This window comes from Bos indicus, chromosome 20, assembly GCF_029378745.1.
Source record: "Bos indicus isolate NIAB-ARS_2022 breed Sahiwal x Tharparkar chromosome 20, NIAB-ARS_B.indTharparkar_mat_pri_1.0, whole genome shotgun sequence".
Classification (NCBI taxonomy): Eukaryota; Metazoa; Chordata; class Mammalia; order Artiodactyla; family Bovidae; genus Bos; species Bos indicus.
In genome coordinates this window covers 70945279-71049349 of record NC_091779.1, presented here as the reverse complement: position 1 = coordinate 71049349, position 104071 = coordinate 70945279, and the positions used below count along the sequence as shown (strand labels likewise).

Below are 104071 nucleotides of genomic sequence, written 5' to 3'. Positions count from 1 at the left end.
AGCCCCGCTCTGCGCTCCCTCCGCCTCCCCAGCCCCGGCCTTCCTCCGTGCGCAGACCCGGCCAGTCCTGCCGCTGCTTGCGCCGCCCTCGGGCACAAGCTTGCCGACCCTCCAGCATCATGGGGAGGCCTGCACTTGAGCCGGAGCCCAGAGCCTGGCTTTAATGACGAAACGTAAGTGAGAGGCCACTCTCAGACGGAGCCAAAGCAGAGCGTGTCTGCGGCTTGTGGCTCCCCGAGGATGGACGCCCACCGCCACCCCCCGACCCCAGCACGGGTCCAGGGTGGCAGAAGGGACAGAAGCCGCGGGACAGCCACCACACACGGGGTCCTGTGTCACATGGACGCGGTGACCAATGTCCACGTGTGGACAACGGCTGTCTCCCGGGTCCGGTGGCTTGCCCTCGGGCTAGGGGCTGGGCCCTGGGACCACCTGGGTCAGGGGAAGTGGACGCCCTCCTGGAAGAGGCTGTGATGGCCGGAGACAGAGGTGGGGAGCCGGGGAGCCGTGTGCGGCCTGCTTCAGAGGCAGCCCCTGCCCGCTGACCGGAGGCCCCGGTGCCAAGTCCACCCTCTTTCTGGGCACCAGGAAGGCCTCATGGTGACCAGTCAAGGGAGGACAGATCCCTTTTGTAACAGAAATAAACAAAACAACTAACTTATTTGTTTAGACCTGGCTACTGGGTGACCTCAGAGCCGGACCAACCTGTCTCACATTCTCGAAGCTCCTCTGGAGGGCGGCTGCCAGACGAACCTAGAGCTGAGTGGGCAAAGGTCTCCGAGACTGCAGTGTGGCCTCTGTGCCGCCCGACCCCCGGGCTGGCAGTCGGCTTGGCCGCCAAGCCCTGGTCCCGGGCAAGGAGCTCTGGTGCCCCCGTCCCCTCCAATCTCCCGCCGCCTCCTTTCTGGACGGCGAGGCTCGGGCGCGGTCTGAGGGTCCACTGCCGCTCCGTCAGCGGCTCCGGGCGGGCCTGCCAGGCCAGCGCCACCCACCTGGACCCCGCGGCCTGAGCTCGGGCCGTGCTTCTGTCTGCCCGGCTGGAAGGCGAAGCCAGAGCGCGGCCTGCTTCCCTGGTGCGGCCGTGCAGACCAGGGCCCGGCCGGCGCCCAGCCCCGGGTCTCCCGCCTCCGCTCCCTCTGAGCACAGACGAGACGAATCCTTCACAGCCGCACCCGTGGCCCCTGGTGCGGCCGGAAGACGGGCCTACCCAGGGCCCCCCAAGCCAGGACCCCACACAACCCCGGCCCACCCCACCCCAGGCCCCACACAACCCCCAGACCCACACGACCCCACATGACCCCCAGACCCCACACAATCCCAGCCCACCCCACCCAGGCCCCACAGGACCCCCAGACCCCACACGACCCCCAGACCCCACACAACCCCGGCCCACCCCACCCCAAGCCCCACACAACCCCCAGACCCCACACGACCCTGGCCCACCCCACCCCAGGCCCTACACAACCCCGAGACCCCAAATGACCCCACATGACCCCCAGACCCAACACAACCCTGGCCCACCCCACCCCAGGCCCCACACGACCCCCAGACCCCACATGACCCCACACGACCCCCAGACCCCACACGACCCTGGCCCACTCCACCCCAGGCCCCACACGACCTCCAGACCCCACACGACCCCACACGACCCCCAGACCCGACACGACCCTGGCCCACCCCACCCCAGGCCCTACACGACCCCGAGACCCCACATGACCCCACACGACCCCCAGACCCCACACGATCCCACACGACCCCCAGGCCCCACACGACCCTGGCCCACCCCACCCCAGGCCCCACACGACCCCCAGACCCCACACGACCCCACACGACCCCCAGACCCCACACGACCCTGGCCCACCCCACACGACCCCCAGACCCCACACGATCCCACACGACCCCCAGACCCCACACGATCCCACACGACCCCCAGACCCCACATGACCCTGGCCCACCCCACCCCAGGCCCCACACGACCCCGAGACCCCCACATGACCCACACGACCCCCAGACCCCACACGACCCTGGCCCACCCCACCCCAGGCCCCACACGACCCCCAGACCCCACACGATCCCACACGACCCCCAGACCCCACACGATCCCACACGACCCCCAGACCCCACACGACCCTGGCCCACCCCACTCCAGGCCCCACATGACCCCCAGACCCCACACGATCCCACACGACCCCCAGACCCCACACGACCCTGGCCCACCCCACCCCAGGCCCCACACGACCCCCAGACCCCACACGATCCCACACGACCCCCAGACCCCACATGACCCTGGCCCACCCCACCCCAGGCCCCACATGACCCCGAGACCCCACATGACCCACACAATCCCCAGATCCCACACAACCCCGGCCCACCCCACCCCAGGCCCCACACGACCCCCAGACCCCACACGACCCCACACGACCCCCAGGCCCCACATGACCCCAGCCCACCCCACCCCAGGCCCCACATGACCCCCAGACCCCACACGATCCCACACGACCCCCAGACCCCACACGACCCTGGCCCACCCCATCCCAGGCCCCACATGACCCCGAGACCCCACACGACCCCACATGACCCCCAGACCCCGCACGATCCTGGCCCACCCAACCCCAGGCCCCACATGACCCCCAGACCCCACACGACCCCGGCCCACCTCACCCCAGGCCCCACATGACCCCCAGAACCCACATAACCCCCAGACCTCACAGCCCCACAGGACCCCCACACAACGCCCACATGATCCCCAGAACCAACACAGCCCCACATGACCCTCAGACCCCACACGACCCCCAGATGACCCCCACCCCAGGCGCCACACGACCCCAACACGACCCCTACCCCAGGCCCCACACGACCCTGTCTCACCCCACCCCAGGCCCCACATGACCCCAGCCCACCCCACCCCAGGCCCCACATGGCCCCACATGACCCCAACACGACCCCTATCCCAGGCCCCACACGACCCCATACAACCCCACATAACCCTGTCCTACCCCACCCCAGACCCTGCATGACCCCCACATGACCCCACATGACCCCGGCCCACCCCATCCTGACTCCCTCACCACCCTCACCCCCCAGGCCTCTGCACCTGAGATGACCCCGAGCCGCAGCCCACGTGCCCCCACTCCGTGCCAGCCTTGCCTGCTGCCTGGCCCCCAGCTTGTCCTGGACCGGGCCCCTCACTAGAGCCAGTGTGGGGAGCGAGCGGGCGAGCCTGTGGAGAGCAGAGGACACGGCCCCCCGCAGCCTCCACACCCAGACAGTCGCCTGGTCTGGGCCTGAAGGGCGGGAAGGGCGGCCCCACCGCCGGCATCAGCCAAGCCCTCCCTCCGGCTCCAGAGCTTCCGCTCCCACCCAACACCCCGGGCACCTCGGGTAGGGTTGGTGGTGGGGCTGGGGGGTCAGTGCCCTGGGAGGAGCAAACACAGACAGGCCGGGGCCCCAGCTGCCTCTCCGCCCCCTGAAGAGCCTGATGCCGCACAGGTGGGCCACGTCCCCCACGGGACAGGCGACGGGAGGACCGTGGGAACACACGCACCACGGGAAGGGGTGGGAACACGGCGCCTCCCCAGAGACTCAGAAAACAGCCGGGCAGGGACACGGAGGGGATGGACGGGCTGCGAGGTTACAGGCAGTGCTGCATCCCTGGGGGTGAGGGTGGGGGGCTGTACCGACGAGAGCCTGAGAGCCCAGGGGGCGGGGACGAGAGGGGGTCTGGGGCAGTGTACTGATGAGAGCGTGAGAGCCTGGGGGGATGCAAGGGGGTCTGGGGAGGAGTGTACTGATGGGAGTGTGAGAGCCTGGGGAGGGGGGACGAGAGGGGGTCTGGGGAGGAGTGTACTGATGGGAGTGTGAGAGCCTGGGGAGGGGGGACGAGAGGGGGTCTGGGGAGGAGTGTACAGTCTGGCAGGGATGAGAGGGTCTGGCACGTGGGAGTCAGACATTGCTGGGGAAACCAGGGAGGCACAGACACCAGTGCAGAGGTGGGGAATTGGCCTGGAGGCCAAGGGGCCACGTCCTACTCGGAGCATTTTTTGTGACCTGAACAGACTGCGTGCCTGCCCGGCCTCTCGCTCCATTACCCCATGTCTGCCTGTCGCCCATGGCTGTCTCTGGCTTCCCCAGCTCTGTGGCCCGAGGGGCAGCTGACCATGGCGCCCACGTCTCTCGCCGTGGGATGCTCTGGGCTCCCCGCAGGCAGCTTAGCCCTGAGCCATCTCAGGACTGACCAGCGCCATTGAGAACATGTGCATCCTGCCTGCCCGTGCTCCCACGTGGGGACGGCTGAGTGGGGAGGGACACGCTCGGCCACGCCTTTGTGGAGTCCGTGTCCACCAGCTATCGTGCCCACCAGCAGAACTGCGGGGTCACCCGGCTTAACCCCGAGAAGCGGCAACAGCGGCCGCAGCGGTCTCTCTGCGTTTGGGCAGCACCCTCTGGTCTCCCTCCCTTGGGTCCCTGTCTTGGGCGGGAGGGCCGTTGCAGCCCCAGCCCACGTGTCCGAACACAGGGCCCCTCGTCACGGTTCTCTCCTGATTCTGCTGTGGGGGGATTACAGGTGGAGTCACCCCAGCACACAGCAGGACCTCATGGCCGGGCTGCCCACCCGGGTCTGGGACAGCTCAGCCCCCGTGCCCGCTGTGGTCGCTCTGGTCTCTGTCTTTACTTCAGCCAGTTCACGCAGTCGCTCTTCCAGCACCTGGGTGTGCCCTGCTGATCAGACCTGAGGTCAACTCCAAGAGAAGCAGCAGGCAGCTGAGTGTTTCACTTCTCGGCTGAAAGAGTCACACGACATCCTTCAACACATTCGGGTTCTATACAACTTTATTCTGCTAACAAAATGATACAAAGAACCTCAAAAAGGGAAACAAGAAATCAACTCTAAACGGCTTGCGGTTCCATAGTTGACAGTGGAAAGGCCGCTGGTGAAGACACAGACAGGCCCACGCCGGCCGGGGCCACAGGACTCAGGAGCGGGACCCGCGGGCCCTCCCCAGATGTAGGAGGTGGCCGGAAGCCACTGGGCTGGGTTTCACTGCCCAACTTAGCCCTGAACCAGACCCCCGCCCACCCGCGGCATTTGGCACTAGCTGTGGCCGCTGCACGCTGCCCAACAACCCCTCGGGCATGTCCGGAAGCTTAGCCCCCGCCTGACCTGATGTCCGCGGACCAGGCCGATTCCTTGGGAGCCCACAGAAGCCAGTGACAGCAAGGCTGGGCCATTTCGGGCCCCTTCCATTGAAGCGATCTCTGTACGGACAGCTTTTACCAGTGAACCCCCCGCCCCTCAGTGTTTAAATAAATAAATAAGCCGTAAGGAAAAGTGAGGCACACAAGGTACTCCAACAACACACAGTGGGTGTGACGGCGTGTGCAAAGTGCAGACGCAGGCCAGCCATCGGAGGGCGTCGCGCACGCGGCCCGGGGCCACCTGTCAGTGCTCCAAGTGCGGCTGGGTGCCTTGGCCGTGGCCCGACCCCCTCCAGCATGAGCAGTGGGAACCGGGGTCGCCGGAGCAAGCGTGCGTCAGACGCTCGCGTGTGCGGGGCTCCAGATCCCGAAGGCGTCCCCGCCGTCGCCTGCCGTTTCCTGGAGCCTAAACCCAGGCAGGGCTGCAGCTGGGGAGACCCCGCGCCCAGGGCCACCCAGGGTCTGTGCGGCTCCTCGTGGGCACCTGGGGCCAGGGCTCAGAGTAACCCTAAGTGCACATCAGCCCAAAGGCCCAGCTGGGGAGTCAGCTCTGAGTCTGTCCGGGGGCTTCCTGCCTCGGGGCGTCAGTTGTGAGTCCGTTTGGGGGCTTCCCACCTCGGGGAGTCAGTTCTGAGTGTCCGTCCGGGGGCTTCCCGCCTCGGGGAGTCAGCTCTGAGAGTCCGTTTGGGGGCTTCCCGCCTCGGGGAGTCAGCTCTGAGAGTCCGTCCGGGGGCTTCCCGCCTCGTTGGGCCACACGAGGTGGCCGCTGCGTTCAGTCTCTGCCAGCCTCCTGGGGGGAGGAGCCCGGGGGGTGGACGCAAGCGAAGCTTGAGCGCGTGCCGGCGCTCGGCCTGGACAGGCGTGCCTGGGGCATTCTAGCGACTTCCATGGGATGTCAGCGCCGGTCAGGGCTCTCTGCGGCTCCATCGGCGCACCTGCCCGGCCGGCCCGCGGGGTCAGGGCACTAGGAATAGATGGTGACCACCTCCCGGCCGCTGCCCCTGACCAACAGCACCCTGTTCAGCCCCTCGGTCAGGACCTCGAGGAACTCCATATCTGCAGTGGGGCCGAGTTAAGGACGCAGCCGGCCCCACACAAACGCGAAGGGCGCCCCCGACTCCCCACGAGCTGCATCGTCGGGACTTGGCCGGAGGTGGAGAAAGCTGGGACCCAGGTACTTCGGGGTGGGAGACTGGGGGAGGGGAAGGGGCCCTGTCTGTCCACCAGGACCCCACATCCTGGGCTGCCCAGGCCACCCCTCAGCCCACGGCAAGGGCTCCTCCGCTGAGCAGGGGGCAGCGCAGCGTGACCCACCCCACGGGGACAGTGCCAGCGAAGGATACAGTTCTCGTCCCCCTGCCGGTTCTTGGGGGGCCCCGGCATGTTCAGGAGGACCAGCTGGGCATCCTGTGACTTGTCAAGGACGACGCCGTTGAGCCTCACAGCTGTGTGCATCCTCCTCACGTTGGACTGGTTCCTGGGGAGGAAGGCACTCACTCGGCACCTCCAGCCGCATCCCGGGCCCCGGGCTCAGGCCTGCTTGGCTCCCATCAGAAAGGGCGGGTGGGCACAGGTCTGACCCGCCGCACAGAGCACCCCAGGGGAACTGAGTCCACGGGGGGCTGTGACGAAGCCCGGGGGGAGCTGGATTCTGTGCTCCGAGCACAGCTGCGGGATGGTATGGGGCAGCCCGCCAGCTCGCGGGGCGTCTCCCATGGAGACCCCTGCCCGGGGCTGGGTCAGCCTTAAAGGCTGCCCCTCGCTCTTTCTGACATGGGCTGGGGTCCAGAGGGCCAGGCAGAGGGCGAGTAAGGGGGGACCTGGCCCTCCACCTGCTCCCGAGGCCGGAGGTCTTGGAACAGGGCCCCCCGCCCGCGGAGACCGGACCCTGTGCCCATGTCCTCCTGGCCCGCCCCGTCTCCATTCCCCAGGAGCGGATGGAGCAGCCACGGGGGACCTGAGGGAGGGTCCCCAGGGGAGTGGGCCTGGGGATGCCCCCCGCCCTCCTGGGCACCCCCCAGCAAGCCGCCTTCCAGGATGCATGGGAGCGCACCCCAGCTGCCTCATGGCGCCAGCAGCTCCGTGTGCTGGGCGCTCGGGCACCTCTGCCAACTCCGGGGCCACGCATGGGAGACAAAGCTTGAAGGTCACCCACGGCCCGAACTGAGAGAAGTGGGCAGACAGAGGCCGCCCCACGAGGGGTCAGGGAAAGGCCCACGGAGGAATCGTGGACCACAGCCTTTGATCAACACAGCCCTTCGGCCAAATGAAGCCAATTACAGCCGCCAATTACCAGGAGGGAAGCAGGGAAATGGAGCTCTTGGCTTCCTCTCTCCAATTTTGTCTGATAAAATTACAGGCTGGGCCTGTCCACGGCAGTCGGGGGTCTTTTGTTACAAGAACCATGAATTAGTTGCCAGGATGGACCACAATTACTAGTGTGTTTGGGGGCAATGACTCCAGGAATGTGCACGTGATATCAAAGGGTCTCTCTGGGTTAAGGGTCTGAAAACATATAATCTAAAACTCAGGAGTCTGGGGCCAGACAGGCCCACGCCTCCCAGATGACAGGCCCCGTGGAGGGCGGAGTACAGGCAGCCCTTGAGTGTCCAGGACGCGAACAGAGACCAGCTGTGAGGCCACAGACGGGGATGGACAGCCGGGAGCTGAGCCTGGCAGGGAGGGCACTCAGGCCAGTGCTGTGGCTCAGGTGGGGGGCGGGCAGCTGGACGCACGGTGGAGGACTCATGGCCAGCCTGGGCACAGAGCTGGAGACCAGATCCTCGCTCCGGATGGTGGCCCGGAGGACACTGGTGACCACACACCCAGTTCACGGGGCCCAGGGAGCCCCCCTTGGGGCAGGCACGTGTCATCAACAGGCTTACCGCCCACCTTCCAGGAGTCCCTCCAGCCGACTCCAAGGAGGCGCCCGGGGGGAGGCCCTGTCCCTGAGCCCGCCTCCCAGGCATCCTGCTCACCCACCGGGCACACACAGGGTGCGGGCCCAGGGCTCACAGCGCCTTTTGCGGGGACGCCCGCCTCTGTGTCCGCAGACTTGTTTTTGTTTTTTCAGTCAGGAGGCTTTGCATGGAGGGCACTTTAAATTCACAAGAGAACAGCAGGCAAGTGTTCGGCCCTGTGCTCCCAGCTCGTCTGTGGGTCCTGTCCCCTCTGTGCAGTCCACTCGGATTTAGGGGCTGGAAGTGCAGCCCCGAAATCCATGGCTCTGCAGGGCAAGTGGCCAGGGCTCCCGAGGGAGGGAAGACAGCCCGGAAGTCACAGGGGGCCAGGGCAGACAGAGGCAGAGACAGCACCCCCAGCCTGGAGCCCCAGCTCCAGAGGTTCACCCACACCCCTGCCCCTGAGACTGAAGGTGCCGCTTCCTGGGGGCAAGGTGTGCCCGGCGCCAGGCAGACGGGAGGACATGCTATCCAGCTGAGCCGGAACGCAGAGCCCGAACCCCTGGCCCCGAGGGACATGGGTGAACAATCACTGCAGCTTTGGGCACAGCCAGCCTCCGCTCCTCCGCAGAGCCGCTCAGGCCACCCTGGCCCGATGCTCACGTGCTACCCGGAGAAGAAATTTTGGGTATGCGCCCCGAGCGGCTCTGGCCAGAGGGAGCAAACTAAACAGGAAATTACGGAAAGCCAGGGTGGGGGAGCGCCACATGTACACGGACACGCACACACAGATCAGGCGCATGCACACAGACACGCAGATATACACAGACATGCACACAGGCCAGGCACACGTACACGGACATACACACACACACACACAAGCATGCACACAGGCCAGGCACAAGTACATAATGGACACATACGTGCACACACACAGGCCAGGCACAAGTACATAATGGACACGCACACACACAGGCCAGGCACAAGTACACGGACACGCACACACAGATCAGGCGCATGTACACGGACACACAGATATACACAGATATGCACACAGGCCAGGCACACGTACACAGACATACACACACACACACACACACACACGAGCACGCACACAGGCCAGGCACAAGTACATAATGGACACGCACACACACAGGCCAGGCACATGTACACGGACACGCACACACAGATCAGGCGCATGTACATGGACACGCAGATATACACAGATATGTACACAGGCCAGGCACATGTACAAGGACATGCACACACACACACACAAGCACGCACACAGGCCAGGCACACGTACACGGACATGCATACACACACACAAGCACGCACACAGGCCAGACACAAGTACATAATGGACACATACACGCACACACACAGGCCAGGCACATGTACACGGACACGCACACACAGATCAGGCGCATGTACACGGACACGCAGATATACACAGATATGCACACAGGCCAGGCACAAGTACATAATGGACATGCACACACACAGGCCAGGCACAAGTACACGGACACGCACACACAGATCAGGAGCATGTACACGGACACGCAGATATACACAGATATGCACACAGGCCAGGCACACGTACACGGACATACACACACACACGAGCACGCACACAGGCCAGGCACAAGTACACGGACACGCACACACAGATTAGGCGCATGTACACAGAGGCGCAGATATACACAGATATGTACACAGGCCAGGCACACGTACACGGACATGCACACACACACACACACACACACACACACACACGAGCACGCACACAGGCCAGGCACAAGTACATAATGGACATGCACACACAGAGGCCAGGCACATGTACACGGACACGCAGGCACACATGGACATGCACGCACACAGACCAGATGTATATATACATCATGGACATACAAGTACACACACACACAGACATACACACGGGCCAGGCACATAGCCACAGACACATGTATGCACACACAGACACGCATACACACAGACACACACACAGGCCAGGCACATGTACACAGACATGCACACACACAGGACCGAGCATACCCACACATGGGGCTGCACATGTGCACACTGACCCACACGTGGGGCCAAGTAAATATACAGGGACACACGCATGCACAAGGCCAGGCACACACACATACTCACGGAAGCACCCACACACTGGGCCCTGCACACACACGGGGCTGTGTACACACTCGGACATGCACACGCGGTTCACGGGGGTTGTGCGTGCAGCGCATGCCAGGCAACCACGTCTACGAGGTCCAGGGTAAGGGGGCGACTTACAGGTTTCCCCATTCACTACACGGGAGAGAAAACAGAGAGTGTGTTACTTCAGGAGAACACACAGCACGTGTCGCACAACTACTAGCTCCGCCAGGCCACCCTTCTCAGCTGACAGGGTCCTTCTCGAAGGGACGGGCCCCTCGGACCCCCGGATCCTGTGACCAGTAGGGCTCCGTGGCTCAGCTCCATCGCCCAAGACTCTGCAGACGCTGTCCTGGCCTCCCACCCAGGACCCCCCCGTCTCCCAGGTCCAGCCACACCGCGCACTGTGATGGGGCCAGCCCCAGGGCTCTCAGCTCAACGCCGCAGCCGTGAGCCACACAGGGCGTGGGCCCCAGGCGGAAGGGCAGCTCGAAGGGTCCCCACTGGGGCTTGGCCCTGACCTCTGGATGCTGGGACCCCCACCAGGAACATCAACGGCAGCCTCACCGGCCTTCTCCCCAGTATCCCCGCTAACTGCGCCCTAGGCTGGCCCAGCCCCCTCCCACTCACGGGCTGTGTGGGCTGCGGCTAACAGACAGCGGGGGGCCCCTCAGCTGCGGTCGGGGCAGCGTGACACTCACGGCTTCAGGTTGAAGAGGTCCTTGATCCCGGACACAGTGGCGTCCTTGTTCCGATGCTTCTCAGCAACCAGCTTCTCCTTCGTCCAGGTCATCTGCACCCTGTCGGGTGTGGATGGGGCTTGGGCCCTGGCGGCCATGGCTGAGTGCGAGGCCGTGTTCCTGTCATGGATCAGCTGAGCCTAGCGGGGGCAGGGAAGCGCAGCCTCACTCACCAGCCCGCACAATCGCGGGCACACGCAGCTCCCGAGAGCAAGGTGCTGGCCCGGGGCTGCGACGCCCTCCAGGACGGGAGCCAACCCCTGTGGAGAGAGAAGCCAGCCGGCCCCAAGGACCCAAGACGGACACAGCGACATGGCCCCTGAGCCCAGGCCCATGAGGGCAGGACCTTGACCACGGCAGAGGCGGGAGGGGGATGGAAAGGGGAAGGGCCAGGCGTGGAGGCGAAACGCACCGGAGACCTCAGAGCCCGCTCACCTCCCGCTCCCGCTCCGTCTTGGACAGCTGCATCTGCTTCAGCATCTGCGACCGCTGCTCCATCATCAGTGTCCGCTCGTAAGTGAAGGCCGAGATGTCGCTCTCCACCTGCGGGCCCGGAGCATGAGGCTGACCCCCGCCCCCGACCACAGGCCGTGGCCCCTGTGGGCGCAGAGCCTGGCTCCGGCGGGCCCACCCCGGGACGTCACGACTGAACACCTCGCCCTTCCCGGGGCCACGGTCTCGGACGCGTGAGAGGCCCTTGAGGAGTGAGGACCACCCGGCTCTGGACACAGGCCACCCGCCCGCACAGGACCGACGGGAGCCTCTCGCTGGCCACGGCGCTCGGATCCTGACTAGCGGCCGGTCCCACGGTCACGTTCAGTGCAGCTGAGTCTTCCCGCGGCGAACTCACAGCCCAGCCACCCACAGGGAAGGCTTCAGCCAAAGCTACACTGAGGGCCTCGCTGCAAGCCACCCAGCCCTCCTTGAAGCCAAGCCCACAGGGACAGAGAGAGCCTGAGACGCAGCCGTCCGGGAGCTCAGGACGGACGCCGGGGACGACTCGACGGGGGCTGTGGGGATCGGAGGCCCTGCCCAGCGCCCACCGGCCCTCACCATCTCCACCACCTCCACCTCGGCGCTGATCCGCAGGTGGTACAGGAAGGTCTGCAGGTCCTTCTTCATCTGGATGCTGTTGTCGTCCACCTGGGCCACCGTGAAGATGCGCATCTGACACCTCCTCCACACCTGGGGGGCGGGGCCGTCACTGCTGCGTGCTGCCACCCGGATCCCAGCCTGGGCGACCCCACCCCCCAGTGACCCCACCCCCATGACGCCATCCCCATGACGCCACCCTCGGGCAACCCCACCCCCACAAGCCCAGCCTCCGGTGACCCCCACCCTCCATGAGCCCTGCCCCCACGTAAACCCTGCTCCTCCCGACCCTGCGGGCCTCCCTGTGTGGCCTCCCCCTGCGCCCCTCCGCCCGCATGCCACCCCCTGCCCCCTACCTTGTGCTGCCGCAGCAGGAAGGGCAGCAGCATGAGCAGGCCCCCGTCATGGACGATCCACCAGACGTCGATGTGCCCGCCGCTTAAGCGCTGCTGGTTGTGAGGGAACAGGTCCACGTTCTTGGCCACCAGCAGGGCCTGCTGTGCAGCCGTGGTGTCACGCACGGTGTCTGCAGGGAGGGGCGGTCATGGGTCACGGGGCCACAGGACCCAGCCGCCTGGGGCCACTGGGAGCAGCCGGGTGGGGGTGGGCTGGGGTCCAAGTGCAGCCCCTCGGGGGCAGGGCCCTCAAGCCCACCACCCTGCAGCTGGGGCGGCCGGCCTGGAACCGCCCCCGGCCCCCCACTCCCCGGGAACCATGAGCCCCTCTCCGAGCGGGGCGGGGGCCGCGAACCCACCAACGAAGTTCCTCCAGGAGCAGGGGTTGTCCTCCCGCTTCCAGGCCCCAGGCCAGCCCACCAGCACCGTGTTGTGCTTCATGGCCCCCAGGCCGGCCGACTGGATGAGGTGCGACGTGCCATCCCGCAGGCTGGACGACACCACCAGCTGGCAGAAGCCCTTGGTCTTCTCGGCGCTCATCAGGGCCCGGATATTCTGCGACACGGGCAGGCGAGCGGCGGTCAGCGGGGGGCTGGAGGCACCCCGTCACCCCCAGCCCGGGCGCCGGGCAGCTTCCACACAGACGTCACAGCCTCACACACAGAGGCTGGAGGCTGAGCGGATGGAGCCCAGGCCAGGGCTCGGTGTGCTCGGCGCTGCCTGTGTGCCGTGAGCACATGTGCGTGCACGTGCCCACGGGAGCGCGGGGGCAAAGGTCATCACTGGGACCGTGGGCCCACCCACCCCCGCGCGCGGACACCCTGCCCCCGCTCCTGCTTCCTGGGGGCCAGGCCAGGACGCGTGGGGCCCAATGGCTCCTCCTGGAAGCCTGCGAAGCCGGCGGTTCAGGAGGGACAGGCCGGCCTCCTGGACCGCACGCCAGCCCCCGACGGCAGCTCGATGCCCAAGGAGGCCATACACTCACGGACCACGGGAGGCCTTCTGTCCAAACTCAGGGGCCTGGCGTGGGCCCCGCCCGAGTAGGAGCACAGCCCCGCGAAGAAGGCCTGGACGCTGGGCCTCTGGCCTCAGAACCGAGACAGCCAACCTCACTTATCCTGAGCCCCTGCTGTGGGCACCTGTGACGGACACCCAGGGAACTCTCACCAACACGTCTCCCCTCGGCAGCACGGCCCCCTCGACAGCCCAGACGTAAGCGACCACCTGCAAGGGTCCCAGCAGCTGGGACGTGGCCCAGGGCCGCCTCAGTGCAGCTGCACCGCCGCTCAGAACCCCTGGACATACGCTCCCGGAGACCAGTCTGGGGGCTTGGCCTCCCTGCTCGAGGGGCTCAAAGGCCACACATTCCAGCTCTGAGACCAATGGCTTTCCCGATCACGGGCAGGAATGCGGACCTGTGCTGGGGCTTCGAGGAGCCCCCGTGGGGTTCCGAGCAGCAGCGCTCCAGGGCTTCAGACAGCAGCCCCACGCTGAGCCTGAGGGTCCACGGTGAGCTCTTCTGCCCCAGGAGACCAGCCTCACCCATGCTCCCCCACACCCGGACGGCCCTCCACTCACTGGATCATCTGATGTAGGTCGCTCCATCTCCCCAGAACCAGCAGGGCCCCCCACCCAGCAAGGCCGCTGCTTCCACGAACGGGCTGACACATAACGTGTCCAGGCAGGCCCACGAGCACTGCCCAGGCTTCCGCCTGCAAAGCCGCGTGGGTGCATCCAGCAGGCGCATCCAGCACAGCAAACCTGGAGCACTCGACCATGGCCTGCCCGCGGTCCTCACCCTCTGAGTCCCCCGTGAGCGCTTCCACCAGCCCCTCCCCTGGGGAATCCACACGGGTCTGAGCTCCACCCCTGCCAGACGCCTGGGATGACCCCCAGCAGCGCCAGGATCCAGCCACCGGCTTGGGATGGGACAGGGCCCTCCAGGTAGAGATGGCTGAGCACCCGAGTGGGGTGGCCCGCCTCTTCATAAACCATCACAGAGACGAGAACTGCAACTCTGCCCGGCCTCAGGGGCGTCGGGAACCACCCCCACGCCAAGGACAGCGGATTCCACAGAACAGAACTCAGAGCTCATCCAGAAAAGGAGCCCTGTGCGGCCTTTGTTAAAACACCACAAGCATCTGGCCAACTGGGAGAACAATGGTTAAAAGCAAAATGAGTACGCGGAGCAGTACTTCCCCCAAGTCGTTTGTTTAGAAACAGCAGCCAAGGAAGGGCCGGAGAAGCACGTGGGTGATGCCCCAGGTCTGGAAGGGGGGCCGTGAATCTAGCTGTGCTGGCGTCGTTTCAGGCGGCGCTGAGCTCTGACCCCCACCCCTTCAGTGCTGGGCCAGACGCCCACCTCCCCACCCGTCCCCAGAGACACTGGGGGGCCAAAGGGGCCACGGTCACAGAGAAGACGCTCTCCGGCACGCGGCCCCGCGCGAGTGCAGCTGGAGGCCACCCGGCACTCTGAGCACAAAGCCGGCCCCCACCCTGGCGTGGGGATCGGGTCTGGAGCGTCTTCACACCAGACGCAGGGGCTCCAGAAGACAGCGCCAACACTTGGAGCTGATCTGCCGGAGAGGATGACACACGGCATCCGCACCAGGATCGTGACCGTGACCTGGGGTCAAACCCACACCACGCTCCGGTGTCCGCACCCACGGTCACAGACGACCCCAGGGTGCACACCCATGGCCCACGGCCACGACCCCGGTGTCCACACCCACGGCCCACGGCCCCGACCCCGGTGTCCACGCCCATGGCCACGACCCAGGATCACAGCCACAAACCCAGTGTCCGCATCCACAGTTAGACGACCCCAGGGTGCACACCCAGGATCACGTCCACAAACCCAGTGTCCACACCCACAGTCACAGACAACCCCGGGGTGCACACTCACAGCCCACAGCCATGACCCAGGGTCACAGCCACAAACCCAGTGTCTAACCCAAAGTCACAGACGACAGGTGCAAACCCACGGCCCACGGCCACGACCCTGGTGTCTGCGCCCACGGCCCACGGCCATGACCCAGGCTCACGGCCATGACCTCGGTGTCATGCCCAAGGTCACGGCCATGACCGTGGCGTCTACATCCACAGCTCACATCAACAGCTGCCGTGTCAAACCCCTGGGTCACGATGACCCCAGAGAGGACAGCTGGAGCCCCTGCACACAAGGAAGAGGCCTCGACATGTCCCCAACAGCCTGCGTCAGAGGCACTGGCCCCTGGACGGGTCCCTGGGGCTGCTTGTCCCACTGCTGAGGAAGGGGGTGGACGCCTCAAGATACATGGGCTGCGACCCTCCAAGAGGCTGGGCCGCCCCCAGGCACTCTGGAGGACCTCCAAGAGCAGCCTGGTTTATAAACACAGGGACGGCAGGGCTAAGCCAGACCCACAGACAGCCCACATGTGGGGACAGCAGACGAGGGCACCCATGGCGGCCCACACCCTGCAGCCGGGCTGTGCCCATCTGAGTCAAAGTCGGAGGACGGAATGCTGGACGGCCCCAGTGGCCCTCTCTGAACAGGCCCTGAAGCGGAACAGAGGGAACTCGAGCCGGTCCTGCCCACTCAGAGTCCTGCCCTGGGGGCAGCGTTCAGCCCTGCCCTCGGCCCTGCCCAGCCCATCAGAGCCCTGGCCTGGCCCCGCCCAAGGCCTCAGGGTGTGTACTCTAAGTCTTCCCTCCCTGCCAGTTCAAACTCAGAAACCACACCTGCTTGGAAACAAGAACAGAACAACCCAAGGGATGGTGGCAGGCGCGCGTGGAAACACTGGTGGGGCCGCCCACTCCCCCCATGCCAGGCAGCCCACCTCCTCGGCCTGCTGAGCCTCCACATGCTTGTCCAGGAAGGTACCCTCCAGCACGGAGCCCACGATGGTCAGGCCCTTGCCAGCCTTGAGCTGTGAGGTGAAGGAGAGCAGGCGGGGGTGCTTCACGCGCTGCTCGGTGTCCAGGTTCAGCAGGACCAGCACCTGGGGCCTGGGGGGCGGGGGGGCGTTACCGCGGCATCGCAGCACCAACCAGGGAGAGCCCAGGTTCCAGGGGGCTGCCCCTCCCAGGAGTGGGGAGGCGGGCAGGCCCCCTCTATCCACAGTGGGGCCCCATCTAGCTCTGCTCACCCCCTGCACCCAACGCCCTGACCAGAGATCAGACCCGAGCTGGGCGGCCGGCTGAGTGGTCCTGGCTCCCGGTCTCACCGCCCCTAAAGGGAGGGGGTACCCCTTCCCTCCGTGAGACCAGACCTCAGGATGGGGAACATGGTCAGGTGAGTGGTCCTGGCGCTCAGGGACCACCGCCCCTAACGGGGGGGGGGCATCCCTTCCCTCCGTGAGGCCTGACCTCAGGATGGGGAACACGGTCAGGTGAGTGGTCCCAGCTCCCGGTCTCACCGCCCCTAACGGGGGACACCCCTTCCCTCCGTGAGGCCAGACCTCCGGATGGGGAACATGGTCAGGTGAGTGGTCCCGGCTCCCGGTCTCACCGCCCCTAATGGGGGGGCACCCTTCCCTCCGTGAGGCCTGACGTCAGGACGGGGCGGGGCCTGACGTCAGGACGGGGCGGGGCCTGACGTCAGGACGGGGCGGGGCCTGACGTCAGGACGGGGCGGGGCCTGACGTCAGGACGGGGCGGGGCCTGACGTCAGGACGGGGCGGGGCCTGACGTCAGGACGGGGCGGGGCCCGCTCACCTCCAGTTCTTGGTGTGCAGCGGGCCGTGCTCCACGTGCAGCAGGGCGTAGCGGGCGGCGTTCAGCGACAGCCCGCGGATGCCGTCACCCCACTCCTTCTCGGCCCTGCGGGGGAGGCGCACAGGGATGAGGCCCGGCCCCCAGCACACCCGGGTGGACCGCAGTCAGCCAGCCCGGGGCCGTGGGGGTCTCTCGGTGCTTCTGTGACAAACAGGGGGGCTTCCTGGGCTGGGCAGGAATGGGGCAGCAGGACGAGGGGGACGACCTGTGCAGAATGGGGTTGGGGGGGCGGCAGCACTGGTGCCAGCGTTGGACGGCACGGGGCTGCCAACAGGGCGGGCGGGGCAGGGGGCTACGGGAGCGGTTGAGGCCCCCAGACCCTCCCTCCAAGCTTGGAAGAGCTGGACGGGGCCTTCAGGCTGCACCCCCAGAGCCCTCTCATTGCCTCAAGCCCGAGACGCCCCCAGGTCCCACCTCCCCAAGGCCTCTGCTCCCGGACGGGGCCAGGGTGTCCAGGGAAAATGCCCCCGTGATGGACCTGGGGCTCTGAGATGCAAGTGACCCGCCCATCACTCAGGATCTCACGGGGAACCCTTTAGAAACATTATAATCCACCACACGTCAGGGTTGTTATTAGATGGATCTCACAGCTCACAGACACACTGCTAAAACAGCCTGGTTTCTACACTGGGACACAGACAAACCCAACGACAGATCCTAACAGACCCAGAGCTGACTTGAAGGACGCATGGCCCCGCTCACCCGCGGTACTCGATGTATTTGTAGATGCAGCCGGCGATGAGCATGGCGCACAGTGCGTAGTACCAGGAGCAAACGAACATCAGCGCGAAGCACAGGCTCATGCCCAGGAAGGACAGCGTCCTAGGGGCAGCAGTGGGGCTACACTCGCCACCCAGACCCCAGCCAGCGCCGGAGCAGCCGCCCTGCAGGCCTGCCCCACCCCAGCAGAAGGACCCGAGCCTTGGTGCCGGCCGAGGCACGTCCACCCGGGCCGTCCCGAGGGCTGAAGCGGCCTCGGGGCTGGGGAACGGCCGGTCCAGGAATGGTGGGGGGCCCCGGGGCTGGGAGACCCCCGGTCCAGGAAGGGCGGGGGGGCCCCGGGGCTGGGGAACGGCCGGTCCAGGAAGGGCGGGGGGCCCCAGGGCTGGGAGACCCCCGGTCCAGGAAGTGCGGGGGGGCCCCGGGGCTGGGGAACGGCTGGTCCAGGAAGGGCGGGGGTGCCCAGGGCTGGGAGACCCCCGGTCCAGGAAGGGCGGGGGGGCCCCGGGGCTGGGGAACGGCTGGTCCAGGAAGGGCGGGGGTGCCCAGGGCTGGGAGACCCCCGGTCCAGGAAGGGCGGGGGGGCCCCGGGGCTGGGGAACGGCTGGTCCAGGAAGGGCGGGGGTGCCCAGGGCTGGGAGACCCCCGGTCCAGGAAGGATGGCTGGGGCCCTGGCAGGGCTGCCCCCAACACGCCCCTGGGATGGCAGGAGCAGCTCCGCATGCTCACCAGTGGTAGTACTTGAAGCGTGGGCGCCAGCTGGGCGTGCGGAGCAGGGTCTGCAGAGCGCAGGCCAGGTTCACGAACATGTAGCACATGAGGAAAAACCTGGGGCACGAGCGGCAGCATGAGGGCCGAGTCCCGGGGGTCCTCCCAACTGTGGCCACCACCCCCGTGAGGGCCGGGCCGGATCCCGGGGGTCCTCCCAGCTGTGGCCACCACCCCCGTGAGGGCCGGGCCGGATCCCGGGGGTCCTCCCAGCTGTGGCCACCACCCCCGTGAGGGCCGGGCCGGATCCCGGGGGTCCTCCCAGCTGTGGCCACCACCCCTGTGAGGGCCGGGCCGGATCCCGGGGGTCCTCCCAGCTGTGGCCACCACCCCCGTGAGGGCCGGGCTGGATCCCGGGGGTCCTCCCAGTTGCAGCCACCACTCCCGTGAGGGCCGGGCTGGGTCCCGGGGGTCCTCCCAGTTGCAGCCACCACTCCCGTGAGGGCCGGGCTGGGTCCCGGGGGGTCCTCCCAGCCTCGTCTGCACCCCCTGCTCCGTGAACAGGAGCCCCCCGCAGCCACTCACATGGACAGGATGGGGGCAACGCTGTCCAGGGAGGCGATGAGAATGCCGGTCTCGCAGATGAGTGCCGTGAGCAGCAGGGCCCACGTGGGCTCCCCATTGGCCTTCCCGTGGCCGAACACCTGCCCGGAGAAGGGGATGGGCGCCGGAAGAACACTCACATGTGGGCAAGAGGTCGAGACGCTTGTGTTCAGCTCAAAGGAGGCCTCGGGACTGCAACACTAGAATGGACCCCACCCAGCCACAGCCAGGAGGAGAGGCCAGAGCGCGGAGCCCGGGGCTCCCGTCGAGTGCCGGCTGGGCACACAGCCTGGGAGGGCCCCGTGGGGACCGTGGCTCCCGGGAGGAAGCTTTGCCCCCTGCCTCCTTCCCGCACATGGTCTGGGACGGGAAACCCAAAGTCCGAGGCAGACGCAGAGCGAGACAAGAGCACAGGCTCAGGGCGGGGCGGCCAGGCTGGAGGCGGGGACCTGCACCCCCCCAGCCTTTGATCACAACGCTCACGCTCGGAGGCAGACCCCGGGCTCTCAGAGGCAGGCTTCCCGGGGGTCTCACACACGTGATGGGGGGGCACTCACCTGCAGGAAGGGGACGATGGAGTCCCGGGCGATGGCCTGCAGCAGCCGCGGGGCCCCGGTCAGGCTCTGCAGGCCGGCCCCGCAGGTGGAGAAGAAGGAGCCGATGACGATGACCCAGGGAGATGGCCAGGCCAGCATACCAATGACGAGGTTCCCCTGCAGGGCCTCCCCAAACCTGGGGGCGGGGGGCGCAAGCTTCCAGAGGGCGGCTGAGAACAGAGACTGACTCCCACCCACCGAGAGGGAGCGACAGCCCCCCCGGAGCCCCTGCACCCAGCTCTCCTGGGGCCCAGGGTCGTGGTGCGGGCTCCAGGCTCCAGTACAGGAGGGATGCACGGGCCCGACCCCAGCACACCGACCGCTGGGACACCCTGACACGCGAGGGTGGATACCCTGCCCTCCCCAGTCTCAATACTAGTCATCAAAGAAACCAGCGCTGGCCCAGGAGCTCCTGGAAGCCGTGAACGAAACGTACTTATCTCGCAAGATTACACCTTCGATGCAGGCCCCAAAAAGCACGATGCAGGACAGGTCTGCAGCCGGGGTCAAGGACGCAGCGGGCAGAACACATTGGCCACAGGGCGGCTCACACCAGCCCCCCGCCTGCCCACCCCTGCTCGGGTCGCGGCCCCCCTGGACGGGATACCTTGGGTCAGTCGGGACGGGCCTGGCCCTTGGCGTGACCACTGCTGGGACCAAGTGGGAACCGTCGCCGGCTGGGAAGGGGTGAACTCGGGGAGAAACGGCCCCACCAGCACGGCGACGCCAGGGACCCCCGCTGGACAAAAGCGTGGTGTGAGCACACACGTAGCTGCATGTGATCACGCGTCATGGAGCTAAGTGCTCACTACATGCGGTTGGTTCTCAGGCAAAGCCAGACTCTTCAACCAACCCAGGCTGGAGTCCAGGAGTCAGGGCGAGGCTAGCCCGGCCCCTCTGACAGCAGGTGTGTGGTCAGGGCCACCCGAGGCCACCTAGACGAGGGGGTGGGGGGCACCTGGAGGAGGCCCCAAGGGCCCAGCCACAAGCAGAGGACGGTACAGCCGCCCACCCTCCCACACTGGGCCCCCACACTGGGCTCAGAGGATACAAATGAAAGACGTGGTCACGATGGCCAGGATGGTCCCGGTGGGGATGGACTTCTGTGCATCCCTGAGGTCCCCGGACCGGTTTGAGCCCGCCATGATGCCTGTGGAAGCAGAGGGTGGTGATGGTCCCCGGGGAAACCTGGGAGACGGTGCCCGCCCAGCCCCTTCGGGCAGAGTCTGAGCACAGTGGGAGGCAGGGGGGCTCCCTCACAACACACAGGAGAGACCCCAGGCTGCACAGGGCCGCTGTCATCACGCTGGGCCTCACAGACCGGGCTGGACCTCACCACATGCCATGGGACTGCAGGGCACGTGGGTGGGCACCCTGAGGTCCCCCACAGTGTCCGCAGGATCAGCCGCCCAGCCATGAACCAAGTCACAGCAGAGAGCAGAGCATGGCTCAGCCCAGGCTCAGCCCCGGGCGCCAACGCCAGAGCCAGCCTCTGTGAGCATCCAGCTCAGACCTCGTCCCCTGAACGCCGTTAATCCCCGCAGCCAGGAGTGAGAAAGTCCTGGGAGGCCGCTGCCAAACGCTGACTCACCCCCGGGCCAGGCCTGGGTCAGCACGTGGCCCAGCCTCAGCCCCTCACCCCCCGCGGGGAGCAGCCTCCACCTCCACCCCCATCGCTCTGTCCAGCACATACACTCTGAGTAAGTCCATCTGAGCTCAGAGCACGTCCTCATGGAGATACATGTGATCTGAGTGCCTGTGATCTGTCCCAGGTGTGGCCTGAGCAGAGCCCGTGGGTGTGGTGCCACGGGGCGTGGAAACACCCACACCCACAGGGGAGGCTCCAATGCCCTCATCACCGACAGGCGGGGAGACAGGAATACAGGAGAAAGACCCCAAGGAGCTGGACCCCACCCCAACTACCGCCTAAGTGAGACATGACCCACTTCCACGGGGAGGCTAGAGACATGTCTGTCCTCCCCCGGCTCTGAGCCACGGGCAGGAGGGGAGCGGCCCCCGGCAGGCCGGCCTCCCCAGTGTGTGTGGACAGGCTCTAGGGAGCCTGGAGCAGCAGGGACCGAAATGCAACCACGGGCTGCTCGGTCGGCTGGGGGGCCAGGGGACCACGGCCAGGCTGAGGGCTTCCTAAGAGTAGGTGTGCATGCATGTATGCACACGTGAGCCTGTGGACGTGTGTGTGTGTGTGTGTGTGTGTGTACGCAGGCACATGGGCGTGGGGGCTAGCCTGCAACCCAGTCCCTCCAGAAAGGTCAGCAGACTCTCTCATATGCACAAGGACAGCAGCCTCCGACAGCCGTTGCGTCCACTGCTGACGCCACGGTCACAGGGCTTCTCTGAATAGCCTGGCCTCTCAGGAGAGCGTGGACGAACCTGCCTGACGCCACACAGCTTCCCAGGCCCCCCACTCAGTAGGGGGGTGTGTACTGGACCCCTGGGACCCGGGCCTTACCGGTCACGGACGGGAAGTAGATGCCGACCAGCATGGTGAAGTAGGTCATGATGTCGGTTAGCACGTAGGGCAGCCCGCGGGCTCGGGCCTCCTCTGGCACGGCCACTGAGGGCACCCCCTTCTTCTCCACGAACGCCCCCTTGTCTGCATACATGCTCCACAGGTTGTCTGCGGGGGCAAGGGCGGCTCACGAGACCCCAGTACCCGCCCAGGGCTCAGCTCCCCAGCGCTGACCCCGCCTGGACAGGGAATGTGGACTCGGAGCAACTGAGCCCAGGGAAAATTATGTCTCCTGACGGCCGAAGCAAAGGCTTCAGTGCTGGAGTCTGAAGACACCAGACATTGTGGACGACAGCTGTGCACCGACATTAACCCGACTGCTGACGCCGCCCTGACGGCCGCCCGGCACCTCCTCATCAACCCCAGACTGCTGCTCCGCAAGCCCAAAGCTGGGAGTGCGATGCCAGGCCTGACCTGCCCCCTCCACGGCGTACCAGGCATCTAAGCTTGGGGAACACTAACCCGGGGGGCCCAGAGGGTCAGCAACCGGGGACGTAGTCACAAGGCCACCAGCAGGACAGAAGGACAGGGTCCCAAGGAGCGGGAGTGGAGGCCCAGCCAGCAGAGACCTACTGGACACTCACCCAGGGAAGGGATGCTCACCCAGGGGACGGACACTCACCTGGGGGGGACTTTCACCCAGAAAGGGACACTCGCCAGGAGGGGATACTCACCAGGAGGGGACACTTGCCAGGGGGGGACACTCACCAGAGAGGGACACTCACCCACGGGAGGGGACACTCACCAGGAGGGGACACTCGCCAGGGGGGGACACTCACCCGGGTGGGGACACTCACCAGGGGGGCACACTCGCCAGCGGGGGACACTCACCCAGGTGGGGACACTCACCGGGGGGACACTCGCCAGCGGGGGACACTCACCCAGGTGGGGACACTCACCAGGGAGGGACACTCACCCACGGGAGGGGACACTCACCAGGAGGGGACATTCGCCAGGGGGGGACACCCACCCCGGTGGGGACACTCACCAGGGAGGGACACTTACCCACAGGAGGGAACACTCACCCACGGGAGGGGACACTCAGCAGGAGGGGACACTCACCAGTGGGGGACACTCACCAGCGGGTGACACTCACCCGAGTGGGGACACTTACCAGGGAGGGACACTCACCCATGGGGGGGGACACTCACCCAGGAGGACACCGCTGGCCACGCCCGGGATGCCTTGGATCTCGGTGACGTTGTTGTGGAGAAAGTACTGGTCACAGGAAGTGCTGTCCGCGGAGCCGTTGCAGAAGATGCTCCAGAGCGCGGTGGTCACTGAGCTGTTGTTGGCGGTGTGGACTTTGGCACAGACGTCGAAGCCACGTCGGGACAGCGTGCGGTTCCCCAGCAGACAGACCCTGGCAGGGGCGGGCAGTGAAAAGCCTCTGCCCACTGTCCCCCTCTGTAACCAAGTGTGGCTCAGGGGTCTCTGGGGAGGAGCTGCGTCCACGAGCGGGACACCACAGTCTGTCTCGTGACCCTCTGCTCTGGGGCGTCTGACGTGGCGCAAACAGCTCGCCCGTGGGTGCACAGCGGCGCACAGGAGCCGGGGGTGGGGACTCAGGGCCAGCGCCTCCCGGACCAGGCGCCCCCTGGACCAGCCCCGTGTGGGCGGCACAGGGGCTCACTCGCTCCATGACCAGGGCCGCTGCCTTCAATCCCGAAGGGGACAAGGAAGGAGCCTGCTCAGGGGCTTCGGTGAGGACAGGCCTCGGCCGGGAGCAGCGCGGTGCCGCCAGACGGGTCCCAGGCCTGCCAGCCCGTCCTCCACCCGGCCAGAGCGCCGACGGCTGTGGACACGGCCCGGTCCCCAGCCCGGCCGACACGCTCAGTGGGTACAGCCCCAGGACCTGGCGGAGGACTCACGGGATGTCGGGCGGGTCGAAGGCGGTCTTGATGACGCCGGCGTAGATGGCGAGGATGGAGAGCACCACGCAGGCCAGGAACACCAGGGCCAGCTTGTTCACGTACTTGACACCCACGAAGACCACCGTGGCCATGAGGGCCAGCGTGCAGGTCCCGTACACGCGCATGTTGTGCAGCAGGGCTGCCGCCTCACCCCCCGCACCCTCGGGGTGCACGATGGCTGCGCCGGGCGAGATGTAGGTCTGCAGGGCACAGGGCACAGGACCAGGTCAGGAAGGCCACCCGCCCTGCCAAGGGGACCTCCGGGAGCAGGGAGGGGCTGGGGCGCCAGTGCCTCCCAGAGGGCCTTCTCAGGGGCTCTGCACTGGGTGTCGCCCCCACCCCATGAGCCCCCACACCCGCAGATGCCGCTGGGACAGACCCTCGGGTCACCAAACGGGCATCAGATGGCCACCAATGTGCTGGACAAAGGAACCCGGCCCGAAACAAAGCACTTACCAAAAAAATCTCAATGGTCCCCAAAATGTACATGGCCCCTGCAAACGTGGTGCCCAGGTAGAAGCAGAGGCCCACGGCGCCCCCGAACTCCGGCCCCAGAGACCGTGATATCATGTAGTAAGAGCCGCCCGCTGCAAGACAGGCCGAACGGGACACGGCAGGTTACACACGCGCCACCGGCCGAGAATACCGGCCTCCCAGGGCAGGCGGGCTCATCCCGGAACGGGGCGCGCGGAGGCGGGCCAGGGACCCGCCTGGTATCCACCGGCACCTCCTCCCAGCGGGCGGCCGACTTCGGACGCTGCGCTGAGGAGGTGCAGCTCCAAGCAGGGGGTCAGGGCCCAGGGCCGAGACCACGACGGCCGACACCTGCGTTCTCTTAACTTCGCCCGAGAACGTTTAGGAAACTGAGTCATCGGCTCCACGTCTCACCTCAGGGCGTGGGGGCGCCCAGCTTACCGGCCCGTCCCTGGTCCTCCTGCTGGCGGGCTGAGACCCCACTCGGACACCGACCAGGGACCGTGCGTGGCAAGGGGCACCTGGAGGACACCTGAAGGCGCACCCCCTCCTGAAGAGCGGCAGGCCCCTCGGGGGGCTGCCCATAAGGCCTTCCTGGGACCCCCGGCCACCTCCCCCAGCCCCACGGCACTCTGGTGTAGTTTAGTCCTGGCAACGACTCGCCTTGGGAAGAGAACCACAATCTGTGGGAAGCCAGAATCCAGGGCCAAAGAGACGCCACAGCCTGTGAGGCACCAGCCCCACCCACGGGTGGCAGCGGGAACACGATGGGAAACGCCACAGAGGTGTCTCGGAGGAGAAACCCAGTCTCACAGGGACCCTGGGTGTGCGGGCTCCAGGGGATGAACCACAGGTACACACCCCACCTGGCCTCACAGAAGCCCCGACGCGCCCGGGGGTGGGGACGCGGTGGGTGGGGGGCTCCCTGTTCAACCGCAGGGTCTCTGCCCACAGGGCCCCTGGAGGGCGAGCTCCCTGCCGTCTACCCCTCAGGACACAGGCTCCCTCCCACCCCGGGACCACTCTCTGCTGCCCCAAGGCCACCCGGTGGTGAGGGTGCTTCAGGCACTCGGTCACGTCCGACGCTTTGCAACCCCATAGACGGCAGGCCACCAGGCTCCTCTGTCCACGGGATTCTCCAGGCAAGAAGACTGGAGCGGGCTGCCATTCCCTCCTCCAGGGATCTTCCCACCCAGGGATCCAACCCGGGTCTCCTGCACTGCAGACGGATTCTTCACCACTGAGCCACTGAAGCCCGAGGCCACCCGGGGTGTAGGCAAAGGTCACAGGAAGTGGCCATGCAGCCCTGTCCACCACGGAGCCACGCAGCCCCGCCCCGCCACGCCCAGCTGCCCGCAGCTCCCCTACCTGGGACCACGCCATTGGTCGCAATCGCACTCATGGAGATGGCGGTCAGCATCGTCTGAGGATAAACAGGAGGCCTCTCAGAAGACGGAGGGTTTCCAACAGCCACCTCAGCATGCAGACGGCGCCAGGCCCGGGCAGGGCCGCCTACAGGCCAGCTCCCAGCTTCTGACCACAGAGGGGCTGGGCGGCCACGTGGCTGGAGCACTCGGGACCTTGGCTACTTGACCTCCAACCTCAAGCTCCTGGGATCACCCAGGGGTGCCCAGGCTCAAGGCCCTCCTGCACTGAAGGGCTGGTTTCTAGTGGGTGCCCACTCCCCGTGGGAGGCAAGAGGCCCCATCGAGATGCTTATCTCCTGGGGGGACGCAGGGGAACCCCATGGAGGCACACTTCCTGTGACGTGCCCGGGACCCTGTCTGCGCACCCCCGACCGTGGGGCGGAGGACCACGGGAGCCTGTCCAGGGCGGGCCGCCTCCAGCCCCACCACCTGCACAGGGACGTGGCCATGCCTGCGGCCGGCAGGCAACACTTCACAACCTGAAAACCAGACAGAAGAGCCCAGGGAGGCGTGAGGCCTCGGCGACCCACTGGATGGGTCCTGCCGGGCGCAACTCCGGTTCACAAGGCCCTGCTCCGTCTCCTGCTTTCGTCGGTTTTGGGGGAGATTCTTCCAAAGATGCTCCCGGGGACACTAAGTGCAGAACACCACGGCGCGACCCCACTGCCGCGGGGCGGCCGGGGGCCCTGCTCGTCTGCCCGCTGGGTCCTCTTGGGCTGGTGGCGCTTGCGGTCAGGGCGGCTGAATGGCCCTCCTCACCACAGGAAGGAAGGGAGGGGCAGGGCAGGGGCCAGGGGCCACTTGAGAGGGCCTGGTGCACCCGGGTCTGAATACGTCACCAGCAGGCATCCCCTCCTTCCAATGGGAGCCCCGGGGAATGCCCAGAAGCTCCCAGCAGGCAGGGGAGATGCTGCAAGTGCAGGCCGGCCGGCAGTGGTGACCGTCCAGGGACACTCACTCACCCTGCTTCTATGGAGACCCCGCCAGCCCCCAGCCCTGCCCACCCGTCAGCAGCCAAGGGCCGACCTGCCCACAGGCGAGGCTGGGGTCTCGACGGGTGGACCCTGACGGCCAGCCCCCTGCCCCACGCACAGGTGAAAGTGGGGGCACGCTAACAGGGCCCCAACGCCCCCCCCACTCACACAGGTGCAGCACATGGACACAATCAGGAAGGACTCCAGCACGCCGGCCGCCCCCACGATCCACGTGAGGCGCAGGAAGAGGATCACGCCTAGGATGTTCTGCAAGCAGGGCAGGTAGACGCCGATGAAGGTGCCCATGCCAGGGCTCTGCAAGAGAGCGGGCGCCGTCAGGGCCGGGCGGGAGCCGCATGCACACCCCGGGCCCCGGGACTGCAGGGAGGCCAGAGGACGGGAAGACACGGAGAGGCTGCCAGGGCCGGCTTCCCTCAGCCCAGGAGCCGCGTGCATGCCCCAGGCCCTGGGAAGACACGGAGAGGCTGCCAGGGCCGGGCCGGCTCCCCTCAGCCCAGGAGCCGCGTGCACGTCCCGGGCCCCAGGACCGCAAGCCCCAGGGAGGTAGAGGACGCCTAGGGCTCAGACAGAACTCGGAGCAGGGGCGGGGGCAGGCTCCACCCTCCTCTCCTAGGGGCGCTATGAGAAGGTGGGGAGATAGCCCAGCATGCCTGCACCCCGGTCCTCAGGAGACCCCGACTTGGAGGAAGAGAGGTTGGGGGAAGGACCAGGCACTAGCCACCAGGGCCTAAACCACGACAGGCACCTGCCGGGTCCTGACCACGAGGTGGAGGTCCAGCGAGGGGGGGACCTGCGAGGGGGCGGGGGGCACGTGCTGCCTGCAGGCCACCCCTTCCCAAGAGTCCCGCCCGCACGGGGCCCAGACACGGCTTGGTAGAGGGGTCGCCCCGCCAAGGGGTAACCGCAGGAGGGCGCGTGATGCAAACGCCTGGGACCCCGCACGGACCACAGCCCAGGAAGCCACCCAGAAAACAGAGCCGGGAGCCAGCCCGTCCTGCCGACGGCCAGCGAGACCCCAGCGTCAGGGCCGGGGGCCAGCCCGTCCTGCTGACGGCCGGCGAGACCCCAGCGTCAGGGCCGGGGGCCAGCCCGTCCTGCCGACGGCCGGCGAGACCTCAGCGTCGGGTGGCCCACTCGGGATCTGGGGTCACCTGGCCGAGAAGACAAGAGAATGTTTAACAGGGGGAGCAGCTTAAACTCAGGTGAGCAAGGGGGAAAAATCTGGAGGACCGGCTTGCAAAAACACTTCCCATGAAAGGGGTCAGGCTGCTTGAAACGGGGCATCCCGTGGAGGCTGGGGAGACACAGTCCAGCCCCAAGACACCCCCTCAAAGGAAGCCGGGGGGTGCTTCTGGGGAAGACTGGGTGGGCAACACAGGAACGCCTGCAGAGCAGATGACCCAGGAGTTGACTCTGGGGGGCACCGATGGCCGGGGAGGTGGGTCAGATGCCTGGCGGGCTCAGCTGGGACGGCCCCACAGCCTAGACCCCGAGTGTCGGCGTGTGACAATCAAAGTGGTTATGGGGGGAATATGGGGGGACTGGGGGGCTCACGGCCTGGCAGCAAACGAGAGGGTGATGCAAGGCCAGCCCCCAGCCCAGACAGGGCCAGCAGCTGAGGAGAGCCCCGTCCTGAAAGGCCACTCAGGGCCCCCAGCACTGCAAAAGAGGCCGCTTTGAAGGGTCAACCCGAGTGGTCCCCAGGCCCGGGACATGAGAGGTGCCTGGACCCTGGAGAAGACGTCTTCGGGGGATGGATGCCCCAGCTCAGTGCCCCTCAGTTGGAGGGACCCACGCTCAGTCTTCGGTGGGGTGGCTGGGGCATCTGGCAAACCCACCCACCCGGCCACACATCATGCAGAAGATCCCGGGCAACCTGCGGCACCTGCTCCCAGCCCCCGGGGGACGGAGGCCGGGGCCACCTGCCCGGGACACAAGTCCACGATCTCCCCTGTGCACACAGGGCCTCCGCGGGGACCCGCAGGCAGCTCGGCTCATCTTGGGAGAGAGTCCCAGAGACAATGCTCAGAAATAAGGCCCCTGGGAAGGTGGGAGCAAGATAGGGCCCACGACGACCCGGGGAGTGGGGGGCCCGGGGTGGGGGGCACTTTGGCCTGGGGGCCTGAGGGCTGGGGGTGGTGGTTGCAAGGTGGGGGCACCTTGGCCTGGGGTCCTGGGGGGTGGTCACAGGTAGGGGGTCACCTTGGCCTCGGAGCCAGGTGGGGGACCCGGGGGGCGGGGGCCCGGGGTTTGGGAGCACCTTGGGCTAGGGGCCAGGGCAGGGGGCAGTCCAAGGCTGGGGGACCCGGGGGGTGAGGGCCCGGGGTGGGGCTCACCTCGGCCTGGGGGCCTGGAGCCGGGGGTGGGGCTCACCTTGGCCTGGGGCCTGGGGCCCAGGGTGGGGCTCACCTTGGCCTGGGGGCCTGGGGCCCGGGGTGGGGCTCACCTTGGCCTGGCGCCGCCGGCTGTCCTCTGCTTCCTCATGCTCCACCACGCCCTGGCTGAGGTTGGTGTAGTTGGCCAGCTTGTTGAGCAGTGAGGACACCATGGGGTTACTGTCCATCTCCTCCTGTTTGGGGGCCAAGACATGGAGTCAGTTACCCATCCCCACCCCAGAGATATCGCCCAACTGACCAGATCAACCACCCGGGGGAGTGTCCCCGCTCCGTCTGCCCTGAGGCCAACATATCCAAAGTGGGCAGGGGGCTGTGGACACAGCCCAGGGGTCAGGGATTCGAGGTCAGAGCTCCGAAGTGGCCCGGGTCCAGCCCCTCCGAGGGGCTCCCTGAGGCCTCAGCCGGGACCCTCCGTTCACCGCGAGGCCGGGGGTGGGCCTCTCGTACGGCTCCTCCTGCCACCTGCTTAGAGGAGGAAGTGAGGTTCACCTCAAACAGCGCCATGTTCTTCCCTTCGTAGACGCTCTCTGTGTCCGCCTCCCCATGGCTGATGAATGGGCTGCTCTCCCTGGGGTGTCCGTCTCCTGCGGGGCGGGGCGCGGTCAGACGGGGCGAGGCTCAGGGACATGGGGCGGGGCTCGGGCAGACAGGGAGTGGCCGGGCCAGACGGGGCGGGGCTCGGTCAGACAGTGAGGGGCTGGGTTAGACGGGGTGGGGCTCAGTGAGATGTGGCAGGGGCGTGGCCAGATGGGGCGGGGCTTGGTCAGACGGGGAAGGGCTCAGTGAGACATGGCGGGGGCGTGGTCAGATGGGGCGGGGCTTGGTCAGACAGGGAGGGGCTCAGTGAGACAAGGCGGGGGCGTGGTCAGATGGGGCGGGGCTTGGTCAGACGGGGAGGGGCTCAGTGAGACATGGTGGGGGCGTGGTCAGATGGGGCGGGGCTCGGCCAGACGGGGAGGGGCTCAGCGAGACGGGGCGGGGCTCGGTCAGACAGGGAGGGGCTGGGTTAGACGGGGTGGGGCTCAGTGAGACGGGGCGGGGCTACGTCAGACGAGGAGGGGCTCGGTCAGACATGGCGAGGGTGAGGTCAGACGGGGCGGGGCACAGTCAGATGGGGCGGGGCCCGGTCAAACGAGGCGGGAGTCCCAGGGAGGGGTGGGGGTGGGGGCGGTGACTAGCGAACCGGCCCCTCTCGACCTGGCCCTCACGCCCTCGGTGATCCGTCCAGGCGAAGGCGCCAGGCAGAGACGAGGCTGAGGGCAGCGCTGGGTCCAAGAGCTTGGGGTCCGGCTCCAGCATCACAGGTCCCTCAGGACAAATAGCTCATGACCAGCGGCTCCCGCCAGCCTGGCCTTGAGCGTCAGCGGGGACCGGCCTTTGTAAGGAGGCTCTGCCCTGACAGCGCCTCCGACCCCCGGGCCTGGGGACCCTGCCCGCTGGGAGCCCCGCCCCGTGAGGGGCCCGGAGCCCACACGGAGCACCCGCAGGCAGGTGGGCCACCGCGGCCCTGCCGCCTCCGTAGTTCCTGTCGGGAAGGCCTGGGCCACCAACCCCAGCGCGAGTGTATGGAGACCTCTGGCACCAGCCGTCCACAGAGCAATAATGGGTCAGCCCAGACCCTCAGACACGGGCGTGACCCTGTGCTCCACTGCAACGTGAGCAGGAAAACCAGGTGGGCACCGCTCTAAGCACAGCCCTGGCTCAAGGTCAGCGCCGCTCTGGGAGCCGCCCAGGACACAGGTGAGCTAGGGGAGCGGCTGGGGCCTCCTGCACGTCAGCGCCACCCATGGGCCTTCTGCGACAGACCTGGCCCTACTGAAAGAACTGAGCGAGGACATGGGGAAAAGGCGCCCAAAGCAGGCTTCTCTCAGGCCCCAGGCCAGCCCCAAGCATGGCCATGGCAGAGAATCACCCACTCACCAGGCCCTGTTGGGGGTTGGGGGGTGACTCATGGGTGACCCCCAAGTCCCGAGAAAAAGCCCAGCCCAGACGCACAGGGCGAGCGTGTTCCATCCATCCATGTGCCCACGCCTCGCCACAAGACAAACAGTAGCTGCTGGGGCCCAGGGGTTGCCCCCTGCCGAGCCCCCCAAAATCCAGAGGCCCCACTCAGCTCCATGCCCCCCCTCCCAGGCCTCTCAGCCCCTTCCCAGAAGCTTCCCAGGGCTCAGCCCGTGAAAGCACTCAGCGGGCAGAGCCCTGGCCCCTGCTGGATGGACCCACACTGCCCGCTGCCCAGCCCCGGGGACCACCGTGGGGGCACAGGCCTACGGGGCCCAGAGATGGGGGTCAGTGCTTGCGGGGGGGAATTGCCAGCAGACGCTAGGAGCACAAGTGAGAGCTGGAGGCAGGGACAGGGCTGTCCACGGCTCCTCCAGCTGCCCACATGGCAGGGGTGGTGTCCAGACGAGCCGACCACCCAGCAAACCAAGGTCAGGTGAATGTGTGGGTCACAGGCTGACGACACCCAGGAGAGGGCGCGCCTGCTGGGGCTCCTGAGCCCCAACATGAGCTGAAAGCCAAGTGGGGACCACCCTCCTCAGGAGAGAAGCCACAGGGGACACAGGCCAGCTCCAGAAGGCTCCGGAAGGTTCCGGAAGGGGGGAGAAAGAAGACGGAGACGGGGCGTCAGGGTGCAGAGTACAGCCGGCACTTTCCACGAAAGATGTTGTTGGGCTGATGGCGAAGCCCAAGACCTGCACTCACTGCAGGTCCCGAGGCTGGTGACTGGACTGCAGGGCTCGCGAGAGGAAACGCAGATGGCACAACACCGGCCGCCTGCTCTCGGCAGACGGGACAGAGCATGAGGAGGGGCACTGGGGAGCACGAGGCAGGAGGGCCAGTGCCAGGGAACACGCTATCCTGCGCTCAAGTGTGTTCTCTGAAGCTGAGGTTCTGGCGTCAGGTCAAAACAAAGCCCACAACACACCTCTGTGGACCCCATTTCCTCCCCCAGGGTGTCTTCCCGACTTAAGGGTCGGACCTGCGTCTCTTACGTCTCCCGCACTGGCAGGCTCTCTGCCACTCGCGCCACCTGGGAAGCCCTTTAAGAAACACAGCTGCCTTCAACTGCCCTCACCTGGGCGAGAATCCGCGCCAGAGCGCCCCTCCCTGCTCGGCGGGCGTCTGGGCAGCACCAGCCCCTCCCTGTCTCCTTCCCGCTGGTCACTCAGCGTCCTTTCCCGTCCCCACGACCGTGCTTTTCTGGTAATAACAATCCTTTTTCTGGTAACGAGAGGCCAGCATTTCCGACTGGGGCTCTGGCGTAAACGGAAGCTGCAGAGAGTTGTCTGCGGACGGGACGCTGGAGGACACGCAGGCTGGCCCAGCCCCGGGCGCCGGCTCCAGCCGCGCCGGCCGCCCCCAGAGGGGTGTCGGGTTCCCCGTCTGCCCGACGTCACGGACCCTGCCTGGGACTTGTATTTCTCATCCGGGAGAAGTGGCTGGCGCGGGCAGGGCCTCCGCTCTGCTCAGCACAAAAGCCCTGGGGCGCCCACCCCAGCCCCCACCTTGGAAGCACAGCCTGTGGTCGGGGGGCCTCTGGCGGGTCGGCCTGAACGCCCTTGGGCACAGGGTGGCTGGGCACCTGCAGTGGGGTTAGCCCCAGGCACGGCTGGGAAAGCAAGCAGCGACCTCGATCGGGAGCTGGGACAGCCCGCCCGTCCCCCAGACGGAGGGGGCTCTGCGACCAGAGGCCGGAAGGGAACAGAAGGGGCCGGGGTGTGGGACAGGCCACCGCTAGGTGTACGGACCCGGGTCAGGCGGTGCGGTAGCTACACAGGACGACGTGGAGACTGGGAGACAGCGCCGCGGACACCCCCCAGGCCAGGATGGGCTGCACGCTGCAGGCAGGGCGAGCGCACCGGAAGCCCGGCACCCGGGGGCCTCTGCCTTCCCACCTGCGGCTTCTGGGCACGCTGTAGACGTCACGTGCAACGAGCACAGAGGACATGGGACACACACAAAACACACCACAGACACAGCAGCACACCCCTCAAGCGTCTCCATAAACCCCGGGCCTGGAGGCCGCCCCCAGCACACCGCAAGCCTCGGTTCCCACGGGGGACCACCGTCTTCACAGCTCATCCTTCAACCAAGACTTGCCTGCCTCCCCTCCTGGAGACATGGGCGGGGAGTCAGCCCTCGAGGCTTCCCCAGGGCTCAGGCCCAGCACCATGGAGACGCACACGTGGGGACGAGCGCCTTCCCAAGCAAGGGGCGGCCACAGGTGGGAGGCCTGGACCGGGCCGAGGGCAGCCTTCTCCTCCTCAACCCGCTCCAGCCGAGACCCCTGACTAAAGATCAAAGAGTGCTTCCTGGCTCCCCTGGTGGCCCAGGGGTGAGGAGCCACCTGCCAAGCAGGAGACACGGGGTCCAGCCCTGGGCTGGGGGGCCCCACGTGCCAAGCAGGAAACACGGGGTCCAGCCCTGGGCTGGGGGACCCCACGTGCCCTGGAGCAGCCAAGCGCGTGGCCCTGGAGCCTGAGGTCCGCAGCAAGAGGAGCCACCACAATGAGAAACCACTGTTCGCTGCGACAGAGAAGACCCAGGCAGCAACAAAGACCCAGCACGGCCCAAATAAAACACGGAACACCCCCGCACAGAGATCAGGGTCGTAATTAAAGGAAAAATCCAATGTTTCCACCTGAGGGGTCACCTGTGTTAATCACTCTCACTTCTGGACAGCGTCCACTTTCATCTCTCAAGGGAGCAGCAGGTTACAACTCCTGTGTGCACAAAGCAGTCCCTGCACGAAGACCTCTAGAGCCTGAGCCCTCCGTTCACATGGGGACTCTGAAGGGCGGGGGTCCTCCTGGGGCCTGGACCCCGCTCCAGGCTTGCAGCCCCATGCTCACTCTGCTTGTTCATGATGACGGGGACCCAGGACCAGCCCAAGCAGAGGGAATCCCAGGGGCCCTGAAGCATCCATCCTCCTGGGGCGGGTCCCCCGGTGCCCCCGAGGGTCCAGCGGCCTTCAGGCCATGTGACAAGGGCGCCCCCGATGCAGATCAGGTGTCTGGGGCCAGGCCGGCTGGGAGGGCAGCCCCCACCCTGCCATCCCCAGGCCGGGGCGCTCAGGACAGGCAGCCCCACGGGTTAACCTGCTCTAACGGGCAGGCCAGGCTCGCATCAGACGTCTAATCACAGAATGGCCTGGAGACTGTGGGGCGGACCCCCCACCGCCCCCAGCAGAGCTGGCCCCTCCGTCTGTCCGTTCCCCCTCGCCTGAACAGCCCGCCTCAGTTCACAGGCGGGGCCCCCTCAGAAGCCCCCCGCGTGCCACTGCTGGGGCTCACCCTGCATGCTGACCCACCCCACGGCCTCCACCCTTTCCACTTGCCCTGCATCTGGTTTCCCCTCACCAGTTTTGATGCCCCACTGATGGCTCCACGAGATGCAAACTGAACCGCGAATCAGTAAACGTGAGTGGGGACTAGGGACATGTGGAACGCAGGGCTCCAGACTCGGGGCGGGAAGTCTGCACGGCACTCTGGCTCCTGCTCCCGGAGGAGACTGGGCGTCCCTGTCATGAACACAGCAGGGCCTTCCACAGGGCGTGGGGGGTGGCTGGGACCAGGTGGGGGCAGAGCCTCTGTCAGAGCCCTGCCCGCCGAGGCCCCGAGGGCAGCAGCTCCTCCACCTCCATGTTTGGGGTTCAGCATGAGTCTCGGGAAAGGCCCCAAGGCTCAGGGCCAGAGGCACTCCTGAGGGTCAGCTGGCCCACGACAGCCCCCTCCTGCCACCAAGCATGGGCGGCCTGCACAGGGGGCACTCAGCCCTCCCGGGGGCGCAGGGCACCTCCAGGACTGTGGCCCCACCTGCCGACCTCGTGTGGAGCCCGACCGGCCACTCCCTGGGCTCCCCGTACGGCCACGGCCCCCACGGCGGGCTCTCCTCCACGTCACCCGGGGCTGGAACCAGGGGTTTTAGGTCTCCCGACACCGAGTTAATGAGCGCCCCCTGCCCTCCATGCTCTGTGGCCAGGATTGACGCTGGATCTGAAATCCAGGGCCTGGCCACCAGTGCATGCCCGAGGGGCACGGGCTGAGAAGGAGCACCCTGCCATCAGGCCGGAGAAACAGAACCGCTCGAGCCCAGGGGCTCCGCTGCTCTCACAGCAAGTCTGGGGCTGAAACAGTAACTCGTTCTGCAGCAAAGACAGAGGAAACGCCGAGAGGAAAGCAGAGGCTAAGAGCCACCCACAGCCCTCCCGCCGACACCGCCTCCGGCACGGGAATCTCCCCCAGCGTCTGCTCCTGGAGGGCCGGCCAGCCTTCCCACCTGGGGCTCCAGTGGGAGATGGACACTCCAGCCCACAGCTGGGAGCCGTGAGGGGGGCAGCAGGTGGATGGGCTCCAAGCCCCCCAGAGCCTCTGCGGGGGGGACAAGCCCCGAGCCCCCAGAGCCTCCGCGGGGTGGATGGGCCCTGAGCACCAGAGCCTCCGCGGGTCTCCCTGACCCTCACTCTTGGCCTGCGAGGCCCCCGTGCCATCTCAGGGAGGACCAGATGCTGAGACGCCATTTGCCAGGGGCCTGGCCGGGTGACCCCAGGTTGGCAGATTCAGTCTCTGTCCTGTGCACCCAGCCCTTCTGCCCCACCCCGAGCTGACCCCACCACCGACACAGCCCCCCTGCCAGAGCTACAGGCAGCGTCGTCCCACCCCGGACCACGGTACAGGGCGGGAAGCGGGCCTGGCACCCTGCCCCCACCTGGGAGTGCCCTCCACAGGCGTGCGCCTGGCATCTGGCTGGCCGCCTGGAGCCAGCGCCTGGCGGGCGGGGGAGCTCGGCGTGGAGAGGTGGGCAGGGCCAGCTCATGGCACCTCCAAAGAGCCCTCGTGAAAGGACACTCATTCCCGGGGGCATCCTGCCACCAGCACCCTGGCATGACCAGGAATGAGCCAAAACCCACAGCAGGCAGCAGGGCCACGGGGCAAGGCACACTGGCCCAGCTGTGTCCTGCTCACCGCCCTCTAACCCGCCACCGCCAGCTCCCACGCTGTCCCACAGAGCCCAGGGACAAAGGTGCTCCTCAAAACACGAAGGGCGGGATGGACTCAGAGAAAGACTCAGGAAGGCTCCGGGGCGGGAGGACCGAGGCCACGGCCACCCCGACAGTCGGGCTGCAGACACCCCCTGCTGAGACGGGGCGGCTCTGGGCGTCTCGGCTACAGAGAGGCGCCAACACAGAGGAGCAGCCAGATACCCGGGGTGTGCACAGACGCATGGTCAGCACACGCGTGTGGGACGGGGCACAGCTGGGCCCTCCAGAACAGAGTGTGTTCCAGGGACTTTCCTCTCATCTGGACACGACCCCGCGCCGGGCGGTGAGGGCCACCGGTGGCCTCAGGGAGCATGGCTCCCCGCCACCCCTCCATCACGTGGGTGCCACGCCCTCTCCGGCCACTCCTTTCTCGGGGACCCGCGGCTGTGATCCCAGCCTAGGTGGGGCACAGGGCCAGCGCAGCCAGAGCCGAAGGCGGGAGTTGGGCACCCCAGCGGCCTCCCGAGGCGGCTCCCGTTACCGGCTCAGGCTCCATCTGGCTGCGGTCAAGACCCCACTCAGAGAGAGGAGGAAACCCAAGAACCACCTGGGGCTCCTGTCCTCTGATGCTGGCTCCACACAATCCCTCCCCAGAGACCGTCCCATCCCGCGAGCCTCCTGAGAACGGGGCCTAACCCAAGGGCCACCTCTGGGACAGGCCGGCTCCAGAGCAGGAGAGTAGGCAGGGTGAGAAGCCTCAGCAAGATGCGGGGTCTCTGAGGGGCCTCCTGACCCCCCAGGGGACAGCCCACTCCGGGGAACACCTGAGAGACGGTACCCTGGGGGACAGCCGTACGCTAACCGCGTGCAGATCCCAGACAGGCTTGGCTGCAGAGCAGCCTCAGGCAGGGCAGAAGGGGGCGGCCTGGCTGCGAGGGGCAACCACAGGCCCGCAGGCCCGTCCGGCTCCCCGCCCAGCACACGGCCCGAGGACAACCCAAGCCCAGGAAACTCGCGCAGGGTCACGGGTCCCACCCCGGCCACGTGAAGCTCAGAAACGGAGCTTACACCTCCCCCAACTCTGTCCTCAGTAGAAAGCACCCCAAAAAGAGGAAACGGACACGCAGCGGGGCCCCGCCTCTGGGCCCAAGCAGGGACGTGGGCAGCTGGCCCGCACAGACGCCTGAGGCCCCAGGCAAGACCCAGCACCGACGGCTCCCAACCACCCTCCAGGGGCACGGCTGCAGACCCCCACCCCCCGCCAGCCACAAGGGCACCTGGACAGGGCACTCACCGGGGCTCCTTGCAGCGGGCTCCGGGCCCAGCACAGCGCGGGCCGCCGTGGATGGGGGAGCGGCCATGGATGGGGGAGCCAGGGCGTCTCATTCCTGGGCTGGTCCCACTGCAGCACAGCTTATCTGCACAGACCAGGCCTGGCTCTCGGGGGGGTGCCCGCTTTCTCATGAAAGAGACGTGTTAACCCTTCATTCTCTGCTCTCTCTGCAGACAGCGCTGCCCCAGGCCCCCGAGCAGGCAGCCCACGGCGGCCGCCCGCCGCAGCCCGCAAGGCCCCAGGCCCAGCTGCCATGCCCGGGCGCCGTCTACTCCTGCCAGGCCCCAGACCTGGCCTGGCCTCCGTCTCATGGGCCCCGGGGTGGGGGGTCTTCCCCCTCGAGCAGAAGGCAGTGGCTGCAGAGACCACAGCCCATGCTCACCGCTGGACAGCAGCCTGTGCCCTGAAGCCTCCCGCATGTGCGGCTGGGGATGGAGACCCTGGGGGCGGCCGGTGGCACACGTCCACCCCCAGCCTGTGCCTCCGATTCCCACCCTGAGCCCGACCATGGGCCCGGGAAAGATAGCCCCGCATGAGGCCGCAATCCCCCTGCGCAGCAGTGCAGGCCGACCCAGGGGTCACCCGCCCAGGCACCAGGACCTGCCAGGGTCGGCTCGCGACTATGGCCGCTGGGCAGAGCCCCATCCCCATGAACAGGTTCTCCGGGAGGCAAGATGTGGAGGGCAGCTCCCTCGCCCACCGTGTCCGGCCTGGCAGACACCTCTGGCCACCCCAGGTGCTGCTGCATAGCCTGTGACACCCTGAGCTGCAGCAGATCAAGACCCTGGGGTGCCACGACCCTGATGGGTCCACAAGCTCATCACTGTCCCCGCCCGGCCTCCAGCGCTGCAGTGAGTCTCCCCCATTCCCTCTCCTCCAGGCAGAGCTTACCAGCCCACCACCTGCCTCCACGCAGGGGATGTGGTGTGCTCAGTCGCTCAGTCGTGCCCGACTCTTTGCGACCCTGTGGACCGTAGCCTGCCAGGCTCCTCTGTCCATGGGATTCTCCAGCCAGGAATACTGGCGTGGGTTGCCATTTCCTCCTTCAGGGGATCTTCCCGACTCAGGAATCGAACCTGAGCCTCTTGTGTCTCCTGCGTCGCAGGCTGGTCCTTTACCACTGAACTTCCCTGGTGGCTCAGACGGTAAAGAATCCGCCTCCAATGCAGGAGACCTGGGTTCAGTCCCTGCGTCAGGAAGATCCCCTGGAGGAGGGCATGGCACCCAACTCCAGGATTCTTGCCTGGAGAATTCTGTGGACAAAGGAGCTGGGCGGGTTGCAGTCCCTGGGATCACAGAGTCGGACACAACATAGCACTTCACTTTCTTTCCTGTCTTTCCCTTCCCGCTAGCTCTGCCTGGGAAGCCCAAAACAGCAGACGTTTAGAGTCAATTACTTGAGTCCCCTCCAGTCCCAGGGTGAGAAGGGGACCCCGCTCTCCAACAGGCCTTGGGGCGCCACCAAGCAGCAGGCCCCCGGGGTTGGAGCAGCAGTGGGTCCCTTCAGCCCAGCCCACTGCCCCACCCAGGTGATGGGCAGAGGGGCGGCGAGCCTGGCCACAGAGGCCCCTCCATGCACACACCCCGCTGGCCTCCGGGGCCCCTTCTTCCCTGATGGAGCCCATGGAGCACACAGGCACCCCTCTGCCCAGGGCTGCCAGGGACCTACACACAGGGCAGTGCTCCAACCAGCACCCCAGACACGCACAGACACGCACAGACACACACAGACACACACAGACAGACACACACAGACATACACAGACAGAGACACGCACAAGACACACACACAGACACGCACAGACACAAACAGGCACGCAGAGACACGCACAGACACACACAGACACACACAGACACACACACACACAGACACGCACAAGACCCACACAGACACGCACAGACACAGGCACGCACACACGCAGGTCTGCAGGGCTCGGCAGAGAAACTCAGAACGCTTCTCCCGGTTTCCAAGAAAAGGACCCGTGGCCTGGAGGTGGCCCCAGAGCCTCAACAGGCACGGGGAGGCCAGGATGCAGGCCGCCCGCCCCATGAGCATCCAGGCCTGGGCTGTCCTGCGCCTTTAAAGATGGAATTTGGCCCTCCCACCCCCTCCATCCAGCATCACAGACTCCCTGAGTGAGGTCCAGAGCCCAGACCGCCCACAGAGATTCCCACGGCGGGGGTGCCGGACACGGGCCAGGGTCAGCCCTTCCTGCTCAGAGTCCGCAGCCCTTCCTTCCTGGAGCCCGGCGACGGGGCAAGGCTGCACGCCTGACCCGAGGGACAGAACCCACAGGCTCATCTCAGGCCCCTGCGGCTGAGCTCACGTCCTTCGCCTAGCCAGCCCGTGGGAGCAGCCCCTGGAGGGCTACGGCCACACGGGGAAACGGGCAGCACAGAGCCTGCTCCCCAGACCCCTCAGTCCCAGCAGGACCCCAGATGACGCCCCCAGGGCTTCCAGGGTCGGCAGCTCGGGCTGCCTTCGCAGAGGTCAAGGAAGCCCCCAGGTGACCCTCAGGGCTTGAGCCACAGAGCAAGAAATTACAGGAAAGGCATCCAAAGAGGAAGAGCCAGGAAGGAAAGGGAAGTGAGAGCGGAGCTGGGGGAGGGGAGAGTCCGGGGGGAGACGGGCGGGACCCCCTCTGTGGGGGCTGGCGGGGTCCGGCGAATATCCGGGAGCGCACACAACACCTCCCAAACATTGGACGCCCCCCCCACCACTGCCCGCAGGCCTCCCCCCCAGCTCTAAACCCCAGGCCTGCCAACCCGACTCAGCCAAGGTCACAACAGCAGCAGCAGCGCAAGGTCAAGACTTGGGTGTCGGCCACCGCGCCCCAGTGGAGGCCCGGGCCTCGGACGGCCAGAAGCGGGCCATGGCTTCACACACTGACCACAGGGCCCCACGCAGGCCTGGCCAGGAGCGCAGGGGAGCGCAGGAAGCAAAGGCAGCCTGGGCCGGCCTCCACGTGTCACGGGCTCACGCACCAGGCCCGTGGGCTCGGGTGGGCAGACTTGGGCTGGTCCCACGGCCGCGTCAGCCAAGTAGGCGCAGAAGTGAGCCCGGCCCCTCCAGGGGCAGCCCTCCCCCAGCCCTCAATTTCCAGCATGCTCCAGCTCGGGAAGGCCTCCCTGAGCTTGTCTCACCAGCACCATCAGGAGGCCCAGCCGGAAAGCCAGGCGCCTCCTCAGGGGTTCAAGGGCCAGTCACAGAGTCGGGAAGGATCTTCAGTGACCCTGTGATGAGTAGGCGAGGCCCTAGGCTGGGCCAAGGGGGCAAGGACCCCACACATGGGCCTGCGAGGGGCTCCACCAGCAGTTCCCTGCTGCAGGGTGGGCCCCTCAACAGCAGAACGTGAGCTGTTTCCCAGCCGCCCCATCACACTGGCCATGCCTTGGCCACCATCACAAGGCCTCTCTGGGCACCACTGTGGGCTGACGGCTTCGAGCGGACTCTGAAAGGCAACAGCACGCCTGCCTGCAGAGCCACAGGGGCTCTGCCCAGAGAACCAAGGCCCCTGCTGCCGTTCCTCCAAGGTAACGCGAGTGAAGACAGAGAAGCCCCGGGCTCAGTCCTGTGCCAGCTCGTTCAAGGCTAGGGTCAGCTCAGACCCCGGAGGGCTTGTCGACAGGCACGCGAGATGCCCACACGTGGTGTTTGCCAGGGCCCCTGCCTCTGAACACGCAAGCAAACGCGATGCTGGACAAGCCCAAGGCAGGGGCTGAAGTGGGCTTGGCAGAGAAAGCAGGAGCCTCAGACCCAGGGTGGGCAGGGGGCTCGCGGGCCCCTGCAGCCATGCCCAGGTCTGCAGACAGCCACTGAGGCCTGCCTGAGAAGGGGCCAGCGGGTGGGGGGGTGCCCTCCTGGGGGGCGGCAAGGGTCCCCTGAGGACCCGATGGCTCCTGGGGGCCAGGGAGGTGCGGCTCACCTGGGAAGGCCGCTGGCCCCCTAGCCGGAGCCGCGGCTGGGGAGGCTGGGCTCAGGGACTCTACCTGCAAGTCCCGCCTGCTTTCCACCGGACAGGCCGCTGGAGCCCTGCCCAGTCCCATACCTCTGTGCAGAGGAAAGCAGGCAGACCCTGAGGGAGGGGGCAGGACCCTGCGGAGCCGCCCTCACCGGCTGGGATGGCGCACAGCCCCAGGAGGTACCCGGCCTCTTGTCCTGGAGGCGGCTCGAAGGACCTTTCGCCTGCCCTGGCGTCACCGTCTTTCCTGCCTGGTCACCTGCTCCCTGATGCTGCAGTAACCCCAACTTCGACAGGGGCTGAGCCCAGAGATGAGGCGGCGCCCTCGGGTGATCCACCCACCAGCTGTAGGGAAGTCGGGGCCTGGAGCCCCCGTGATGGAGAAGCAGGCTGGGGATCCCCACCCCACAGAGAAAGTGAAAGTGCCAGAGACCTCCGGGCTCCAGAAACACAGGGGCAGGAGGACCCGGGTCTGAGCAGCTCTGTGGGGGGCGATGGCGGCCTTTCTCCGCCCGGCAGGGACCTGCTGTCCTTCCAGCGCAGGACCCCACAGGGCAGTGGGCCGGTCCTCCTGGCAGCTTATCTGCCTGGCGGCCCTTTGCCCCAGAGCGAGCGGAGCGCAGTGGAGCAGAGGCGGCCGGGAAGGAAGCAGGCAGGCACTCCGCCCCCCTCGGCCTCTCCGGGGGTGGAGGTCACACCAGGTCACCTGGGGGGCCTGGGGACGCTCTGGAAGAGACCCTCCTCCGTCTCCACAGCTACCTAGGGCGTCTCGCACCTCCTCACGACCCCTCCCCAAGTGGGGAAAAAAGGTGCTTTCTGCGTCCCGGGCCGGGGCTGCGTAGGGGAGGGACATGGGGGCGCGGCATATGCGAGCCCACGGTCCCTGAAGCCTTCGCCCTGCGCCCCCACCACGAAGCTCGGGCAGCGGGCCGCGGCAGGCAGGAGACGGGGCGGCGAGAGGGGAACTGCAGGGGCAGGCAAAGTGGTGGAACTAGCGAGGAGTGAGAGGAACCGGCGGGGCCCGGGAACGGGGCGGAGAGCAGCCCCACGGCCCTTCTAGGCGCGCCGTCCGCCTCCCCGCCCCGCGGCCGCCCCTCCTCCCGAGACGCCCTCTCCTCCGGCCCCGGCCTCCCCCGCGCGCCCGCCGACCCGCGCAGCCGGGCCTCCGCCTTTGTCCCGCGGGCAGGTGCGGCCGCGCTCACCCAGGCTCGGGCAGTCGGGCTCGCCGCCCTCGGGCGGGCCTGGCGCCTCGTTCGGCTCCGCCGCCTCCTCCTGGGCGCCGTCCGCCCGCGCCTCCACGGGCACCACGGTGAAGTTGGTGGGCATGGCGAGCCCGGAGCTCCGGCCACTCTACGCTCCCCGCTCGGCTCCGCGCGCCCGGGCGCGGCTCCGCCCGCTCCCGCCGACGCGGCCGGACCAGGGCGCAGGGGCGGGGTCCGCGCGGCCCGCCCCCGGCCCGCCCGCCCCACGTGACCGCACCTGCCGGCCCGCCGGCCCCGGCGAAGTTGTGTGCCCGGAGCCACGCCGGGCGCCCTCCACCGAGAACCCTCCCCCGGCCCGCGCGCGGGGGCCGCCGCCGCCTCCGGACCCCCGGCCCGCCCCGCCCCAGCGGCTGACTTTCGGTTCCGGAGCTGCCCGCTTTGCCAATGTCCGGCGCAGGCCTCTGCCCGCTCAGCGCCCTCGCTGCCAGCCCGCTGCCCGAAGCTGGACCCCTTCCGGCCTCACGGCCCCCTCACCCGAGAGGGCGTCTCCCCTCCCCGCTGCCTGACTCACCCAGAGCTCGGGTTAGGGAAGCACTTCCCGCGAGCAGAGGGCTCAGTCCACAAGGGACACGGGCAGGACACAGGTCGCCAGGCGCTCCGCCGCGGGCACCCGCCCACCGGGGCCCCAGGCCCATCCCTGCCGGCTCAGGGAGCCCGCCCTGCCCGACCCTGGCGGTGTGGTCTGGGGAGGCCCCTGGGAAAGGGAAGCTAGGGCATGAAGGGCACAGGTGGGCTGCCAGACCCAGGGTGCCACCTGCCAGGTGGCCTCCAAGCACCCTGTAGTCTCTTAAAGACACAGAAAATCTGGCAACGGCTGAAAGTCCATCGAAGAGAAAGGAGTTCAGAGTTGCAGCGGCGGGGTGCAGCGGGTCACCCCAGAAACGTTTTTACAAAAATGAGGTGAAATGTAGGTGGTGTGGGCAGCGAGGTCGGGGCACTGTAGTGGGTCAAGCAGGCCCAGATCCTGTTTGAAAAGGCCTGGGGTTGCTCCTGGCCTCCAGCAGGAAAGTGAAAGTGTTACTTGATCAGTCTTGTCTGACTCTTTGCTAGGGACCTTATGGGATTTTCCAGGCAGGAATACCAGAGTGGGTTGCCATGCCCTCGTCCAGGGGACCTTCTGACCCAGGGGTTGAACCCAGGTCTCCTGCACAGCAGGCGGGTTGTTTACTGAGGCCTGGGGTTGCTACGGGCCTTAGCCAGGAGGCTTTATCTTGATCTCTGTTCAGGCATCTGGCTGTGCATTCCCCTGCCTTGGGTTCTTGTCAACATCCAAACCGCAGAGAGCCAGGCCCAGAAAAGCTGATCCCCATGGAAGACGAGAGAAGCAGTGAGGCGGTCTAGAGTCCCACCCCGGCCCCGGATCGCTGGGCCCACTGGGAAGGCTCCCCTGTCTCCCACCCCTACCCGGCACCAGCCCTCTGAGGAGGGGGTACAGCTGACCCAGCCACCCCCGCAGCCCAGCCTGTGCAGAGGGGCTCTGCAGGCCTGTGGAAGGGGCCGGCGTGTCAGATGGCAGAGGCCGGCCTTTTTCAGTGTCAGCGGGCTTCCAAATGCACTTCCTCGTTCCTCTCTGCTCCCTAGGAGCAGAGTCCCTACTGGGACAATACTGTCAGCCGGTGTGCCCCTGAAACTGGGCAAACGCTCAGTTACAATGAGGCTCCCAAACACAAAGGCAGTAACTCCTCGAGGTGACCTTCGAAGTATTTAGTGATTGAGGAGAAGGAGAGGACTCAACACGAAAAAGCCAAGCCGAGGCTCAAGCTCCGGGCTGCGGATGGTGCTAGGCGGCTGTCCACCCCCCTGCAGGTCAGGGAGGGTCCCCAGACATTCTCTGGGAAGGGCCAGCTCCCTGGGGAAGATGACACCACGGATGCGGGGCTGAGGGGTGGGGGCAACAGACCCTCTCCTGCCACCCACGAGGACCCTGCACAACCGTGGCTCAGAGAGGAGTCGCCCCTGCCCGATGCCTGGGACACCCCCCCAACAACACACACACCAAACCAGCCCGGGGCCTCCTCCAGACAGCAAGTTCCCCGCCTGGAGAGAGCGGCAAACCCAAGGGCCGACCCCAGCCCCTGCCAGCAACCTCTGGCCTCAGTTTCCTCATCTGCAAAACCGAGGGGTGGACCTCCTGGCAAGCTCCCGAGGCCACCATGAGCTGAGACCCGCCCAGGCTGTGAGGAGGCTGGCAGGCCTCCTGCCCTCGGGGCCCTGCCAATAAAACTTACCCCCCAACCCGTGCCCACAGGCAGCAGTAACTTGGGGTGGCAGTCGGTGCTGAGTCTGCAGAAGCCTTTGTCGGTGACCCTGCATCCAACCCCCCCACACACTGTGACCCCAAGTCCAGGCCCCCCACCTGGGGGCTCCCCTTCGGGGACCCAAGTCCGGCCCACTCAGGAGCCCTGCATTTCGAAGCCTGGGCCAGCGCCCTGGCCCCAGCTGGCTCTGGGTCCCATGGAACAATGCCTGGCTCCTGAATCACGTTGTTGCCACCTGAGAAGCAAACAAAACCCAGCCCTCTTTCCAGGTGAAAGGGCTGAAGCGGGGTGGTGGTGGGGGTGGGGGGGGCGTGTGGCGGGCAAGGACCGCACAGGGGCACATGTGGGTCCTTGCACGTTCCTGTCGGTTTGGGATTTTTTCAAACTAAGATAGCTTTAGAGCTCTCGGTAAATAGATTTCCTTTTTTCAGTATATGTAAAAGAGACAAACATCAAGGACCTACTTACATAGCACAGGGAACTCTGCTCAGCGTCTTGTAATACACCATAAGGGAAAAAATCTGAGAAAGAATGTGTGTGTGTAATTGAACCACTCTGCTGGGCACCTGAAACCACACAACTTTGTGAATCAGCTAGATGTCCAGTGAGACAACGGAACAGACAACAGACGCGCCTGTTTCCAAGGGGCCTCGCAGGATCCTGGACGCTGTCTCCACGCCCTCCGTGTCCCCGGGGAGGCCCGCCCCCCCTGTCCCCGCTGAGGACGTCAGCTGCCTCCTGGCTGAGTGGCCAGCTCATCCTGGTGCCTGGATGTCCCAGGCCCGCCCACCCTGCCCTCGGCCTCCGGGAACAGGGCGCACGCAGCAGTGGGCGGCACCTCCCTGCAAAGTCCCTGGTGGGTGGTGCTGAAGACCAGCAGACCCCTGAGACCTGGCGGAGCGGAGGAAAGGAAGCCCAGAGCCTGAGCGCTGGAGGCTGGGAGCCAGTCGCAGGGCAGACCATCCGGGAGACCCCCACGGGGCCGGCGGGGCATCTCACCTCCCACACCCAAGGCTGGGGGGCCCTCACACCAGCGGGCAGTACCCTCCTCACCCTTATTGCGACCTCACCCCCAGGACTCCTGAGTTAGAACAACCGAGGGCTTCCCACTTCTTTTAAAGCCCAAGACGCATCCTGTCCTCTAACTCCACAAGTAGCCTCTTTTCAATGAATCTCGAACAAACGTTCGCCGTCAGCTCTGGGAACAGTCCTCACGGGCTCCGGCCAGGGTGGGACGCAGGTGGGGTCGGGGGAGCACAGCCTCGGGTTCCCGGTTCCTGCCCACGTTCCACCAAGGGGACCCAGAGCCCCTGATGAGAGAGCGGCATCCCCACCCTGAGAAACTCGGCCCTGTAATCTGAGGACTTTGCAAAGAGCTTTCCAAACCCTGCAGAGAAGGGATGGGGGCGGCAAAGAGAAACACTGGGCCTGGCCGGGCCCCACGGGATTCTTGGCCCTCCGCCCGCAGGACATTCGGACGACTGGACAAGCTCAGCTGCCAGCCAGGGCCTCGGAAGGCCACTCTGGGCGTGATGGACCCTGAGATGGGGATCCCCCCACCGGGAGAGGGTGGGCCTGGGCGGAGATGGGACTGGGTGGGACACGGCCCAGAACAGGCCGGGATGGGGCTGAACTGAGCTGAAACCCCCGAAGATGCCGGCCATTTCTGGGGGTCGTTCCAGCAGGTTTATTGGGAAGAGGGTCAGGGCTGAGATCTGCCAGGGGGCAGAGAGGGAGGGTCTCAGCTGCCCGGAGCCCCAGGGACCACAGCCCCCATGGCTGTAATTCTCCAAAAAGGAGAGGGGCCACAGCGCTCTCAAAGGGGGTGCCCACTGCCCACCTCAGGAGGGTCCCGGGAGGGTGGGGCCGCACATGACACCCGGTTCAGCAGGCCGGCCCCGCCACTCTTTCGTGAAACCATATCTGGCCTGTGAGACCCTCCCTGGGAAAGCACAGACGCTCGTCTGGACCTCAGACTGCAGACAGGAGCTAAGAGGTCCCAGGCAAGCTCGAAGAAGTCCTGCCCGATCCACAGGATGCTCCAAGTCTCACCACGACGCTGAGGGTCGCACCTCTGACAACACGGCGCTTTTCAAGCAGTGGGACCCGGGGCTGCAAAGGCCAGTCCTGTGGTCACTGCAGGCCCCGCCCAACCCTGTCCTGGGGCCCCAGAGGGGCCTGGAAGCCCGGAGCCCTCATCACCCCGGACCCCGACCCCCTGAGGGCCGTCAGCCCCGCAGGGACCCTGGGAGCAGCCCCCGCCCTCGGCCATGCCCATGTGTGATGCCACCTCCCACCCAACCCGGTCTGCAGCTCCCGTCTCGTCTCACCCTCGGGCCAGCCACCAGGAGCAGAGGCGACGCTCAGGGCCTCGGGGCTCTCAGCCCAGTCTCTCAGCCCCCTGCCCCCCTCTGCCATCTCCGGGCAGATCCCAGCCCCCTGCACGTCCACGCACCCCCAGCCCAGGCCCGGGAGGGCTCGGGGCGAGGTCAGGGCACAGCCGCCCTCGCCGGACTCTCAGGGGAGTTCCCGGGTGGGCCGGCACCAGCCTCCTGTGCCAGGATGGGGTGTGAGGCTGGGGAGCTTGACAGGAGTGTCAGCTTCAAACTCTGGAGCCCCTGACCTCCCTTCAGGCCCAGCGGCTCCCCTTTGCTGCTCGGTCCTCCATCCCAGCCCCGCCTGCAGGTGGTTCCCAACAGCAGTCCTCCTAAAGGGCGTCGGGTTCCACACGCGGCACTGGGTCCCCTCAGGACCTTCCTGTTGATGCGGTGACCAGGCTCCCGTCTCACCCCTCAGAGCGCCGTGGGTTCCCTTAGGGCTGCGGGCAGCCTGGCCACCCAGCAGGCTCCCAGGACACCCCGTGGGGTGGCTCCGGGGCTCACCATCAGAGAGGCCCCAGGCCTGCAGCCTGAGCTCAAGGCTGGAAAACACAGACATGCTTAGTCGTATTGGACTCTGTGACCCCATGGGCTGTCCACGGGATTCCCCAGGCCAGAATACTGGAGTGGGCTGCCATGCCCTCCTCCAGGGTCTTCCCGACTCGGGGTTCAAACCCACATCTCCTGTGTCTCCTGCACTGACCTGAGGGTCCTTTACCACTGAGCCTCCTAGGAAGCTCACACAGGAGTGGAGGCTGGGGACTCTGTCATGACCTGGGACACTTTTCACGAGAGGACCCTAAGTGGTCACTGGGGACAGTGACCACCTCTGTGCTCCACAGACACGGCTGGGGTGGGAAAGTGGGTGCGGAGCCCATGGCAGCCGCGGGCTGGGCAGCCAACCCAGGCCTGGGCGGACCCTGGAAGGACCTCCCGGCAGAAGGACAGGCACCATGCAGGCGAGGGCGGGGCACGGGGCTACCTGACGGGCAGGTGTGCAAACCACGCTCTGTCACCGCCCAGAGACTCCACAGTACTGTGTGGGCCCACAGACACCCCAGGTGTTCCCAGCAGCAGGCCGGTCGGTCCACTGCAAGCAATGCACGAGTCCTGCCAACAGCGACCAGCGAGCAGGGAGCGGGCCCATGTGGTGGGCTGTGTGAGGCGGGGAGGCAGAGGGGGCCGCACCATCCTGCCCGCGTGACAGCGGGAAGGAGGACCAGCAGCCGGCACGGACCGCTGCCGGGACAGTGAGCTAGACAGGGCTGGGTGGGGCTCCAGCGTGGACTGGGGTGAGCAGCCCTCACCGGAGGAGAAAGACCATCAGACCCTTTACCATCTGAGCCCCCAGGGAAGCCCCCTGCTGGGCAGGGCCCCACAAATACTCTGCGGTGTTCATTCACATAAACGCGTGGTTAAGTAACCACTACCACCGTCTCCATATCTGGGACTTTCTCATACTGCAAAACTGAACTTGTCTCCCTTAAACGTCAGCTCCCACCCCCTCCCCGCCCCAGGGACCTGCCACCCTATGCTCTGCCTCTGGGGGGTCTGACTATCCAGGCCCTTAGGCGGGGACTTGCTCAGTGCCTGTCCTTTGACAGCAGAGCCTAGAGGGCCTTCCACGCTGGGGCCTGTATCAGAAGGTCTTTTTTGTTTTTTGTTTTTTTTAAATTATATTTATCTATTTATTTCGCTGCTCTGGGTCTCAGTCGCAGCATGTGGGATCGGGGTTCCCTGACCAGGATCAAACCCAGGCCCGCTGCTTTGGGAGTTCGGAGTCTCAGTCACTAGATCACCAGGGAAGTCTCAGACGTCTTTCCTTGGGAGGCGGAATCCCATTCCAGCGTCTAAATGGGCCTCACTGCTTTATCGGTCAGCCGTTGACGGACACCTGGGTTCCTCCCACCTCCTGATCACTCCCTTTACTCCGTGCTCCCTGTACAGGGTCGTGGGGAACACTTTCCAGGGTCTGTGTCGAGTAAACACGAGCATTTAAACTATGCTCCCTGCGGGTACGGGGTCACACAGAGGTGCACACACGTGCACACAGCCCCCCAGAAGGAGACAGGAGGCCTCTCAGTGGCCAACTCTCACCCACAGACGGGGGTACCGACTCTCGTGGGACACTCCTCTGGACCTGCTGCGTCTGGTGACATGCAGTGGAGACAAAAATACCTCACAATCTTTTAAATGAAACAGCTGCTGCAGCCCGCAGATAAGCGGGCCACCCTCGAGTGCCCAGGGTGGTGATTTCTACCCTATTATTACCCACAGCCCAGATACCGAGACTGGGACCTGCCCCAAGGTCATGCCACCCGTCCTGGGCCCAGGGAGAGGACTGCAGCCAGGCTGGGGGCCACACGTGGCTCCAGCCGAGACTCCCGGACGTGAACCTCTGAGGGACGCTTGTGTGTGTCGGGGGTGGGGGGCGCGGGGACACACACAGGCCCGGCTGTGGCCAATTCTGCTAACCATTCCCCACACGGGCTGAGCCGTCACCCTGAGTTTCAAACTTCAGATCTGCTCTGGCAAACTGAACCAAACCCACCTCTCTTCTTGGCTTTCTTTGATTCCGTGAGGAGAGAGAGAAGGGAAGTGCGTTTGATGGACAGTCTCTGGGTTGGACAGCTATCTCTCAGCTTAATGACCTCATTCAAACCTTAAACGCTGGGCTCGAGTCACGTGAGCGCGGAGAGGGCTGTGCTAGCTCGTACATCCCGCCTCTGTCTACAGAGAACAGCTTTTTGTATAAAAGCTGCAAGCCATTAATTTCTATTTTCTCACAGCAATGAGTTAAAAATACATTTTAAAAATAAGCTCTGATTGCCGCCGAAGTTTGCCAAGGTCACACAGGCCTCAGACTCAGAATCCACCAGCTCAGGCTGTGCCCCAACACAAGATCCAGGTCCTTTGAGAGACAAGCTTGGCGGGTCAGACCCTGTGATATGAGGGAACGCCCGGAGGAAAACAAAACCCAGGGCCAGACCATCTAATTGCTGAGGAGAAAAGGGATGCAGGACAGGAAGGGGAACCAGAAAAGCCCCGTGACTGCAGCTTGGGAGGGGTCACAGGAGGGGCCAGGCCAGAGGGGACGGGGTCACAGGAGGGGCCAGGGTCACAGGAGGGGCCAGGCCGGAGGGGAGGGGGTCACGGGAGGGGCCAGCCCGGAGGGGAGGGGAAGAGAGTTTCAGGCTCCCTGGGACAGCAGCTCCTCCGGGTTCCCACGCCAGCAAGGACGGGCATCGAAAGGAAAGACACCCCACCCCCAGTGTTCACTGCAGCGCTGCTCACAGCAGCCAGACACGGAAACAGCCCAAGCGTCTGTGGACAGAGGAACGGATAGAGACGTGGCCCGTAAGACAACGGAATGCCACTCAGCCGTTAAAGCAGACGGAACAATGCTGTTCGCAGCAACGTGGACGGACCTAGAGACGGTCGCACTCAGCGCAGCGAGTCAGAGAAAACGCACGGCTTACATGTGAGTCTAAAAAAAGCCACAAATGAACTTACTTACAAAACAGACACCGCCCCCCCATCCCAGACAAAGAAAACTGAGGGTTCCCAAAGAGGAAAGACGGGGGCACACTGGGGGCTGAGGATGAACCGACACCCGCTGCGGAATAAACACCACGGCGCCCGCAGCCGCTGTCTCAGGGAGGGTCACAGCCTGACGGGTGGGGTGGAACTGACGTGATGAAGCCGCAAGAAAAGAAAGGACCTCGGCTGGCGTCACAGAAGCCAGGGACGCCTGCTTCCAAGGCCTGCGTTATTCCCCTGCCCCGGAACCAAGTGATTCAGAGGCAGAGACGCCAGCTGTCGTCAGAGGTCGGGGACCTGGGCTGTGCCCTGTCATCCGACCCCTGGGCCGTGGGCCTGCGGGTGGGGCTCAGCCCACTGGGGGCAGGGCGGGGAGGGGAGGGACGTGCTCGCTGGGGCAGCCCAGGGCACGGGACTCTGCTCTCCCCTGAAAACCCAAGAAGCCTCTGGTGTTACCTGATGACTTCCTTTCTGGATGTGATTGAGAAAAAAGGGTGAAAGTCACTCAAAAGTGCACCAGTTCGGTTTACAGGAGTCTCGTCTCATGACTCTCTGCTGCCCCACCAAGGTGGCTGATTCGGCAGCTCCGGAACCCTGCAGAGGCCCCAGCGCTGGCTTCAGCCAGGTCCGGCAGGGCCCCGGGTGAGGCTGACTGCGGGGAGGTGCCCCCTCGCCGAGCACCAAGGTGGGCGCCGGGGGAGCTTCACGGGGTAGGAGAGCAGGCAGGGGGCAAGGGAGGTCGGGAGGGCTCAGCTCAGGGCTCCCACGCCCAGGAGCGGACACTCCAGGCCCAAACCTGCCCAGTTTTCTGCCTGGTGCCCCCAAGTCAGGTGAGAGGACGGGGAGAACTTCCACTCGCCCCGAAGCTGCAGCCTCGGACACACGTGGACCTCAGCCAGGAGAGGCTCCCAGGGAGGAGGCCAGGGAGGCGGAGGACAAGGGCCACCAGGGTGACGAGGGGGACAGGAGGGGGCATACGGCCCAGCCTCGGGGGGGCGGAGCTCAGAAGGACCCTGAACAAAGGGGGACCCCCAGGCAGCCGAGGGGGCCTGAGGATGGGCACCACGGAGCTGGCAGGAATCTGTCCAGGGAGGGTGGTCTGGGCAGGGACTAAGGTGGACGTGGGGAGACAGCCCGAGCTGAGTGGGGGCAGCCGGATGGGAGAGGGTCTGGGCGTGAGGGTGTGTGGCGGGCTTGGAACCTGCTGGAACGCCTCTGCCTCCTGGCCTCCTGGCAGGATCTGAGAGGAGCCAGGATGAGCGGCAGAGGCCCAGGAGGCCCACAGACAAGGCAGCTCCCCCATGGGACATGGGCCGGAGGCAGAGCTGGGGCAGCAGGCCCAGGTACAGCCCGGGGCCCCCTCGGTGTCCTCTGCGCCCCTGCTGGCCTTCTGTTACTCGCCCGACAGTCACCGGGAGGCCCAGGGGCCTGCACCCTGCCCTCCAGCGCCGTGGCCCCACTGAAGGACTGAAGAGGAGGCCAGTGTTGGCTCCACTCGGGGAAGGTTCTGGAATCTCCGCTCCCCTCCCCTCTCACCAGGCTCCAGCACGGGTGAGCTCTGAGGACCCGGTGCTCAGCGAGGTGCACGCGTCCCGGGAGGACAGACCCTGCAGGGCTCGCTCACACCGGGGCCCAGAGGAGTCGGGCTCCTGGGGGGCGGGGGGTGGCGGGCGGGGGTGGGGAGTCAGTGTTCACGGGGACGGCTCTGCAGCCGCACAGGACGAGGGGTCACAGGGAGGTGGTGTGACGGGGCTGTGCGCTGAGAAGTTTCGGGTGGTAAACGCCGGGTCGCGTGCGTCTCAGCACAAACAGGAAGCAAGGCTCGTACACAGCGGCAGGAAGGGCTCGGGTCTGCTGGGTGAGGAGCCCACGTGTGGCCACAGAGGCCACGGGAACCCGGCGCACAGACAAAGGTGTGTGCACACGTGTGTTACCAGCAGGCCCTGTGAGCGCAAACCTCAATCTCCCTGAGGGGGGTCGCCAGAGTCCAGGTTCCAGCTTGAGTGGCCAGAAACTGCCCCCCCCACACACACACCCCTGGACCTGCCCCAGGGCGGGGCGGCAGGCCAAGCAGGGCCCGTTAACTCAGCCGAGGGGCTGCGAGAATCTTAGCTCACAACGTGGGGAGGTCCCTGCTGCCCGGAGGACAGGACAGGGTGCACAGGTGGTCAAGAGAAGGGGCCGGTGGGGCCCCAGGGACCCTGGTCAAGCCAGGCAGGGTGCGAGCCACGTCTGGAACGGCCACGGGAGCCACTGCAAGGGGCATCAGGTGTGCCTGGCAGGCAGGCAGGCAGAGAAGAGAGGCCACAGCTCCCGCTGCCAGTGGGGGGGGCCTCTGCAGCCCCCAACTTGGAGCCAGGCCACAGGTGAGCCTCCAGGCCCAGATGGCTTAGCGCAGGGCCAGCTGGCCATCCCAGCCCTCAGTCTGCTCCTGGCGGCCTCCCCAGAGGGTCCCTGACCCCAGGCTGGCTGCACAGTGGTGGGAGGAGCTGTACCCAGGCTCCTGACCCCCAGCTGGCCGCCCCCAGGGTGCCCGGTCTCCCCCAGACGGTCGTCTCACTGCTGACGCGGCCCGTCCTGTGGGAGGCTGGCCTCCTCCGCTCAGGACATTCCCGTTCAACCCTTCCTGAGGCCCTGCCTGTCAGACCAGGACCAGCGCAGCCCCTACAGATATATGGACACACACACACATGAACACAGACACACAGAGACACACACACACACACAGACATGCACATAAATACAGACACATGGACACACACGGACACTGACATGCAGAGACAGATACGCAGATGCACACACAGACATGCAAATACAGACACAAGGACACATGCATGAACACAGACATGCAGACACATGGACAAAGACACACACAGACAGACACACACGGACAGAGAGACAGACGTGCAGACACACACACACGGACACACAGACATGCAGATACAGACAGACACACGGACACACTCATGAACGCACACATAGACATGCAGACCCAGACAGACATACACATGGACACACAGACATGCAGACACACAGAGACACACAGAGACACACACTGGTCTCCCATATGGACCCACAGGTGCACGCACAGTGACCCGGGCCTCGCTCTTGTATCCCTGCGGGGGTGCCCGGCGCCAGCCTGGTCTGCACTCACCGCAGACGTCCTCCCCAGGCCTCTGCTGCCCAGGGCAGGGAGACGGTGGGGCAGGGCGGGCTGGGCAGGCCAAGCATCAGGGGACGCCAGGGCAGGGCTGTGCCCTTGGGGCAGGTGGGGGCCTGGGGCAGCCGGGAAGGAGCCTGGGGGGAGCAGGATGATGGGAGGCCCAGCAGCAGAGCCCCCACCCCACCCTGGCATAGGGGCCGGCGGGAGGGCGAAAGCAAAGGGCACTTGCATCTGAGGGGTGTTTCCTCCACTTTGTGAACCTACAGGCAAAAGAAGAATCCCTCCCCAGGCCCACAGGCCTCCCCTGGGACCGTAGGGTCGTGGCCGGAGCCGTGGCCGTGACTGTGACCCCGATTGGCTGGTGAAGGCAGCCTCTCATGCCCCTCTGGGGCCTGTTTGGTGGCTGAGCTGATGGCGGCGGTGGCTTCTGACTCTGCATCTGCAGGGGTTTCCCAGGAACAGAACCGCAGCCCCAGTCACGAGGAGGCCCGGGACCTGGGCGACATCAGCTCAGAGTGAAAGAGAGACAGGCTGGCGTGGGCCATCCAGCAAGCCCACGGGCAGGCGGGTCCTCCAGGCTGGCGGTCACCCTGGCTCCCCTGCTGTCTGTTAGGCGGGTCTCCCACAGGGGCTGACGCCCCAGGCCCAGGCAACACCCCGCAGGTTGTGTGCTGGTGCCTGCAGCGGCAGGGACTTTGCTCTGGACTAAGTGCCACTCAGCAGGGCCAGCACTGTCCCTACATTTCCACCCTCCTGGGCCCCCTGGAGCTCACTCTGCTTCTACCGCAGGGCTGTCTACCCCACAGCCGTGGGGGCTACGTGCTCCCCTCCGGAAACCTAAAAACAAGCCAACGACAGAAGCATTTCAGTCCCGCTCCGCGTGGAGCCCCATCACTGGTGCAGAGACTCCAAGGGCAGGGCGGCCAGCTCACAGGTGACCACGGTGCTTGGCCTACGGCCTCTGCCACCGCCAGCCCAGAAGCCAAACCACAGCCTCAGCAGCGACGGGCCCTGGTAGTCACTGACGCGCCTTCCAGCTCAGGACCAACCACAGGGGGCCCAGGGCTCCTCTCACCAACCTGGGGGGACGCCCCCTCCCAGCCCCATCGGTTTCCCCGGCTGTAGCCGGGTCAGGACACCTGAGCCCCCCTCAGCTGGGATGCCCTCTCCCCTTCCCTCCCTCCCAAACGAGTGCCACGGCGGGGCCAACTCCCTCGCCCCGGGAGCTCCTCACTCCTGTGCACAGCAAGGCCTCTGTGCTGCTGTGCTTGGTGGACAGCGGCGGCCGAGGCCCTCTTCCTGCCAGCGGCCCTTGCAGCCAAGCCCCGCCTCCTGCCCCCTTCCATTCGAGAGCATCCTTAGGACCCCAGGTCAGGGGCAGGGAGAGGAGGCCGGGCCCTGAGATCTGAGTTGTGGCTCCCGTGCCTGAACCAGGACCCCGCACACAGCAGGCAGCCCACCCCCAGCGGCATTTCTGAGACCAGCAGCATTTCCCACCCCACACATCACCCACCCTGCCTTTAGGTTGGGATGATCCCCAGGTTGAGGTTTGTGAAGTCCAGGTAGACACTGCTCTGGGGAGAAGCCGGGGCACCATTCTCCACGTGGTGGCCCCGTGGCGCTGGGCACCTCTGCTACCTCGGGCAGTCCGAGGCCCTCCTGCCACCCTCGCCCACCTTGCTCATGTCCCCATGGCCCTGCCTGACCCTTTTGGACCTTCGGTGACCACTCCCAGCCTCTGGGGCCAGTGAAGTTGCCCCCAGGGTCAACCAGTTCAGTTCAGTTCTGTCCATGAGTCATGTCCGCCTTTTTGTGACCCCACGGGCTGCAGCGTGCCAGGCCTCCCTGTCCATCACCAGCTCCTGAACGTGTGGGGGCCCCTCAAGGACTGCAAGCTGCAGTGGGGCCACTCCCTTGTGGGGGGCTTCTCTTGATTCGAGGGCCTTCAAGGGGGACTCTCCTGCCAGCAGCCCCGGCCACACGGGAGCAGGGGTGGGGGGGAGCCCAGCCGCTGGCGGGCCGCACGCTGCGGTCAAGTCTGCTCCGGGCAGCGGGCCCCAACTCAGGTCCCCGTTTCTGCGGGCTCCTCAGTCACCCCTCAGTCCACTACAGGACACGGCCATCCCCTCCGCGGGGTCCAGGGCCACTTCCTCCTCCTCCTGGGGTAAGCAGACAGGCTGAGGGGAGGGTCCCTGGAGAGAGAACCAGGCTCTGGGGACAGAAGACGAGCCATGTGGGGCCTGAGCTGCTTTGTCCTGAAAGATGATGCTGTGAAAGTGCTGCACTCAATATGCCAGCAAATTTGGAAAACTCAGCAGTGGCCACAGCACTGGAAAAGATCAGTTTTCATTTCAATCCCAAAGAAAGGCAATGCCAAAGAATGCTCAAACTTCCGCACAATTGCAGTCATCTCGCATGCTAGTAAAGTAATGCTCAAAATTCTCCAAGCCAGGCTTCAGCAATACGTGAACCGTGAACTTCCTGATGTTCAAGCTGGTTTTAGAAAAGGCAGAGGAACCAGAGATCAAATTGCCAACATCCGCTGGATCATGGAAAAAGCAAGAGAGTTCCAGAAAAACATGCATTTCTGCTTTATTGACTATGCCAAAGCTTTTGACTGTGTGGATCACAATAAACTGTGGAAAATTCTGAAAGAGATGGGAATACCAGAACACCTGACCTGCCTCTTGAGAAATTTGTATGCAGGTCAGGAAGCAACAGTTAGAACTGGACGTGGAACAACAACAGACTGGTTCCAAATAGGAAAAGGTGTACGTCAAGGCTGTATATTTTCACCCTGTTTATTTAACTTCTATGCAGAGTACATCATGAGAAACGCTGGACTGGAAGAAACACAAGCTGGAATCAAGATTGCCAGGAGAAATATCAATCACCTCAGATATGCAGATGACACCACCCTTATGGCAGAAAGTGAAGAGGAACTCAAGAGCCTCTTGATGAAAGTGAAAGAGGAGAGTGAAAAAGTTGGCTTAAAGCTCAACATTCAGAAAATGAAGGTTGTGGCATCTGGTCCCATCACTTCATGGGAAATAGATGGGGAAACAGTGGAAACAGTGTCAGACTTTATTTTTTCGGGCTCCAAAATCACTGCAGATGGTGACTGTAGCCATGAAATTAAAAGACGCTTACTCCTTGGAAGGAAAGTTATGACCAACCCAGATAGCATATTCAAAAGCAGAGACATTACTTTGCCAACAAAGGTCCGTCTAGTCAAGGCTATGGTTTTTCCTGTGGTCATGTATGGATGTGAGTTGGACTGTGAAGAAAGCTGAGTGCTGAAGAATTGACGCTTTTGAACTGTGATGTTTGAGAAGACTCTTGAGAGTCCCTTGGACTGCAAGGAGATCCAACCAGTCCATCCTAAAGGAGATCAGCCCTGGGATTTCTTTGGAAGGAATGATGCTAAAGCTGAAACTCCAGTACTTTGGCCACCTCACGCGAAGAGTTGACTCATTGGAAAAGACTCTGATGCTGGGAGGGATTGGGGGCAGGAGGAGAAGGGGACGACAGAGGAGGAGATGGCTGGATGGCATCACTGACTCGATGGACATGAGTCTGGGTGAACTCCGGGAGTTGGTGATGGACAGGGAGGCCTGGCATGCTGCGATTCATGGGGTCGCAAAGAGTCTGACACTGAACTGCTTTGTCATTGAAGCCTGAAGGCAGGCTTGCCCTGGGGCGGGTCTCAGTGATCAGTGATCTTCAGGGAAGGGAGAGAACAGGAACAAAGGGAAGAAACAATGGTTCAGCATAAAGCAGTCTGAGCCCCTCCCGAGGGCCCAGCCTGGGGCAGGGAAGGATGGTGTTGACAGGGGTGACTTCCATCAGCTCAGGCCTGGTGTCTGTGGACTCTGCCCCAGTTCTAGGCTGAGTTCTTTGCTCAGGCCCCTTCATGAATGTGCCTGTGCCCTTAGTTTAAAGCACCCCCAGTCTCGTTGTTTGGGGGAGACCCCTGGGGTCCTCCTCACTTGCTGTAACACTATAACCTTCCTCTCCCACCCTGTGACTTTTTGCTCACACCCACCAAGAGGTTCCAGGTGTTCAAGCTGGATTTAGAAAAGGCAGAGAAACCGGAGACCAAATTGCCAACATCCACTGGATCACAGAAAAAGCAAGAGAGTTCCAGAAAAAACATCTACTTCTGTTTTATTGACTGTGCCAAAGCCTTTGACTGTGTGGATCACACCAAACTGTGGAAACTTCTTCAAGAGATGGGAATACCAGACCACCTTACCTGTCTCCTGAGAAATCTGTATGCAGGTCAAGAAGCAACAGTTAGAACTGGACATGGAACAACAGACTGGTTCTAAATAGGGAAAGGAGTACATCAGGCTGTATATTGTAACCCTGCTTGCTTAGCTTATATGCAGAGTACATCATGCGAAATGCCGGGCTGTATCAGTAACCTCAGATATGCAGATGACACCACCCTTATGGCAGAAAGTGAAGAGGAACTAAAAAGCCTCTTGATTAAAGTGAAAGAGGAGAGTGAAAAAGTTGGCTTAAAGCTCAACATTCAGAAAACTAAGATCATGGCATCCGGTAGCATCACTTCATGGCAAATAGATGGGGAAACAATGGAAACAGTGACAGACTTTATTTTGGGGGGCTCCAAAATTTGGAAAACTCAGCAGTGGCCACAGCACTGGAAAAGGTCAGTTTTCATTTCAATCCCAAAGAAAGGCAATGCCAAAGAATGCTCAAACTACCGCACAATTGCACTCATCTCACACACTAGCAAAGTAATGCTCAAAATTCTCCAAGCCAGGCTTCAGCAATACGTGAACCATGAACTTCCTGATGTTCAAGCTGGTTTTAGGAAAGGCAGAGGAACCAGAGATCAAATTGCCAACATCTGCTGGATCATGGAAAAAGCAAGAGAGTTCCAGAAAAGCATCTATTTCTGCTTTATTGACTATGCCAAAGCCTTTGACTGTGTGGATCACAATAAACTATGGAAAATTCTGAAAGAGATGGGAATACCAGACCACCTGACCTGCCTCTTGAGAAACCTATATGCAGGTCAGGAAGCAACAGTTAGAACTGGACATGGAACAACAGACTGGTTCCAAATAGGAAAAGGAGTACGTCAAGGCTGCATATTGTTACCCTGCTTATTTAACTTATATGCAGAGTACATCATGAGAAACACTGGGCTGGAAGAAGCATAAGCTGGAATCAAGATTGCCAGGAGAAATATCAATCACCTCAGATATGCAGATGACACCACCCTTATGGCAGAAAGTGAAGAGGAACTCAAAAGCCTCTTGATGAAGGTGAAAGTGGAGAGTGAAAAAGTTGGCTTAAAGCTCAACATTCAGAAAATGAAGGTTGTGGCATCTGGTCCCATCACTTCATGGGAAATAGATGGGGAAACAGTGGAAACAGTGTCAGACTTTATTTTTTCGGGCTCTAAAATCACTGCAGATGGTGACTGTAGCCATGAAATTAAAAGACGCTTACTCCTTGGAAGGAAAGTTATGACCAACCCAGATAGCATATTCAAAAGCAGAGACATTACTTTGCCAACAAAGGTCCGTCTAGTCAAGGCTATGGTTTTTCCTGTGGTCATGTATGGATGTGAGTTGGACTGTGAAGAAAGCTGAGTGCTGAAGAATTGATGTTTTGAACTGTGGTGTTGGAGAAGACTCTTGAGAGTCCCTTGGACTGCAAGGAGATCCAACCAGTCCATCCTAAAGGAGATCAGCCCTGGGATTTCTTTGGAAGGAATGATGCTAAAGCTGAAACTCCAGTACTTTGGCCACCTCATGCGAAGAGTTGACTCATTGGAAAAGACTCTGATGCTGGGAGGGATTGGGGGCAGGAGGAGAAGGGGACGACAGAGGATGAGATGGCTGGATGGCATCACCAACTCGATGGACGTGAGTTTGAGTAAGCCCTGGGAGTTGGTGATGGGAGGCCTGGTGTGCTGCAGTCCATGGGGTCGCAAAGAGTTGGACACGACTGAGTGACTGAACTGAAAATCACAGCAGATGGTGATTGCAGCCATGAAATTAAAAGATGCTTGCTCCTTGGTAGAAAAGCTATGACCAGCCTAGACAGTATAATGAAAAGCAGAGACATTACTTTGCCAACAAAGGTCCGTCTAGTCAAGGCTATGGTTTTTCCAGTGGTCATGCATGGATGTGAGAGTAGGACTATTAAGAAAGCTGAGCACTGAAGAATTGATGCTTTTGAACTGTGGTGTTGGAGAAGCCTCTTGAGAGTCCCTTGGACTGCAAGGAGATCCACCCAGTCCCTCCTAAAGGAGATCAGGTCTGGATGTTCATTGGAAGGACTGATGCTGAAGCTGAAACTCCAATAGTTGGGCCACCTCATGCAAAGAGTTGACTCATTGGAAAAGACTCTGATGCTGGGAAAGATTGAGGGCAGGAGGAGAAGGGGACGACAGAGGATGAGATGGCTGGATGGCATCACTGACTTGATGGACGTGAGTCTGAGTGAACTCCAGGAGTTGGTGATGGACAGGGAGGCCTGGCATGCTGCGGTTCATGGGGTCGCAGAGTCGGACACTAGGGAGCGACTGAACTGAACTGGCTGAACCCCAAGGCACCCCCGGCTTTGGGGTGACAGCGGGACCGCCCGTGAGGCCCTCAGGACGGTGGGTCTGGGGGGCCGCGCGGGCTCCTGGGCGGCAGGGCGGGTGCTCGGGAGGGAGGCAGTCTGGGCTGGGCCTGCTGCCCCTGGGCTCCTCCAGCCCTGTGCTTGCGGTCGTGCCCCCGCGCCCAGCCACGCGTCCCGAGCAGCGGAGCACGTGAGGCCTCCTGGAGGGCAGCCATGCCGATGCCGCCCAGGGGGAGGCCCCGGCAGGTCCAGCGAGGCGGCGTCGGGCACGCCCAGGCTCCTCTGCACCCTCCCCGCCAGGGCCAGGGTGCACCTCAGACAAACCCGCCCAGCCCCACGGGCGCCCCTCGAGAGCGGGGTCTTGTGGGTGCTGAGACCTGTAACCACAGCGGGTGGCCTGACTCAGAAACGTCCGCTCGGCTCTGGGGCTGGAGGCTCGCGTGGGGCCTGGGCTGGGAGCAGTATGCGTCCTGCCTTGACCAGCGTCTGAGGCTGCAGGTGGTCAGCCTCTGTCCCCGTCTTCTGCATGCCCATCTCCTCCCCTCCATGTCTCTTCAGGACACTCGTCTTGGAGCCAGGGCCCTCAGCGAAGCCAGGATGACCTCGTCATCTCCAGACCCTGAATCACGTCTGCAGAGAGCCTTTTTCCAGGAAGATACCAGGGGTCAGGGCAAGGATGTGTCTTTAGGGATCACCATTCAGCCCATGAGTGGCATCAAACCTGGGCCCCCCACCCCACCACGTGCCCATAACAGGGGCTGTGGGCCACACATGTGGGGCGGGCAGTACAGGACGCGGCGCCCAGAGCCCCCAGCCCCCACCAAGGGCGCACAGCCCGTGGAGATTGCACACCGAGGCCTGGCCCGTCCAACAGATGAGGCTGCTCTGTGAGGTGGTCTGCCTTCCAGGTGGGCCGCGTGGCCGTGCCAGACAGATGTGGGCAGCCAGGCTCCACATCTGCGACCCAACTCCAGGCCTGCGTGTCTTACGAACGTCTGTGAGCCCCCCACCCCGCCGTCCTAGCCCCCCACGTTCTGACACCTTCGCAGCCTGCCCTAAAACAGCATTTCCAGGGGTACCTGGATATGCACTCCAGGCCTCCAGACACTGCACCGTGGCTGGGAATGTCCTCGCCTCAGCACATCGAGGTCGGTGGGCACAGACCCCCCTCCCGAGCCAGGCTGGTTCAGGCTGAGAGCCTCACGGCTCCCCTGCAGTGCTCAGCAACCCCCCAAGACCCAAGGGGCCCCCACGCCCGTCAGACTGGGAAACCCTGCAGGGCCACGAGCCCCAGCCTGTGTTCACAGGTCAGGACTCCAAGGAGGGCGTGCGGTAGAGCAGCATCCGGGGCCTGGGGACCCCTCCCTGCGGGCCAACGGAACGCCCTAGTCCACAGGAGGGCGGGGTCTCTCGTGCAGGCTACAGGGCAGGACCCAGGCCCCTAGGACCCTGCAGCCCCCGACCTGCATGGGCTCGGATGGGTACCTCCTGAGGAAGGTGGCCCTGGCATTGGCTGGCTCCACCCAGCACTGGGGTCCTCTTGACCACCGTCTGGGTAGTGGCCACATCTGTGGGTGGTCGCCCTCAGCTCACTAACAGCCCTGGGCGGGTGGGCACAGGCGTTCAGGCTGGAGGCGGGTGGCTGGCATTACCTGCAGGCTCCACGGCCCCGCACCCCTGGGAGGCGTCCTTCTGTAAACGGGACGCGGGCCCCGTGCGCCCGGCACAGTCTTGCTCAGCGTTGCAGTGCCGCCTGCTCTGCTCGTGAGTCCAGGGGGACGGGAGTGCCTGCGTCTCCAGGCAACAAGGACAGGAGCCGGCCCTGGGGAGGGTTCAGGTGGCGGGGAAGAGGGGGCAGGAGGCTTGGTGCGGGTAAGGCAGTCCACAGACACCCGGCCGCAGGGCCCCCGCTCCCCGTGGCCACCAGAGTGCCCTGTGGGGAGGCGGGGGAGCCACCTGGGGGCTGAGGGCAGCACAGAGCCGGGGGCACTGGGCAGGGTCCGCGGGGAGGTAGCCCCTCTGTGTCTCTGTGTCCCGAGCTCCCCTTCTCATAAGGACAGCCGGGATGAAGCCACCCTAGTGACTGCATCCACCTTAATCGCCGTCTCCAAACGCAGTCATGTTCTGAGGTCCTGGGGGGTCAGGACCCAGGCGGAGGAACACTGGGGACAGCAGCCAGGCCGGCCCACTCGTCGGTCATCACAGAGTCCCGGCACGTCCACCACCCACCACCCGCTCCACAGGCGGTCGTCCGGCGGGCCCTGCCTGGTCCCTCCCCTGCGGCATCCCCAGCGCCCAGACCATTCGGCTCACCAGCCGCAGAGCACGCAGTTAAGTTTCACGTTAAACTAATTAAACATTTAAAAACTAAATCCTGTTCCAGGGTTGCACTGGCCACGTTTCAAGGGGTCAGCGGGCCCCTTCCCCACCCCTTCTCTGTGCACACTTTCCCGTCTCCTTATCTTCCTGTTTCTCCGTCTCGCTCTGTCCCCCAACCCCAGGCTGAAGTTACCGCCCGGGGTGCTGCCAACTGACCCACCCCCACGAGCCCCGTCCCTCCGCAGCCCACACTCTGCCCTTTCGATGCGTGTGGAGCTCAGTGCAGACAAACCAGCTGAACGTCGAGAGAGGAGAATGGACTTTACCCGCCCGTTCCCCCCACGGGGTGGCCGCCGGATCCTGGGCGCCTGCTTGCGAGGCCAACAGGGGCCGAGGAGGCTGTGGCCCTGTGCCGGCTCCCCTGAGGCCTGGGGTGTGACCCGCCTGTGCAGGGCAGGGCTGGGGACCCTCCAGACCCCAAGAAGTCCCCCTGGAAGGGGGCGGCCCCCACAGCCCGGGAGGTGAGCCCACGAGACGCCAGAACGTCCCAAGCACCCCCTCAAAGAAAGCCAGAGCAGCCCCGAGCTGTGCTGTGGGTGAACCTCCCCGACTCGTGGCCTCTTCTACCCCAGGGCCCCCTGCTCCCTGAGCTCAGGGCAGGGAGTCAGGGAGGCTGGCACCACACCCTGCCTCCACTGAGGCTGCCAGAAAGCACCCACCAGCCCCACAGACAGCAGGAAAGAGGGCGGCCGGACGGCGGGAGGGGAGGGCTGCCCGGCTCTGAGCCCATCACAGGGCCCTTGTTGCCACACACATGCACACACAGGCACATACGCACCCTCGTGCCCACAGACACACACACAGACTGTTCACACAGACACACGCGCACACACACAGGCAGGCTCCCTGCCCGTGGCCAAGACACAGTGCGGAAGTCAGCGCCGGGCCCTGCCTGCCGGGTCCCGCCTCGAGCGCCTGCACCCAGGCCCCTAGAGGGCATGAGGCTCAGCCCACCCCAGCTCTGACCCAGGAGGTTTGCTGCACCCAGGGCAGAAGTGCAGGAGGCTCCCACCCCACCCTGAGCAGAGGACAGATGACAGCAGAGGCTGCGAGGAAGGGCGAGGAAGCCACGAGGCCAGGAGCACGCAGGGCCCACCCGCCCTTCCCTCTGACAGACCCGAGCTCCCGGGTCTGTGCTGAGGACCGCCAGTGCGGGTGGGGGTGCAGGAGGGGGAGTCCGGTCTGTGCCCCCAGCTGAGGGCAGCCTTGAGATCCCCGCACATCCAGAGAGGAGGGCCCTGGGCGGGCAGGGAGGCTGGAGGCACGCCGCCCCTTCCCACCAGGGGCAGAGGCAGAGCCAGGGGCAGCAGCGTGGCTGGGCCGTCCTGACCTGCGCCCACCCCTCCAGGACGGGAAGGGCCTCACGGGGAGTGCTTTGAGACAGGAAGGCCCGTGGACAAACACCCTCTTGTGAGAGGCCTGAACGCGCACCTGCAGAGAGCAATTTAGATTAAAAAGGACCACTCCTGGGAAGGCCTCGCGGTGTGAATTGAGTTAATCAATCTGGCCTCTCCCGGAAGATGGAAGACGGGAGACCAGGGTTCTCTGGGCGGAACGGAGCCTGGGGAAGAACTTACTTTTCCTGTCTGCCCGGCCCTTCTGTATTTCCACTTTGGGGGTGTTTTGTTGTGTTGTAAAACCTCTATGGCAGGAAGCAGCATTTTCAGCCATTTTAATATGCACAGCTCAGCGGCATTAAGGACAGTCACGCTGCTGTGTGAACACCGCCCCACCACCCCCAGAACTCTCTGGTCTCCCCAAGGGAAGCCCTGTCCTCAGCATCGCTGAACCCCCTCTCCCGCCCCAGCCCCCAGCCTCACCTCTCTGCTTTCTGTCCCCGAGACCGGGCTGCTCGGGGGCCTCACAGAGGGAGAGTCCGGCAGGCTGTCCCTTCTGTGTCTGGCTCAGCTCACTGAGCACAAAGCCCTCACAGCTCGCCTGCGCTGTCGCGGAGGCCAGAGCGTCCTCCCGTTCCAGCTGGAGCCCCATTCTCTCTTGCGTGCCCACCACGGCTGTGGATCCGCCAATCCAGCGATGGCACCGGGATGTTTCCACGCCGCCACTGTGAACTCAGGTGCTCGGAGTCCGTTCAGGCTCCTGCTTTCAGTTCCGCTGGGTCCACAGCCAGGAGTGGAACCTCTGAGTCAGGCAGTAGCTCTGATTAGTTTTTTGAGGAATCGCCAGGCCGTTTTCCGCAAGGGCTGCACGTTTTCCGCTTTCATCGGCCGTGCACAGGCACTGCTACTTCCACATCCTCGCCGACACTTGTGATTTTCTGGGTTTTTTAATAGCCATTCAGATGGGTAAGAAGTGGCATCTCGTGGTTTTGATTTGCATCTCCCTGATAACCAGTGCAGCTGAGCATCTTTCCACATGCTTACTGGCCATTCATATGTCTTCTTTGGAGAGATGACTTTCAGACCTTTGCCCGTTTTTTAGTGGTTGGATTTTGTTGCTATTGTTGAGTTGTGGGTGTCCTTTATATATTGTGGATATTAATCCCTCATCAGACGTACGAGTTGCAGGCACCTCCTCCCACCTGTCGGTTGTCTTTTGACAGTGTCCGTTCATGCCCCATGTTCGTAGTCACCCCTCCAATCACTATACTGGGCCAAGAGTCAACCCTGTGGACACACCTCTGGAGTGCCAGCCCAGGCCTGTTTGGGGCCACAGCCCTGCTCACGGGGACAGAGGCCAGGTGGGAGGCGGAGGGCAGGGAGCCAGAGGCCAGGTGGGCACTACCCACAGGGTGCAGGAGGGCAGCCTGAAGTGGGCGGCCACAGGGGCCCCGGGGCAGAGCTGGTCTGTGCGCGCAGCCGCCAGTGGGTAAAGGGCGTCCCATGGCCACCGATAGAGACCCCCTTGTGCCTATTTGCGGTGTGAGCTGGCACGTGCGGGGTGGGCAGAGAGGGCCCACCCAGGGCATCGGGGGCCGGGGCCCCACCGTGCCACCTGACACAGGTCCTGGCTCTCAGGAGCTAAAGCTTCTATTTAAAGAGAAGCTTGATGTGTAAAGGGAGCTGGTGCCTCAGAACTAACCCCCTGCCCGGCCCCAGCCCCGGAAAAGAAGCCGAGATGAATGTTCTGTAGCAAAGAAGGGAAGCCAGGGACGCGCTGTGGGTGGTTTAAGCTGCAGGAGGAATCCTCCCCCAGCTCCCACAGGGGCCCATACACAACACAGACACACACAGACAGACACACAGACACACACAGACACAAACACACACAGACATCAGCATTAGACACACTCAGACACACACACAGACACACACAGACACAAACACACACAGACATCAGCATTAGACACACTCAGACACACACACAGACAACACACAGACACACACAGACACACACATACTAGACCCACAGACACACAGACACACACAGACTAGACACACAGACAACACACACACAGACACACTAGACACACAGATACACACACACAGACACACACAGACATTAGACACACACCAGCACACAGACACACAGACACAGGCACACACAGTGGCACACGTGAACATTAGATGTGCGTGAACACACACACACACACAGAAACAGCACAAACACACTCGCTCGAGTGCTCAGAGCGAGAGGCCCGCACTTCCCTCCGCCAGGCGTAACCCCGGGAGCCTGCAGGACTCGCGTCTCACCAGCATAACACCCTGTCTCCAAAAGGACCCGGAGGGCCAAACCCTGATCAGGGTGGAGGTGGGGCGATGCTGGGGGGACGGTCCCCTGACGTGGGAAGCCAGTCTCCCCGCCCCGCCCCGGCATCTCCAAGGGCACAGGGCAGGGCTGCCCACAAGGCGGGCAGACAAGGGGGCTGACCTCCCCGGAGCCCCTCAGCCTCAGGCCCCTGGGCACCTCCCACTCCCAGGCCAGCACACCCGCCCAGGCCAGCAGCAGGAGGGCCGGAGGCCCAGAGCAGGCAAGCAGAGGTCGAGCCCACGCTGTGGGCACCGCTGAGACCCTGGCAGAGGCCCTGCCGCCCCCTCACCTGCCTCCTCCCAGGGCGGCCGTGCAGCTGATGCTGTGGTGCCCGCCTCCCCAGGCCCAGGGCAGGCCCAACCAGGCCACATCGCTGAGCTCCCGCTGCCCAGATGGACAGGCTGGCGGGTGGTCCTCAAAGTCCCTTGGCCAGGCAGGCCCCACCAGCCCAGCGGGAGGCCCCTCCCGGAAGTGACGGAAGTGACAGGCGCTGTCCACTGGCCCTGAGAGGCAGGGCCTGGCCCCCGCTTCTAGAACCTTCTGCTCAGGGCCTGTTTCAAGGGCAGCCCGCCTCGGGCCACAGAGACACGGAGGTGGCCGGGGGTGGTCTGGCCTCTGAGAGGCGGGGCCTCTGAGTGGTGTGACCCTCAGGGTGGGGACACAAGGAGGAGGGTAGGGGAAGCGAGGTGTCTGGAAAGCCCACCGATCCCACCGGAGGGCCTGCCCCGGGGCCTCTCTGCAGCACCCCTCTCCCGGGAAGTCCCCACGCTCGCTGCCGGCCGGGTCCTCCCCGACCACCCGCGACCCTGCCCACCCCCAGGGCCCCTCCCGGGCGAGCTGCGTGGCCGCCTACCCGCCCTGCGCACGGGACCAAGTCGGTGACCAGACCGCCCAGCGGCTCCTCCAGTTGGTCATCAGTGGCCGGGAGGCCAGGGAGGGCTCCCGACATGGCCTCGGCCTGGGCCCTGCCGTGAGGAGGCGCCCCTGGGTCACCCCACCACCTGTGGGTGACGGGCAGCTCAGGACAGGTGCCCTCCGAGCGCTCCCTGGCTCAGCCCCAGGCACACTGGTGAGACCCGCACTTGCTGCTTTCAACTTAGTCTGCGTTGTCTTCTTAATGGCAGCGTCAAATAATAGGTCCTTTGTTCTCGTCCAGTGGGAACGACAGAAAATCGTTGGATTGATCCTTGGCGGCGCTGTGCCCGTGAACTCCCGTACCGCTGGAGCCTGGCTGTCTATCGGCTGGGTAGCCAGGCAGTGGCCCCAGACTCAGCGCGGTTTCTACCCCTGAGGGCTGGACGCTGAATGGGTGGGGGCGGGGGGCGGCCGGGAGCCTGAGCCCAGACAGCTGCCCCACAAGAAGAGGTGGGTGGGGGCGGTCCTGGAGTCAGGGGTCCCCGTTCTCACACCTGCAACGTAGAGGACGCTGGGCAGTGCCCTTCCTGCACGTGAGTGTGAGCATGGAGACAGCAGGAGGCCAGCGGAGGGCGTCCCCAGGGGCACAGGCCAGCACAGTGGGCGCCGAGGGCGTCACAGCGGGTGCCGAGGGTCGGCATCACAGAGGGCGCAAAGGGCATCACAGCGGGTGCCAAGGGTCGGCATCACAGAGGGCGCCGAGGGTGGGCATCACAGAGGGCGCAAAGGGCAACAAGGCGCGGGGCAGGTCGTGTCCCCCTGCTGGGCCCTGCCTCGTGGGAGAGCAGCCCCACGCGGGACGGCGCCCATCGGGGTCCAGCCAACAGGCCAGGCTGAGGCCCCTTGGCCCAGGCCGAGGCTGTGTCGGGAGCCCTCCCTGGGCAGGGGTCCATGGGGAGCCTGCTGCTGAGCCTCTCGCTGCCACGGCCCCAGAACGTGCACCCCTCTACCTCGGTTCCCCAGAAGGGATGCAGGCCGGCACGACACCCCAGAAATACGGAGTGGCTCTGATGCGCACCCCTCAGCGCCTGCAGAATCCGCGCTCACAGGAGACTCAGGGTCTGCGGGAGCCGGGAGGCCCCTCGGAGGGAGCGGGGAGGCCCCTCGGAGGTGGGGAGGACCCCTCTGGTTCTGGGGTTGAGGCTGCGTGCAGGTCAGTCATCAGGTGCCCACGCACCCCCCACCCCCACCCCGGAGCCCAGGAAATGGCTCCCGGCGGAGAGCGGGACTGGAGACCCAGTGGCCTGACCAGTGTCCGATGAACCAGCCCTCCGAGCAGACGGGGCGGCCACAGGTGCCTGCGCCCTCGCCCTCGTCCGGGGTCTGGAGGCTGAAGGTGAGGCGCAGGCAGGGGGTCAGGAATGAAAGGCAGGGGTGGGGGAACTGGGGAGGAGGCAGCGGGGACGCGGGCGCGGCTGGCGGTCCTCCGAGCACCTCAGGCTGCGGAGGGGCCAGCGTGTGCTTGGTGGTCCCCGAGTCCCCGCCCCTACACACCACAGCTGAGTTGGCCTGGACCCTGCACTCCCAGAGCGGTGCTGTCACTAGGAGCCTGGGGCTGTCGCCAGCCAGTCCCCAGGGACAGCGGCCCAGGACGGATTCCTGTCCGGAGCCCCGCGACAGGCAGGGGGACCGTGATGAGGGGCGCTCAGCCAAGGCCCTCCCCCGTCCTCCCCCCGGGGAGCAAGGCAGACGGGCGCACCAGGTGAACCCCAGTTCGACACCACGCAACCACCCGCGGCGGCCCCGAGGTCAGCGCCCCGGAGTCCTCCCGCCGGATCCACGGCGCCGGCCCGGCCCTGCGCCGCGGACGCGGAGGAAGCGGCGCCCCGAGGGGGCGCACCTACCGTAGTAGCGGCTCGGCTCGCGGCAGTAGCGCAGGATGGGCAGCGCGTCCACCGCCGGCGGCTCCGGGGAGGGTGCGGGGTCCGCGTCGGGGCCCCGGCCGGGGCTGCAGCTCTGACCGCCGCCGCCCCCGGGCCTGGGCCCCGCGTCCCCCGCCCCGCCCGCCGCGGGGGTGACCACAAAGCGCTGGGACATGGTGGCCCCAGCGGCAGCCCCGGCCTCCGGGTGCGGGCGCTGCGAAGGCGGCGAGGACGCGGGCGGGGCCCGGTGTGGGGAGGGCGGGGAGGAGCGGGGCCTGGAGGGGCGGGGCCGGACGGGCTGCACCCGAGAGGCCAATGGACCCTGAGCCCCTGGGACCTAGGCCGGCGCGGGCGTGGGCGCCCGGGGCCGGGCGGGCGGGGCGGCCCGGAGCGCAGAGAGGGACGCGGGCACCGCGGAAAGCCGTCGGGCCGTGGGCAGAGGCTGTGCCCACCTTCGCAGAGCGCCCCTGCGCTCCCCAAGACGCTGAAACCTTGCTCTGGAAGCCAGTACTGTCTCTTCAGGAGAGCGCAGCCGCGGGGTCTCCTTGCAAAACCCCGGAGACCCCGCCCCAGGCGCCAGGGCTGGTCTGGGGAGAGACAGGCCAAGGACGCTGGAGGTCCGGCTTTGGTGTGGGGAGTGCGGCCACCCCCTGAAGCAGCCTGGGGACCTTGAGAATGCCCACTGAGGGCCAGGACCAAGACTCCCCAGTGACCGAGGGTAGAAGCCTCCCACGGGGAGACTCTGGGGGCTAGGGGCCCTGGCCTGGCATTTCCCACCCCCCACTCTGGGCTCTTGGCCACCTGGGTCTAGTCATTCAGCCCAGGAGGTCAGGCAGATGGCCTCCCTCAGAATTCTACCTGGCAGAAGCCCCGGGAGGGCAGGAGGGCTAAGGTGGGGCTGGGGAGGCAAGGGGGCCCTGGGCAAGAACCAGCCACCTCTGTCCCCGGGTTTCCACGGCAGGGCCCCCAGGGATGCCCGGTTTGCTTTCCCTCCAGCCTCAGGTTCACCCCCCTCGCACCTCACTCCTGTGCAACACTTCACTCATTCATCCATTCCCTGAATGTGTACTGGTGCCTAGCAGAGCCCAGCCCTGGGATGACGCAAGGAGGCCGGAGTCCCTGCAGCTCTGAAGCCTGAGTTCCATATGAGAGGCCGCGACAAGAGCTCTGAGTAAGAGACAGAAAGAGAAGGGGTCTGGGGGTGAGATTTTAAATGGGATGTTGGAGCAGTGCCAGAAGGTGGTGACATTTAAGCAGTGACTTGAAGGTGGTGGGTGTTCAGCAGTGCAATAGTTTCCTTTCATTCACCTCTTGATCCATCATAGCTGCTCCTGGTCCAGCCCTCACATTTGTATTCCAGTAGTGGAGGGAAGAAACAGTGGAAGGGACAATCAGCACCCCTCCCCAGAACGTGGCCCAGAAATCAGACACCACACCGTTAGCCAGAATGTGGTCATGTGGCCACACCTGCCTGTTGAGAAGACTGGGACAGGGACCTGCCAACGTTTGGAGCTCTGCTAACGAGGGAAGATGAGAAGTTAGGGTTAGAGGCCCCCAGAGCACAGGGGGACAGGTGGAGAGCTGTGGGTGAAGCCTCCCCTCTTGCACTCACCCTGTCGTTATCTCCCCCACCTCCAACCACATAGCAGCAGAGAGGGTGAGCAGAGCCCTGTACTCACAGCTGCAGGCACACCTGGCCTCTCCCATCTCTCTCCTGCTCACACTAGCAGGCACACCTGGCCTCTCCCATCTCTCTCCTGCTCACACTTACAGGCACACCTGGCCTCTCCCATCTCACTCCCGCTCACACCTGCAGGCACATCTGGACACTCCCATCTTTCTCCCGCTCACACCTGCAGGCACACCTGGACACTCCCATCTCACTCCCGCTCACACCTGCAGGCACACCTGGACACTCCCATCTCACTCCCGCTCACACCTGCAGGCACATCTGGACACTCCCATCTCTCTCCTGCTCACACCTGTAGGCACATCTGGACATTCCCATCTCACTCCCGCTCACACCTGCAGGCACACCTGGACACTCCCATCTCACTCCCGCTCACACCTGCAGGCACATCTGGACACTCCCATCTCTCTCCTGCTCACACCTGTAGGCACATCTGGACATTCCCATCTCACTCCCGCTCACACCTGCAGGCACACCTGGACACTCCCATCTCTCTCCCGCTCACACCTGCAGGCACACCCAGCCTCTCCCATCTCGTTCCTGCACAGCCTTCTTGGCTTTTGCTAGGTTCTCAGGAGGCCCTCCTGGCAGAAGTGGGGTTTCCACAGACCCTCTGTTCCCATGATTCACAGGACGGCAGTCCTGCCTCAGCACCCCCACCTCTGCTCTTCAGTATTCTCTAGGCCATTTTTGCCTTCAATCTTTTCCCCTCAAGACGAATATTTGAATCACTGTGGAAAGTTTTCCCCCAAGTGCCTTCATGTTTTGATTGAAAAAGCATTCACTCTAAAAGTAAATTTGCTGGAAACTGTCTTTAAAGTGTCTAATCTTTCCACCCAGGTCCCACAAGTCTTTCTCATTATATTAATTCACGCATGTTCACATTTTTTGTTGCTACTGTAATGGATCTTGTAATTATGCTGAAATGTAAAAACCAAAACAGGACAAACATTACTGGCTGTTGCATGTTTGTTTTGTGACCTGCCACCTCCCAGAACTCTAAATTCCATTATTCGCTTGTTTTCCCAGTTTCCTCTGTGGTTTGCAGGGATTTTTTTTTTTTTTAACCTGTAAAGAATGATAGCTTTGTCTTTCTTTGTTGCTTTTACTTCTTCTGTTTTCGTCCCTCCTTTTGTTCTTATTTTGGAATTTTCTAGAAATTCTGGGGAAATATGAAATAACGCATTTTCCAGAACTGAAAAGGGAACAGCCCTGGAGGTCATCAGCAGTCATCAGAAGCACCAAGCTGGGAAAGGACCACCGAGCCCTCCTCTGCCCTGACACTCCACCCTGAGACCAGAGGCGGCTATGGGCAGGCTCGACCCGGGAGGCCTTCTCTTCCCTCTGTCCGGGGCCCGTCAGGTGAGGGGCCCTCCCAGCCTCTGCCTGAGGACAGCCTGCGCCCCCACCCAGCCTTGCCTCTGCGGTGCCCACAGTGGCCTGGCCCAGCCAGGCTCCCTGTCTGTAGTCCTGGAAGTCTGGAAGACTCTGGGGCTGCGCTGACTTTGGCCAGTGGACCTCGGGTGAAGAGGCCCACTGCACCCCCAGGCCCTCGGCCCCGTGTGGGCAGGGGCTGCGCTCTGAGGATGAGCAGGGAAATGGAAACGGACAGTTGCAAAGCAGACGTTAACAGTGGCGTCCCGGCCATACAAGTGTGCTAGGGGAGCACGCACGCACCCGCAGCCTAGCTTCCAGAAGCCCGGTCTCGTGGCAGTGCTTGGGCTCTTCAGGGGACTCGAAAGACAAGTGTCGGAGTGGTTTGTGGACAGAAGGTGATGGGCTAGGCCTGGGACGGGGCCTCTGGGCGTCCACGGCAGTCAGTGCCGTCAGCCATCTGAACAGGAGCCACGCTGCCTGCCTGACTGCCTGGCAGTCATTCAGGAGCTCAGGCGGCACTGGCCTCTCTGACGGGAGTGGCCCTCCTCGGCATGTCCCACTGGCCCTGCCAGGGCAGCCACAGGGTCAGACCAAGGCGGGCCCCCGCGGGCTGTAGTCCATGCTGGCCCAGGGGACCCACCGTCACCTGGAGCTTCCCAGAGGCCCCGCTGCACCGGGAGGGACGGGACCGTTGTTATCCGAGGAGAGGAGCTGACAGCGTGGGCGGCGCCTGTCTCCAGGTCCCATCCAGACGGCCCGGGCCCTTTGGAGCCATCCTCCAAGACGACACGTGTGTGGACACACGCGCGTGCACACACACATACAAGGCGCCTGGGGGCTTCATTTCATTGCCAGGGAGGCCTGTGGTCAGAGGCCTGAGCAGTCACTCCAGGGAGCTGGGCTCTGTCTGGTGGGAGACCGCAGAGGGGCTCGTCACTGACCTAGAGGCCGCGCCCCTCCCCATCAGCAGCTCCTCAGCTCCTGTGAGCACCTCAAGAAGGCCAGCGTCTCCTTGGAATGTTCCCCTGCCCCCCCACCTCAGAGCAGGCTCCCAGGGAGAGAGGGCTGCAGTGTGAGCAGAGGCTGAGGGGGGAAACAGAGACAGAGATAGAGACCGAGAGAGCGATACAGTGGGGTGGGGGGCAGGGCCCCTGGCCTCCTGCTGTGCCTGAGCTGAGAGGCCTGTACGACCCCCTGAACAGCTGCGCTCGGGCCTCGGGACCCCTCTGGGCCCTCGTGGGGCTGACCTGCCTTCAGAGATGCAGACAGGGCGGCTGGGGAGGAGGTGAGGGGCGTGCAGAGCCGTGGGGGTCAGGGGGCTTCCCCCAGCATATGAGGCAAATCCCGAGCACCCGCGAGCACCCCTGGGGCTGGCTGGAGCTGGGGCTGAGCCTCCCCAGGGAAGTGCCCCTGGGGTGGAGGGCTGGTCCTGGGGGCTTCTGAGGTCTCAGGCTCAGATGACCTCTGCCCACCCTTCTCCAGTCTTCTCACCACTGACCAGGGCTTTCAATTTTGTTCCGCCTGTGACTGTATCTGTAAACACTAGTGGGAAGAGCCTGCTGGCTGGGCCTGGGCAGTGGGCTGAGCTGGGTCGATTCCCAGCTGCCTGGAGGGGAACAGCGGACCCGAGCCCCTGGGGCCCAGGAGCAGCTGGTGAACCTGGGGTGGCGGGAAGCCTTCAGGAGTGGACCTGACCCGGCCCTGTGGGCAGCCATGAGGTCAGAGGGGGCTGCAGATGCTGGGAGGGCCCAGCCCTGTGTCTGCACAGTGATTGCGCTGAGCCCCATGGTCATATCCCTAGGTGGGCTCACTCCTGGGGGCAGCGAGGAGGAAGCCGTGCAGCTGGGCGTCCCTGCTGGGGACCAGGAGCCACTGCAGAAGCAGAGCCATCACAGGCACTCCCCTGCAGCGCTCTTCTGCAGGGGTCTGACCGTGCGAGGCAGACGGCCTGAGCTGACGCCCGTCCTGCCCAGGCTCAGCTGCGTCCACCCTACCCGTGTCATCCTGAACGATACCCAGCGTCCCAGGGTTTCACCTGCGAGCATCCAGACGGCCTTGTATTTAGTAAACCCCCTCCCTCCATCTGTGGACTCAAGCCTGATGCTCTCTAGCTGCCCGAGACCACGCCCCCTCCCAGAGGAAGGCCCGGCCGCTGCGGGGTGGGGGCGGGAAGGAGGGTCATGGGGCCCCCGCTCTGCAGGTGGGTCCCTGAAGTGCATGCTGCCTCTGCCTTCTAGGGCCTCTCCTTCCTGTCTTCTGAGCCAGGGGTCCAGGAGCCCCTCTTCCCCCGGGAACACGCAAGTTCACAAGGGAGTGAAAAGGCGTCGTAACAGCCGAGCGCTGACAATGAGGAGAGCGGCTCCTCAGGTGCCCTGAACTGCAACCCGTTCGGAAACTATGGCGGGAGGCGGTCCGTCCTCTCCAACAGATTCGTCTGCCACCCTAACGCTCCTCTAAAAATAAAGCCCACGAGTTGCAACGTCAAGCGGAAGGGGGAGCGCGAGCGTCCTGCGTCCGCGGGAAGGCCTCCCCTGGAAGGGGCGGGGTCTCCCCGGGCCGAGCCCCCCACGTGCGCGTGATGGATGGTGCCCACTGGGCCCGGGGGCCCAAGGTGCCATCCTGCAGCCCGGCCAGGGCCCGAGGGCACGTGGCCTCCCTGGGCCGGACGCTGGAAGGGGACTGGGCCCGGGGCAGCTCCCACAGGGACGTCCTCCTCCCTCTCAGGCTGCAGGGGCGCCATGAGGGGGCTCCTTTGCCCGGAGCTGGAGCCCGGGGCAGAGCCAGGCGGCCAGTCTGGGCCGGCCCCGCTGTCTTGGCCTCGCCGCCCCCCGTGGCTGGGGTGCTGAGTCACAGACCGCCCCCAGGAGATGGTGGAGGAGGCTCCTTTGTCCCCCAGGGCGGGGGCGTCGTGCCCCCGCTGTGCCCGGCTGCCCAGGCGGCCTTGCTCCCAGCGTTGCCGTGACAAGCACGTGCCTGGCCGGCCCTCAGGCCCCGGGGGAGCACAGCCCGGAGGGCGCTGGACGCCCCCGAGGCCTGGAGCCGTGGCCAGCGGAGCCCACTGAGGGCGTATGAGCTTGGCAACCAGGGTTGCCTGGTGCCCCAGGCAGGTGCCCCCAGGGCCCGGTTAAGAGGCGGGGGTGACGCGGGGCCTCCCGTGGGGCCAGCTCCAGGGCCAGGTGTGTCAGGTTCCCGGGAACACAGTGCTTGGCGCAGCAGCAGCTTCCAGCCAACGGCCTGCACCCTCCTGGTCCTGCAGGGCCAGGCGAGACACGGGCCACCTGGGGTCCCAGCCCCGCAGAGTCCAGGAGGCTCCCTCTGGGTCACTGTGAGGGAGCCCTCCCCACCCCACGGGGGCGCCTGGGGTTGCGCCCTCTTGCCCGGGAGGCGGCTCCTCTCACTGCCTCCCGTTTCAGTTTCGCTTCCTTTGTGGCTCCTGGCTGTGAGGGCAACTCCCACCGCTCCGTGTCTGCAGAGGATGAGGCTTGCTCTGGGCCCACTGCCCCGTGAGATCCTCTGCAAGGCTGGGCTCCCTTGGCAGCTCTGAGACGCTTCCCAGTGAGGGGTGGGCTAAGGGTTGGGTGTGTTTCGGGGACAGCACTGCCCTTGGGAAAGGAGACCCCTGCGGCTGCAGGATGCAAAACCCGAACTTGGGGGGATGGTGTCCCCAGCCCCGGGAAGCCCCTCCCCTCAGCCAAGGCGGACACAGACCCGCAGCCACCGCATCTCACTGACTTTGGGATGCTCCCCGGGCCCTGGCCAGCTGCCCAGCCCGACCCTCTGTGGCCACCCATCAGGAGTCCATGGGCAGGCACAGTGGGGTGGGGGGTTTGGGGTGAGGCAGGGGTTGGGGGTGGTGGAGGTGCAGACTGAGGGGTGACGGGGAGCTCAGCAGGGATCAGCAAAGTCCCTGCACCTCTGAAAGGTGATGCTGGGCTGTAAGGCCCTCACTGCCAGGAAGGGGTGCCCCAGGCTTTTCGAGGATGCATAGTTGGAGCCCAAACATGCAGGGCCCCCTGGAAAACACCTGGAGGACTGGCTTTATTTTTGTGTCCATCCCCCGCCTTCAGAACGTCCTCTTCAGGCTCTGAGCCACCCCAGTGCCCAAACCGGATGGTACCCACCAGCCCAGCAGGACTCTGGGGCACAGCAGCGGCCTGTGGCCCTTGATTCTCTGTGGACACCACTGTATTATTTCCTGCTTCAGCACCCAGGACGGCACGCAGTGCCTTGGACATTCAGAAACTGATGTGGAATGATGGGTGGATGGAGGGTGGGTGGATGGAGGGAGGGATACAGAGATGGTGGATGGAGGGAGGGACAGGTGTGGTGGAGGAGTAGACAAAGGTGAAAGAGTGGAGGGGGTGGATGGTGGATGAAGGGTGGATGGAGGAATAAATGGAGGTAGGGATACAGAGATGATGGCTGGAGAGAGGGACAGATGGTGGCTGGGGGTGGATGGATGGTAGATAGAGCGGTGGATGAAGGATGAGAGGAGGGAGGGTGGACGGACTGACGATGGATAAATGGAAGGACGAATGGGTGCAGGGACGGTGGAGGAATGGATGGTTGATGGACAGTGGGTGGATGGACGATGGGTGGAAGAATAAACACCTGAAACTCCCCTTACAGTGCAACTGTGCTTCGTCGCTCAGTCGTGTCCGACTCTGAGACCCCATGGACTGTAGCCTGCCAGGCACCTCTGTCCATGGGATTCTCCAGGCAAGAATAGTGGAGTGGATTGTCATACCCTCCTCCAGGGGATCTTCCCAACCCAGAGATTGAACCCAGGTCTCCCCCATTGCAAGCAGGTTCTTTACCGTCTGAGCCATAAATTGGCACTCGGTAAATATCAATTTTTATTCTTCTTTTCTTCTGAAACCTGTCGAAACAGCTATTATCTGCCCTGGACCCTCAAGGCTGTTCGGCTTAAGTTCCCATCTTCTGCCTTTAATTGTGTGCTGAGCTCGGGTAGTGTCGTGATTGCCCTCGGGGAGCTTAAATGAGGACGGGGAGAGGGAGAGAGGGGCGGGCACCCCAGGGTGACGCAGGATGGTCCGGGGGTGGCGGGCTGGTCCTGAGGCTGCTGGGATGGTCCCGGGCGGGGTCAGACGGGAGACCACCCAGCAGGGCAGGTCCTGGCGGCAGGAGTCCCCGCAGCCCCATGTCACCTCGTCCTGCTGGGAAAGCTGGCGTTTGCCCGGGCGCTGCCTCTCTGCACGGCCTCCCGCAGGTGCCAAGGCCCCGAGACCAGGCCTGAGCCCTGCCCCCCGGCCGCTGCTGGTTTGGCCATGGTGGGTGACGAGGGCTGGCTGGTGAATGGTGGGTGGGGGTAGGTGAGGGCTCGGGGGACATTTCTGCAGGGCCAGGAAGGAGGCCCCAGTCGGGGGCATCTCCTCCTCAGGCTAGGGCCAGGGGTGCTCGGTGAGTGGCTGGCAGGAGGTGGGCTTTGTCCTCACCGAGGACCCCCCAGCAGCAGAGTCCAGAGCTGTGGGTTTGACCAGCCTTGGCTGGGCTGCCCTGGCTCTGGAATCAGGCCCAGAGCCCCAGGTCAAGGTGCTCAGACTCCCCACTGGCCCTTCTCTCGCCCCCCGACCCTGTCCCCATTGCTCCCGGGTCTCGGGGTCAGCCCCCAGCTGTAAGCCCCTCCCCACAGCTACACCTGCCCCACTTTGGACTCATGGACACGGAAACTTCGGCCACCTGACCCGCCACCTGGCCCAGCACGGCCACCCGATGCGTTGGGCTCCTCCCACCCCCATTCCCTTGGGAGGTCAGGTTTCCTGGGCTGGGCATCTCAGCCAGCTCCAGCAACAGGGCCCCCGGGTAATACTGGCCCCGAGCCTCCCCACGGCACCTCCCACGGCTTTGGCGACAGGTGGTACCCGGAGCCTGAGACCTTCAAGCCTCAAGGGACGGCAGACCCCAGCCGGCCCTGCCTCCCGCACCGGGTGGCCCGGGCACTGCCTGCAGGTGGGCGATCTGAGCTGCAAAGAATCCTCATGCCACGGCCAGCTGGCTCCTGGAGGAGCTCTCAGACAAGGCTCCCAGCTCACGCAACCTCTTTGCACCATCCAGCTACCTGTCCACTCATCAACCAGCCGTTCCAGCTCCCGACGGTCAAGGCAGGCCTTCCAGAGCCAGGCCTTCTGGGTTTCAATCCCCAGTGGCCACAGGCAGCAAGCACCCAGCTTCCTCAACGTTCTACAGTGGTTGTAAGAGTAAAAAGCAACCCCTGTCATCCCTTCGAGGGTCCAGCAACTGTGACCGTTGAGGTTGGCAGAAGCCTGGAACCCGGGGGAGCGGCTAGGAGGGAGAGGGCCGGGCAGTGGGGCTGAACGGCCACCTTGCAGGGAACAGGCTGTTTTGGGTCCTGCCCCTCCGAGGCCTGCTGGGCATCAGTTCTCCGTGGTGTGTTTTCTGGTGACATTGGTAGATAACTGATGACACTTGAGAATGTGGCTTTCAGTTCAGTGCAGTCCCTGTCGCGTCCGACTCTTTGCGAGCCCATGGACTGCAGCACACCAGGCCTCCCTGTCCATCATGAACCCCCAGCTTGTTCAAACTCAAGTCCACTGAGTCGGTGATGCCATCCAATCATCTCATCCTCTGCCCTCCCCTTCTCCTCCTGCCTTCAATCTTTCCCAGCATTAGGGTCTCTTCCAGTGAGTTGGTTCTTCGCATCAAGTGGCCAAAGTATTGGAGCTTCAGCTTCAGCATCAATCCTTCTAATGAATATTCAGGACTCATTTCCTTTAGGATTGACTGGTTGGATCTCCTTGCAGTCCAAGGGACTCTCAACTGTCTTCTCTAACACCACAGTTCCAAAGCATCAATTCTTCAGCGCTCAGCTTTCTTTATGGTTCAGTTCTCACATCCATACACGACTACTGGGAAAACCATAGCATTGACTAGATGGACCTTTGTTGAGAAAGTAATGTCTTTGCTTTTTAATATGCTGTCTAGGTTGGTCATAACTTTTCTTTCAAGGAGCAAGCGTCCTTTAATTTCCTGGCTGCAGTCACCGTCTGCAGTGATTTTGGAGCCAAAAAGATAAAGTCTATCCCTCTTTCCATTGTTTCCCCATCTATTCCCCATGAAGTGATGGGACCAGATGCCACAATTCTGAATGTTGAGTTTAGGCCAGCTTTTTCACTCTCCTCTTTGACTTTCATCAAGAGGCTCCTCAGTTCCTCTTCACTTTCTGCCGTAAGGGTGGTGTCATCTGTGTATTTGAGATTATTGATATTTCTCCCAGCAATCCTAATTCCAGCTTGAGCTTCATCCAGCCCGGCATTTCACATGAGGTACTCTGGATTTAGAAAAGGCAGAGGAACCAGAGATCAAATTGCCAACATCCACTGGATCATTGAAAATGCAAGATAGTTCCAGACAAACATCTACTTCTGCTTTATTGACTATGCCAAAGTCTTTGACTGTGTGGATCACAACAAACTGTGGAAAGTTCTGAAAGAGATGGGAATACCAGACCACCTGACCTGCCTCCTGAGAAACCTGTATGCAGGTCAAGAAGCAACAGTTAGAACTGGACGTGGAACAACAGACTGGTTACAAATAGGAAAAGGAGTACATCAAGGCTGTATATTGTCACCCTGCTTATTTAACTTATATGCAGAGTACATCATGAGAAATGCCAGGCTGGATGAAGCACAAGCTGGAATTAGGATTGCTGGAAGAAATATCAATAACCTCAGATATGCAGATGACACCACCCTTATGGCAGAAAGTGAAGAGGAACTGAGGAGCCTCTTGATGAAAGTGAAAGAGGAGAGTGAAAACCTGGCTTAAAACTCAACATTCAGAAAATGAAGGATGTGGCATCCGGTCCCATCACTTCATGGGGAATAGATGGAGAAACAATGGAAACAGTGACAGACTTTATTTTCTTGGGCTCCAAAATCTCTGCAGATGGTGACTGCAGCCATGAAATTAAAAGGCATTGCTCCTTGGAAGAAAAGCTATGACCAAAACTAGACAGTATATTAAAAAGCAGAGACATTACTTTCCCAGCAAAGGTCTGTCTAGTCAAAGCTATGGTTTTTCCAGTAGTCATGTATGGATGTGAGAACTGAACCATAAAGAAAGCCGAGCGCCGAAGAACTGATGCTTTTGAACTGTGGTGTTGGAGAAGACTCTTGAGAGTCCCTTGGACTGCAAGGAGATCCAACCAGTCAATCCTAAAGGAAATGAGTCCTGAATATTCATTGGAAGGATTGATGCTGAATCTGAAGCTCCAATACTTTGGCCACTTGATGCAAAGAACCAACTCACTGGAAAAGACCCTGATGCTGGGAAAGATTGAAGGCAGGAGAAGAAGGGAAGGACAGAGAATGAGATGATTGGATGGCATCACCAATGCAACAGACAGGAGTCTGAGTAGGCTTTGGGAGTTGATGATAGGAAGGCCTAGTGTGCTGAAGTCCTTAGCATCACAGAGTCAGACATGACTGAGTGACTGAACTGAACTGAACTCTGCATATAAATTAAATAGGCAGGGTGACAATATACAGCCTTGACATACTCCTTTTCTGATTTGGAACCAGTCTGTTATTCTGTGTCCACTTCTAACTGTTGCTTCCTGACCTGAATACAGGTTTCTCAGGAGGCAGGTCAGGTGGTCTGGTATTCCCATCTCTTTCAGAACTTTCCACAGTTTGTTGTGATCCACACAGTAAAAGGCTTTGGCATAGTCAATAAAGCAGAAATAGATGTTTTTCTGGAACTCTCTTGCTTTTTCCATGATCTAATGGATGTTGGCAATTTGATCTCTGGCTCCTCTGCCATTTCTAAATCCAGCTTGAACATCTGGAAGTTCTCAGTTCACGTACTGTTGAAGCCTGGCTTGGAGAATTTTGAGCATTATTTTTGTGAAATCAATGTAAGTGTGCAGTAGTTTGAGCATTCTTTGGCATTGCCTTTCTTTGGGATTGGAATGAAAATTGACTTTTTCCAGTCCTGTGGCCATTGCTGAGTTTTCCATATTTGCTGGCATGTTGAGTGCAACACCTGGGACTTGAAATAGCTCAACTGGAATTCCATCACCTCCACTAGCTTTGTTAATAGAGATGCTTCCTAAGGCCCACTTGACTTCACATTCCAGGATGTCTGACTCTAGGTGAGTGATCACACCATCATGGTTATCTGGGTCATGAAGATCATTTTTATATAGTTCTTCAGTGTATTCTTGCCATCTTTTCTTAATATTTTCTGCTTCTGTTAGGTCCATACCAATTCTGTCCTTTATTGTGCCCATCTTTGCATGAAATATTACCTTGTTATCTCTAATTTTCTTGAAGAGATCTCTAGTCTTTCCCATTCTGTTGTTTTTCTCTATTTCTTTGCATTTATCACCAAGGAAGGCTTTCTTATCCCTCCTTGCTATTCTTTGGAACTCTGCATTCAGATGCTTATCTCTCTCCTTTTCTCCTGTGCCTTTTGGTTCTCTTCTTTTCTGAGCTATTTTTAAGGCCTCCCCAGACAGCCATTTTGCCTTTTTGCATTTCTTCTTCTTGGGGATGGTTTTGATCACTACCTCCTGTACAATGTCACGAACCTCCATCCATAGTTCATCAGGCACTCTATCGGGTCTAGTCCCTGAAATCTATTTCTCACTTCCACTGTATAATTGCAAGGGATTTGATTTAGGTCATACCTGAATGGTCTAGTGGTTTTCCCTACTTTTCTCAATTTAAGTCTGAATTTGGCAATAAGGAGTTCATGATCTGAGCCACAATCAGCTCTCAGTCTTGTTTTTGCTGACTGTATATGGCTTCTCCATCTTTGGCTGCAAAGAAAATAATCACTCTGATTTCAGTGTTGACCATCTGGCGATGTCGGTGTGTAGAGTCTTCTCTTGTGTTGTTGGAAGAGGGTGTTTGCTACGCCCAGTGCATTCTCTTGGCAAAACGCTGTTAGCCTTTGCCCTGCTTAATTTTGTACTCCAAGGCCAAACTCGCCTGTTACTGCAGGTGTCTCTTGACTCCTACTTCAGGTGTGGCTTTAGGTTTGCTGACTTTTTAAACGTAAGAGAATTCAGTCACACTTGAAACAGAAACAAGAACCAAAACCCTACTGTGTTCAAAACAGGCGTCTCCTGTTGCAGTCTCACCCAGTCTTCATGCCTGCTGAGTGTCTGTCACCTCGTGTCCACGTGGGGGCAGAGAGGTCTGTACCAGCCACCAGCCAGCTCTCATGTGTCCCTGGCCATCCCTGTGGACATGGCGGGCAGACAGGTCACACAGCGGTCACTGACCCGCAGGAGCTGATGCCCACTCTTCAATGTCAAGCGAGCAGACTTCACGGCAGCCTCGGCCCACCCTTGAGCTCCCCCCAGAAGGACCCCCAGCAGGATCCAGAGGGCAGGGGGCCCCAAGGCCCTCCCTGCTCTTCAGCTTCCCTGGGCCTTTCCCCGGGGACAGTGCTGCTGGGCAGAAGGTACAGACAGACCTTCCTGGGTTTGATTACCTCATGTGAGCCCAAGGTCCCTGTTGGCAGGGACATCTCAAGCTGCGCGAAGCCTGAGATAGACTCCAGTGAGGGCCACCCGGGGGTGGGGGTGGGGATGTGCAGCCTCTGAGGTGGGCAGAGAAGGGGAGAGCACCCCAGGTGAGAGTGGATGAGGGGCCAGAGGAGGCTGACAGGGGCCAGAAGGGGCGCCTCACGAGGTGGGTGGGGGCAGCACCCGGCCCCCTGCGGTTGGTCCTGAGCTGGAGACCAGTGGAATCAGGGACGCAGGGATCGTAGGGCTGGATGGCTTCTGGGGCGGCCGCCGCAGGCCCGGGGCCGAGTTCTGCTTCCACGGTTGGTCTGGCCGCTGTCTGTCTTTCTCCATCTTCAGTCTCTCACATACATATTAAAATAGACGGCAACATCCACCCCGTTTCTCAGGGTGAAGGAAACATCCCCTCACACTGTCAGCCCCTACCACTGCTGTTCACAGGGCACAGGTCCAGCTCCCCCTCACCCCGGCCAGGGTCCCGCCTCTTCCTCTCGCCCACCTCCAGGTCCTAAAAGCAGGCCAGCTGGTCCCTTTCCAAGCACCTTCCCAGGCTTCAGCAATACGTGAACCGTGAACTTCCTGATGTTCAAGCTGGTTTTACAAAAGGCAGAAGAACGAGAGATCAAATTGCCAAAATCCGCTGGATCATGGAAAAAGCAAGAGAGTTCCAGAAAAACATCTATTTCTGCTTTATTGACTATGCCAAAGCCTTTGACTGTGTGGATCACAACAAACTGTGGAAAATTCTGAGACAGATGGGAATACCAGACCACCTGACCTGCCTCTTGAGAAATCTGTATGTAGGTTAGGAAGCAACAGTTAGAACTGGACATGGAACAACAGACTGGTTCCAAATAGGAAAAGGAGTACGTCAAGGCTGTATATTGTCACCCTGCTTATTTAACTTATATGCAGAGTACATCATGGGAAACGCTGGACTGGAAGAAACACAAACTGGAATCAAGATTGCCGGGAGAAATATCAATAACCTCAGATATGCAGATGACACCACCCTCATGGCAGAAAGTGAAGAGGAACTCAAAAGCCTCTTGATGAAGGTGAAAGTGGAGAGTGAAAAAGTTGGCTTAAAGCTCAACATTCAGAAAACGAAGATCATGGCATCCGGTCCCATCACTTCATGGGAAATAGATGGGGAAACAGTGGAAACAGTGTCAGACTTTATCGTTTTGGGCTCCAAAATCACTGCAGATGGTGACTGTAGCCATGAAATTAAAAGACGCTTACTCCTTGGAAGGAAAGTTATGACCAACCTAGATAGCATATTCAAAAGCAGAGACATTACTTTGCCAATAAAGTTCCGTCTAGTCAAGGCTATGGTTTTTCCTGTGGTCATGTATGGATGTGAGTTGGACTGTGAAGAAAGCTGAGTGCTGAAGAATTGACGCTTTTGAACTGTGGTGTTGGAGAAGACTCTTGAGAGTCCCTTGGACTGCAAGGAGATCCAACCAGTCTATCCTAAAGGAGATCAGCCCTGGGATTTCTTTGGAAGGAATGATGCTAAAGCTGAAACTCCAGTACTTTGGCCACCTCATGCGAAGAGTTGACTCATTGGAAAAGACTCTGATGCTGGGAGGGATTGGGGGCAGGAGGAGAAGGGGACAACAGAGAGTCTGAGTGAACTCCAGGAGATGGTGATGGACAGGGAGGCCTGGCGTGCTGCGATTCATGGGGTCGCAAAGAGTCGGACACGACTGAGCGACTGAACTGAACTGAACTGAACTCCCAGGCTTCCCTGGCCAGGACTCACTGCAGGATGGACTTTGCCTTTGGTGGGAGGGGTAAGTAGAGGGAGGGGTGAGGTGGTGGGCGTGGTGAGGAGATGGGTGGGGTGAGGGGGTGGCAGGGCTGAGATGGGCAGGGAGAGGTGGTGGGCAGGGTGAGGCAGTTGGCGGGGTGGGCGGTGGGCAGGGTGAAGGGGTGAGGAGTGAGGTGTCGGAGTGGTGAGCGGTGGGAGTGGTGAGCGGTGGGAGGGGTGAGGCGGTGGGCGGGGTGAGGGGGGTGAGTGGTGGGCGGGATGAGGCTGTGGGCGGGATGAGGCGGTAGGCGGGGTAAGGCAGTGGGCAGGGTGTGGGGTGAACGGTGGGCGGGGTGAGGTGTGAGAGGGGTTGAGGCGGTGGGCGGGGTTGGGGGGGGTGAGAGGGTTGAGCGGTGGGTAGGGTGAGGGGTGAGCATTGGGCGGGGTGAGGGGGGTGAGCGGTGGGCGGGGTGAGGGGGTAAGAGGGGTGAGCGGTGGGCAGGGTGAGGGGTGAGCAGTGGGTGGGGTGAGGTGTGAGGGGGTGGGTGGGGAGAGGCGGTGGGCGGGGTGAGATGGTGGGCGGGTGAGGGGGGTTGAGAGGGGTGAGGCGGTGGGCGGGGTGGGGGGGGTGAGAGGGGTGAGACGGTGGGCAGGGTGAGGTGTGAGAGGGGTGAGGCGGTGGGTGGGGTGAGGCGGTGGGCGGGGTGGGGGGGGGGTGAGAGGAGTGAGGCGGTGGGCGGGGTGAGGCGGTGGGCGGTGGGTGGGGTGAGGCTGTGGGCGGGGTGAGGGGCGAGGCGGTGGGCGGGGTGAGGCGGTGGGCGGGGTGGGGGGGGCGGTGAGAGGAGTGAGGCGGTGGGCGGGGTGAGGCGGTGGGCGGGGTGGGGGGGGGGTGAGAGGAGTGAGGCGGTGGGCGGGGTGAGGCGGTGGGCGGTGGGTGGGGTGAGGCTGTGGGCGGGGTGAGGGGTGAGGCGGTGGGCGGGGTGAGGCGGTGGGTGGGGTGAGGGGCGAGGCGGTGGGCGGGGTGAGGCGGGTGGGCGGGGTGGGGGGGGGCGGTGAGAGGAGTGAGGCGGTGGGCGGGGTGAGGCGGTGGGCGGGGTGGGGGGGGGGGGTGAGAGGAGTGAGGCGGTGGGCGGGGTGAGGCGGTGGGCGGTGGGTGGGGTGAGGCTGTGGGCGGGGTGAGGGGTGAGGCGGTGGGCGGGGTGAGGCGGTGGGTGGGGTGAGGGGCGAGGCGGTGGGCGGGGTGAGGCGGTGGGCGGGGTGGGGGGGGTTAGAGGAGTGAGGCGGTGGGCGGGGTGAGGCGGTGGGAGGGTTTATCCGTGGGCGGGTTAGTGGGATTGGTGGAGCTCCCCCGAGCCCCACCTAGGAGGTGGGGCCTCTAGAACCCACAGCTTTCACTGATGCAGCTCCCGGGTCCTCACGAGAGCCCTTGGGTGCCAGGCCCTGATAGCTGACAATTTCCAGGCAGGTTCGAGCCCAGGGCAGAAATAGTAGCGGGGTCTGCATGGCAGAGACCCCCGATTTCTTGTCCCTAAGTGGAGGGCGCTGTGCATGGGAAAGAGCCTGGAGGTAGGTGGGAGTGGCCTGGGCCTCAGAACAAGGAGTAGCTCACAGAGCTGCCTGGAGGAACCCGTGTGCCACCCGTTCCATGGAGGACACCGAATTCCAGCACAGCCTCACCGGCCTGGGGGCAGCTAGGACAGATCAGGTCTCAAACCAGCCTCAAGGCCCTGCGGGAAGTTCAGTCGCTCAGTCGTGTCCGACTTTTTGTGACCCATGGACTGTAGCACGCCAGGCCTCCCTGTCCATCACGAAGTTTGAGCTTACTCAAACTCAGGCCCATTGAGTCGGTGATGCCATCCAACCATCTCATCCTCTGTCCTCCCCTTCTCCTCCTGCCTTCAATCTTTCCCAGCATCAGGGTCTTTTCTAGTGAGTAAATTTTTCACATCAGGCGTCAAAGTATTGGAGCTTTAGCTTCAGCATCAGTCCTTCCAACTAATATTGGACTATTTAGGACTGATTTCCTTTAGGATGAACTGGTTGGATCTCCTTGCAGTCTAAGGGATGCTCAAGAGTCTTCTCCAACACCACAGTTCAAAAGCATCAATTCTCTGGTGGTCAGCTTTTTTTATAGTCCAACTCTCACATCCATACATGACTACTGGAAAAACCATAGCTTTGACTAGACAGATCTTTGTTGGCAAAGTAATGTCTCTGCTTTTTAATATGCTGTCTAGGTTGGTCATAGCTTTTCTTCCAAGGAGCAAGTACCTTTTAATTTCATGGCTGCAGTCACCATCTGCAGTGATTTTGGAGCCCAAGAAAATAAAGTCTGTCACTGTTTCCATTGTTTCCCCATCTATTTGCCATGAAGTAATAGGACTGGATGCCATGATCTTAGTTTTTTGAATGTTGAGATTTAAGCCAGCTTTTTCACTCTCCTCTTTCATCAACAGGCTCCTCAGTTCCTCTTCGCTTTCTGCCATAAGGATGGTGTCATCTGCATATCTGAGGTTATTGATATTTCTCCTGGAAATCTTGATTCCAGCTTGTGCTTCATCCAGCCTGGCATTTCACATGATGTACTCTGCATATAAGCTAAATAATCAGGGTGACAACATACAGCCTTGTCGCACTCCTTTCCAAATTTTGAACTAGTCTGTTGTTCCATGTCAGGTTCTAACTGCTGCTCCTTGACCTGCATACAGATTTCTCAGGAAGCAGGTCAGGTGGTCTGGTATTTCCATCTCTTTAAGAATTTTCCACAGTTTGTCATGATCCACACAGTCAAAGGCTTTAGCGTAGTCGATTAAGCAGAAGTAGATGTTCTTCTGGAACTCTCTTGCTTTTTCTATGATCCAGTGGATGTTGGTACTTTGATATCTGGTTCCTCTGCCTTTTCTAAATCCAGCTTGAACATCTGGAAGTTATTGCTTCACACAGTGTTGAAGCCTGAAAAGAAAGCGTTAGTCTCTCAGTTCAGTCGTGTCCAACTCTTTGCGACCCCATGGACTGTAGCCCACCAGGGTCCTCTGTCCATGTGATTCTCCAGGCAAGGATACTGGAGTGGATTGGCATTTCCTTCTCCAGATGACCTTCCCAACCCAGGGATCGAACTCAGGTCTCCTGCAGTGCAGTTGAAACCTGGCTTGGAGGATTTCGAGCATTACTTTGCTCGCGTGTGAGATGAGTGCAATTGCACGGTAGTTTGCACATTCTTTGGCATTGCCTTTCTTTGGGATTGGAATGAAAACTGACCTTTTCCAGTCCTGTGGCCACTGCTGAGTTTTCCAAATTTGCTGGCATATGAGTGCAGCACTTTCACAGCATCGTCTTTCAAGATTTGAAGGAGCTTGGCTGGAATTCCATCGCCTCCTGCGGGGAGAGCCACCACAAATGCCGACCTCGCTGAACTGGGTTTTTGTTTGTTTTTAGCTCAATTGTGAAAATCTGAAGTCAGGCTGTGGCTTCCAGGCTTGGGGACTCAGGGTCTGTCTGTGTCGGGAGCGTGCAGACCCGCCAGGGCCTGAGCCTCACCCTCCCTGCGGTAAGCCAGTGATCTGGGTGGGTCTGAGCCCACGTGGACAGCACCATCCTGCAGCCATTCCCACCACAGCTGCGGAGCACACCCCTCCTGACTCAGGCCCTAGGGGTGTCCCTCCTGCTCCCACTGCTCCCTCTCAGGGCCCTCTGCCCTGACCCTCCCCTTTGCTGGGCAACCACCCCTCCCCTGCAGCATGGAGCACCCGCAGTCTCTTTCCACCAGTGGGCCTGGGAGACAGAGAGACAGACAGAGAGACAGGGGCCGGGTGTCATGTCAGTGATTTTGGAATAAGAACCGGTGCCACTTGCTAAAGAATGAACAGTTTTAAACTTTAGTGAGACTTTGGGACTTACGTCCCAGCCTTTTCTCTTTTCCTGGAGGAGCGTCAGGAGAACCTACGTGAAACCCCCAGGTGGCCGGGGAGCCGGCAGCTGAGTGACCCTCGGCCCGGTGCTCCTGCCCACTGCCTCGCCCTCCACACGGGGCTTCTCTGCAGGGCCCTGAGCTCAAGGCAGAGGGCGCTGGCTTCCCTCTCCTGGGCCCCATGAAGCCGGGGCTGGGAATGGACCGGCGCATGGATAATGACCTTGCAGCAGCAGGGCTTCCAGCAGCTGAGGTGCAAACCCCAGTCTCCAGGGAGTCCTGGGGGCCCCGCTAGGGTGCGTGTGTGCACACGTGAGCGTGTGTCCCTCTGCCTGCGGGCGCCACGTCTCTCTGAGCGCCCTCACGCCCTGCTGGCCTGTCCAGACATTACCGTCAGCAACGTGTCCTCTGAGTGTAGTGACCCGCTTCAACCAGGACAGGCTTGTCTGGAGTGACCCTCACCCACCCCTACCCCGCCCCCAAGCCTAACCTCCCCTGGCTGCCCACTTCATGCCAGCGCCCCAAACAGATTTGGAAGGCGATCCCTGGGGTCCCACCTGGTGGAGAAGGTTATGGTACAGTGAAGACACAGGAGCAGCCCGAATAGGCCGTGTCCATCAGGGGTGGTGCCTGCAATGAATGGAAACCCTGGTGCATCCAGAGCCATCACAGGGCAGCGGTGGGGGGACGTCCCTGGTGGTCCAGCGGTTAAGATTCTGCGTTCCCAGTGCATGGGACACAGCTTTGATCCTCCGTCCAGGAACTAAGATCCCTCATCCCACATGGTGTGGCCAGAAAAAAAAGGGGGGCAGGGGTCTCGGCACCTGGCAGGCTGTGCAGAGAAGTGTGGTTTGTCTGCTTCGTCGATATTCTCAGTGACCACGATCTATGGGAACGTCGCTCTGAAAGGAACTGGGCTGCCTTAGCGCCCAGACGGAGGCAGCCCTCTGTCCAGTGCAGGCGGCCTGCAACCGTGCTCCTCCTCTGAGCACTGCCCCTGCCTTTATGGGACCCCCTCCCCTCCAGCCGCTGACCCAAAGGTGCCCCTAGCCTGGGCGGCCGGCTGAGGAGGGGCCGGTGACCTCGATGGGCGAGGCAAAGCCGGGTCCTCCCCGCCCCTGCAGGGGCCTCCATGTGCACAGGGCCCGCCACCCTGGGTCTGCCCACGCGGGCCACAACCGCCTCCTTTCTGGTGCCTGGGCTCCTCTGGGGCACGCCCCCAGCCCAGGCAGGCTCCTCTCTGCTGTGTCCTCCGCCCAGCCCCCCAGGGGCCCCGCTCTGTTCCCAGGCTCAGTGACCACCTCTCACTGGGGACACTGCTTGGCCCTGCAGTCTGGGACTACGGGTCCCCGGGCCCCAGGAAAATGCTCGGAAGAGGGCAATGCCCAGCCCCCACCCCCGAATCCAGGCCATCCCTGCCTGCTCATCCCCGGGGCCTCTCTCCCCAGATTTAGCCACCCATGCTGAGGCTTTCAGCAACACCACACAGCTGTCCCTCTGCCTGCAGTGGAGGTCCCCGCTCCTCCCAGGAGGAGGTCCAAAGTCCTGGCAGCAGGACCCTCCCCTCCTCCTCCCAGGCCTCAGCACGGGTCTAGGTTTAAGATTAGCAGCACCACCAGGGTCATGACAACAAGAGCCGGAGACGAAGGAGCTGATCCCGGCAGGACGGCCGATCCCTGACTCGGGCCACAGGCAGCCTGCCAGGGCTTGCTCTGTCCTTCCTCTCCGCCCGCCTGCGCGCCCATGTGCTCTTGCCTGCCCCGAGCTCAGCTATGCAGGTCCTGACCTGGGGGGTGACCGGCCCTCAGTCCTGAGCGGTCACCCTGCATGGCTGGTGAAACCCTCCCAACTTCCCCCCGGAAGCTCAGAGGCCCTCAGAGGACGCCTGGGCCCCAGTGCACTCCTTGCTGTGGACGGAGTTGTGTCCCCAGATTCACACGCTGAGGCCTGACGTCCTGTGGTCGCGTTTGGAGGTGGGGCTTCTGGGAGATATTAAGGTTAAACGAGGTCAGGGGTGGAGACCCGATCCCACAGTGTCAGCGTCCTTATAGGAGGAAGCCCCAGGGAGTCTGTCTCTCCCAGGGAGGACACACAAGATGGGGCGTCTGAGCCAGGAAAGGCCTCCCCAGGAGCCGGACTGGTCAGCACCTCGAGCTCGGATTTCCAGACCCCCAAAAACGTCTGCTGTTTCAGCCTCCAGGCTTCAGGTTTGCCACAGTGGCTGAGCAGGCCCAGCAGGCCCACCCCTGGGGCCCTTGGCGGGTCAGGAGCTGAGATCCAGCAGCTGTCCAGTGGTTCCGAAGCCCCAGCAGCCAGGGAGGCCCGGGCAGCCCTTCAGCCCCACTGGCGTCCCTGCAGGGAGCTCCCCCCAGCTGCAGGGCTGGGGTCAGCTAGGAGCAGAGCAAAACATGGATCCCCACCACCCCCACCATGGGCCCAGGAGATGGGCAGCCTCCAGGCCGGCGCTGACGGGCAGCATGCCAGCCCCCAGATGGTGCCCTGGGCCGACGAGGGGCCTTCAGCCTGCAGGCCTGCTTTCTCTCAGGTCAGCCATTTCTGGGGTCTGGACTCATTCCAGGGAACCCATCCCTTATCCTTAGCTGTGAAGTGAGTTTCAGGGTCAGAAACACCCCACGGAGAATCTTCTGAATAAACATTCAGGCGGACGGGGTGGGTGAGTGAGAAACCCTCTGGGTGGGGAAGGCAGGTGGATGCCCCAGCCAGCACCTGCCCAGCAAGGACGCATTTCCCTATGTCCCCAACTGCAGGGGGGACTCTGCTGGTTCTTGGGCACTGAACGGTGCACCCAGCCCTGGCTGTAGCCAGCAGGGCCCCAGAGAGGGGAGGCCAAGCCTCCAGCCTGCCGGGTCTCCTCTCTGCCTCCTCTGCCCTGAGCTCCCCAGGAAGGGTGGGCAAGAGGCGGTTCACCCACAGAGAGGAGTACGTCATCCACCTTTGCGCCGGGGTCCAGGTCCCTCTGGGGAGCATAAACGGGCAAACATCCTCTGGCACTCTGATCCGCACAGGTCCATCCGCAAACCACCTCCCAGGCCACCTGGTCGCCAAGCCCCTGGTCACCTTCCCTCCAGGTTGGCCGTCAGCCAAACAGGTAGTGGTCCCCAGGCACTGGTGTGGATGGTCCTCTGGCCACTACTCCTTCATTTATTTTTTGGGCTCCAAAATCACTGCAGATGGTGACTGCAGCCATGAGATTAAAAGACGCTTACTCCTTGGAAGAAAAGCTATTACCCACCTAGACAGCGTATTAAAAAGCAGAGACATTACTTTGCCAACAAAGGTCCGTCTAGTCAAGTCTATGGTTTTTCCAGTGGTCATGTATGGATGTGAAAGTTGGACCCTAGAGAAAGCTGAGCGACAAAGAATTGATGCTTTTGAACTGTGGTGTTGGAGAAGACTCTTGAGAGTCCCTTGGACTGCAAGGAGATCCAACCAGTCCATCCTAAAGGAAATCAGTCCTGGGTGTTCATTGGAAGGACTGATGCTGAAGCTGAAACTCCAATCCTTTGACCACCTGATGCAAAGAACTGACTCACTGGAAAAGACCCTGATGCTGGGAAAGATTGAAGGCGGGAGAAGGGGACGACAGAGGATGAGATAGTTGGATGGCATCACTGACGTGATGGACATGAGTTTGAGCAAGCTCCAGGAGTGGGTGAACGACAGGGAAGCCTGGTGTGCTGCAGTCTGTGGGGTCGCAAAGAATCTGACAGGACTGAGTCACTGAACTTAACTGATTGGCTGTGCTCTGATCGCCTTGTGCCCTGATTGGCCTCAAGAAGAAGCTTTGCGCATCGCCAACCTTCCGGCTGAAACTCATCCGGGGTCCAAGCGCTCGCTCGCAGTCAGCCGCTTTCGTCTGGTGGGGCCTGCTTCCTGCAGAAACACTTAGGAATGCATGTCGGGCCTTCGCCCGCGTCTTCCTGGCCGCGGGGCCCGCCCTTCTGCTGAGAGGGTTTGTAGCCGGAGGCGGCGCTCCCCTCGGCTCTGGGTCGTCGTCGTCGTGGTCATCATGCCGGAAACCCGGCTCATGGGGAGCTCGTCCCCCGGGGCCTGTCAGGCCTGCTCGCCCAAAGCCCTTCCTCCTTCCTTATCCAGAGCGGCTTGCCTTCCCGCCTCACCTGGACGCACGGCCTCCCCAGCCCCGCCTCTCCAGACTCGGAGAGCCGGCAGCATCCGCCTGGGCACAGGCTCCGTGGCCTGTGGCCGAGACCTGGCTCTGCCGGGTGTGCATTCAGGCCCTGAAGCCGCGAGACCCAGGGTTCCTTCGGGGTTCCAGGCAGCCTCACATCCCCGGGAGCCCCCAGGAATCGCCGGAGGCCCCAGCCCACTGGCCGTCCTGCTTCCACGCTGACCCCACCCGGAGTCTTATCCCAGTGACCGTCTGAGGCGCGCCTTCCATGCCACCCACAGCCTGCGGTGGTCTCTCCCTTCACGGCCAGGAGCTCAGGCAGAGGCCTCGGCAGCTGGGGCTGCCCCGCGAGGCATCGTTGGGGGTCGTGCCTGGGCTGGGCGGGGCCGGAAGGTCCAAGAAGATCCCCCCTGCCTGTCACCTTGGTGTCCCCCACCTGGCCCCGTCTCTCTCCGCGTGAGCCCGTCTCTCTCCGCGTGAGCCCGTCTCTCTCCGCGTGAGCCCGTCTCTCTCCGCGTGGCCCCGTCTCTCTCCCCGTGAGCCCATCTCTCTCCGCGTGGCCCCTTTCTCTCTCTGCGTGGCCCCGTCTCTCTCCGCGTGGCCCCGTCTCTCTCCGCGTGGCCCCGTCTCTCTCCGCGTGAGCCCGTCTCTCTCCGCGTGGCCCCGTCTCTCTCCGCGTGGCCCCGTCTCTCTCCGCGTGAGCCCGTCTCTCTCCGCGTGGCCCCGTCTCTCTCCGCGTGAGCCCGTCTCTCTCCGCGTGGCCCTGTCTCTCTCCGCGTGAGCCCGTCTCTCTCCGCGTGGCCCCGTCTCTCTCCGCGTGAGCCCATCTCTCTCCGCGTGGCCCCTTTCTCTCTCTGCGTGGCCCCGTCTCTCTCCGCGTGAGCCCGTCTCTCTCCGCGTGAGCCCGTCTCTCTCCGCGTGGCCCCGTCTCTCTCCGCGTGAGCCCATCTCTCTCCGCGTGGCCCCTTTCTCTCTCTGCATGGCCCCGTCTCTCTCCGCGTGGCCCCATCTCTCTCCACGTGAGCCCGTCTCTCTCCGCGTGAGCCCTGTCTCTCCGCGTGGCCCTTCTCTCTCTGCGTGGCCCCGTCTCTCTCCGCGTGGCCCCTTTCTCTCTCCGCGTGGCCCCGTCTCTCTCCGCGTGGCCCCTTTCTCTCTCCGCATGGCCCCGTCTCTCTCTGCGAGAGCCGGTCTCTCGCCAGGCCTTGTCTTGCCTGAGCCGCGTTACCACGTGGTTACCCGGCTCCTCGCTGCTGAGCAGAGCAAGCTGCAGCCCAATCTAGATCCGAGGGGTGACCACGGGCCTCAGCACTTGGTGGGACCTGGGCTGAGTGCACCAGGAGCGGAGGAGAGCAAACCCAGGACTCCCAACACCCGCAGGGGTGACACGAGTGTGGCCCTGCCATTGCTGGAGTGTTACCAGTCAAACGTTCAGACCAGACACCACCGTGGAGCATCTGCCTCTGGGTCCATCTCAGCGTTAAGTCCTTAGCCAGCAGGGGACGGGAACACAGAACCCTCTAGCCTTCCAGGCAGGAGGGGCAGCTGGCAGAGGCTGTCCATCTCAGGACACCTGGGCTGCGGGCTGGGCCCCGGTGTATCTGGAGATGCGGGAGGCCCCCTCCTCCTGTGCCCAGAGCCCACATGCCCGCTCCGTCCAGATCTGGGTGCTGCCTGGGCCAGTCACCCACTGCCCATGATGCTCTGTGAAAACAGGTCCCAGCACGAGGCCCAGGAGAGAAACTTCTCTGGTTGCCCAGACACTGTACCCTCAGAGAAGCAGACTGGGCCCTCATCCCAGGGTGTGGCATGACTCCCAGGGACCATGGGGCCTGGCCCCTCACTCAGGCGCCCTCCTGTTGTGTGCAGGAGGGGCAGGGGCTGGGAGCAGGTTCGCCTCTCCCCTCCTGCAAGTGTCCTGGTGGAGGGCACTCAGGGGAGTTTGGCCAGATGAGCCCCCATAGCCCAGGCCCGTCATCACTTTCCAGACTCCGACCACCCACCCTGCATGACTGTCAGGGTCTCTGCCTCTCGTGGGAACAGAGGCAGGTCCCCCATGGGCTGTGTGGAGCCTGGCACCCGCGCCCACAGCTACCATGAGTTGTGGGGTCTGATCACCCATAACTGACACCGTTGTTTCTTGTAGCTTCTTAATAGCTCATTATCCATCTCCCAACACCTCCCGTTCTCCACTTCCCACAGTTCTATTAATACACAAAACTACGATACTTAGTATTTAGGAAAAATGTTATTTCTAAGAATGGCCGACTTCTCCCTGGATACCCTGAACCCAGAATCAGTCAGAGGCTGTCACACCAGCTCACAGTGATGCTGGGCCTGGGAGGATACTCAGCTGGGAAGTGACATCATTCGTGTTCATGGCCCTCTCCTCCCCACCCTTAAGCCATGCCCCTCCTCCACCAGGCACGGGCACCGGCCATGACTCTGCTTCCTCCTGGTCCCTGGGCCCTTGCCTGTCCCCGCCTCCACTGCCCGCTGGGGTCTGGCAACCTGAGCCTCCCACCCCCATGCAGGGTGGGGAGGTGTGGGTACAGCTGCAGCTGCGCAGTTCAGGCTTGCAGCCCCAGCATCCCTGCACCCTTCATCCCTCCCTCCATCTCCTCCTCCCTCGCCCCCTCCACCCTTCCTTCCTTCATCTGTTCCACTGTTTGTCCAGCAAACACAGCCTCAGCTCCCGCCACACCGGATGTTGCGGGAGCTCTCGGTTCTCTGCAGAACTGAGGAGCAGTCCATTGACTCCAGCATCAGGACCACCATGGAGCAGATAGTACACTCACCTCCTTCATGGGAAACTCCCCTCCAAAGCCCAGGGGCTGAGTGGGGTCCAGGGCCGATGGGGAGCCAGCCCACCTGCCTGGCCTCTGAGCAGAGCAGTGACAGAGTCCCGGGAACAGGGGGACAGAAGAGGGGGGAGCTGGACACTTGTCCCCAGAGGGAGGGAGAGATCACAGTAGGGGAGGAGGGAATGGAGGTGGATCTGTCTGTGCCCACAGCAGGGTCAGCGGTGGCAGAGGCATCGGGACGCCCTCCACCGTACGGGAGGAGCGAGGGGAGAGGAGGGAGCCCTGGGCGGGTTCCCTGATCTAATGTCCAAAAAAGGGACCCCCCCACCTGCGGTGCCCGGGCCCTGGGTGAGTGCGCTGGCATCCAGGCAGCCGCCATAGGCACCTCTGGGAGGGAGACTCCCCTGGAGGGTGCAGAGGTGGGGGACCTGCGCGCCCCCCACTGGACTGGGGTCTGGGGGGGGGGGCGCCAGGCCCCTTCCCCACCAGGACAGCGTGACCCTTGAAGACCCTCCTGAGGACCCCGCCAGGGCAGATGGCTGGAGCCAGGGTCTCCCTGAAGCCCCCTCCCCTCCCAGGAGGGGAGCCCAGGGCTCCCCACCCCCTCCCTCAGGTCACTGCTGGAACCCCTGGCGCCCCTCCTCAGGCACCCCCACCCTGCCCCCCTTGCCCTGCACACCAAGGGCTGGGGATGGGGGGACCGTCCCCGCAAGGGGGACCGGCTTGTCTTTCCAAACTTCAGAGAGGAGTAGGGGGCAGGGTGGGGCTCAGGCAGGCCCCAGAATGGCTCCTCCTGGACCGTTGTCCTGGACGGTCCCATTTGGCACCTTCGGGCTGGCAGAGGCCCTTCAGGCTGCGCACAACAGGAGAGACAGGGTGTGGGCCACAGCGACTATGGGTCTGTGGTGGGGCCGGGCCTCAACGTGGTCCAAGGTGACACAGGGGATGAGCCGTGGGGGCTGGCTCCAGGCAGAGCCCCAGGGCCGCAGGGGGCAGAGGCTGCCGAGTCACAGAGGGGAGGGCGGGAGGAGGCGGGGTGGGGGTTTGGATTCTCTAATAAGCCTTGGACAGGGAGAGGGGAGCTGGCTCCTGACCCCGGGGTGAGGAGGGGCCTTACCTGCTCGGGGGAACTGAGGACGTGGGCAGGGGCTTTCCTGGGAGGCTGTCCCCTCCAAGCCCTGTGGACTTCAGGGTGGAGGGCCCACCTGCTCCCCAGCCACCTCTGACCCTGCCTTTCCCAAACCCCAGTCCTAGCGGCCCCTCCTTCTTCCTCCAACCTCTGACCTGTCCCCCGTCTGAAGACCTTGGTCAGGCGCCCCACCCTCCTGGACACTTTGCCAGCCTCTCACGTGTTCAGAGCTGACTCAGGCACGGCCTGCCCCACGACCTTGCCCTGTGAACGCTGGCTGCCACCCAAGGCCACACCCCGGGCCTGGGCCAGTGGACCCTGCAGGCCAGTGAACGCAGGGCAGGCTCCTCCCTCACACCCGGAGCCCTCCGGCCGCAGGGCCCCCCGGCCTGGCCGAGTCCACCTCAACCCCTGGCCTCACCCCAGCCCTCACTGGTCCTGCAGCTCTAGCGCCTTCACCCCAGCGCACCTCCAAATCTCCTGCGTCCGCTTCGCTCCGGGGCAGGGCTGTGTCCTGGGGGTGCGCCCCTGATCTCAGGAGGGTCCCCAGAGCTTGGTCTCCTTTCGGTGGTGTCGCCGCGGCTGACGTCCAGCCGAGCCTCTGCTGACCACCCTGACGTCACCTCCTGCCCAAGGCTGTGGGGGGCGGAGCCTAGCTGCCTGGGGGCGGAGCCTAGATGCGTGGTCTGGGCGGCAGGAAGCTGATCACAGCGGTGGTGCTACGCACCACGTCCTTGCCCAGAGCCAACGCTCCTCTACAGGAGTTCCTACAGAATGTGCGAGTGAGCTACGAGAGAGGCCTTCTCAGGACGTCCTCCCCTGTCTTCCTCTCTTCATTCAGCTCTCTCTTACGGGCCACTCTTGACTTCTAATCCTGGACATCCCTGAGGTCTGCCTGTCCGCCCCACCAGGAGCCCCCAGACTGCCCAGTGATGGGTCGCTTCCCCCACGCAGCTGGAGCTGGCACTCAGAGGCGGGTCTCTGCAGCCCCTTCTGCGTCGTTCCCAGGGCTGCTCAGTGTAAGCAGCCAGCCCACCCTGGGTTGCCCCCCCCAGCCCCACACCGTCCCCTCACCCGCTGCAGCCACACCCTCTCGGCCCCGGGAGCTCCGAGGGGCCCCCAGCCTGCCTGGCTCGGATGGCTCACCTCTGGGTGGTGAGCAGCCCCGTTGGCCTGAACCCAGCTCACCTCCGCAGCCCAGCTCTCACCCCAACCGCCTTGGTCATCCTTGAACGTGGGGCCCTGGGGGTCCTTGCCCGGCCCCTCACCCCCACCTACGGCGACCTGTCCTGAACGGCGCCTGCAAGGAGTAGGCGCTCCGGACAGGGCGCTGCAGGGCCACTGTGCTGAAGGTGGTCAGTGGCCACTCCGAGAGGTGTCCTAAGGCCGGAGCCCCACAAATGTCTCCCTTTGTTCAGCTGTGCCTTCCCTCACAGAGGCCGCGGGAACCCAGCGGAGTCCACACCTGGGGAGCCGTCGGCGGGCCGCTCTGGCCCATGGTCCGCGCAGTTCACAGTAGGACTGTTTCTGGCCCTGGGGCCCAGGGAACTGCACGTTCATGCAGATACGGTTCTCAATGGTTGTTTGGGTGAACCTCGAATTTCATTCTCATGATACAAATGCTCCCTGCAAACTACACCCCCTCCCAAGCAACCGTGGTACACCTGAGGGGCAGCGGTGCCAGCTCCCCCCCACCCCCACCGCCTGGCAAACGTTAACATGGCCTCGGGTCAGATGCTCCCCAAAGGGCAGTTCCTGCCTACGTGCAGCTGCCCAGGCCGCCAGCAGCCGGGGTCCAGCCCAGATGCCCTGGGCCTGGGACCAGGCAGAAAGGCACAGCTGCTGAGCTCGGGGGACCCCCCCCCCCCCGCTCCATGGAAGACCCCACCCTCCCACCTGCTCTGTGTGGTCTCTGTCACCTAGGGTCTCCTCGATTGCTGAGTGAGGAGCCCTGCCCCTCCCCCACCCCAGGGGGACTCCGGGTCCCTGGGGAGGAGGGGGTGAGGAGGGTAGCCCCAGGGTCCCCTGAGTCCCTCCATGGGGCTGAGGAAGGGCGCTGAGTCAAGGAGAGCTGGGATGCAGGATGGGCTGACCTGGGGGCGGGGCTGCAGCGCCCGAAGGCTCTGGGCTGGTCTGGGGCGAGCTGGGGAGGGGGCTTGAAAGGCCAGGATTGGGGAAAAGGGACCCGAGCTGCAGGTGCCCTGTCCAGGGGCACATGGGACCCCCCAAAGGGGCCACAGGTGGGAAGGCGGAGTTCCTGGGCTGCCCTACCCACCCAGGCCCCTGCCCACCCGGCCCTGGGGCTTTTCCCCAGGGACACTGAGTTGGGGGTGGGGTGCAGGGCCTTTTGGAAAAGTACTGGCCTGGAGGCTGCTGAGAAGTCAGTTCCTCAGGTTAATGGTTAATCTGCAGCTGAAGCGTAAAAACAACTTAACCCAAGCAGGGTAGCTACTGAGAGTGGTGGTGGGGGCGGTGTTTGCGGGCCACGCTCACCCCTCTCCCTGCTCATAAACTCACGCTTCACTGCGGGGTGGGGGTCCGTGGCCAGGCCGCCCCTCTGCTCCTGAAGCCCTAGGGTCAAGCGGATGGATGTGAGGAGCCCCCCCCGACTCCCACCCCACCCCCCCGCCAGTATACACTCTGCCAGGAGCCCCAGGACCCCTGTGCCCAACATCTGCCCTGTTTCTCTGGGCCGCAGATGAAGGCTGCGACCTCCTCACCTGCGGATGGGGCTGCCACTGACCGGCCTGACCCCCTGGCCAGACCCTTGGAGGCTCCTGCAGCCCAGCCCCTAGGAGAGGCTGGTGGAGTCCTTGTCCCCGGTGGGGGGACAGGCAGGTGGGAAGCCTGGAGGGAGCCTGGGCAGCAGGGAAGAGGGACGCAGTGGGTGCAGCCACCAGCAGGAAGTGACTGCCTGCGTCAGCGCTAGAAGTTGCACCACTGCACCATCACCAGCAGGAGGAGAAAAGATCCTCTCCCGCCTGGCAACAGCCTAGCCAATGAGAAGCCCCAGCCTCCTCCAATGGGCTACTTGTGTTAAGGCCCCGCCCACCTCCCCATCTCCCTATAAAAAGAGGGTCCTCTACCTGGCTCCCGACTTGCCCCCAGCTCACCTAGCTCACCTTCTCTTGCGGCCGGTGTGGCAACTCTGCTGCCTTGAGTAAACCTGTTTTACTGGTAAAAAATGACTATTTATTGTTTTAGTTTAGCATAATGAAAACCCTCCAACAGCAAAGAGACATGAAAAATGTTAATTCAGCCAGGACTCAGACACACAAATGGACCCTGCGAGATACCAACTCCTAACTCAGTTGGCAAAGGTTAAAATGATGCCTAGCACCTCAAGGGCAAGGGAAACCCACACTGCTGTGTGGAGGTCTTTCCAGAAAGAAATTTTCATACCCTTCAACCTGACACATCACTTCTAGAAAAATCTGTCCCAGGATTTCAAGATGGGGGAGGTGGTTTTGAACAAAGATGCTTACTGCAGCAAGATTAACAATAACTAAAAGCTGGAGCAACAGAACTGCCCAACAGTAGAAAAATGGGTTCTAAACCTTCTATTATGTCCCTACATGGGGGCTTCTGGGCAGTGTGAGTTTTGCAGTGTGGGAAAACAGTATGCTAACTGGAAAATACAAAATGGTGATCATTGTAAGTATGTGTGCTGTGTGCTCGGTCGTTCAGTCATGTCTGATTCTCTGCGACCCCGCGAACTGTAGCCCGCCAGGCTCCTGTGTAAATGGGGTTTCTCCAGGCAAGAATACTGGAGTGGTTGCCATTTCCTCCTCCAGGGGATCTCCCCAACCCAGGGATTGAACCCAGGTCTCCCAGATTGTGGGCAGATTCTTCACTGTCTGAGCCTGATTATAAGTATAATATACTTACCATGTGTGTACACGCATGCACATCAGAAGAAAAGGGCTAAGTTAGCTTTTGAAAACCGTCTATGGATGGTGAAATCATGAATGCTTTTTACCCGTGTCTTGCAATTGTCCTGCATTTTCCAAATTACATTGCACATTTCCGCTACAGTAATCACAAGTTATAAAAATATAAATGTGCGCATATTACTATAGGCCTGACAAGACTTGTTTAGAGCATTCAGCTAATGCCTCGTCTGCTTTTTCCAACCACACAAAGTAGGTCGGAGGGCTCAGGGGGTGGACCTGGCCCTCCGGAGACTTCCCACCCCACCCCACCCCCGCCACCACTGCTCCCCGCTGGGCTGTGAGGGCAGTTGTTACCACAACAAAGGCAGAATCGCACTGCATCCTCCCTGCTTATCTGGGGTTATTTCCTGAAAGACCCAGGTTGGTAACAATCAGTTCTCTAGATAAGCCGGCAGTAAACAAACAGGTACAGCGGGAGTGGGGCTCCAGGGGACTCTGGCCTCTGGCCGACGGGGCCGGGGAGAGCGCAGAGCCAGCATCCCCGAGCTCCACTGGGCCCGGGGCGGGGAGGGGCCGGGGATGCGCCTCGAGTCCCTCTCCGGGGAGCAGGGCTGGGGCGGGGCCCTTCCGGCGGGGGCGGGGGAGCGTGCCGGCTGTCACCAGTCACCAGACACAGGACAGTTCTCTGTCCCTCCCTCTCCTGCGGTGACCCGGCTCCATCTTCCGAAAGGAGACTAAGGCAGAGCAAACACGGACACAGAGGGAGAGGGTCTCAGGTGGGGGGTGGGGGGGCGGGAGGGGGGAGGCTGGCGGGAACCCAATGAGCTCTGCTGGGGGCTCAAGACTCCAGCCCGGGGCTGGGGTGAGGTGGGGGACGGCATGGAGAAGCATCAAAGGTCCCTGGGCCCTGAGGCCGCAACTCAGTAACTCGGGCCCTGTGACCAGCGGTTCCAGAGCACCCAGCCCCAGGAGGCAAAGGGGGCCGTCTCGAACACCAGCAGGCTGTGGGGCCCCACCCGCCTCTGGTCCCGGAGGCCGGTGCAGCCTGGGTGGCCGGGGGACAGGACTCACGCGTGCTCGGGTCTGCCCTGGGCCTGCTGTCCGGGCCCAGGGCCACCATCCCCACCGGCCCAGGGAGGCGGCGCCGATCGGCTCATTTTCTGAGGGTTTGAAGTCTGGGGCAACCTCTTAACAGGAATCTGAGAAAAACATGAAGCTGGCTGCCAGCCCTACTGAGATAAAATCTGATAGAAAAAACAAAATTAATCAAGGATGGAATCCACTTACAAATGCTTCAATAAGCCATCTGGTCCTTTCAACTATATTTTTAAAAAGTCAAAGGCAAAGATAAAGCCTTTGACTATGTGGATCACAACAAACTGTGGAAAATTCTTAAACAGATGGGAATACCAGACCACCTTATCTGTCTCCTGAGAAACCTGTATGCAGGACAAGAAACAACAGTTAGAACCAGACATGGAACAGCTGGACTGGTTCAAAATTGGGAAAGGAGTACGTCAAGGTTGTATGTTGCCACCCTGCTTATTTAACTTATATGCAGAGTGCATCATGCAAAATGCCAGGCTGGATGAAGCACAAGCTGGAATCAAGATTGCTACAAGAAATACTAGCAACCTCAGATATGCAGATGATAGCACTCTAATGGAAGAATGTGAAGAGGAACTAAAGAACTTATTGATGAAAGTGAAAGAGGACAGTGGAAAAGCTGGCTTAAAACTCAACATTCAGAAAATGAAGATCATGGCATCTGGTCCCATCATTTCATGGCAAATAGAAAGGGAAAAAGTAGAAGCAATAACAAATTTAATTTTCTTGGGCTCCAAAATTACTGCAGATGGTGACTGCAGCCATGAAATTAAAAGACGCTGCTCCTTAGAAGAGAAGCCATGGCACATCTAGACAGTGTGTTAAAAAGCAGAGGCATCACTTTGCTGACAAAGGTCCGTCTAGTCAAAGCTATGGCTTTTCCAGTAGTCATGTATGGATGTGAGAGTTGGACCATAAAGAAAGCTGAGCGCTGAAGAAGTGATGCTTTTCAACTGTGGTGTTGGAGAAGACTCTTGAGAGTCCCTTGGGCAGCAAGGAGATCAAATCAGTTAATCCTAAAGGAAATCAACCCTGAATATTCACTGGAAGGTCTGATGCTGAAGCTCCCATACTTGGGCCACCTGATGCGAAGAGCCAACTCGTTAGAAAAGACCCTGCTGCTGGGAAGGCTTGAAGGCAGGAGAAGAAGGGGACAACAGAGGAGGAGAATTGTGTTGTTATGGGTATTAGCAATATACAATGAGAGGATAAACATTAAGAACAGTATCATTCATAAGAGTGTCCAAAAAAGTCAGACGCAAGAAGAAATGTGACGGAAGACTTCCACGTCCTACACACACACACACACACACTAAAACAGGACTTCCCTGGTGGCCCAGTGGTTAGGAGTCTGCATTTTCCCTGCTGGGGTGCAGTTTGAGCCCTGGTGAGGGAACTAGAGACCCTGTGAGCCACGAGGTATAGCTGAAAAATAAAAAAAATTTGAATCTATGAAACATTATTGAGAGGAAAAAGACCTACACTAATGGAGGGACGAGCTACACTCATGGTTTGAAAAACCCTATATTGTTACGATCCCATTTAAACCGCGCTGTAGGTTGAATGCACTTGAATCACAATTCCAGCAGCTTTTCAGTGGAGACTTACAAGCTTGCTCCACAGTGTATGTGTCCTTAAAGAACACGGTCGGGAGGTATGAGACCTGTGATAAAGCTTCAGAGATGAAGGCTGTGAGTCCTGGAGAAGATGGTGGACAAAAAACCGACGGACGCCTGTGGCAAAGCCGGCTCTGCAGGAGGCAGGACAGGGAGGCACTGTGAGCAACGGTGCCCA

At 62.9% G+C, this 104071-nt stretch overlaps 1 protein-coding gene across 5 annotated transcripts; it reads right to left on the bottom strand.

Moving 5' to 3' along the window:
• Positions 1-4812: 4812 nt before the first annotated feature.
• On the bottom strand, positions 4813-70132 carry SLC12A7 (solute carrier family 12 member 7). 5 transcript variants are annotated; one of them, XM_070774897.1, is made up of 25 exons: positions 69934-70132; positions 30090-30184; positions 29651-29773; positions 27352-27498; positions 26151-26205; positions 24765-24895; positions 24267-24508; positions 23547-23758; positions 22336-22503; positions 20917-21015; positions 20302-20359; positions 19827-20001; positions 19252-19370; positions 18688-18786; positions 17941-18060; positions 17179-17283; positions 16302-16470; positions 12843-13038; positions 12445-12614; positions 12050-12181; positions 11432-11539; positions 10958-11136; positions 10395-10409; positions 6540-6673; positions 4813-6252 (listed from the first exon to the last, which is right to left on the bottom strand). In XM_070774897.1, exons 1-25 carry the CDS (start codon positions 70124-70126, stop codon positions 6161-6163), a joined length of 3336 nt encoding a protein of 1111 aa, XP_070630998.1. In that variant the 5' UTR covers positions 70127-70132; the 3' UTR covers positions 4813-6160. The 5 variants fall into 5 exon arrangements, with proteins under 5 accessions (XP_070630998.1, XP_070631002.1, XP_070631000.1 ...); XM_070774901.1 differs by lacking the exon at positions 69934-70132 and adding an exon at positions 45371-45470; XM_070774899.1 differs by lacking the exon at positions 69934-70132 and adding an exon at positions 43083-43287.
• Between the last annotated feature and the right edge of the window lie 33939 nt (positions 70133-104071).

Bases quoted from the DNA above. Each gene is read 5' to 3' on its own strand.
- SLC12A7 (XM_070774897.1), bottom strand. From the start codon at position 70,126: ATGTCCCAGCGCTTTGTGGTCACCCCCGCGGCGGGCGGGGCGGGGGAC. The intron at 29,774-30,089 runs GTGAACCTCACT...GCCCCCAAACAG, and splicing joins AGAACATGGCGCTGTTTGAG to GAGGAGATGGACAGTAACCC. The intron at 18,787-19,251 runs GTGAGTGGCTGC...CTCGTGCCCCAG, and splicing joins GTTGCCCCCATCCTGTCCAT to GTTTTTCCTCATGTGCTACA.